General features: G+C 42.4%; 2 protein-coding genes and 1 long non-coding RNA gene across 3 annotated transcripts; all 3 read right to left on the bottom strand.

Annotated features, from left to right (window-relative positions):
• Window positions 1-16,290: 16,290 nt before the first annotated feature.
• On the bottom strand, window positions 16,291-38,741 carry LGI2 (leucine rich repeat LGI family member 2). Its single transcript, XM_043544570.1, has 8 exons — window positions 37,982-38,741; window positions 36,931-37,002; window positions 33,664-33,735; window positions 30,724-30,795; window positions 30,013-30,084; window positions 28,675-28,844; window positions 21,788-21,952; window positions 16,291-17,660 (listed from the first exon to the last, which is right to left on the bottom strand). The coding sequence occupies exons 1-8, from the start codon at window positions 38,176-38,178 to the stop codon at window positions 16,843-16,845; spliced, it is 1,638 nt and encodes a 545-aa protein (XP_043400505.1). The 5' UTR covers window positions 38,179-38,741; the 3' UTR covers window positions 16,291-16,842.
• Window positions 38,742-69,261: 30,520 nt separating this feature from the next.
• Window positions 69,262-76,018, bottom strand: LOC119566139. Its single transcript, XR_005225222.2, has 4 exons — window positions 73,831-76,018; window positions 72,529-72,692; window positions 70,972-71,096; window positions 69,262-70,364 (listed from the first exon to the last, which is right to left on the bottom strand). It is a non-coding gene; the product is annotated as an uncharacterized LOC119566139 (long non-coding RNA).
• Window positions 76,019-78,225: 2,207 nt separating this feature from the next.
• On the bottom strand, window positions 78,226-121,470 carry SEPSECS (Sep (O-phosphoserine) tRNA:Sec (selenocysteine) tRNA synthase). Its single transcript, XM_037897977.2, has 11 exons — window positions 121,224-121,470; window positions 114,606-114,760; window positions 111,948-112,066; window positions 111,700-111,858; window positions 109,203-109,356; window positions 104,804-104,906; window positions 99,878-100,007; window positions 99,211-99,302; window positions 84,788-84,881; window positions 84,028-84,118; window positions 78,226-82,596 (listed from the first exon to the last, which is right to left on the bottom strand). The coding sequence occupies exons 1-11, from the start codon at window positions 121,335-121,337 to the stop codon at window positions 82,341-82,343; spliced, it is 1,467 nt and encodes a 488-aa protein (XP_037753905.1). The 5' UTR covers window positions 121,338-121,470; the 3' UTR covers window positions 78,226-82,340.
• Window positions 121,471-121,859: the final 389 nt, after the last annotated feature.

Genomic DNA, 121,859 nt, shown 5'->3' with positions numbered 1-121,859 from the left:
ACATTGAATGTTTTAAACAATTTTAAAAAGAGTATTTTTAGTTTGGGGTTTGATTTGTTTGATGCCAGAGAACAAGCTTAAGCAGCAAAATATGTTGTCTAAAAGACGAAAGCAACACAGCCCACAACCAAAACTATGCACTCCACTTGAGGAGTGGGAAATGCACTAACTGGTCAGCAATGGGAGGGTACGTATCCTTTTGTAGAGGCTAGTATATGATAGTATGTACATAAGTGTGTCTATGTAATACCCTTGATCATGGGGGTATCAGCAAAGACAAAAGCACAGAAGGTACATTTAGACCATTTGCTCCTTCCTAGTACCCAAATTCAGCTCACAGAGAGAAGTGAATGCCTTTAGCAGAACTGTGTGGTTGTTAGGTCTGCTACTTATTTGGCCTTTATACCTAACGTGGTTTTCAAATTTGTGCTTATTAAACAATTGATTTTAAAACATTTTGGCACCATGAAAAATATGAAAGTGTAATGTTACCTGCATATTTAGGTGAGGAAATGAGAAGCACTGGACTAAGTGATCACAGAATGACTGGCTTTCTACTTGTACTACATTACCTTTTCATATTGCAAATATTATTTACTTTTGGCATGTGTTCTGGGACTTTTTTTGACACCACCTTTGATCCATGGATTTCTAGCATCTGTCTATCCCCCACAACATGGGTGCTGAATCTAATATGGACTGAATAGAACAGGAGTTAGTAGATGCAGTGAATATTTAGGCACAGTCAGGGAACTTGGAGAATGAGTCTAGAGAAGAACAATAGACAAAGAGAGCAGAGGAATTAATCCCTAGTGAAGTCTTGCTTCCTGCATGAATATGCAATATTTCTCATTATGAGGATTTCTTGGGTTTTTGGATACCTCACTTTGCAATCCTCATATGGAAAGTTGATTAAAATCAGCTCCTTCCTTTTTCCCATCTCAGCCCAGAACAGGATCTCAAACCCCCACAGGCCAAAAGTCATGAGGAGAGGCTGAGGGAGCTGGGATTGTTTAGTCTGCAGAAGAGAAGAATGAGGGGGGATTTGATAGCTGCTTTCAACTACCTGAAAGGGGGTTCCAAAGAGGATGGCTCTAGACTGTTCTCAATGGTAGCAGATGACAGAACGAGGAGTAATGGTCTCAAGTTGCAATGGGGGAGGTTTAGATTGGATATTAGGAAAAACTTTTTCACTAAGAGGGTGGTGAAACACTGGAATGCGTTACCTAGGGAGGTGGTAGAATCTCCTTCCTTAGAGGTTTTTAAGGTCAGGCTTGACAAAGCCCTGGCTGGGATGATTTAACTGGGACTTGGTCCTGCTTTGAGCAGGGGGTTGGACTAGATGACCTTCTGGGGTCCCTTCCAACCCTGATATTCTATGATTCTATGATTCTATGATTCATGGGACTGGCCCAAATAATTTTTTTAAACATTATCTTGTGGTTTTTGGTCTGTGCTTTGATTTATTTGAACTCCCCGGCCACTCCTAGAGTTTCTATCTGAGAGAGACAGTTACTGCTGTGGAATCCTATGGGGAGAATGGCAGTTGCTCCAGGCCCTGTGGCCCAAATCATTTCAGGGTTCATAGCTTAACACAGTAATCTTCACTTTAAAAAAATCAACTAGTATCCAGTACTGATTATGGATCACACATTTAGTATGTTCTTGGTGAGAAATACTGTGCAATAGTAGCCCACTGCATTAGGTACAAGCTACAATTTCCAAACGCGATCAAGATGAAATGTTCTATATGGTAATCAAAGTCTCAGCCACTTACCCTCGTTCTATTAGATGGAATATATGGGCCAAAAGAATCAAAGGTGTTAACATGATCCTTTCACTGTCCATCATTAAACAGCATTAAACCAGGGTCAGGGTTTGGTTTACAGAGATCTCAGCCTGCTTAGTACCATGGCAAACACCATTAAAAGTATTCTTAACTTTTTATTAAAGATACAGAAAAGAAGGGAGGGGAAAGGTTAAAGCATTTGAAATATAGAGTATTAAGAAAGGCTTTCAATTTTAACAACATTCCTTGCTTCCTTCCCTTTAACTGGAGAGAGTTTTTAAAAGGAATCTCTTCCCCCCCCCCACCCCACACTTAACCACTTATTCAGTGGTAATAATTGTTCTTTTTGGGGAGGAGAGAAGAAGTGGGTTGAGATAGGCTGGAGCTGTTATTGCAGAACTCCAATCCCATTTCCTAAAAGACAAAACCAGACAAACACACACAAGAGGGGAGAGAAAAGACCAGCAAAGAGAGAACATGAAGCATCTGTCTCTGGTGTTTACTCCAATGTTTAATTTGTGCCAGGGCTTACCTCTAGGCTTGGCAATTCATAGCCCTAGCACCTCTGGGCTTGCTGCCTGAGTTATGTAAAAGTAAAAAAAAATTGCTTGCACCCCAGCACCTCTTTTATTACAAATTAAGCACTGGTTGCCTCTCATTTGCAGCCTCACTGTTGGAGTATAGTCTTGGCTGACTAAACAAAAGGCTAAAGGAGAGCGATAGGAAAAGAAAGAAAGAAAGCTGGGGTGGGGGGGAAAGGACATACGAAGTGGGATGTGTGTGTGACAAAATCTCACATCCCAGATGGTGTTTGGGATTTAGCTGAGGCTAGTCGGGTGGAGGTGGCAATATCATCCAGGTTCCTCTCTCTGTTCTGCTCAGAACATCTCTTGGGATCAGGACAATGAAGGCCCAGTGGTTTTATGGTAGATCGTGGGGTTCCAGGGGATGGTGGGGGTGGCAGATATGATGGTAAAGCTCACTGCAGTGGTTGTTGGCAGGCAGCTTCTTTCTTCTACTTGATTTTTTTTCCTTCAAAGTCTTTTCTTTTCAAAGAATCGTAGAAATGTAGGGCTGGAAAGGACCTCAAAAGGTCATCAAGTCTAGCCCCTTGCATTGAGGCAGGGCCAAGTAAATCTAGACCGTCCCTGACGGGTGTTTGTCCAAGCTGTTCTTAAAAACCTCCAACAACAGGGATTCCACAATCTGCCTTGGAAGCCTGTTCCAGAACTTAACTACCCTTAACTATTAGGCCATGTCTACACTATGAAAGTACTCTGATTTTACAGAAGTCGATTTCTGGGAACAGATTGTATAAAGTTGAGTGCATGCATCCACACTAAGCACATTAATTCAGTGGTGTGTGTCCACAGTACCGTGGCAAGCGTCGACATTCCAAGCGGTGCACTGTGGGTAGCGTTCCCGCAGTCCCTGCTGCCCATTGGAATTCTGGGCTGAGCTCCCAATGCCTGATGGAGCCAAAAATTTGTTGCGGGTGGTTATGGGTAAATGTCGTCAGTCAACCCTCCCTCCCTCCATGAAAGCAACAGCAGACAATCATTTCGCGCCCTTTTCCCTGGATTGCCCGAGCAGACGCCATAGCACAGCAAGTATGGAGCCTGTTCAGCTCACCGCAGCAGTTATGACCATAGTAAACACCTCGCGCATTATCGTGCAGTTTATGCAGAACCAGCACCTGAAAAAACAGGCGAGGAGGTGTGATAAGGACATGAACACAGATTTCTCTAAAACCGCGGTCCCCAGCAATTTGGAGATCATGGTGTTACTGGGGCAGGCTCATGCTGTGGAACGCCGATTCTGGACCCGGGAAACAAGCACCAAGTGGTGGGACCACATAGTGTTGCGGGTTTGGGATGATTCCCAGTGGCTCCGAAACTTTTGCATGCATAAGGGCACTTTCATGGAACTTTGTGACTTGCTCTCCCCTGCCCTGAAGTGCAAGAATACCAAGATGAGAGCAGGCCTCACAGTTCACAAGCGAGTGGCAATAGTCCCGTGGAAGCTTGCAACTCCAGACAGTTACCGGTCAGTCAGTAATCAATTTGGAGTGGGCAAATCTACTGGGGGGGTTGCTGTGATGCAAGTAGCCAACGCAATCATTGAGCTGCTGCTATCAAAGGTAGTGACTCTGGGAAATGTGCAGGTCATACTAGATGGGATTCCCAAACAGTGGTGGGACTATAGATGGAACGCATATCTCTATCTTGGGACCGGACCACCAGGGCAGCCAGTACATAAACCGCAAGGGATACTTTTCAATGGTGCTACAAGCACTGGTGGATCACAAGGGACGTTTCACCAACATCAACGTGGGATGGCCGGGAAAGGTTCATAACGCTTGCGTCTTCAGGAACTCTTAAACGGCTGCAGAAAGGGATTTACTTCCCGGACCAGAAAATAACTGTTGGGGATGTTGAAATGCGTATAGTTATCCTTGGGGACCCAGCCTACCTCTTAATGCCCTGGGTCATGAAGCCGTACACAGGTACCCTGGACAGTAGTCAGGAGCTGTTCAACTATAGGCTGAGCAAGTGCAGAATGGTGGTAGAGTGTGCATTTGGATGTTTAAAGGGTCACGGGCGCAGTTTACTGACTCTCTCAGACCTCAGCGAAACCAGCATTCCCAGTGTTATTGCTGCTTGCTGTGTGCTCCACAATATCTGTGAGAGTAAGGGGGAGACGTTTATGGTGGGGTGGGAGATTGAGGCAAATTGCCTGGCCGCTGAATACACGCAGCCAGACACCAGGGCGGTTAGAAGAACACAGCAGGAAGCGGTGCACATCAGAGAAGCTTTGAAAACCAGTTTCATGACTGGCAAGGGTACTGTGTGACACTTCTGTTTGTTTCTTCTTGATGAAAACCCGCCCCCTTGGTTGGCTGTAAATTCCCTGTAAACCACTGACTCTAAATTCCCTGTAAACCACCCACCCTCCCCCCTTCGATCATAGCTTGCTTGCAAAGGAAATAAAGTCACTATTGTTTAAAAAACATTTATTCTTTATTAATTGATTATAAAAGTAGGGAGATAACTCACAAGGTAGCCCGGGTGGGGTGTGGGAGAAGGGTAGGAGGGAAGGAAAAGGCCATTTTAAAACTTGTTGAATGACAGCCTTCTGTTACTTGGGCTGTCCATGGGGCGGAGTGGTTGGGTGCCCGGAGCCTCCCCTGACCCGCGTTCTTGGGCGTCTGGGTGGGGCGGCTATGGAACTTGGGGAGGAGGGAGGGCGGTTAAGCAGGGGCTGCAGCGGCAGTCTGTGATCCTGCTGCCGTTCATGAACCTCCACCAGATGCCGGAGCATGTCCGTTTGATCCCGCAGTAGCCCCAGCGTTGCCTCATGCCTCCTCTGATCTTCCTGCCGCCACCTCTCCTCATGTTCGTCGGCCACTTTCCTGTACTCTGCTATTGTGTCCCTCCACACATTCTGCTGAGCTCTGTCAGTGCCGGATGACTGCATGAGCTCAGAGAACATTTCATCGCGCGTGCGTTTTTTTTGCCGCCTTATCTGAGAGCCTTTGGGACGGAGGAGGGAGGCTTCAAACATGTGCTGGAGGAAAAAAAGGGAGTGAAGTATTCAAAAAGATACATTTTACAGAACAATGGCTATACTCTCTCACGGTGAACAACACTATTCACATTACATAGCACATGAGATTTTGGTACAAGGTCGCATTTTGCATCTTATATTGCGTGCCTGCGGCTTTGGTGTTAGAGATCACACACGCAGTGCCGGGCAACAGAATTCGGCTTGCAGGCGGCCATGGTAAGCCATAGTCTTTCGGCTTCTGCAACCTTCGTAACAGCAGCACCCTCCACTCCCATACCAAGCAAAGCACATTGAGTTGGCCATTTAGTGCTGCGGTTTTCCTGTTAACATGCAGCAGCAGAAACCAAACTAACCCCCCGCCCATCCAATTCTCTGGGATGATTGCTTTACCCCTCACCCCACCGCGTGGCTGGTATCAGGGAAGATCCCTGCTAGCCAAACGCGAACAGCTCAGCGCCAGTGGCCCTCCCTCCAACCACCGTGTGGCTAACTGCAGGGAGGATTTCTTTTCAGCCACAGGCAAACAGCCCAGTAGGAACAGCCACCTCTGAAAGTCCCCTTAATTAAATTCCCCTATTTCAACCAGGTTACCATGAACGATATCACTCTCCTTAGGATAACACAGAGAGATAAAGAACGGATGTTGCTTGAGTGCCAGCAAACACCGGGACCATACGCTGTCAGGCTTTGTCGTGCAATGATACCAGATTACTTGCTCCTAGCATGGTGTGGTAAAGTGTCCTACCATGGAGGATGGAATCAGTTTGCTCTCCCCAGAAACCTTCTGCAAAGGCTTTTAGAGTACCTCCTGGAGGATTTCTAGTCCAGACACATTAACGGACTTTTCCAGTAGCTGTACTGGCCACGAATGCATCCCAAGTCCTCAGGGCTACTTAATCATTAAAAAAAACGCTTGCTTTTATAACATGTATTACATTTAAAAAGGTACACTCACCAGAGGTCCCTTTTCTGGCTTCGTTGGGATGGGAGGGTATTTCAGTCAGGGTGATAAAAAGATCCTGGCTGTCAGGGAGAACCGTGTGCTGTGTGCTCTCCTCAAGCTCATCCTCCTCCTCATCTTCCCCGTCCGCAAAATCCTCAGACATGGCGGAGAGTACCCCATCATCGGAATTCACAGACAGGGGTGGGGTAGCGGTGGCGGCCCCCCCCTAGAATTGCATGCAGCTCAGCATAGAAGCGGCATGTCTGGTGCTCTGTCCCGGAGCGTCCGTTTGATTCTTTGGTTTTCTGGTACGCTTGTCTGAGCTCGTTAAGTTTCACACAGCATTGTGTTGCGTCCCTGCTGTAGCCTCTGTCCTTCATGGCCTCGGAGATTTTTTTTAAATGTTTTGGCATTTCATCTTTTGGAACGTAGTTCTGATATCACAGATTCCTCTCCCCATACTGTGATTAGATCCAGTATCTCCCGTTCGGTCCATGCTGGAGCTCTTTTTCGATTCTGGGACTGCATGGTCACATGTGCTGATGAGCTCACCTGGCCAAACAGGAAATGAGATTCAAAAGTTCCCGGGGCTTTTCCTGTACACCTGGCCAGTGCATCCGAGTTGAGAGTGCTGTCCAGAGCGGTCACAATGGTGCACTGTGGGATAGCTCCCGGAGGCCAATACCTTCGAATTGAGTCCACACTAACCCTAATTTGAAACGACGATGTTGATTTCAGCGCTAATCCCCTCATTGGGGAGGAGTACAGAAATAGGTTTTAAGAGCCCTTTATGTTGAAAAAAATGGCTTCGTTGTGTGGACAGGTGCAGGGTTAATTCAATTTAACGCTGCTAAATCTGACATAAACTCGTAGTGTAGACCAGGCCTTAGAAAGCTTTCCTAATCACTAACCTAAACTCTCCCTTGCTGCAAATTAAACCCATTGCTTCTTGCCCTACCTTCAGTGGACTTGGAAAACAGTTAATCGCAGTCCTTTGTAACAGCCCTTAACATATCTGAAGCATGTTATCAGGTCCCCCTTCAGTCTTCTTTTCCGAAGACTAAACATACCTAGTTTTTTAACTTTTCCTCATAGGTCATGTTTTCTAAACCTATCATTTTTGTTGCTCTTCTCTGGACTCACTCCTATTTGTCCACATCTTTCCTAAAGCACCCAGAATAGGACACCATGCTCCAACTGAGGCCTCCCCAGTGAGGAGTAAGAAGCCCAAAAAGGAGCTATGGGTGGAATTGCTCATTCCATCATTATTTTGCCTTCTAAGTAGGCCTATCTTCCAATGCACCAAGTTTGGGCCATTAATTTTCAGTCCCACATCTCTTGTGTTCTTGGTGCAATTTTAACAATCCTTGAATTTTATCAGTAGTTTATTTGAACTAATGCAATTTTTCTCTTTTGTACCTTTTCCCATCAACATTTGTTGTAATAAGTTCCTGTGATATCTTATGAACTTCCACTCACTTCTTACATTTGAGCTCACCATGAGGCTAAATTTGTAGGCTCAATTATTACAACAGCCCTCATTTACGTCCCACTATCCATCAACCTTTGGGCACACCACTTCACCACCCTGGCAGGAACAGAAGGGATGTATATGTAAGCCTTGCTGTCATTAGCATACAGCTGCCACTGCAGCCCATGCTTCCTCCAGGCTGTTTTCCATTAAACATGTGAAGTCTGGAACCATATACTTAACCAATAATGAATGGTAAATACTTTATTAACCACTGACCTTGCATTTACTAGAATGAATTAGAGAAATAATTGCAAGAGAACTCCTGCAGCTGGAGCATGATTCAACCCTTGATAGAACTGCTGAGTTAGTTAAAAGAATTGAAAAAGCCATTAAAGTTAGAAAATCATCACTTCTCACACAATCCAGCACTAATGTGCCAGCAGGAAATAGAAATGATATTCAGAGGGGAGAAAAAAGGCCACAATTGCAAATGAACAAAAATGCAGGCTTCATTACCAAAAGCAAAGCACAATTATTTTAGCAGGGTGATGACAGTCTGCCCAAAATGCCCTTCAAAAATGCAAATTGCAAACAATGGACTGAAAAGGGCATTTTGCTAAGTGTGGAGATCCTGCACAGATTAAGTATCACTTCGGGTGACTCTGAAGAGTAAAGTGACGTAGATTTTGCTCTCTCTGTGACCTCAGGAATAAGCAGAGGCCCAACATGCACTGTAATTAGCAGCAAAAATATTTAATAGACTCAACCTGCATATTCTCTCATTCCTGAACCTTCAGCTTTATTTAAAAGCAAATAATGTAGGCTCCTGTCACAGGGTCGTTCACTGCTAGGGTGCCTCCTCCTGGCTGCTCTGGGAATCAGCTCCTTCCAGGTTTGACACTCCCTTTCGTCACTCATTTGTATGCCCCACAGCCTCTCTGTGCAACTCAGAGTGTTCACTCTTTGTGGCTTGGCCCATCCAGACAGATCACTTTGTGTTTTCCCCTTTCAAAGGGGGGTAATCAGAGTCTCTCCATACAAACAGTCTCAGGTAGCTTTCCTATTCAGTGCCCTGACTGTGCCACTTCCCCAGGGGATGGTAGAGGAACCAAGGTGGGCCCACCTGCCCACTACTCTAGATTCTAGCTGAGGGACCCTACAATCTGCAGTCAAGGTCTGCACTGTCCCAAACCTCACTGCTTTTCCCAGGTCTGCTTTGTACTTTGTCTCTATCAGGTTCCTTCTTCACTCTCCTCTGGGTATACCCTTCCGTCAGGGCCAGGATCCCAGGGCTTCTATTAGCCTCCTGGTTTCTGCCTTTCCCTCTCTAAGCACAGAAAGTGACTACAGGCCTTCTGTTCTCAGCTTCCTAGCTTCGTACCAGCCCAGCCTACATCTGCCCAGCTGAGCTTTATCTTCCATTAGGGTTTGTATAGCCATCCTAATTCTCCCCCAGGTGTGGCCTACTAGGTTAATTTGCCCCTTCCAAGCAACCTTAACCCTTCAGGTGAGATGTGGAGTGGGCACCACATCACAGCTCCCCACACATCTAGCCTGTTACTAATTCTTGCTACTTTTTTCTCCACATTTCGAAAATCTGACCCTTCCTTTCCCTCCTATTGGCTGAAGCACTTCTCTACTGCCTGGTTATCTCTAGTCTTGTCTACTGTAGCCTCCTCTCCAGTCTCCCTTCGGCCCTTATTGCTTCCTCTCAATCCATCAAAAACATTACAGAAAACTTATCTTTCTTGTCTACCAGTCAGACCACAGCACTCCCCCCATCTTTGGATTATTCTGACAATATCAAGTCCATAAACATCCTTGCCTTCAAGGCCCTGCATAACATCTTGGCTCTCCTCTCCTATGATGTTGCCTCTGGTCGTTTTTTACTCTGAACAAGGATACCAACCTCCACAAGCCCTTTGGCTTCTTTTTACACTGCTGTCTTTGTACATTTTTCTGTGGAATGACCTCTAATTCCCCTGTGCACCAGGCCACCACTTTTCCTCATTTAGAGCCCTCTTGAAGACCCATTTCTTCAGTGGGGGAGGAGGGATTGAAAATATTAGATTTAAAAAAATTATCTAGGGCAGGAATTCTCCAAATATTTTAATAGTGTAGACCTCAACTTAAAAGAGAGGTGGTCTTCTGGACACCTCTCCTCCCTTTCGTTTGCTCATAGAACACCTCCTCCCATATTTATGATTCTTGATGATTTATGTACCGTATGGTAATGACAGCAATTGGTTACATGGAAAAGTAATACTAGGAAAGTGTCTCAGGTATTCTTAGCTGTCTATTCATGTGCTGAAGCAGCTAGAAACAAGAAGGAGGAGCCAGCACCATGTGAGCAGTCAGTATTTTCATAGCTTTCAAGGACAGAAGGGAGCATTAAATAATCTAGCAAGACCTTCAACCTTTGCAGACCACAGGTGACCCATGGATTTGAGAGGCATTGATTAGTGACAGTTCTTTCTTGTAGGTTTCTCAAGATTGGGGCTTTACACATCAGGTAGATGAAAAGGCCCTAAAGCTACCTGCAGTGAGAAATAGGACTAGAAGCCTTAGAGAAAGACTTTAGGAAACACTAGGCAGCAGGATCTGATTTTTGGGAAAGAAATAGTGAGTCCACCAAAAGAATGTATAAACTGTGGGGAAAGACATGTTTTGATTTAAGCATATGTTCAAACTGTGATGTTATTTTAGTAAACAAGGCCCCAAGGAGTGGTGTTATTTGACTTGCAAGCCTCTGACAGCTTCTGAGAAGCCAAGAAGGGGAAACTGAGGCAACAGCATGGTCTGATAGTAGCTCAAGTAAAATCTTGTTTGATGCAAAAGACATTTGTGGTACTCTAAGTCTGATCATACATTATAAGGGACTAGGGCATAGACAGTCTGGCCTAGGAGTCACAGCTGGGCTGGAGTCCACAGTAGTCAGTGAGCAGGGGTCAGAGAAATCTTTGGAGGCAGGTTTAATAAGCCAGAGTCAGTGTCAAAGTCAGGCCAGCATCAGAGACCAGAGGTTGTACCAAGCTGTAATCAGGAGGCAGGAATAAGGGTCAGAGTCAGAGACCAGTGGTAATACCTGGCTAGAGTCAAACATCAGGCGTTTAGGTGTGGAATCACAGAAAACCCAAAGTCTGTATCATTGCCTAGACAACTTTCTGGGCCACCCTCAGAGTTAGATAGGGTGATTGGCCAATCAGTGGGCCGCAGAGTACTGTCACACTAACTCTCTTGGGTGGTACTTCCTGTGGTTCCTGTTCTCCAAAGTGCTATCTGATTATAGCACTTTATGAGCACCTGGGGGCACTGTGCAAATGTCAGCTGTCTCAGCCTCTACAGTGCTAGGTTCTAGTCCCCACATCCTTACCTACATAATCCTAAAGCGAATTGAGCTATGTTCGAAAAACAGAAGGGGGTGGTGGGAGACAGAGTGGCTCTAGAGTTGCCTCAGAAAAAGGGTCAGGTTTCTGGATATGATGTATTTAATGACGACATTTCAACATTTATTCTTGTTTTATCCAAATAATGTAAAAGAATTCAGCAAGTCATAAGGAAGAGTACATTTCAGATACAAACACCCATAAGGTTATTTTAGAGTTTGGTTACTACTATACCTCTTAATTATAAATGTAGGAAGTCTACTTAACTATTTTACAGTTTGAAAGTTCAGATTTTTTTTACTTTTATTTTTTTAAAGACAGAAGATGAGTTACATTTAATGCTAACTGAATTGATCAGGAAATAGTAGCTGCAGTATACATGTGATAACACTAGGGTGGGGTGAGGAAAGTGTGAAGAACTGAGATACCAGCAAGATGTTGGAGATCTGAGTTACTTAGAGAAAAGAAAGCACCTTAAGTCTACTCATTTTTCATTACTGCAGCCAAAATACAACACCGGGTCTTTCTGCACAGAGTGAATAATAGAAATCAGAGATGGAAAAGATTTGTTAGGTCAGCTAGCGAGTTCCCTTGATGGTACAAGATATATTGCTTTCTCCATTCTTGTTTTAAATATTTTAAGTGGTAGAGTTTCCACCATTACTTGTGGGAGCCATAGCTCACTACCTATCATCTGGTCAACATGCCTCCCTTAATAAGACTTTAATGCAGGGTCTGTCACATGCTTCTTAGCACCGTGCTTTCATGCAGACAAAAAGCAAGAAACAAATCTTTATTTAAAGACCTACCGGCTTCTGGGTCTGTGTCAGTTTTTCAGCCCTTTCCCATGGTTCTTTTAGCCCACACTCAGTTTAGTCATTAGTACATTGTCATTGTGGGCCAGCTGCACATATGGACACAAGGGCTGGCTTGTCCTTAACATTTGGTAGTAGTAGAGAAGAGACAAAAGATTCTTTGCTCCGCAGCTGACCTGAAGAGAGTTAAGGTTACTGAATCACATATGAAGGATGTCACTCTCATGCTGTCCTTTGGAGCTCTGGTGTTTCTGCACTGGCGTAGATTGTGGATTCAGCAGACTTTGATGTTAATCATAAAGAAAGACCACAGGCTCAGTTCTGTGACTAAGGCTTGGCCAGGCTTATTGTCAATAAGGCATGTTCTCAGTACCCCATCCAGCCAGTCACATGTACATTAACCCATGTATGTCGGTGACAAGGTATCAGCTCAATCAACACAAGTTTTGACCCCTAGGCCAATACAAAGCTGCCCCTCCTACCACTCTCCTTTTCTACATTGATACAAACAAGTTATGTATTACATTCCAGATGTTATCAGTTGCCATCCTTGTACCTTGTGTCTGATATTCAAACAAAACAGCCTCATCCATTATCCTATCATTCCATTTTTATCTTGCAAGGGGCTGTATGTTCCTATACCATTCTCTTAGGAATATGTTTATGTTACTTAGCTGATTCCTAGTGGTTACTATTCTAACAAGGCCTACTTTGGTTCACAGCCTTACAGTCGTTCATACATTTAGCCATGCCAAGGGCTCCATCCAGGCCTACAACATGTAGGCTCTATTATCACTGAATCCTGAAGAACTCCAGCGTTTTGTTGGAAATATTCCTTGGAAAATGGAGCTCGGATATCATTACCGCACCACCTCATATTGGGTGCTTCAACTTTCTGAGCAAAAACCCCATCATTTTAATATACAAAGTGCATCATTATTTGTCTCAGTAACTACTTTTTATTCATATAATTAAAGAGTACATATGTGTATTAGTCGCACAGATTAAGTCATTATCTCCTTACCAAAAAGAGCTAAATGTATATACAGCCTTAAAATGCTCTTCCATTGTAGCCTTCATACTGTAGTAAATGTATTTTATATAAATTACTGCATTTTACATACATTTTAAAATACATAAAAACTGTACCAAATGGTACGTTGTGTTATCCTTTGCCAGTGTCCTTCCTGGTGTTTCTGATAGTTTCAGTGAAATGATGGGGTATGTGTAGTTTATTTACTACTCAAAACCAAAGTTATATAGGCAATGGAGATGATATAGTAGCGGTATTTGGATAGACAGAAGAAAATGTGTACTTTATTTTATTGAAAGTTTTTGCACTTTATGTTTTAGACTCTTGGTTACTTTCACAACAAAATCCAACCCCTCCTTTTATCCCCTTTTTTAATTTCAGTTTTCATGGTTGTGTTATAGATCAGCTCCTTGAGCAGGAACAGTGGAGACTAGGAATTTCAAGGATCCTTCCCAGATACTACATTTATTTAACAATGGGAGGCTTACTGTAATCCCTTTTCTTCATCCACTTATTTCCCTTCAACCTCCCTCCTAGTTCCTTTGATCTCACTACACCTATTCAGCAGAAAAGGTAGGCCACCTTCCAACTACACACTCACTGCAGAAGCTGTAAAAGGACTGATGATCTCAGCTCTCTGGGCAACCGACCTATTCAGCAGAAACATCAGTCTACCCAAAGAATCTGTTTTAATCAGTTCTTTGGGTCCCATGGGAATGAGCTAGCCTCTGTAGATCACTTTGTCTCTGTAACCATGGTTGTAATAATAGGACAATGTTAATTTCACTGGCCCTGATAGTTGAGCCTGAAATCCTCTTCCTTACCCACAAGTGAGTACACCCCACTTCCCCCTCCCCCCACTCCCCAAAAAAGATATAGTCTCTTGCCTTTGGGGGCGGGGGGGGAGGAATTCCGGACCACCATCATCTCTCTTGAAATCAGGTGCTGGGTTTCAGGATTCATTTTTATTGCCTGTAAGTTTTCTCATTTATGGTTCTTCCCAAATGAGTGATAAGGACTGTGCTCAAAAAGGCCGGTTGTGTACATAACACTGGCAATGATCCCTGAAAGAAAGAGTTAGCACACTGGGATATGCTCCTCTTGGACAGAAAACGAAAATGTATTTACATTTTCATACTGGATACATATAGAAGAGCGGCTACATTGTGTACAATGTTTTCTGACAGCTCCTGAATGTAAAGAGCCATCTACATTGTGGCTGTACTCGTACAGGTGCATCTGTAATCGATAAGGCTTCATAAAGCAAGCTGGAATAATGGAAGAAATGTGGTTGGCTGTCAGCCATGTGGTTATCATATCTTAGCCACATAGGACCCATTAATTTAGTCTTAGAAGACCTATTAATACAACTACAAAACAACTGCCTTTAGCAACTAAGGGCCCAATCATACAATCCTCAGCTCTGACTGAAATCAACAGGAATTGAGGGCCATTAGCACTATGAAGTAGCAGTGCAGGATCACTTAAAGCCTCCTCACAGCTTTTATATTTAGATAAAATAAAACCTGGGATTATCAGCTAAGTGGAAAATATTCTTAAATGAAATTTACAAATGTCAATAATATGAACTATGTTTCTGGCAAGCCAGTAATGTTTTGATTTCATATGATCTAGAACATTTTCAATGAAAGCAATGATGCTTCAGGTCATAGGTGGATTATTATTTCAAGGAGAGGAGCTGTCATATCCTAATCCGCTCATGCAGTATTGCTTACATGCTGGGCATCTTTAAACCAGAAATCAGCAAGAGACATTTACATTTGTAATAACTGGGCATGTTGCTACTTATCCATGATGAGAAATGTTAGGCTCAGTCAGAGCAGCAAGGCTGTGATAACCTTGCCTGGGGAAGGATATTGACCTGTTTCATTTGTTCAGCTTCCTTTACAAAGCCTTATAAATTCCATAGCATGCAGCAAAAAGTCTCATGATAAAGTAGAAAATTTAATATGTGAATCCAAGATGAAAATGTAAAGTGACATTTGTAGTGGTGAGTCAGAGAAGGACTCTGCTATAATAAAACTGTCTCAAAAGCATGTAGAGAGACATGGCTTCCACCATAAGGCTCTGTTCATGTGACTGAATGCACAACCCCTCTCTGTCATCTTGGAAGAGTGACTATGCATGGTGACTGTGCCATGACTGACCTATTTGTGATGATGAATAAACACTATAGCCTGCATTCACCCAAAAATGAGTTTAAAAGACTGCTAAATATGGTTTGGTTCTGTATCCAATAGAGCTTCCGTAGTTTGGCATTCCCAGAGCCATTTGTCAGTTGGATAGCGTGGGGTGATCTAAGTGAAAATTCTTAGCTAGCACTGTACTTTTATTGCTAACATTAGCACTAATCTGAGGCAGCTACAACTCCATTGACTTCAGTAGACTTGGTTATACCAGAGGAGAATATGGCTTTCATATGGTGGGAGGATCACTCAAAATACAGCTTGCAGTTTTCAGAAATCTAATTTAGGAGATGAGAAACTTTATGGAATGAAATGCTCTCTTTATGTACGGAACAGCTCCAGCACAGGCAACACTAACACAGGCTCCCCTGCACTGACCCATAAGTAAGCTTCAATCTAGATTAAGCAGGACCTCCTCTAAGGGTATGACTACACTTACCAGTGATCAATGTTGCGGTGATTGATCCACCAGGGGTCGATTTAGTGGGTCTAGTGAAGACCTGCTAAATCGACCACAAATCACTCTCCTGTCGACTCCAGTACTCCACCGAAACGAGAAGCATAAGGTAAGTCAATGGGAGAGTTTCTCCTGTCGACCCAGTGCAGTGTAGACACTGCAATAAGTTGACCTAAACTACATCGACTCCAGCTACATTATTCACGTAGCTGGAGTTGCGTAACTTAGGTCGACGTAACCCTGTAGTGTAGACCAGGCCTAAGAGTGACAGAGTAGTTCAGTTTCCATACTCATTAAAATCCTTGGCACACTATTGAGACTACCAGTAGGGGTGTGAGTTAGTGCCAGTTAGAGAGTTTGTATTTGTGAAACAGAGACTTATGAGCTACAAATTGAACTAAGACCAGCTGAGTTCAGATATGCCAGCGAACAACTATCAGCCACTCTCAGTCACTATTGACCTGAAGCTGAAGGGAACCCATTATCTAGAAGTGAAAGGCCCTATATTTCATTGCCATCCCATCACCCACAGTGATTTTTTTGTATCCATGCTTTCTCTCTGAAATCAACAGGAAGAGGTCAAAGAATTTTTAACCTTCCCTCTCATCTAGTATCAATATGAATTAAAACAATGACCTTTGTTTTATTATAAAGAACAAAGAGATGCTGCCCATCAACTGCAAGGAACCAAGATGACCAAAAAATGTTATTGAAGGTTGATGTCAATTTATACAATTCATCAACAAATATGTGCAGTTGACTTTACTCTTAAGTATCATTACTGAAATGTTAGGTTTAGAGGAAAGAATAGTTTCCATGTTTGACATTGTTTTCTCTCCTCTCTTGTTTCTACGAGGTGTCCAATCTAATTCAATTTCTTAGGTAAAATTCACATAGCTGTCTTAGATATCAGAATTAATCCTAATGCATTGCACACTCCTCTGAATAATTACAGGTTTTAAAATGTCTTTAAAAATGGTAAAATGGACATGTCATGCAGTTAACCAAGTCATTGCAATTCCTGGTTAATATGCAAATTCTAAAAGTTCAGAAAACTTCTTACTAGTTCCACAAGTACACCCTATTTTTGGAGATGAATAATCTGTCTTTTTGTTGCTGTTTCTGATAAGTGAAAATGTCTCATTGTACATGAGCTTCACTCCAACAGCCCTCATAAACTCAAGTCAACAATTATATGTTCAAATATCTGTGTGTTTCCTTTAAAACTAGAAACAAAGAAAAAATCTCTTCTATCAGTTGACACAGCTGTGAAAGAGCGAGGTGCCTGCACGTAGATTTCTTTAAATAGTCTAAAGAGGTTCTTCTCATTATCCCACTGGTATATCTGGGAGAAGGTGTAGTCACTTCCTAGAGCTAGGTAGTGATTATTCTTAAAGGAGAAAGGCTGCAGTGTCATTGCCCCTCGAGATGGGAGAGCCTGTATCTCCACAAACTGCTTGCTATTCCACTTCATGACTCTGGAGTCACCAATAAACCTTGTGAGCGTTATGTAGAGGCTGTTTTGCATCCTGAAGCTCTTCACAGCCAAGACATCCTCCATGTTGGGGATTTCACTGTGTGGGACAAACTTTTTTGAATTTTTGTTCCATTGAAGTATAATGGGAACTTGTGAGCGGCTCGACAGGATTAAATGAGATTTTCCATCTATATCAACAAACTCAGCATCTGTGTCCCTGAACCACTCATGCAGGGACTGGTAAGAGTAGAATCCTTTGTTATTCCATTTATAAACTGTTGACAGACCAGCTTTAGAGCTATCTGCTATGACAAAAAACTTTTCGCTGTCTATCTGAAACAGCTCTATATCATTTGGCTTGGAAATGCGAGAGACTTCTATGTCCTGGAATTTGACAAACTTTGTCCAGCTTTCATCATACTTGTAGATATGTGAGCCACCGAAGAGCTGTGCCACCACCACAAAGACCTGGTCATCGATCAGGATTGCTTTGCATCCCACAATGGACTGACCTGTTGCTCAAACAAAAAGCAAAAAATACTAGTACCGTACAATTCAACCACTCAAACAAAGAGAGAGATTTACTAAGTTCCCTCTTTCTTTATCCCTCATTTTGTTGTCTTAACTGCTGCCAGTTTCTTTTCATGTTCTACATGGCAGCATGAGGCAGTGCTTTCATTCATACTGCATGAGGCGTAACACATTTTTTGATCCAGCAACAAGTGAGGAAAGCGACTTCAGATATTAAGGAACAACAGGGTTCTCAAGCAGTGAAACCCTTGGCTTCAGGAGCTAAGATATTGGTTGCTGGCTATGTGTATTGGAGGGGGCAAGCTAGTTGAAGGAATTGTGACAGTGACCCTGAGAGGAAGCATAAAGATAGTTTGGGCACAGAATTCGCTGAAGTGGCAGACTTGGGGATTTCTTAGCAAGGAAACTGCCTGCTACTGTTTGTTTCCTCTGTGTTCAAGGAAACCACTCTGTGTACACTTTTTGTGAACAAACAAAAGTACAACAAGAACACACCTGACACATATTGCTGAATCACCCTGGCAAGACCTTGAATTCTGACTAGCCGTTCAGGCCAAATGGGGCAATGACATGAAGTCTTTGAAATGTGCAGATTTGGAGTGTGAGCATATGTATTCTGAAGCCCTATTTTAACATTCTGGCATTGAGGTAGGTAGGAACACTGCTTTGTAATAGGCTAATACATGCCCTTCATACCCTGTCTCCTTATGCCGCTACTCCTAATCCAGTTTTTTCTTGTGAAATCCCTTATTCCCCCAAAACTGTCAAGTCAGCAAAACATAATCACTTATATTCGACCTTGATATCTTTCTGTACATATTGTATAAAGCTATAAGATAACTTTGAAGAGAATTCCCCCACATCCTCTCTAAAGGGAAATATTTTACTTCTGCAACAGCAACATTTTCTCCGGGGGGAATTCTGCACAAAATATTTGAAAAATTATGCGCCAAAAAATTAAAAATTCTGTGCACAATATTTTAATTCTGCATATTTTATTTGTCAAAATAACACAATAGAATCACACCAGTTTCAATTATTTTGGTAATTTATTTCAAAATACCTGTCAGCAAGTATGTCTGTAACAATACAGACTACAAAAAAGACTCAGGAAATGTTTTTTGACAAATAGATTCCTTACTAGGCATATTAATACAGAACTCTGAGTAATAATTAATTTAAACTACAATACCGAATCGTATTTCCCACACCCCTCAGAAGCAGTGCAGAGGGAGTCAGGGGTAACGGAGGAAGACGGAAGTAATTGCTGGGAAGGAGCCTGGGTGTGAACTTGGAGGGTTGTTGGGTATGGGTGGGAAAAGTATGGAACAGGTTTTTTGGGGGTGGGCAAGGAGGGATTGTTAGGGAGCTTCCAATATGCAGACCCTGGCTGACCCCTAGTCTCTCCCACTCAATCAGGCACATCTGCCCCTGTCCTCATGTGTCTCTGTGCCCCCACCCAGGCACCTCCCTGTCCCTATGTGGCCCTGCACTCCCTCCCCCTGCCCCTGCACCTCCACTCCCATTCAGCCCCTGCCCAGTCTGTCCTCCTCTACATTCCCTAATGAGCCCGTCTGGCCCCCAGCGACTCCACGCTGTCTGTCTCCCCATATCTTCTGTCTCCTGACCTGGCCCAACAGGTGCTGTGAAGAAGTCACTACAGCAGGGGTGAGCAAACTATGGTCTGTGGGCCATGTCCGGCCCTGCAGACCTTTTAATCTAGCCTTCGAGCTCCTACCAGAGAGTAGGGTCAAGGGCTTGCCCTGCTCCAGCAGGGAAGCAGGATTGGGGGTGCTGCGTGTGCCATGGCTCAGCGTGGCTCCCTGAAGCAGCGGCATGTCCCACCTCTGGCTCCTACACATAGGGACAGCCAGGGGGTTCTCCAGGCTGCCCCCGCCCCAAGCACCAGCTCTGCAGTTCCAACTGGCCAGGAACTGCAGCCAATGGGAGCTGCAGGGGTGGCGCCTGCGGACAGGGAAGCACGCAGAGCCACCTGGTCAGCGCCACACCTCTGCATAGGAGCCAGAGGGGAGACATGTCACTGCTTCTGGGAGCTGCTTTAGGTAAGTTGCAACCAGACCCTGCACCCCTACCTCCTCTTGCGCCTCAACCCCCTGTTCCAACCCTGATCCCCCTCCTGCCATCTGAACCCCTCGGTCCCAGCCCAGAGCACCCTCTTGAACCCTAAAACCCCTCATCCCCAACCCCACCCCAGAGCCCGCACCCCCAGCCGCAGCCCTCACCCCAACCCCCTGCCCCAGCCCCCCGAACACTTCAATCCCAGCCCAGAGCCCCCCTCCACCCCAACCTCCTGCCCCCTCCCACATCCTGAACCCCTCATTTCTGACCCCACACTGGAACCCGCACCCCCAGCTCTGAGCCTGTACCTCCTCCCACACCACAGCCCCCCTGCCTCAGCCCAGAGCCCCTTCCCATACTCTGAACCCCTCTGCTCCACCCCTAGCCTGCAGCCCCCTCCTGCACCCCAAACCCTTCATTCCTCGTCCCACCTCAGAGCCCGCACCTCCAGCCGGAGCCCTCATTGCCTCCTGAATCCCAACCCCCAGCCAGGAGCTCCTCCCACCGCACCCTGACCTCCTCATTTCTGGCCCCACCCCAGAGCCCGCACTCCCAGCCGGTGCCCTCACCCCCACCACCAATTTTGTGAGCATTCATGGCCCGCAATACAATTTCCATAGCCAGTTGTGGCCCTCAGGCCAAAAAGTTTGCCCATCCCTGCGCTATAGGCTCTTTCTCTTCCCTAGTTGGTCAGGAGTGGCTGCTCTGTTCTAGCGCCACAGAGCCCTCTGGTGGGCAAAAGGCAGAACTGCAGCAACTTGATGGCAGAAGCTAATTTCTGCAAAAAAATAAATTAAAATATGCACGGCCCATGAATTATGTGCACACACAGTGGCGCAAAATTTCTCCAGGAGTAAACATAAAGAAAACTAATTCAAATCTGTCAAAATACTGCTCTCCCTTACACCTGTACGGTCCCATTGATTTCAGTGGTGTTGCACAGGTATAACAGAACAGAGTTTGGTGCACTGCATTTATTTTGCCATGTAGTAGTTTGTACATTTGAAGGTCAGTATGAAGGCAAGATGAACTTCCTTGAGCACATGATGTCAAGTGAACCCTAATAGTTAATCTTCTAGATCAGTGTTTCCCAAACTTGGGACACTGCTTATTCAGGGAAAGCTGCTCCAGGCCAATGGGGGCTACAGAAAGTGACGGCCAGTACGTCCCTCGGCCCGCGCCACTTCCCGCAGCCCCCATTGCCCAGGCACAGCGAACTGCGGCCAGTGGGAGCCACGGTCGGCTGAACCTGCTGACGCGGCAGGTAAACAAACTGGCCGGGCCCGACAGGGGCTTTCCCTGAACAAGTGGCGTCCCAAGTTTGGGAAACACTGGTCTAGATGAACTGTATGTGGAAAAGCCAGATAGTTCGTCAAGAGATCAGTTTGGGATTTCACACACTCTGGATAAAATTAATTCTATTAGAATGGATACTAATTCAAATGTTATACTAATATTGTGCCTACATAATCTGCCTACTGCAGGGCCCTTATAGCATCCTCTGAAGCATTTAGTGCTGGCCACTGTCCGAGACATGATACTAGACTAGATGGACCTCAGGTCTGATTGAACATGGCAGTTCCCATATTCCTGTAGACAAGGCCCTGATCTTGCAAGCTGTTCCACAAGGCAACCCCTGTGTGGAGGCCCAGCTAACTTCAGAGGGGCTTGTGGGGATATAAGGGTCCACTCATGAAGAAAAATTTACAGGAGCAGAACCCACCCATGTCTACCCTGTCCTTTGCTGAAGACTAAATATCACAGAGACAAATGCCAAGCTTGTGTTCTGGTAAGAGCTGTCTCCTACAAGAACGATATGGCTCTCTGAGCAATCTAGTCCACATTATGGCCTTGATCCATTGCCTTCAATGTGGGGGTTTCAACAAAGATGGAATGATAACAGGATATAGCATCAAGTGGCCATTCCATGATGTATCAGTGAATTCCATATTCCAACTCTTCCCTTCCCCCATTACACACTGATTATACCACCACTTCATGTATAAATCCGATATATTCATGTGTGTACCTGTGATGTTGTCATAACTTCTGAAATTCATTTCAATGTGATCCCATTCCAGTACCATGCAGTTCTCCATGCTAGGCTGTGCAATGGCTACGTACACATCGTTCTTAGAGTTGAATGTATCCACTGAAACTGACTGGTATGGCAAAATCTGATGAACAACAAAATCTAGAAACAGACGTTTAAAAAAATTACAATAAATCCCATGTTGTAAACACAAAATAGTTGACACATGGTTCCTATTTTCTAATCAGTACTATTGGACACTATTTTAGGAAGAAGAACTCTGATTTAGGATTAAGCTTGTAACAGCCCTAACACAGGGAGTGTCACTGAGTGACAATTAGGCATGCAGCAATAGGGAGAATAGTTTGCTGCTCTGTGCAGTGTAAATTTCCCTTCCAAAATTCAATTCACAAGAAGATCAAGACATGTGATTGGTGTTAGCTGCAAAATCTGCATTCTATCTTGCCTGATATCTGTGAAATCAGACCACTGACTTCCCTAGAAAGAAAGCTAGAAATTGTACTATGTAGGAGTACTGTCTATGAGTAGAATGTAAAGTGTGAAATCCTGGCACACTGAAGTCATGGGAATTTTGCCATACATTTCAACAGAGTCAGGATTTTACCCCAAAAAACCAAGACTCCAACTTCAACAGTAACTTTTGGTCACTTATTGCTATGTACCATGTCTTCAAAAATCTCGCTATTGCACATATGTATCTGAAATTGGAATTGAGCCCATAGTCTGCATTTGCAACCTGTTATTTATTCAACACAGACACTTCTGCACATTTCCAGTTAAAGCAGATGAAGTGAATTCCTTGGGATAACCCCATCCCAGCTACCCCACCCCAGCTACCCCACACCTGCAATGACAGAAATGTATGGCAGGAAGGGGTCTCGAAAGGTCATCTGTGCTGAGTCAGGACCAAGTATACATAGGAGAACATTTAATTAAAAAAAACCTGAATAAAAGTATAATTTAAAGGAACACTGTCAAGTATTTTAGGTTTAAAATTTGACCTGCCTTACTGTTATCATCTAGTGGAAAACCTAGGGTGGCAGCTGAGGCTTCCAAAGCACCTAAGAGAGTTGAGAGTCCAACTTCCAAATGCTTCCCTAAGTCTCTTTTGAAAATCCCAGCCTATGTGTCAATTTTATTCTAAAATTCACTTGAGCCAAGAGCTCATTTTATATCTTGCGTAGCAGGATCTCATACTTGTTCTGTTGCAACAGTAGCTTGGCAGGTCAGAGCAGGGGACTATTATGAGGGAAAGAGACTTAGGGTGACACCTTTTGGTCAATAAAGAGCAGCATAAACAGAGTTCAGGTCTAGTTTGGGTGACACAAACCCTGTCTACAAGGAGGGGAAAATATATTTGTGGGAGAAGATGAGTCTTTCATTAAGATGAAGATTCATCTCAGACCCACAGACACACTTACATACTAGGAGCTCTGTGCCATGCTGTGCATGCTAACTTTTCATATTCAGGAAGGACCTGATGGCCCATGAATTTTAGCAACATTTTAATCATGTCCTCACTCTTACCCTTTAAAAACTCTTGCCCAGTTCTGTGCACTTCAGTGGTGGTTAAAGGCATGTCCTTATTTCCTCTCCAAAGTAAATATTAATTGCTTCCAAATGTTGGATTTTACATCTACGCATACTTGAAAGGCCCACCCTTGTGGAGTCATATTGCAGGAGGTAAGACTAGATAGCTACAATTAAACAAACAGAAAATCTACCATTCCACAGCTAAAAAAGAGAACTGCCACCATTTTTCTGGTGACTACCAAAAGCAAAGCATGAGGTTTTGTGGCAAGCTCCCCTGCGTCACTGAAATAGCAGATCCTATTTCCAAAACCTGTATTTGTGCTGATAATATCAGTGATGCTGGTGTGAAAGCAAGTACATTTAGAAAGTAAGGGTGTTCTTATCAATTCCTTTGGAAAAATTAAAGGACTGGAGAAAACTGGAAGGTAAAATATATGGAGCGTAAAAATAAATGAAAGCATAAAAATGTAGTTAAGGATGGAACAGTGACTCTAGCTGTTACTGATAAACATGTATTTAAAGGGTGTGTGTCACAGCATGGCACTGGCCCTTTAAGAAGGAAGAGGCCATTGTACCTGTGTCTCATCAGCTGCTTCCCAACTGGTGTTAAGAGAAGGCACCTGGGCCATGTATATGGGGAGAGACTGGCAAGTGAGAGTTGCCAAAGATCAGGAGACTGGAGGAGATCTCTGAGAAAGCAGAAAGCTATATAGGCCTTCCCTGGAACGAGGGAGGAATTGCCAGGAAGCCAGTGCAGGGGCCAGAGAGCCATGGCCAGTGAGGGCTGAAGGCTGAATCTGAAGTTGGAATTGAGCCTGTAGTCTGCGTTTTCAACCTGTTATTTATTCAACATAGGCATGGAGAAGCCTGGCTCTCTGAGCTGGAGAGCTGCAGCTGGAGGGGCAGAGAGGGAAGGCTGCAATGAGGCGTAGTGAGAGATGCAGGCGCAACACTTACGAGGTGAACCCAGTGAGAGATGCTGAAGCTGCAGAGAGCCTGAGTGTGGTGATAGGCGTGGGGGCTGCATTTTGATGGACTGCTGGGCACTTGATTTGTTATGTTTTATAAGTATGGGACGTTATCTGTAATAAATTAGCCTTGCAGGCACATTGGTCATGCTGCAGGAGCTCCAAGTGAGGCCGCTTTATCACAGTGTGATACAAAAAGGGGGGGGTATTAAAAACTAAATAAACCTGTCAGGACATCACAACAGTTTTGAAACAGTCTTAGGGCAAGTGTATGAAGTTTGTGAATTAAAACAAACCTGCCCATTGGCATCATATGGTTCACAGCTTGTTCAGAAGTGATACTATATCAACAAAGCTATTTTGACTCACACCTGACACTGGGTTTATTATATCACTGGATCAGTAACAATGGAAGAATTACTGATCAAACGCTCACTGAATCAACTGATAAATAGTTCACAGTAACTGGTGAAAGCCACTAAAAATTTACACAATATTTTTACTACATATTTAAAAAAGACTGTCCATTGTAGTTGGTATGGAGTTACGCAGTAGAAAGGTGCTGTCATCTGTTCTCTGACTTAAACTTTGTGGGCCTGATTTGCATTTTCACTAAGACCCCTTTATGCCACTCTAGCAGTAGAGAGGCCATAAGTGGACACAAGGGCTTATCTAGATACGGACACTCAGGGCTCATCTAGGGCAAAGTGCATTTGAAGGGTGTGATTTGTAAAGGGCTCTACCGTTGCTCTCTAAAAGGTACATAAAGATGCTGCTGACCTGCTCAAGAAAGCTACATACATTAACGTGAACCAGGTACATTTTAGAGTGTGCCAGGAGGGTCTACATGGGGGAGTTAGAGTGCAATACAGTAAAGTGCTTTATCGATCTCACCCCTCAGGAAAATTAATCCAAATGAACTAAAGATGTGAATTTAAAGTGGATTAGTTAAAATGACTTAAACCTCTGTGTGGACAACCTCATTCAGAATTAAAGTGACCATAATTTGGTTTCTTTTAAATTAATTACATTATGCTAAACTGAATAAAGTTTAATTCTGAATGAGAACATCCACACAGGAGTTTAATATAGTTTAATTAATCCACTTTAATTTAGCACCTTTAGTTAATTTAGATTAGTTTTCCAGATTATTCCCATGTAAACTGGCCCACTTTAAGGTCTTTTTACATTGCCAGATGTGCATCCACTTTAAGCCCCTTTTGTGGTGCCAGAGCAATGTAAAGGGGCCTTAGAGTCAAAGAGAAGCAGGCCTTATAAAAATAAGATTTAACGAAACCTGGAAAGAGTTTTTAAAAATAAACAAACATCGCTTTGCTGTGTTTGCAACCAAGCCCCTGCAGCCCTGTGCCATTGTAGGAGAATGTGAAAGTATAATGGACTAGAAACAAAAGTGAAATAGATTAATCTATGTTCATTGTTCAAACTGTGAGACATGCAAAAACTAAACCATGATAAAATGGTTAAAAGTAACATTAGATTGTTAAAATTCTTTCAGTTTTAATAATCAATTGTGTTAAAAAGTGTTTCAATTTTATAGCATCCCTGTGATTCATTACTGTTCTTCAGTTCATCAGGTCTGGTATGTCAATGGAGCCACTGAGATGGAAATCTTACTAAACAAATTCCTATTGAAATCAAAGGTATTTTGAAAATTACCCGGATTATCCACGTAATACTTGATGTGGATCACTGAAGAGTATAATACATTGAAAGGTCTGTTAAACCATGCATGATAAGGGAAGGAAAGATGATATTGAAGATTAATGTGAACAACTATATGAAAGTGATTTATACTGAGAGATAGGAACAAAAAGCAGAATAACCATCTGTCCTTCAGTGAGTAGGAGAATACATTTAGCACTTACAGTATATATTGCTTTACAGCTTCAAATCACTGTACTAACATTAACTCGCAAATTAATTAATCTTCACAGACCAAATGAGGGGAAATTGAACAGAAGAGCTATGATGGAACAAGCTATTCTGCAACAGCTCCCTGTGCGGACACACTTATTCTGGTAGACGAATGCCTTTTCCTGATCTTAACACACTTTGGAAATGGACTAAGAAACTAGAAAAGGGCACTTTTATTCCAGAATAAGAGTGTCCATACAGGGAGCTATTTCATGCCTTTTTAAATTCCCACTCTGCCTTATTTTGGAATAACTTTCCACTGTAGACAAGCCCCAATTTCCACTTTACAGCTAGGAAAAGTAAGAGCAGACAGGCTATGTGATTTGCCTGATGCCACAGACAGAGTCAAGGGCAGAGTAGGGATTAGAGCTCAGAAGTGGGTAGTTTTTAATTCCACACTTGGGGTACTATGCTGCCTTGGTGATGGTGCACTCCCTGAAGATTTTTTTTCTCTATTCCAGAAACTGTTTCTTCATAAAGACGGCGAGGAATCTGGTGGCACCTTAAAGACTAACAGATTTACTTGGGCACAAGCCTTCGTGGGTAAAAAACCCACTTCTTCTGGAGTATCGTCAGCCATAAAAATGTTGGCATACTGTGGGGCCATGTGAGTACCCATAGCAGTGCCACTGACTTGAAGGTATAAGCTGTCCCCAAATCTGAAATGGTTGTGGGTGAGGACAAAGTCACAAAGCTCAGTCACCAGGTGTGCCATGGCCTCAAAGTCTGTTCCCCCCGCAAACACCTGTTAAGGAGGCCCTATGTCACAGCTCCAACTTTTCTACAATTTGCTCTCATGCTGTTCTTAAAAAAACTGGAAGGCATGCTGCTGACTACGCCATTGTTGGTGAGGTGCATGCTCTTCTTTGTTCAGATCAGCTAGCAACTAACTGGCTGTGGGGTTTGAAAATATCCTATACTACCCTGTCTCAATGCTTCTCTGACTGCAGTGGCACAAGTATTCAAGCAGTCAGTCATTACACCACATAAAACCCTAATTTCTTACATAATCCCTAGAGCATATGGGGTCAGATTTATCCCGAGCGTAACCTCATTTACACCAGGCCAGTGAAGTAACAGCAGGATAGAATTTTGCCTATGACAACTGCACAATTACACATATACTGTCTTACATTTACAGAGAGAGTAGATCTAAATCAAATCCTTAGCTGCTGTAAATCAGGGCAGCTCTGAGGATCTGGCTGTCAAGGCTTACACAGCACTAAGCCAGTGCTTGTGCAACAGTAACCTTTAATGAATGCAGACTGAGGTAAATTAAACTTTGTGTTTTTGCATCATTGTGGATCAGCGGACACAATAATGGAAATTTCTGGTACGGTTCGCAGGAATTTCTGTCTTCTGTTTTTGACATCAATTTGTCTACACAAGGAATTATCATCCTTCACCTCTGATGCTTCTCCTGACATACGTTGGGGCTTTAACTTAGAGTTTATTCTTTTTACTTTTTATATATGGTGCTTGGGTTATATTTCATACCTTGGCTTGAAAGTTTATCTTTACAATACTGGCAATTAACTTTTATGTTGTCTCTTACACAAGCTTTTAAGAGCTCTATCTCATTCTTGACAGCTTGCTTTTGCAGAGATGAGAACTCAACTACCATTAATATGACTGCCATACCTTCAGGTGACAGATATAAGGCAGGTGAGGTAATATCTTTTATTGGACCAACTTCTTTCAGGTGCAATTTGCTCTCATCATATATAAGAACAACTTAACATTAGTGGCTAATGTTCTTAATATAGTACAATTGTATTCAAACACAGATAACTGATTGTTATGTTTGGTCTGTAATCATCTTCTGACAATCAGAACTTCATGCAAGTTTGTCTCCACATCCTAGAGAATGCTTTTTACTATCTAATATAAAACAAATACCGGGTTCCTAAGCCATGCAGCACTAGTATTATACAGTATTTCTCTCCTTTATTATGGGTCTGCATAATTAATTGCTGGAAACACTGCTGACACATACTTATTACAGTGCTACTAAGCTGTGGCCTACTGAACGAAGACAACAGACACAGTGGTATTATGTAGCATTCTGTGAAATGGAGATTGATTTCAGGAAATTCTTCTGACATAGATATACAGCCTTATTCCAGACAACAGCAAAAGATCTGTGACTGAAAATTGAGTCACAGAGTCATGATGAAACCTTATGGAATTTGAAAATCATAGCTCTTGTCCCTTTTATCACTTAATCCAAATAAAATCTCATCTACTTCCTTTGGCTTTTAAATTTAATCTTCTCAATAGTTAGACTTGTTCTGTTATTCTAAAATGCTTTATATAGAACCCTTTTCTCCCTCCTCCCAAATCATGCTGATACAATAATATGGGATTAATCTAAATTTCTAATCTTTAATCATTTGTAGTGTGCTTAGAAATACATATTCTGAATACCTGTAGTGGTGCATTCATAATCAAAACTTGTGACATCATTTAACTTCTTATCCTGGTATTCTGCTGGACCAATACACAGGACATCAGAAACAGTGGAATTTGTCATCTTTAACCACACAAACAACCACTTGGCTTTGCAGTCACACTCAAATTTATTTCCCCTTAAATCTCTAAAAAAACACACAGAAATAAACATATTTGAAATGTTTGGTAGTGATACGAAAACTGCAGAATTGTTAGCACGTTGACATACTTAATTCAAAAGTAGCTGAATTGTTTTAAATTGATTCTGAACAGAGGATGGAAAATATTTTCCATCTCTTATCCTAACTGTATTGTTCTTTACATTTCACTGAAACATTGTTTATAACAAATACAGGCCCCAATTCTGGAAACACGCACATGTGTATCTTTATGCATGGAACGGGTCTATTCAGGTGTTTCACGTTCATAAGCATTAGCAGGATTGGAACTATAATTCACTAAAAATCCTCACAAGACGGCTCCCTCCCACTCCGCTGCTTTTCCATTGTGTCAGAGTTCCACTGAAATTCATAGATTCCTTTGCTTCACTCTACCACTCCAGTGCATAGGCGGCTGACACTAACAGCCTTATCAGTGAAGTTTCTATGTTACATTGAAACAGAGCATACAGAGACTAATTCCACAAACATCTGAAATGTTCACAGTGTGTTTAAATTCTTAAAAGGGTCACCATCAACGTGAAGTTGAGTCAATTCCAAAAAATAAGTTCCAGGTACAATTCCTGTCTCTGAGCCTCTTGACAAAGTTTGTGGCTTTACAATCACATTTTCCAACTTTAAAAAAAAAAAAAAGTTTTGCTCTCCCTTGTTGCTGTGTGACAGACTCTGGCAAATAATAGGAGAAAGTAACTAACCACTAGAAAAATATTGACACAGCCTGAGCAAAGTGCTGTCAAATACAAAATGAAAAAATGGGGGGGGGGGAATCTTTTTTTAAAAATCTAATCTCTTTCAGTAACAGTAATTTTAGGGGTTACTTGTAGCAACAGTAGATTAAAAAAATTTTCACACAAACTGTGATTTTAAAGTTGATGTCCCTTCAACTCAAGACTTTTCATGAAAGATCAGAAAATAAGTAATAATGCTGGTCATGTGCACGATTGTGATAAACAACAAGTGAAGTCTAATTTAATCCTACTGAGCAAACAATATTAAAATGAGAATGCTAATACAACACAATAAGCATTTATTTTTAGCATGGATTTCAGCTACAACACCAAAAAAACGGAACTTAAAGCACAGATTAATAGAGTCACAATGACAGGCAACCAATAAAAAGATTTTCATTACTTACAATTCAATCAGAGAATCTAAATCACTGAAGACATCCCTTGGCAGAGCTTTAATGTGGTTATTAGCCAAAGAACTAGAAAAGAAAGTTAGATCTTATTATCTTGGCTCCTACCAAGTCTAACGTCACTTAAATAATGCTAATGATTTGATGTTGTCTAAGTCCTAGTACTGACCATGACTAATGGGATCATGAATGAATTAAACACTGTGCTTCCACCTTGTGAATCTTTGCTAATGTGTGAGAACAGAAAGTGAAGATGACTAGAAACAAAAGTGAAATTGGTCAATTGGTTTTTATTGCCCAAGAGGAATGAAATACACAAAAATACAAGCAGTAAAATGCTGAAAAGTAAATGGAATTTTAACTATACTTTAATATGCTGTATCTAAGGTAGTAGTAATAAGAACTGCTTGCAAAGTAAAGGTTGCATGTTCAGGTTTTGAGTGTGTGTAACTCAGGTGAAAACCCTGGAGTATCGTCAGAACAGTGAATATTTTTAAACTTACTGGAAGCCACATTGTAACAGTCTGAATTAGCCGATGTGCAGAGATTAAGATGGAAATGTCCTACACAGCACAAAAACTAGTTTTCTTTAAAGGAGAAAGAGCCTCCACCATTAACAGTAAAAACAATTACAGAAGTGCTTACGGCATGAGTTTTGGAACATCTGGCAATGTATAAACAACTTCTAATAAGTGTTAAAGGACTTACAGGTGAGTCAGATCGCGAAGGCCACGGAATGCATTTCTTGAAATGGTTTCTATTTTGTTTCCTTCAATAAATCTATACAGAAAAAATAATAAATATATATTTTAAATACAGTATTAGTATGTATGTTTTAACCTATCGCCTCCTAACTTAGTATCTACATAGGCTCCTTCGTATATGATGCTGAAGAAATATCAGTAGAGGTACTTACATTCCCTTTTCCTTTCTCTTATGGCCAAAGCACAAGAGAAGGAAAAGGTGACAGTCTGAACAAGAGAGAGAGAGAATGTAAGGGAAAGAGCTGAAAAGAGAAGAAGGAAAAGCATGGACAGTGTGGATAACCCTATTCCCCATTTCACAACTAGTTAATCATCCCCTGAGGAGTTCTACTGACAGACCTGAGAGGGGGAGTTGGCCAGGGTTCTACAGCGCTTAGCAATGCTATTTGATATGTGTGGTGGTGTGAAGACAAACTGTAAGCTCCTCTGGACAAAGTAAGTTAAGAACAAAACAAAGAGAGCCAATAGCAGCAGAGAGGAAAGTGGTGGGACAAAAGTGAGGACAATAAAATGAACCTACCTACATTTCAGCATCTGGACTGAAATCTGTATGGTCTCCTTGGGGGCTACACTTTGTGGGGTCACCACCAAGACTGGCCAAGGAAATTGCAGAATGACTCCCTACATTTCTAGGAACTAAGGTGTTGGAGAAATAATTGTGTTGGGGGTTAGAGAGCAAAGTCAGCTGCTGTGAACAGTTACATTGTCCTTGGCTCTTCACTATCTGTCTAGGTTCATATATTGGTACCCAGCTCTGTAGTAACTGTTCATCTTCATGAAGTGACAGGGACCCCTCTTCACATCAAGAGCACAGATAAGGACATGAGAAAGGAGTCAGTCTACTCTGTCAGAAGGTTGCTTTGAGTCATGAATTCTATCTGCACTCCAAAGGCCAGATTGTCCCCATACACCATACCCAAGGAAGCTGGAGCTATTTTCTCATCCTCTCAGGAGACAGAAGGTTTTTTCTGCCTTACCAAGATTGGTTGCCTCCTCAGTTGGTGTAAATAAACATATCTCCATCAAACTCAATGTTTCAAGATGGGGAAGTCTGGACTGGGACTCAGTGACTGCATGGCCCAGTAAATATAGATTCCTGCATCACTGAATCTTCTGAAGGGACTCTTCAGTGAGAATGCACCTACTAGTGTCACTCTCTAATGACTGACAGTATATTAGCCCAGTCCTTTTTCAGAGCTCCTAGGCATATATATTCAGACACTATTAACATAGCCCATTAGTCTTAGCAGTATTTATATATATGTTGTTCTTAATGGTGTAGACATGATGTAGTTATTTTTGGCAACATTACCTGTTATGCATACTCCCTGGCCTACCCTCCTCCTTGATCCCTTATTTTGTACACAAAGAAACTTCCTCATTTGCCAGAGAGGTTTCTTTTTCCCCTATGCTGGGTGACCAATGCCTGGAAGAAATTGAATACTGGAGTATTAATGCTGCTTAGCATTCATGTGGAGGAAATATCACTGCTTAGCTTCAATTTACAAAAGGTGGAGGTAAGGGCTCTTGGGAGGAGGAAACATTTTGAAGAATTGGCAGAGATGTTGATCATAGCCTCAGCTGAGATCATCTGTCTGGCATTGGTTAAAGGGGGTTGCAGTCTTGGGGTCTTGTTAGATTTGTCTCTGTTTCTTGATAGAATGCTACATTTGATCAAATGACTAAGACACTCCATACTTTTCTTTCAAATGTGGGCCTGCCCACTGCATCCGTCACCACAAACATAGGCTATTGTAACATGCTCTATCTTGGGCTCCTCATGAGCACCACTTAGAAGCTGAAGCCAGCCCACAACAGACCCAGATTTGAAAGTTTGTTTGGTTTTTTTTTGCCTTCCACAAGCTTTTTACATTTTGATGCCTCCACCTGTAAAACTGATTACTGCTGTCACTGAAAAATCCAGATGCTGTAGAATCATGGATTACAGCATATGCCGTTTGCCATATTCCACTATTTCCGGGTCTGTTACTTCTATTGCTGGCTGCTCCTCCATACCATAATATTAGTTCTGAATGCAGCATGTTTAGCAATAACTGCTTATAGATGTATAAAGGCATTAGCAGAGGTTAGCTAATGACACTCCTCCAGGCAGCAATATAATGGTGAGAATCTATAGAAGGGGAAGCTTCTTTCAACACTGAAAAGTTATTGGAGGGATGTATCTTGTACCCAGAATGTGTTCAGACTCTAAAAACCTACCTCCTGATTTGAGATACGAAAGCAGGTGAGTCTTTGGAAAGCCCTTTGAATGTGAAGTGAGGATAACCAGATAATACGGTTAGTATACTTTTTTAAAAAAGAGAAAGAAAGGGTGGTAAGAAGAGGAAATGAAGCAGAAATAAAGGGAAGGAGTAAACTGAGCTAAGAAGAAAGAGGATGAAGTATAAATGAAATACTGGGGTGGCAAAAATATTGCAGAGAGAGAGTGGGGGGGAGAATGAAGAAAAAGGGGATCATGGCTACAAAAGAGAGTGACTCTGATACTCTGCACCTCACCTGCTGGGACTTGTCAGCAAGCCATTATCTACTGACTGACATTTCAAACTCCTCTATTACATATAACAGATAGAATTGGCCTGCAAATCTAGCACCAGTTCTAGATCACCAACCCCATTTCAGCGAATTGTGTCTATACAGAGTCACCCCAGCATATATGGCATATTTTAAAAATACTCTGCAACATCTGAAAAATGGTAGGCAGTTGCATGAGACATTTGGACAGAAAATGGAACATAAATCCCTCCATTTTCCTTGGCCCCAGTAACCACAGGGAAAATGGTTTCTCCAAGGCAGGAGTTTTGGCAACTCATCAAAACATCTTGGTTTATAAAAGACTGGCAAATATGTAAAATATAGAACTTACAGGTACTCTAGATGGAAGAGACCAGCAAAGGCATCATCTCGTATGATAGTAAACGAGTTAGAGTTCAGCAAGCTGAAAATGGAGAGCAGCCATTAGGAAAGCCGATGAAAACCTGACACAGAGGATTATGCCAGTTACGTTTATTGACTATCATCAGCCTAATCTTACTGACTCAGGCCCATATTATCCCATCAATACAGCATGTGGAAAATATTTTGGAGTGCTGCTTTAAAAAAATCAATGGCATAATCTGACCCGCTATTAATATCTTCCATGCTATAGAAAGTATACTCCATGACATTATCATCCACCTTGGTGGAAAGGCACAGAGAGCTAGATTTTCTGGTGCACTAAGGCCATCTTGTGCCACATCAGTGGTGCAAAGTGGCCACAGATAGTCTGCAGAGAATTCCCCCGATATCATCTGCCAGCAGAGGCAGCTCTGCCCCATCCACAAAACCTTAGGTCAGTAATGTAAGTTAGACAGTGCTGGACAGGAGCAACTCTAACTTGTGCCATGGCTGTGAGGCTGGGGATCAGGGAACTACAGCCAGCCACAGCTCTGCTCAACGTGGGGTGGAGAATCTGCCCTGTAATCCTCGTATATGCAAGTATCTGATCAAAAATATGCTCTTTCTTCATCCTGTTAGTCTATGAAAAGGAAACCCCACTCAAATGAAAGACTACTTCTAAAATCTCACGAGGGCTGCTGGAACTCCCAGCAGCTACAAGTGAGCATGTCTGCATTTATCACTTATTATAACCACTCAATAATCCTTTTTTTGCATAGTTTTAGGTATTTTACTAAAATTAATTTGGAAAGATAATGAATATTAAATGCAAACTTGCTCTTGTCAGTATGCTAATTCTAGACAAATACTCTTTAAATTAACCCAAAGAAATCTGAGAAAGATTGAGATGGCAATTAAAATAAATCCTGGTATTGCTATTTTACCAGGGTTACTAACAAATAAGAACCAGTACCAAAGATTGCAAAGAGCAATGGTTATTTCAGTTCACACCTTAAGCTACTTCCTTCATATCTTGAATCATTCAAATTCCTGTGTTTGAAGGCAAAACTATAAAATACATTAGTCAGCAAAAATTGTTGCGGGGGGGGACACAAGATAAGTGGTTGGTATGGCACTTAGACACCCTCCCCAATAACATGAACAAACTAACCATGCTGGGGCTCTTCCTCCTCCCTCACTGAACAATCTGATACCCCCACTTCGCAATATCCTCTGCTGGTAATCTCACCACTCTACCCCAACTTCTGAAAAAAATAAACAGGCAGCCCCCTTCCACATTGCCCTCCCCTCAGGATACAGGCCTCTACCTGCCATCTCCTTCAAATCACTGGCAGGCCAGGTCTTCACTCCCTTTGCATTGACCTTCCCCTCTTTGGACTCCTCACACTGCTTCTGAAGGGTATGGGATGGAGCTCGGCACTGGGGCTGAGCTTGTGTAACAGCGACAACCCCAGTTGTCAGTGGGCAGGATCGAACCTGAGACATCAGTGCATGAACCTCTAATGCATGAGCTAAAAGCTACATGGCCCTTACCAAAGGCTGTAGAGCAGATTCATTAATTTCTCTCTCTAAGTGGTCTCGGTGCCACTAGATGGGACTGAACACCACATCCAGGAGGTGTGTGGGTTATACTTGCACTCCAGCTCTTTTGGGCAAATCTTCTGTAGCCCCAAAGAGGCCTAAGAAAGTTCCCTCTGAGCATGTTCTGATCTCCGCCCTGCTCTACACTTTCAATGAAGGGAAGAGTTCAGGTCTTAAGGGCTGGAGGCCGCCAGACTTTCCTTCCCCTGAGTGCCCTCTATGGCCTTGTCTATAGTGAGAAAAAGCATCATATTAGCAAACACATTAACTAGCACCATGTTAAACATGTTTTTTCCCTTACCGCACACACAAGTGTTTTCAAATGTGGCAGCTGGTTAGTTAATACATTTTTCTAACCCAATGCATTTTCCCACTAAACACAAAGGCCAGGGGGTTGCTGTACTGAAGATGCAAGGTTCTGCCAGCCCCTCCATTTCCTAGCTGCGCTCCGTGGTGCTGCACTGAAGGGGATGAAGGCCTCTCCTCGTCCTGTCTTCCCTTCACTCCCCAGTGTTCTCTCCACTGTGCTGCTGGAAAGAAGGAAACGAAGGAATTTGGCACAATTGTATTTATTTGTTTTTGTTTATTCAAAGAAATAAAGGCGAGAGGATTGAACTGGTGGGGCTTCGCCCCATTCGCCCCTCATTACGAGACGCCACCAGGGGCTATTCTGTCTCAGCAGACCCCGGTTTTAAATGATCTGTCTATGGTACTTACATGTCCCCCATTTCTGTAGTGCCTTGCAATCTTTTAATGTATTTATCCTCACAACACCCTCTAACACAGGGAAGTGCTATTATCCACATGTTTACTGACGTGGCACTGAGGCACTGTCAAGGGGATTTAGGCTTCTAAGTACCTACATCCCTTTTGAAAATGAGATGTAGGCTCCTAAATCAGTTCGGCATGGCAGCACAAAACACAGCAGAGACTAAGCAGCTTGTCCAAGGTCACCCAGGAAGTCTGCAGCAGAGCAGAGAATTGAACACAGGGCTCCCATATCCCAACTTAACACCCTAACCACTGCACTGTCCTTCCTACAGAATAGTCACCACTTCCTAGACAGGTTCGGTGGGACTGGAACCTGTGACCTCAAAGCCCAACACTTTCCATTAAGCCACATTCAACCCAACACAATTTGCTTAAGAGACTTTGAACTCTTACAGGTAGCACAAAATTCTCCTCTCAAATGTACTGGAATGATCTGGACTCCGACAGTCCACGCTCCCTAGAAGAGCAAATCACCACTGATATCAATACCACCACCCTCCCCCCCCGCCCGCACGGTTAATGTCAGATTCATTAGCATAGAATGAACATGATGTTGGAGTTAGATCAGTCGTGTGACTCCAAGAGGCGAATTCAATCCTAAGTGTGTTTAATATGGGCCTTAAAAAAGAATTTAAAACAGCAGAGAAACATATTGTCTTCATTTAGTAAATTAGCAATAATTTCCTAAATGGTTTTACGCCATATTGTCAATGAAGCAAATTCATCCCTGGCGTCTTGTTACACCACTGAAGTCAATGGAGTTACCCCAGCGATTAACTTATCCATTATCTTCTTTCTGAAGATACCATGGTGCCTATATCTAGGGGGATATTGGCAAAAGTTTTAGGTAGAGCTGTGTTTTGTTGGGAAGTGCAGTACTTACAGCAGCTGCAGGCAGGGCAGATGGGCAAACATTCTGTCCTTGATTTCAGAAAAGGTTCCATTTACCAGGCTCCTGAGAGGAAAAAAACAGGAAAATCCAACAACTAAATAAGGCTCATTATCATCACCTTCACTAGCAGCATCCCAATATCTGCCCCATTGGTTGGCCTGGCCCCTTTTTATAATATCCCAGCAAATGGGGTCAATATTCAGGTTAAAAGGGTGTTTAATTCTGCTCCTGTCCCTGTTTCTCCCCACTAAGCTTGGAAAGTTCCCTTTTCACCGTATCCTCACATTAATCTTTAATACCATGCACTTTTAGCCTCTTGGCAACCTCTCTCCACGGGGTGGGGAGGATTGTTTTGTCTGCCCACTTGTATTTTTGGATTTTTATAAAGAAAGAAAGAACAAAAGAGAGAGGGAGAGAGAAAAGAAAATTAGTATGTGTGTTAAACAGGATTAACAGCAAAAGCACATGAGATTTAAAAGTGGTGCAAGTCAAAAACACCATCATTTCCAGTTCTACTCACATTAAAAATGCATCTAACTCTCAAGTTCCTGAAGTCTGTGTAGTCTTTTCCCCACGGTAATAATGCCATCTAAGATAATTACCAGGGAGTAAATCTTTCTTTAAGTCTACAGCACTTTAATATGGCCACTTGCCATCTCCTCAGGTCCATTAGATTTACACATGGTAAGTATATATATATATATACACACACACATACATGCATTTTCCTTCCCTTACATATGTGGTGTAGAAATGGTGCAGTCAAGATTTCTCATTTGAAAAGGTGTTTCAGATATAGAACTCGAACTCCTTTGCAGCTGCAAGGCAGTGCAATATTTCAGCATGGAAAGCACAGACACTGCCATACGCTAATTACACTGCACATTACTGGGATCTTAGCATCCCGCAAGAAGCCAGCATCCAGCAGGGAAACTAAAACCCCAACTTACAGAAAAGAAGCCCAAACCACAAAGAAGAAATAGGGGCGAGGGGCACCCGGCCGCTGCCCAGGAGAACTCTGGTGTAGGAAGGTTTAACTTACAAGGAGCTGATGTCGCTGAGGATGATGCGCGGCACACCAGGAGACCCCACACAAATGATGGATTCTTTGGTGCAGCTGCATGTGGCAGGGCATCGGACTGGCTTCTTCACCTGGGCACGCTGCAGTAGGCATGCCACCGCCAGAACCAGGAGACAGAGAGAACCACCGCTGCAGCCACTGCTTCGGAGGAGAGCCATACCGTTCCCTCCTCCTCTTCCTCGCGGCCCCCTTTTGGCCCTGCACCCTTGGCCCGAGCCCTGCTGCCGCTGCTGCTACTGCACAAGAGGCTGGAGCAGGAGTAGGAGCCAGGCAGCATGCTGCACCCTTACGCTCAGGCTGAGTGTCTCTCTGCAGCAGAAGCAGCAGCAGCAGCACCAGGGCTGCTGCACTAGACTCCTTCCTCCTGACATCAGCACTTCAGCGGCAGCCTTTTCTGTCCAATGAATAATTTATCAAAGGCTCCATTGCAAGGGAGAGTTTAAAAATAATCCCCCAAATAGCCAGGGCTCAAAGGACTCTGTTTCACTTTCCCCTCCCCCTCCCCTTGGTTTCTCCTTGAACACTAGCGAGGAGAGGAGGCAGCTGGGTGACCTTGCGGGGGGGGAGGGGGGGTATATCTGCCACACACATGACTAGGGCCAAATGTTCATTTCCTGTGCAAGAAGGGGTGCGGAGCACCCCAGGGCTGCTGCTCCCAGTGACCTGGGACAGAAGGGGGATTCCAGGCCTAACACCCAGCATGTTAGCGCCTTTGTGCAGAAGTGGGGCAGGCTGGGGGGGGGGGGAACAATGTTAGTTTAAATAATTTAAAGACACCCCGCCCCCCGCCCTCCAAATCACCATGTGGTAGAAACAGCATTTTAGGAGATTGGAAAACCTGTGACATTCTTTCATCATTTCCTCTTCTTTGTAACATGTTTAGTGCTGACAAAATTCTCAGTGCTGCGCAATGCACAGATCTGAAGGCAGACCCTGCCCCAAAGCCCTTACAGTCTACATGACAGGCGCACAGAAGACAGGGCACATCGGGATACTCAGAGATGGGAATAATTTAGGGAGTTATTTTTTCCCCACTTCATAATTAATTGCAAGCTCCTATCTGGTGGGCATCAGGGAAGAAGTGAATTTATGGGAGGTTTAGGAGCAAGATGGTAACAGGTAAAATCAGTGCACTAGGAAGGGCAGTGTGGGAAAGTGCACAGAGATAGGAATGGGAAAAGAAAACAGAGCGGGCATTAACGAACCATTGGATAATACAATAGGAGACAAGGTCTGAGCTGCAGGGTAGGGCAGGTTTGCGCAGGGCCTTGAGAGTGAGGAAAAGGAGTTTAAACTTGATTATACAAGGCCTGTGGCAAAGCTGGGAACTCAATACAGATCCAATTTGCAGTCCACAATGCCATCCTTCCACGCTATAGCACTACTACTTTAGTCCTTTTCATCTGTAGACCTCAAAAGAACTCTGTGAAGGAAGGAAAATACCATAACCCCATTCTACAGAGGGGGAAGGGCAGAAAGGGGATGTCTTGCCTAAAGTTACTCAGCAGGTCAGTGGCAGAGACACAAACAGAACCCAAATCCTTGACTCCCAGATAATTGCCTTGTCCGCTGGCCACGTTGCTTGCTATGATTTGTAAGGTGTCCATTCCCTGACTAACTAGGTGCCCACCAGATAGGAGCTTGCAATGATTATGAAGTAAAAAAAATAACCCTCTAAGTTATTCCCATATCTGAGTACACCAATGTTGCAGCCATGTAGGTCCCAGGATATTAGAGAGACAAGGTGTGTTTGGTTATATCTTTTACTGGACCAAATTCTGTTGGTGAGAGAGACAACCTGTTCCATCTTGCATTGTGCTGTGATGCTGGGAGTTCCTTTCCCAGACCTGAAGAAGAGAGAGCTCTGTGTTGCTTGAAAGCTTGTTTCTCTCACCAACAGATGTTGGTTAATAAAAGATAATACCTCCCCCACCTTGTCTCTCTAGGTGCCATATACACAAGTTAAAATGTTCTTAATCCTATTTTCATTAGAACCACTTTGTTGTGTGGGTTGTTCTTGCCCTGTCTTCAGGAGAGATGCTATGGATTGTTCTGCCGCTACTATTGTTTAGGGAAGGCTTGTGCTAGTCCCAATACAAGATAGTCTGGCTCTTAAAGGTATAACCCTTCTGCCAGGTAGAGCCAGCAAGAACCAGGGCCGGGTTCAATATCTAGGCGTTCCTTTCCATTGATACAATACAGAACTGGCTCGAGCCCCCACCCGGTAACCTGGGATATTTACACACCACCCCTAGGTGCCTCTGAGAGACAATACTTCCCCACTCGCAAGCACAGAGTTTGAGCGTAGAAAAGAAACTTTTAATAAAAGGAGGGAAGTAACAGCGTTAATTTTGGAAAACACTGCAAACACTGTTCAAAAATATAAATCATGAGTAAAAGACCCGCCCCCAAGTAGGTTGGGCAGTGTCCTTTTCCCCTCAGGTTCTTAAGTTCAGCAACCCAAAAGTCCCTTTCATGTGCCCGACCCTTCTCCGCACCCCACTCACAGCTGCTGTCCTGGATCAGTGCAGACCCAAAGTTCAGAGGTGCATCTGGAGAGTTCACCTCCCGCCCTGGGAGGAGTAAAGAAGCACTTTATTCACTCTGCTGCTCGGGCTCTCGCTCACTGACCCTCTCTGTCAGCCGCTCAACAGACACTCCTGCCAGCTGCCTGCTCTTGCCGTGCCTCTCCGCAGCTCATCGTGCCTCTCTGCTGCACCAGGCACTCATTCACCAGCTGACTGTCAGTCACTTTCTGCTTCCACCTGCCTCTCTGCTGTGACCTCTCCACATCAGTCTCTTAGTAATTTTCATCTCTTTGCAGGCTGCCCCATCTCAAGTGAGTTCAACTCTCAGGGATTTTTAGCTGTTAGCAGGCAGGGCAGAAACATAGTCCTACCACAACTGATTTCAGCTCTGATTCGGCATTTAACATAACAAAGAGGCTCCTAATTAAGCCTAGTTAGCTCTTTCTTTTGGGGGGGGAGGGAGGGAGAGAGAGAAGAGAAGAACAGCTTAAACCAGTCCAAGAAGGACCCTTGGGAAGGGTTTGCAGCCTCCTAACCAGGATATAACTTATATAATTTTTTCACTTCAAGGTCTAAGAGACACAGGCAAGGTTTTCATCTCGAGGCCAAAAGACCAAAAACATCAAGACACTTGATCACGGCCTTAGATAGGCCAAGAGACTACTTACACTTGCTACCACCCCCTTACTTTCTCAGGGCCCTGGCATTCGAGCCCCTGGTTTAATGAGGTTCTGTCAACTGAGAGTGACCCCCCTCATTTGGGACAGGTTAAGTACAGTCCTGCTTCCCTGTATTCCCACAATAATTACAACATTGGTAACCATATTTCACTACCCCTGCATTCAGTACTAAGGTGATTTGTAACTCAACACCAGCCAAAGTTGATCACTTTGACACCGCTCTTTCTGCTGAATATGTAAGCAGAACAGGAGCAAACTGTATTTACGTAAACACACCCGAAGTCTCTCCCCCTCCCAGCTAGCGGTCAGGGAAGCATTCATTCAGACCCTGCTTACAAAGGCATCCCCTGACTGCAATGGAGAAGAGCAGCAGTGAGGCACAGTTACTCCCTACTGACCGGGGCTGGTCCTGGTCCTGGCAGAAAAGGGGCGAGTGACAGCACACCACCATGCTAGCTTGGTTCCTGCCAGGAGATGAACCTCCCAGGCGTAAACCATTTCCTCCACAACCCACATAATGCGCAGACAAGTTACCCCCCAAGAACCTGCAAATGTGAGCGTTGAACAATGCAGGGAGTTGAGGTGCCAAGAATCACAGGCTATGCACCGAGATAGCTATATTGCTTCTCACAGCCAAATCTAGCCACAGTGAGGACATGGGGCATGACAGCCATGAGCCCATATCAACAATTTGGTCCCACTGCGGTGGGTTAGGCTACTACACATTGACTAATCTGTGATAGTTTAATCCCCGGTTAGCATGCAGTGAAGCCATACCCTTAGGGCATATCTACACTGCAACTGGGAGGTGTGACTGCAGCATGTGTAGGCCTACCTGAGCTGGCTTTGACCGAGGTAGCTCGCTAAAAATAGCCGTGTAGCCAAGGCAGCTCAGGAGGCAATGCAGGCTAGCTCCCTGCATGCAATCCCATCCAGGACATACTTGGGCAGCTGCCGCCAAAGGGGGATGCCTTTGTAACTACACTGCTATTGTTAGCGAGCCAACTCAGTCAAAGCCAGCCCAGGTCTACCGACTGCAATCACACCTGCTGCAATCACACTGCAATATAGACATATCCTAGAGACTTCCCTGACTAATCAGCTGCCTCCAGCAGTGGTGTTGAGTGATGAGAAGGCACAATTGCTCTCTCCCAGAAGTGCTGGTCCCAGAGGATGTTCTATCCACACAAATAACTGAGTCCCTGCCCTTAGAAGTTAACAGACTAAATGTATAAAGTGCAATACAATACAACAAAAACAAGCCCTGTGTAGGCAGCCACCGCAGTGTGTGATCATTAAAGCTGGCACACAGCGGCCCCACTGGTGGGGAGGATGAATTATAGGGGAATGCAGCTGTCCCCCTACAACCTTGCTGGATGTGTGATGGGACTGCTGAGTGGGTGACACCTGGCAGCCTTGTATCTAGGTCCATATCTGGTGCCATAGCTGGCTGCTAGGGACGTGGTGGGGAGAGAAGGTCTAGCAAGCACTTAGGAGGAAGCTGCAGCAGTGACTTTGGGGAAAGAACAAGTCCTGAAAGCACTGTGAAAGGCAGCAGGAAGAGACTACAGCTGTGTGCTAGAGAGAATATAGGACTGACTACAATAAAAAAATCACTGAAGGAGTCACTTTCTTCTGATGTTGAACAAGGAACATTATTAGAATAAGGAGCATGGTTATTCTTTAATCTGCCCTGTCTCTCTCTGTTGAGCTTCTACCCAGAACCTCTTCATGTCACCTCCTGCCTTGCTTCCTGCTACAGAGTTAAAGAATCAACACATACTCTCACTTGCATGACAAGAGCTGGCAGTGGGAGGAACATTTTAATGTTTTCCTCAGGCTGACTACTCTTATAGGCAAACACGCAGCTTACTATACCCCTTGACATCTCCAGGGGCTAAAGCACGTCAGGTGCTGCCCCTGGGGGGTAGGAGATCGAGGGGGAAGGGGGGCCGAGCTGCAGACAAGCCCACCCTGCAGTAGCAGCTTCTGTCCCATGGGGCTGGCTGGGCTCCAGGTGTTGCAACCTGGCCTCTGGCACATGGGGTCACTGTGCCATTCACTCAAATTTGCCCTGCCTCCCTGTCAGGGGAGCTGAGCCAAACCTGAGTGGTGCTGCAACCCCACGTGCAAGGGGCCAGGTTGCAATGTCCTGACTTGGAAGCCACACCCAGCCAACCCTATGGGACAGGAGCTGCTTTAATGGAGAGAGAGGAGTTTGTAGGCCAAAGTGGGACAATCCCTTGAAACCCAGGGCTGTTGGGACCTCTGCTGCAACCACTGCTTATTAAACTTATCATAATAGCAGAGTTGGCAACTCTCATGACAAAATCATGAGACTCACAATATTTGATGTTTTACTTAAACCCCAGCTCCTGGAGACAAGTGATTACAAGCAAATCTCAGCTTTCATTTAAAACAAAGTTTCTAGCCCTCAGGGTCATAGAGAAAACACTGAAAAGTACACCCTGAGGCTCAGAAAGCAGAAGATAAAGTAAAAGTAAAAGAACCCCCAATTTCAATTAATAAAATCTCGTGAACTTTTGAAGCCACAACTTACAATTTTTCACTATTTGGGGTTGATAAAACTATAACTTTCTTACTGCTATCTTGTGCTCCCCTGTCTGTTGTCTGTCATCTTATACTTAGATCATAAGCTCTTTGGGGCAGGAATTGTATTTTTATTATGTGCTTCTGTAGTACCTAACACAATGGAGCCCTGATTGGGGATCTTAGGCACTACTATAAGATAATAAAATAAAATCATACTCAATAATGCAATAGTGTAACCTCTGACATCTTTAAGAAAGATTACTTTTGGGGAGAAAGGAGGAGGCAGGGGCCTATAGACCAGTCAGCCTGACTTTAATACCTGGAAAGCTACTAAAGCAATGTATAAAACATTCAATTTGTGAATACCTGGAGAATGAAGGGGTCATCACTAGCAGCCAGCATGGATTTACCAAGAACAACTCACGCCAAACCAGCTTGATTTCCTTCTTTGACAACTGATTTGGTGGATGGGTGAATGTGGTGGACCTAACAAAACTGGACTTCAGCAAGGCTTTTTACACAGTCCCACATGACACTCTGATAAGTAAGCTGGAGAAATGCAGGCTCAGCAGAACTACCATTAAGTGGATACATAATTGGTTAAACAACCCCAAACAAGGAGTAACTATTAATAGAATGATGTCAGATTGGAGGGAGGCCTCAAGTAGGATTCCACTGGGAACTGTGTAATGTCCGGTATTGTTTAACATCCTTATTAATGATCTGGATGTAGGTATAGAGAGTATACTGATCAAGTTTGCAGATGACACAAAGCTGGGGGGAGGTTTGCCAATACTTTGGAGGACAGAGCTAAAATTCAAAGGGATCTTGATAAACTGGAGAACTGGGCTATAGACAACAAAATGAAATTCAACAAAGACAAATGTAAGATGCTACACTTAGAGAAGAAAAGCCAAATGCACAAATACAGAATGGGGGAAAACTGGCTTGGGAGTAGCACTGCTGAGAAGGATCTGGGAGTTGTGGTGGATCACAACCTCAACATGAGTCAGCAATGCGATACTGTTGCAAAAAAAAAAAAAAGAAAAGAAAAAAAAAGCAACTGCAAGTCACAGGAGGTAATAGTACCACTCTACTTGGTGCTGGTTAGGCTTCCGTTGGAGTACTGTGTCCAGTTTTGGTCACCAATGTATAGAAAAGATGTAGTGAAACTGGAAAGAATCCAGAGGCGAGCGACAAAGATGATCAAAGGGATGGAATGCAAGCCATATGCACAAAGGCTGAAGGAACTGGGTATGTTTAGTTTGGAAAAGAGGAGATTAAGGGGGGATAAGATAGCTGTCTTCAGATACTTGAAAGACTGCCATAAAAAATAGTGGAGAAAAGTTGTTCTCTTTTGCCACAGAGGACAGGACAAGAGGCAATGGGTTCAAACTACACCATATTTAGATTAAATCTCAGGAAAAATTTCCTAACCGTAAGAACAGTAGGACAATGGAACAGACTGTCTCAAGAGGTTGTGGAATCTTCTTCACTGGAGGTTTTCAAAAGGAGGCTGAATAGTCATCTGTCGTGGATGGTTTAGACATAACAATTCCTGCATCTTGGCAGGGGGTTAGAGCAGATGACCCTTGAGGTTCCTTCTAACCCTATGATTTTCTGACAAATGAAAATTCTGTTTTCATTCAGAGCTTGTTTTAAAAATTACATTGGGGGCTGAAATTTTCCTATGCTTTGTCTCATCCCAAAAACAATTTTTGTGAGGAGAGTTCAAAATAAATTAATTGTTTCTGAGTTTTCCAAGCATGGAAAACAATTATATATTTAAAAAGTTATTTCAAATGTTTGGTTGCTTTTGTATTGCACATCAGATCATTCAAAATTTGCTTTGTTTTAAAACATTAAACCTAGCAATGTACATACACTAGCTGTGCATAAGAACAAGTATCCTCCCTTCCCTGAAAAAATATGGTTTTGAAATAAGGTTCTCAAAATTAGGAAATAACACTACAGTGTGCATGCAGGATCTTGCTTGTCTTAACTTTTGGTATATGAGGTGATTTTTTATGAAAATTTGCAGGTTCACCTTTTAAAGTCATCACACAAATAAATGCAGTCAAGTGCATATGAATGATCATGCTATCAACTATCCATAGGTACATGCATTTAAAATAGGCAACACAATCAAAGAAACACTCAGTGATGAGCATGATATAAAGATAGAATATGCTGCACATTTAAATAGTCAATACAATCAAGTGTGCACAAGGATATGCAATTCCTGGATCACACATTAAGGGCATTCACATACAGCTGAATTGTGTGTTCATTCAGATGCCTGGTGGGAGAATAATTTTAAAATGTTTTAAAAGTGAAATGTTCTGATCACCATCTAACTGTCTTAGGTTCAGACACAGACCATGTCATGTTTAGAAGGTTGTTGTCATTGCTCCAGCTAAGAGGTTCACTTTCCTTCTCTTCCCTTTCTCCAAAATCTCTGCCTGCCCATGTTTTCTGACATCTTCACTTGTGAGGAGAGATGGGATTGTCTGAGCTTGGTATAATCACTAAATAAAGAGCACAATGAAATATCTCCATGTGTAGCTTATGAATTGTTTCTCTAGGTCCTGCAACCATGTCCAGAACTCACGTTCATTTTCTATCCTCACATATTCCTTTGACTAACAATGTCTCCTACCTTCTCTAATATAATGTTAGTATAAACCCACTGGGGTCCTGGTCCATGATCCAGACCTCTAGGCACTATGGGAATACAAATAATAATAAACTATTGCAATGTATCTTTGTAAGATGTCCTGACTTTGGCAGTGTACAGAAAGCTGTTCACTTACTCACCCAACACACTTCACCACAGTGAAGGCCAGGGGATGGAATGATCCTTTATCATTTCACCTATGGTCATTTCTTTTAAATTCTGGGTGGTGAAATGATTTGGTGGTATCGTCATTGACCCTGTTTGTCCACACTCCAAGATTTAGAAAAATTCAGATGAGGAGATAGTGTTATCAGAATTGTTTCCTCTATTTAGGGATCTTAATTCACTTGTGACTCTGGTAGAAGAGAGGGTAAGAGGGTTAGTGCTCTGAATAATATTCATATTGCTGAGTATTTTCCTTCCCTTCAGTGATGGGTGATTATTTTCTTTGGGCTGCTTGACTGCTACAGGAGAGGGACTACAAAGTGCTAAGTACTTTGTCATGCTTTCTCTTCAGTCTTTTTCAGTGTCTGTACTGAATGTTTCGTCTGCTTGTTCAGGTTTAAAGACCTTTGGCTTTTGACTTCTCTACTGCACCTTACCATTCCATAGGTTGTGCCCGCTGTGCCATTGCAAATGTTTTTCAGTGAGGCACAACGGCAGTTTTCTCTGTCCAAATATAACTCTATACGTCACACTCCAAGGCCAGGGGCTGTTTTAACATGAGCATTTTATTACATTTTTTTTCTCTGAATCCAACCAAAAAAAACACAGCTTGCAAAAACCTGGAGAGTCTTCCAGGAGCAGCAAACCCTTCTGCAACCACAGCCTGCTCACCAGAGCTGTGTCCCTCTGCCTCTTCAGCAGAGGTCCACCTCTTAAAGGGACAGGGTCCTGGAAAATATAACCCTGGCATTCCATCCACCTGTTATACCAAAAGTAGTCTACATTTCCACTAATATGAGTGCTACATATAGACCCCACCCCAACATGTACACACATGCAGGAAGGAATCTGCCCCCAAAGAAGAGAAGAGTTCGTCTTCTGTTGTACGCTTGCCCTTGCCTCTCCCTCTGTGGGGACTTTGTGGGGTTCCAAATCTATGGATTTGGAGGGGAGTCAAAGTGGGGAGATGGGATGAAGGGAACCATCTGGGTTCCTCCAGATGTTTCCACACACAAATCCAGCAGAGGTTAGTACACCCTGTGACTGTATTAACTTAGTCTGTTTTCCTCTCCACAGGTAGAACCACAGAGAATTTAACTTGAATTAACTAATGCTAATTAATTCTAGCTACCTACACTGGTAGTCTGAATACTCTACAAACATTTGTTTCAGGAGACAAAGTTTTGTGGTTTACCCTAGGCAAATCAACTTTTATGGAGTATGCAGCCTAGCATACGCAAACATGTTAGTTAACTCAAGTTAATTAGCAATCAATTAACTCAAATCACACCTTTTAGTATAGACATCCCCAAGGTGGATTCCAAGGTCAGCCCCAGTGCACATCTGGAAGTATGAATCCAATAGGAGCTGAGCAGTACAAGGGCCAGTAGGAGCAAGAGAGACTAAGTAACAGAGTGGAAACTAGGAGCAACCATGCACATTTAGCACCTTTAAAAAACAGTCCCCCTAAGTTTCTTTACATTTTTGCACTTAATTTCCTTCTTACTCGTTTAAGACCAAAAAAAAAAAAAAAAAGGCGAATGGAGGTGAAAATGGAAACAAAAATCCTCTCTTCTTTAGGAAAATGGGTTTAACCAAGGCATCAGTAGAGGTCATATAAAACCATGAACTTAGTTCCAAAAAGAAAACCTCTCCTGTGTGTGTGTGTTAAACTGCAATGTCCTTTCCGCCCATAAAACCTCACCTATGTTACCATCCAGTGACATACGTGGACCTTTCTCAGCAAAATTCAGTAGTACTGTATTAAAGCCATTTCTAAAATGAACATTACTGTCCAACTGCCTTGTTTGTTCTTAACCAAGTGTTGACATAAGAACCTAAAATATGGTGTGATACATACACACAAAACACAGTTCCCTCTTTTAAAAAAACGCTTTTCAGATTTAGCGGATGGCTATACTTCACTGAAACCAAGCCACATGTGAAATGTGATGTTATCATTCAGCCATTTTGGGATTATCCCCGCACAAAAAAGAACTAGATATTTTTCTACCATCCATTTTGCTCAAAGTTGGCAGAGTAACTCCTGATTTATGTTTGTACATGAAAGCAGAATCTAGAGCTATGTGCTTAAAGGTAGTGTTATTCACTGAAAAGTGAAGCACTCCTAGCAGATTTATTTCCTTTAAAATCAATGAGATTGAATTACAATTGTACAATTGAAACAAAATGATGAGTTCCTACTCTTAGCTTAGTACAGCACCTCAACAACCCTAGACAGACCTGTGTATGGAATATAGTGGACATACATATAGACTAATATATACCATATATGTGGTGGTCACATTCACTGATAAATTGCAGAATCATGTAACAAATTGTAGTATCACGTAATCAATTGCATTTATCATCCACCCGTCTGACCTCAACTCTGCCCATTAATCTGTCTCCATTTTTTGCACTTTAAACGACAAAATATGTAGAAACCGAAGAGGCACATTGGGGCTCCAGAGAACCATGTTTACTAAATGTACACAACATGTAAGGCCTACATGTTCAGGAACTGAGTATCAGCCCTTCAAATAGTCTATGACTCCTTCGGTGGTGCTCAGAAATTATTTCAAGGGACACCACCCAATTCTTACATAATACACTGTCCAGCTACTCTTACTGGTTTTTGTGTATCTTTTAAGTTTCCTAGCAAATTATGAGCAGTTAAGAATGATAAAAGAAAGAACATATTATTTTGATCAGCTTATAATATAAAGGTCTCAACTGCATACAAAAAAATAAAGTATAGAGGAGAAAGATATGGAAATTTTAGAAGATTTTTTTTATTCCTCAATGTACTTGCACTGTTAAGTCTTTTGTTCGTAAATCATATGCTCTTTGGCTGGAAATTTAAACTATCCAAAGCTTTAAACTGATGGTCTTTAGTAACTATATATATATATATTTTGCTTGGAGAAAAAGGAATTAGTAATTATTTCTTCAAACCCTCTGATTAATATATACACTCAGAATGAAATCCCAACCCCAGTGAAGTCAAAACTCCCATTAACTTCAGGAGAGCTAGGATTTCACCATCAGTATTTAAGACTTTTTGATAATTTTATTAACAGGTTCTTATTTTTAAACCTTGCTTATTTATGATTAATGGTTTCATGTTATGTAATTTCTGCCAAATTTATCAATAGAATGATATTCCAATGCCTGGAAGCTGAAAAATTAAGGCTAGAGATAAGATAATTTTCAACAGTGAGGGTAATTAACCATTGGAACAATTTATCAGGGCACGTGGAAGATTCTCCATCACTTTAAATCAAGACTGGATGTTTTTCTAAAATGTACACTCTCTCTCATACACAAGATATAGGCTTGATGGAGAAATTTCTGTGTGAAGTTCTCTGGCAGTGAATGTGGGTGTTCAGACCAGATGTATATAATGGCATCTTCTGGCCTTAAAATGTATGATTCATGAACAAAAAACCCTAAGGGATTTCTTTGATGGTAAAGTTAGCTGCTTAATTTTCAAGTGGGGTATCACTGGCCTTTTAAGAGGCAAGAGGCCAGTGCATCTGTGATTTGTCACCTGGCCCCATTTGGGCTTCAAAGTGGTCATTTGTGCCCTAAAGGGAGGCGACTGGCAAGCGAGAGTTGTCTGAGACCAGGAGAGACAGAGACTGAGACCTGGAGAGTTAGAGCCCGGCCAGAGAGGATTCAGAGATAGGAAGCAGCAAGGAAGAGGAGTTGCTTGGCAGGGAGCAGAGTTTGGAAGGCAAGCAGTAACTGTGAGTTGCCAGTGAGGAGCTTGGAGGAAAGCTGTTGGTGAGAACTGACCAAAGCTAGGGACCACTGAGGTATGGAAGCCTCAGGCAGCAGCACCTAGAAAAAGGGGAAAATTCAGCTTGGTTGGAGAAACTGAGCCTGGAAGCAAGAGGGTGTTACAAGAGGGTCGATCCTTTGATCAGGTTCTGTGACCCAAGAACCCCTTAATGCCACCTGACAAGAGGCTTACAGGAATGTCCCGATTCTGGTTCACAAAGAATGTGAGGTCTTAAATGAAAACGGGGGTTGCACTGGTCATTAATATCATTGAGAAATGCATGTACAGACACTATGTAAGGAATTCAGTATGCACATACTGAAAATATGTTCTTAGATTCTGTAACTGGAAAAACAGGTTTTCTAACAGACAGAAGATGTTTACTCCCCTCTCTCTCTGTCGGGATGTTAATTAAGCATTGCCAGCTAACACAACATATACCCATTTACATAGGAAGTCAGCAGGGAAATGTGAGGTCAACAGAGAAGCAGCACACAGGAAAATTTAAGAGGTTATCCTGTCTCTGAGTACAGACAATGAACTTTATGGATAAAAGCAGAAAGCAAAAAGACACCCCCTTATCGTGCACCTAGGAAGTAAAAAAGTACTGCATTTACCTTCATGAAAACAGGATCTCATCTTATCTTGACTGAAAAGCTGCAGAAGGCATTGAGTGAGATAATCCTTCTTCAGATAGGAGGTTAACCTGTTAAATTTAGTCTCTAAAAAGCATGTTATAATTTTGTTTTATATGTAACCATTTGTTTCCAATATTCTTACTCCTTCTGAAGATGGTGCCTGGGCCATCTTTACTTGGTCCTTCTCAGGCCTGGTCTGAACTACAAAGTTTGGTTGACCTAAATTGACTAATTTCAACCTAGTTTTGCATGTGTCTACCCCTGCATTTGTCTTCCACCAATGTAAACACCCTGTTACAGTGATGCAATAACACCACCTCCCTGAATGATGCAGAGCATGGTTGTCCTACTTCTGTAAGTGCAGTGCAAATGTAGATACTGCATTACTGTGTTGATCCTAACAGTCTTATAGTGATTGCTCCACAGTGGTCCAGTCCCCGTGACAGTAGTTGCGCCAGTCACAATTTTGAACGACATTGCCCAGGGTCACAGAGATAAGAAGCCGCCCCCCGCCCCCCCCCCGGCCGGCCCCTTCTAAAACTCCCAGAGTGTTTTTTAAATTCCTTTTTCTCAGTGCCCACCTTGGAATGAACACCTACTATCCCACCGCTGTGAACATTTGACCAGGTTGGCTCCACGCACATAGAGCTACTAGACGTGATCCTGCCTGGAGCAGGAAAGAAGTCACAGATCTCCCCTGCCTGTGCGGGGGAGAGATGAGACTGTGTAAGCACAGCTATGGAACAGCCATAGAAATATCTACAGCTATGCACAGAGGATGCTAAAATTGGGGCACGACAGGCATGAGCAGCAGCGCCGTATCAGATCAGTGACCCGTGCTCTCATAGCAGTAAAAGAGAGAGGTTGAGAAGATGTAGGCTTTTCCATTCTTTGTCTTGTTGGATTAGGCAAGGGGAGTCATGTAAAGTACTTTGTTTATCTGAACAGCGATGTCCCTCTTGAGCATTCTCAAGGAAACGTTCATGTAGATACTCTGCAATCCTCTCCCAAACATTAGTGGCCTTGTTTCTTCCCCTGTGATAAGAGACTTCCCCACACCACTGTGATGACTTCTGTTGGCACCATGGCAGTAAACAGGCCAGCAGCATGCACGCCTGGGTGGCTTTGGGATACCAGTAGCAGCTAGGTTTTGTTACCCTCAGGACTGAGAGATCAGCCAAACTTACCACTGCCTGTGAAAATATTACTTGCAGTGTTACTGTAAAGAAGAGTTTTGTGTAACTCCAAAGCTTGTCTCTTTCACGAGCAGATGATGGTCCAATAAGAGATTACGTCACCCACCTTGTGTCTCTGAAAATATTGGAAATATTCAGTGCACATTCTCTCTACTCATAGGGCCACCCAGCCTCTAAACTTTCCATGCAATTAGCCTTCCCCCCATCCCCCATGCCATACTCACCATGGCTCAAGCTGCAGAGCAGTACTGTATCAAAATTCATACCAGCAGTTAATAACCCACCCATATTTAAGCTCTGAAGAGGAAGGTACACCAGTTCATAAAAGCATCACAATAACACTACTGTGGCCAGTGAAGAGAGCTGTGTCCCATCTATTGCCCCACCACAGTTTGGGAACCTCATTGCTGAAAATGCATTCATGATTTCCTGCACATTACCAAGAGTCACAGTCCTGTGCAGTAGGATACGCTTAATGGCCTTATGTACTTGGATGACAATGACAATCCACTATGGATTTTCCAACTCCAAACTGATTTCACAGTGACCTATACCAATCCGGTGTTGCAAGCTTCCAGAGCATGACTGCCACTTGCTTCTCCACTATAAATGCAGGTCTCATTCTGGTGGGCTAGAATGAGCTCAGCACACACATCCAACAATGTAGCCTTTCTCATCTGAAAGTTCTGCAAGCTGCAGACACTGCTCACCATCCCAAACCTGCATAACAATGCGATCCCACCAGCCATTGCTCATTTCCTGGGACCAGCAGCAGTGATCCACTGTGAGGAGCTGCTCTGTGAATGCCAGATGCAACCTGGTATTTTTATTTGCTATGTTCATCCAGTAATGGTTGAGCATCTCCTCTTCCTCGTCATCATACAGTTGGCTGTAGTAGTATTCACAGAAGTTCCTCAGACACAGGAGAATCATGCAACTTGTATTAGCAACAGTTATTACAATTGCATTGAGCTCTGCAGGGTCCATGCTTCTGCCAGAGAGATGGCAGAAACCGAAAAGCAGAGCATGGCATTGTGGGAGTTGTATAAATAGTGCAAAAATTCTGAGATGGAACAAACATTATGGGATGGATAAAGTGACATTGTGGGAACTTGACTCCTAGTTCCCAGAAATCCCTGAGCGAATCACTAGTATCACACAAAGAACTGCAAAAATGTCCCACAAGGTACTGCACCAGATAGCATCACGGGGCACACTGGGATATTTACCACGGTGCATCACATTTTCCACCGACAGTCGCTCATGGTGAGTGCACACAGCACAGATGCAAGCAGCTAAGCGTGCATGAGACCAAGCAACAGACAGAAGTCAGCAGCTGTACAGTAACATAACTTATGGAAGAGTCTAACTTCAGTGGTGCAGGATCAGGCCTTGAGGGTACAGCAGATCCAGATGACTTCAATGCCTGACTTTAGGCACTCAGTGTTTACAAATACCACCAAGGGCTGACAGCCCAACCCCTGGGAGCATTGGAAAAGTCTCCCACAGTGGCTTTAAGTTTGGTTTTAAAATTATCCTTGGTTTAGGGTGACCATATTTCCCTATGCTGGATATGGGATACCTGGTAAAATTACTCATATTCAAGCGAGTTCAACGGCAATCAATCGTACAAACGTTCAAATTAACATCAAGTTGACTGAGCCCCTGTTAAAAAGAAATACTCCATAGTGAATTCTTTTTATTTACCTTATCTTTAAGATTCACATGGGGCGGTGGCGGGGGGGTGACACACACACACTCCCATACACCTCTCTCACACAGAGGACGTGATCAACAGACCTGACCCTCCCTGCCCAAAGCTTTCTGCCCTCCATGCCTGGCTGGGCCCCTGGGATGGATCCGCCTCTCCTGGTACCTGGTGCTGCATCTTCCTGAGGCAACATGTGGGGGGCACGCAGGGTCACATGCCCCGCTCCCCAGATTTCTGCCAGGGTTCACACCAGTATGTGGCCAGCAGCAGCCTTTTGGCACTGGGTGGGAGGGAAGGGAGCTGCTTCCAGCCGCAGGGGATGGGGCAGGGAAGGGATGACCTGGCCTGTGTCTTTGCAGAGCACATCTCTCCCCCTCCTCATCACTCCTGTGTGGCTGGAAGCAACTTGTCCCTTCCTACCTGCACAACGTCAAAAGACAGCTAATACCTCCAGGCTGCTGCTGGCCACCGACGTAACCCAGCCGCCTCCTGTCCCCCGGCTACAGCATGGGCAGGAAGGGGTTAAGCTCTAAGGATGCATTGTGCACTAGTGCCCAGGGAACCTGACTGCAGGGGCTTCAGCGAACCTGGCCAGAGAGGTGGCTCAACAGAGGAGGGCTCCTAGGGGACGAAGCAGCCCCGTGCTCCCTGGGAGCAGGACCTGGGTGGGAGGCAGTTAAGAGGGTGCAAAACCCCTACCCTGATGCTGTGGAGCCTGCAGTTTTGGGACATGAACAGACGGGAAATCGCTCTCCCCTCATCACTCCAGAGCTTAGCTTCCCCATGCCAATGGGCACCAGGTTCGTATAATTTTTGGTGGTGCCCAGAACGGGTCCAAGCAGAGCCGTCCTGTCCCTAGGATGGAGCAGGGCCACCACCCCGGGCCCCACATTTTGGGGGACGCTGTGCTTCAGGGGATGCAGGGTCCAGAGCGGTCTGGAGGGTTAGTGGGGGACCTGGGACTAGCAGCAACGAGTAACCTGACTCCAGCCTACTCCGCCCCGCCCCCAGGAGCTCCTGGCGTCACTTGGGGGAGGAGGCGGAAGCTGGAAAGAAGTGAGGCGGGGGCTTGGGGGAAGGGGTGGAGTGGGGGGTGGGAAGGGGGTGGAGCAGGGGTGGGAAGAGGCAGGGCTGGCAGGCTGGGGCTGGGTCACCTACTGCTGCCAGCACCAGGCCCCCCACTAGTCCCCAAACTACCTTCGACCCCACGTCCCCCTGAAGTGCAGGGTCCCGCAAAGCGTGGGGCCCGGGGCGGTTACCCCGGTCCATCCTATGGATGGGATGGCTATGAAAATATAAGCCCAAACATTGGTGGAGCCTGGCCCATGTTCCTGAATATTGGTGGAGCATGGGCACCATGGGCCCATATAACTCACCGCCTATGTGCATGCGCCGTGCGGGGCTTTGGCAGATGCAGGGCTCGGCTCCTCCTGGCCAGCACCCCGGGCCAGAGGGTCTTGGGCTTTCCTGGGATGCCGGTCCAGCCAGAGGCAGTGGAGGAAGGAAGGAGCCTGCCAGCCAGGCTGTTGGTGAGCTGAGTACTCCGACCAGGGGCTGGTTTTCCACACAGCATTGGGAGCAGGACATGCCCTGCCAGAGGGGAAATGGAGGAACAGCGGAGCTGTGGGGTGAAGGGGCAAAGCAGGGAGAGGACAGCCAGAGGGGAAGCATGTAAAGGGCCGATGGGTGTGCAGCAGAGGCAACATGTCACCGGCCACCCCCTGGCACCTGCCCACACCGACCGGCCACCACAGCTCGCAGCGCATAGCCAGTGCTGGCCGGAAACGGGACAGGTGGTGGAGCCCTGCTGGCCAAGATCGGGCACGCAGCGGGGGCTGTGCTGCCGGACCAGCTCGGGGAGTGGCAGGCCCCGCATGCTGCATCTTCGCCCCGCTGCCAGCCTTGCACACCCACCCCCATCAGCAGCCTCTGGACCCCCCTCTCACCACTAGTGGGTGGATGGCTGTCAAGCAGGGATCCAGCCAGCAGCAGGACCTGCCAGTACTGATGGAGAGGAAGACAGAAAATACGGGACAAATTTTCCCTTTTTTAAGAAAAAGACAGGAGACCTGCAGGAGGGCTTAAATATGGGACTGTCCCTTTAAAACTGGGATGTCTGGTCACCCTATCTTGCTCTTTGTGAAAAAATGTCAATTTGAAATTTTTCAACCAGCTCTACTGGTCTGTTCACCCTGCTTGGCAGCCAAATGAGGGACACGGCATCGTGTTTTTAACTCTGGAATTGTTGATACATACACTCAACCTTAACTCCATGGTAATACAGGTTTTTGGTTTGGGAAATATGGGCTATGAATACGGTATGGCAGACGCAGCAATACAAATCATGACACAAAAAAGGGGCTGAGTTGTGGATGCAAGACCTCCCAACTTCCCGTGGCTATAGTGGGATGCAGCGCCATTCAGGTTTGGCTCATCTGCAGATGGAGGGGTGGCTGGGCCAAACCTGAGTGGCGCTGTAGCCACGTGTATCAGGTTGCAATGCCACTTGGTTTTGGGGCCCTCTCGAACAGGAGGCCTGGGGCAAACTACCCCTTTTGCCCCTCCTCTGGGCAACCCTGAATGCAGGAAATATTCCCTTCAACTGGGACAGGAGGCTTGGGGCAGTGCCCTGAAACCCGGGATTGTTGGGAGATCTGGGACAGTGGTATTGTGAATAGGAACTGAAACTTTGAATTTCATGACTTCCATGTGTTTAAACTCCCAAGAATAGTACTGAATTATTTCGGGGGGGGGGGGGGGCGGGGGGTTACATCACATATATACACAGTATATATTCACACACCTACCTGCCCAGAAAGTCTGTATTTTCTCTAGTATTTATATAGCAAGTGTATGCTTTATAAACCTTAGTGTTCTGCAGTGCTTCAGTGTAATCTGTTTCATTCAGTAGTTACTCTTGCTCAGGAAGTGCACAACAGTCACCACTGTTCCAAATATAGGCTGCCAGGTAAACTGTAGCAAAAGCTCATTTGAATTCAGCACCCTGTGTCAAAGTGATAAGAAGCCAAATACTCCTAGGAAACGGCATAAATGAAATATGGCACGCAGGCAGCAAGATATTTATAGAAACAAAATATCAGCATTTTCCACACATGTACACAAAGCAACTTCAATCTTTTCATAGGAAAAAAAAAAAAGCCGCACTGGCACTCACTTATCCATTTCCCTGCAGTCACATATTTTGGCCGGAAAGCAATGACAATGTGGAAAACCTCCAGGTCCTTGCAGATTAAAGATCAATGGCTACATAAAATAGAGGCTATCATATTTTTACTCCTAACATGTCTTGGTAATAAAAATGTTGTTTTATTAAATAAGGTGAAAATCTTGCTGGGAGATGGGTTTATGTTCCTGTCCTTACTCTCAGCACTCAGAGCAAAAATCTTCCCTAGCTTGTTGTTTTCTGTTATGTTAGATCACAATTCCTACAGAGGACAGCTCGCTTACTTACCAGATCAGCGGTTGTGGGTCACCAGTGTGGTAAAATGATAACAGATGTTTGGCTGCGTGTGTGTGTTCCCTCTGTGTGCTGCCCCAGGCCTGTGCAGACAGCTGGCACAGCAGACCTCAAGCAAACCACCCAATAACCACAAGATCCGTTAAGGGACAAAGGCACCCAGCCAGGTTTATTGTCAACACAGCACGGTATTAGTATCCAGCAAACTCTACCGGACCACTAATACATGTATGCTGTAACAATGGACCAACTCAGTAAACGGCAGAACAAAAATACTCCCTCTGAAATACATTTTTATACCCCCATACAAAGAAGTTAATACTGCCCCTCTAGCATAGTTAGTTACTGCCCCCTAACATGGTAAGTTATTACCCATCACCTTGTACATATTGATTAAATTAAAACATCTCTATTATGTACTGTCATCCTGACCTTATCTTTTAGGAGGGTCAATGTGTTCCTGTTACTTTTGGGGAATGTTTCTGTACCATACTTAATATCAGGATGTTCTGGTACCACTTAATATGAGAATGTGTTTGCATAAGTACACTGTAACTAGCACTTCTTAGGAATGTGTATTTCTGCAATATCAGCCCTGTTCTTGCCAGATTCTGTGAGCAGGTCCTGTCTCATACCAGGCCTCTGATAAAAGGGCTTATGTTTCAGGCGCTCTTCCTACTACAGGGAGAAAAAGTTATATGTGCATTTGAGTAATTTGGGCCTCTGGATTAATTAGCTGATGTTTGTAAAGTGCTACATGGGGGCTTATGTATGAGAAAACAATATCGCTATCTCTCCCCTCCCACAGTTGAAAAATAAACTGTATTTGGTAGAGGCTTTATTCTGGAATTTAAAACCATGATCCTATTTTGTGTGAATGCACTCTGCCCCAGCAGCAGTCTCCGGACGTATTCTAGCTAAATGCATTCTGGCCAACTGCGTCAGAATGCCTCTGCAGCACAGGGGGAGCCCATGCCAGAGCAGGAACTTTTAAAAGGATTAAATGTTTGCTTTCCCCTTGTGCCAGGCCTACTACATTGGCTGGGGTGGGGGAAGAGGTGAGGGCAGAACTCCAGCCCCTTTAGACTGTTTAGCACAGCTACCTGCACTACATACCACCTATCTGTGTGTAGATCTGCACTTGCAGTTGATCTTTAATCTCCTAACATAGTCTGAAGACATTAACCAAAGAAAAAATGAAAGCAACGAAATCAACAAACAGCCAAGATGTAAAAAATGTGTGTTGTCCTACAAGATGCTTTAAATACAAAATGGAATCTAAGGACTTGTCTATGTTAGAAAAGTTCACAGGTTTAACTAAGTTGCTGTAATTAAACTTGTTCAAACATCTGCTTTGACTTTGTTATCATTAGAGTGCCTAAGTACCTACCAGTTATATAAAGATTAAATAGGATAACAAACAGGTTCCTACTTAGTGCTCGGTAGGTGTTCATGAATTACAAAGTAAAAAACACAGCTCAAACCACCAGTCAACTCTTTAACCATACAATAAATACTGTATTGCAGGAGTTACCAGTTGGCTGTTACATATAGCTTGACAGGTTCTTTAATTTACCATTTAAGCATTGCTCAGTCTTTGAACAATGCTGCATTGTTGTTAGTTTTATGAGGTATTTTCTTCTGTAGAAAGCATTGCCAGAAGCAAGGGAGTTTGCTCACTGCCTTAATATCTAATATCTGTGCCTAATTAGAGTCAATTTGTGGCACAGAGTTGCTCCTGGGTACTGGACATTGGTATTTTGTTCAAGATTCCTGAAAAAGAGTATTTCCAGTGTGCTGTTTAGCCACCGCTGTTCAAGGACTGGTTATACAGTGTAAAATAAAGAAGCTGCACAGACTGCACATCATTGATTTCTCCTCCAACAAGAAAGTCAACTTCAGAGCCCTCACATGTGCTACTGCTTGGCAAAGGGGCAACAACATGTAAAACCCTTAAGGAAACTCAGATAAATAGATTAAGGAGAAAATAACTGATCAAGTTATAAGCGCCTCTAGGCCTGATCCTAACATTGCTGTCAGTTAGGAGCACTTCCACTGCAACACTGGAGCTATGCTGTTGTAAAACCTGTGGGAGACAAAAAGCTCAGGATCCCAGTCCTCACTCACAAAACCATGGTCAGATCTAAAGCTCATTGAAGTTAATGGATAGACTCCAATGGGCTTTGGACCAGGCTCTAAGGGGACTGACCTTCCAGCCAAAGGGGATTTAGTGTTTTCAATTCATGCATCTTTTTCAGATTTCTATCTCCCTCACTAGGAATCTTGACTACCTGTTAACACCCATAAATCACAGAGATGAGATAACGAAAACCATTTTATCAAAAAGTCTTTTACATAGTAAGTTAACTTACTTTCACCCATTCACAAGTTCACATGAGTCATAGTTAGTGCTTTATTGTTATATCTTTCACTTAAATAAAAGACAGAGAAGGGAAGTAACCCTAATTATCATTACAAGGACTACAGTCTGAATTAAAATCCCTACACAAAATATCCAGTAGAATTTGAAGATTGTGTAAAAGAAGACCAAGACTGGGCTGTGATGACTGACAAATTACTATTCCCCCCTGAGTTTAAGTCTTTTAAGAAGAGGGCTGAGTAGGAAATCTTAAATCTTGGGAAAATAGACCATTTACTTATTGAGTAAAAGCCCCATTATGAAACGTACTATAGTGAAAATATGCTCAGTGGTAAATCTACTGCTTTCTCCGAGGGAGTGCTGACATTTTCTGTACTGGATGAAAGAAGCGAAGCTCAGCAGGGCTCTTCCAAATGCTCATATATATATATATATATATATGTACCCCCAGTGTTACAGCTACAGAAGATCTAAGTATACAGACCTCATCAGTGGAAACATGGCTCAACTCCCTTTCTTATCTAGTAGTCATCTACACTTCATGACAACTCCACAGGTCCCCAAAACAACTGTATCTGCAACACTGACAGCTGAAAAAATACAGAGCCTAATGCTCCTCATCTACTCAGGAGTAATTCCATGGATTTCAGCTGAGTTACTCCTGATTTACCCCAGTGTAGCTGCAACGATAATTAGACCCACAGTATCTGCTAGCTGCAGGAGCATGTCACACTGAACTAGAAAGTCAATGAAAACATGGAGTCTATCAGTTTGAATTCCGGACCCAATGAACTCAAAGAGTATTTGGGTTTAAGTCAAAAGACTGTAGCCACCAGAGTTATCATACATCTTAGCATCATTTTGCCTTTCCTAGAGATGCTATATTCTGTGTAGCTTTATTTCCTTACATTTCCCTCCACTTTCCAAAATAAAGAAAAAATTATTTTTGTGAAGATAATTTGGAGTGAATGATTATATTAGACCAAGTGCACACCGTTATTATGGCAAGGGAAACACCAATAAGTACTCAGAGGATTTTGAATAGGGACAACAGCACCTGGCTGGATTTGCAGCTAAAGCCATGGGCATGGGAATCTCATTCCCAAAAGATATTGCCAGGATGCTGGCTGCAGCCAACTGGAGCAAAGGGAAAGCCCAATGACCAAGGGACAAGGCAACTTGGTGCGGGGCAGGAGGTGAGAAGGTAACCATAGCAAAGAAATAGTTCCAAAAGTGGCTCTACTGACATTGATAGCATGGGTTGGAAGGGAACACCTTATCATGCAAGGAAGTAGGGTTGAAGGAAGATCCTCGTGGAGGAGCACTTGTTGGAGGAGAAAGAGGTGTATGTAATATTGACTTTAATAATTGTTAGCACAATTCACTGGTGAAGCTGTAGATTGGAAAATGTTGTTTGCTTATTCCCAAGTAAGCCTATGAAAAGAGAAGAGAAAGGTATTGCTGCTATGATCTGTTAACAGTGACAAGTTATAATGTATGTGTCATGCCCCTGCGTATCTCAAGACTGTAGGTTCCACTTCAGGGCAGACTGTTCAATAATAGGGAATTTAACCCAGTGCCAGCTAGGGCTCTAATTCCTTAGACACACCAGTTAATCACATGGCTTATTAACTTCCTAGGCTTTTGCCAGCCTCAGTATACAGTTTAAACAATACCCTTGGGATCCTCAGTGCATCTTGACACCAAGTAAGTGAACCTCTGTGATATTGGGCCCTTTTACTTTAATGTCACAGAAAATCCAAGTTCCTCTGTTCCAAAGAGACCAGACACATACCCCTGGTCAAATCCTCCTTAGATCTCCCTCCTGTATCGAATTGGGCAACACTCAGTCCAATCCTGTAATAAACTTACGTAGGCTTTATATATTGAATGAAAATGAAGGAGGAGATATTTTCACAATGCTAAGAATACTAAAGACTCAGATAGGCAAAGTCTATTATCTTATCAAATTTCTGTTCAACGTAACAAGGTCTTATAGTTCAGCTTCTGAGGCTTACCCCAGCTGTGGCATTGTGACACTTGGTACTTCAGAATAGCACCCTGTAACCCCCACAATCACCACTTGTAAATGGTTATGATATTTTGTACAAAGAATGCCTTTTAAGGTATCCTCTGAAAAATCATGATTTGCTGAAACTCATTGTTCTGTCAAAATATGTATAGCATCATTGTATATCGAGTTATGAGATTTTGCTATATGGTTGTTATTGAAATACATTATGTTGAGAGTCTGGAGGATGCTCACAGATACTTCTCCAGTGGCCACAAAGTGGGTGACCCACACCCAGACTGGTGTTAAGTGACTATCACCAGCCATTGACCACTAGGGGAATTATACATATGAGATTTACAATTCAATAAAAGACAGTTGCTCAAGCTCTGCACTATGGGGGATTGCTCAACTCTGTAGCTCAGCAAGATATCAGGATATGTGATGCTTGACTCCATGGTGTGAGCCAATATTTGTCCAGGCACATGAACTGAGAGTCTAAAATAAGGGACAATGACACCATGAGTTCACCTCTCTCTTCCCCCACCTACTCTGAAGGCAACAAAAACGTTTGGAAGAAAAGACTTTGAACTGGGGAGATTGGTCCCAGGATGAGCAGGGAATTCAGCCTGTGTATTAAGAACTGTGAACTGTTTACAATGCCTAGTGGGCTGAAAAAAACTGCTTGATTCAAATCTTGCTTAGTCTGATAACGTTTAGGATTTAAACCGTGATTTTACCTTTTATTTCTCATGTAACCAACTCTGACCTCTATGCCTAACACTTATAATAATTTAAAATCTATCTTTCTGAAGTTAATAAACTTATTTTAATGTTTTATCTTTACCAGTAAATTTGTCTGAAGTGTTTAGGGAATCTGCTCAGATTATAAAAGGTTGGGGCACGTCCACTATCCTTTTCTGAAGTAGCAAACTAATTAATGAGCTTGCACTGATCAAGAAGGTCTGGAGCAGTGTAAGATTGTACATTTCTGGTATGCAAGGCTGGTGCTGGGCAGATTTGCTGGTATCTCCCTGTGTATAGTTCATGAGAGGCTGTGAGAGCCTGTATGTAACTTTGGGTGTGCCTTCGCGTGCTAATGGCTATGTGATAGCGAAGCCTGAAGGGGCTGCTGGTCACTAGCAGAGCAATGTGAGAGGTACTCTGATCCAGAGAGGTAAAGGGGACACAGTGGTCCCACAGTCCGGGTTGTACCCTGTGGGTTGTTACAAGTATCTCGAGGTCGTTCACCTGGAAGACAAAGTCCTTCCCTTTAAAGATCCAATCTGGTAAAAAGAACCTTGTTTTCTTCTGCTAGGCAGCTTTTATCCATAATCCTGCCATGTGACCATTCTGACTCTAGGGTTCACAGGGGACTGGGGGGAGGTCCATGAGCCAATTCTTTGGTGAAGTAATCCTGTGCGATTCCTCCCTGGGTGGGTGTTTCCCCTTCTACACTGTCCTCTAAACTGGTTCTACCTGCTGTGTTGAGAATCAAGGCATTTCCTTTGGACATGAGGCTTTTTAATGCTTATTAACTAACCACTCTCTCCTGCAAAGGGGTGTAGCCATTTCTGTGGGCAAAACTCAGCAATGATTAATGGCTCATTATTATGAGGTCTGTGCCAGCCATATGGAAGTTATGTAACACACAGGTACAGATATTACTCTTAACACGAGAAATGGAGAGATTAGCACATGAGTATTACAGTCATTCATTCACCAGCATTTAGGAAAATCCAAACACTATTGCATTTTACTGCAATTTTAACAACTTAATAATGTTCCACCAGCATTAAGCCTGACAGACTCTTAGTTGAGTCTAGACTCAGTTTGCCTAAGTCCACAAAGTCACAAGTTTGTAAAGATGGGATTCTCTCTTTGCACTCTATTAATAATGCATCTTGGATTGATTTTGAATAAGACATACAGCACTGGGGAAATATGTAGACTTGAATGTAACAGACAAAGACCCAGTTTGAGATCTGATCCTGACTTCAATTAGAGCAAGAGAAAGCACAGAGAGGAAGAATGCTACTCTTATGTCTATTAATCTTGTTAATGTGTTTGCAAAGGACTTACTTGCTTAAACATTACAATGTAGAAAACAAAAATAAATATCTATAATACAAAGACTTATGCTTCCTTCCCAAAGCTGACTCAATTGGTCAAAATATAAATTGCATTTGGTATTTGCCTACCATAGGTAATCATTTAACCTATGAGACTGTCCTACATGTATCAATCCATCCCTTCAGGAAAAGCCTAGGAATACAGATGTCTAGCACTCCTGAGAGATTTTTAGATTAAGGTTTTATAAATGATAGATGATAAATGATATAATGCTCCTGAGGGTCATTTAGACATAGCTTCAGTTTCTTTGTATTTAAAGCTGGATGTGCTTACTTAGTATCATTAATAATAATAAACTTTTATTACAGCAGCGCCTACAGACCAACCAAGAACAAGGCATCGTTGTGGTAGTCACCGTACAAGCACAGAGTAATAGATGGCTCCTGTCCTGAAGAGCTTACCGATAAATATCGTACTTGTTCATTTGACTGTATGTTACCTTGTTATTTTTTGTAAGAAGTTTGAGGAAAATGAAATTCCTGCTAGAGAATCCTACTTATGGAAACCCAGCAAGAATGCGAGAGGATTGTTGGGAAATATTGTTAGGGTTGTATTAAGGCCTACAGTTAAAGTGTTCCATCTTTGCTTCACTTGGATTGATTCCTCTTTGCTTGACAAATTGCACTCGGAATGCTCCGACTGATTTGCAGTTCAAACAAGTGTTAATTTTAGTGTAAGAAGCCTCTGTGAAGAGGCTTTAATTAATGTCTGTTAGAAACCACAGTCCTCAACCAACATAGTGCTGAGCACCTGCAGCTCCCATTGGCTTTAGCAGAAGATACTTTGGGGGGTGCACTTCTTAGGGTCAGGCCCTATTTCCACAGACTTTATTAGTGCGTAATTGGATTGTTTGAAGGAGCTCACAACTGCCAGTGCTTTATCTCATACCTTTGTTAGCTTTCTTTCATCTAAAAACCGGCTAAATAAAGGGCACAAGCAACAGTGAACAATTCTGTTGGGACTTGTTTGTTCATGGTCTGCCAGTGGAAGTAATCAATATTCTACTTATGTTACACTCCATTTATGATCACAACTTTGCCTGAAATGCAGAGCGCACATTTTATGTGTCTCTCTACAGTATGCATGTATATTGTTTACAAGGCTTGGAAGAAAGGTTGGCCTTTGGAGGTTTCTTCATGTTTGTTGTCTTTTGAATGTTATTTTTTGTTATTTCCGTATGCCTTAGAAAATGTCAGGGCTACATGGTGATATTTTAAAGGTTCTTCTCTGTTTCAGGTATATATTTCAAAAGTGAAATCTCAGAGAAAATCTTTGGGTGTGGTTGGAACCAGAATCATTTAAATGCTCTGATTTTGTGGCATTAGATTTTCTAAGAAAACTGTTCAAACTGAGCATAAATTGTTAGTAGCTGCCTATTTTATTTCTCCAGAAGCATTTCTTAGGGAATGTCCTCTCTTGTGTGTTCATGCAAGTTGTATGTCTTCTGTGGCTTAAACCCATGAGCGGCGGGTATCGAAGGCATGGGAAGGCTCCACCCCCAGACCCCTTCCTGCTTCCCAGCACTGTGCTGTGGGGGATTCTTCCCCCCATGGCCAGGTCCCAGGCTCAGGCTGGGGCTAATAGGGGCCAGCCTGCGCTCCGGGGCTGGGGGAGAGGGGTCACGCCGCCTGCCTGACGCACAGGGGGTTGGGGGCAGGATGGCCTGGGGGGAGGGGCTGGCAGCCACGTGGTGGGGCCTCTGGGCTTCAATGGGAGGGAAGGGGCCTCAGGCAGAAGGGGCGGGCTGGGCCAGGGGCTAGCCTCCCCAAGCATAGGGCTCACCCGTGGCCCATGCTTAAACCTTCGCAGTGAAACTGAAAGTGGAGCTCCGTGCAGCTCTATATTTAAAGGGAAATCAACACCAGTGCACTAGAAAACAGATTACTCTCCAACGGAGAGTATATATGTATGTTGTTCTGGACTCCCTAACCTGTTAAACTTGGAAGAGGAAGATCTACTATGCGCTTCATCCAGATAGAAAATGAATGAGTTGGGTTCTGATGAAATGGTAGTATTGGAAATGTTCACTGTCAAAATGTTATTTCCAATTGGCTACACCTTGAGAAAGGAACGATTCCTCTGAAGAACTTATATGATCTAACAATACCTCTATTCCTCACAGATGAGTTGTTTGGCTAACTTTACAGGAGCTGTATAAGCATTGCTAAGACCAAAGAGTTAAACACAGGGCTGCATAACGGAGAAGGGGTCATTCAAATAATATTGCAGGCATTCTTTAGGTTCTCATTGAAAGGGCCTAATGGCAGTGGTGGAAGCAGACATCTTCTGTTTGTGCATATCCAGAGAACGGGTAGCTGTAGGGTTAATGGCAGTGTCGTATTACCCACGTTGATCATCAATGCATCTCCATCCTGAGCCAGAGGGAATTCACAAGGTTATGCATTTTCCATTGTCCATTTTGTCCTGGGCCTAAACTACCATAGCCAAAGGGATTAGTTATCGTGTAAAGCATGAGATTGGGAGCCAAAAACTCCTGTATTTTACTCCCATCTCTGCTACACCCTCCCTTTGGTTTGTACTTATAATCCTATTGCAAACCTTATTTAGTTCTGCCTCACATCACTCTATGAAGTAGATAAATATAATTACCCTAATTTTAGAAATGCAGAAACTGGAAAACTGAGAAGTTAAATCATTTGCCTGAGGTCATACAGCAAGTAAATACCAGCACCAGTATAGCATGTGAGTGTCCTGATGCCCAGACCCATGCCTAACCTACTAGACCACAGTGTTCCCTCAGGCTCATCACACACTTTCTAAGCCAGAATCTCAGCTGGTGTAAATTGACTTCAATGGAGTGATGCCAGTTTATACCAGCTGAGGATCTTGTCATTTGTGGCTCAGTTTCCTGTCATAATATATACTTAGCACTACACAGAAGTGCTAAGGGGAATAATGTTCCAAAACCAGTTCCCTGCAGTCCACCAGCAAGCGTTCCATGGACTAACAATGACCCATTGACCATAGTTTGAGGCCTGTGTTGCACTAGACAAACATGCAGCTTATCCAGGAGGGGACACACACCCCATACAAATGGACACAGACTCCTTCCACCTAAGGTTAGATGTTCACAAGTGCACATTTTCAAGAAAAAAAATTGCTTCTCCGTTTTTTGCATACTTCAACAGAAAAAATGTCCATTTTCCTGAAATGTTGTAAAACCAAAAACTTATGGGGCTTCAAGATCACATGAAATGAAAGGGCAGAATGTTTCATGCATTTTTTTGAAAACCATTTTGGGGGTCAGTTTTGCCCATTTCTGATATCAAACATTGGGAGTTCAGAGGACTTTCTGAAAGGCCAAACTAAATAAGACACTCATTGATACTAGCAACTTATCTGAATTTGAACCAGTGGCCTGACGGTCTCCCTGAGATACTGAGTTTCTTCACACTTGCACCAAACAGAAAATATAATGGTATAACTTTCGTGGCTCAAATCTGCCGTTCACTCAGTTAGCCTCATCACTGGCCAGCATGGGGAAAAGGAAGAACAATAATCCCCGCAGTCTATGCTGATCCACCTAGTGGATCGGCAAACAGGCCAGAGACCTTCCCCTCTGGTGGAACTCACAGTCCAGGTCAACTCCTCCAGTATCAAGTAGGAAGTTGTGGGGGATGGAGGGATGGGAGGAACCCGGGCCCGCCCTCTACTCCGAGTTCCAGCCCAGGTCCCTGTCGATTGCAACTGTCTACAGTGGCTCCTGTAACAGCTGCGTGACAGCTACAACTCCCTGGGCTACTTCCCCATGGTCTCCTCCCAACACCTTCTGTATTCTCACCACAGGACCTTCCTCCTGATGTCTGATAATGCTTGTACTTCTCACTCTCAGCTTCTTGCGCCTCTTGCTCCCAGTTCCTCGCACGCACACCACAAACTGAAGTGAGCTTCTTTTTAAACCCAGGTGCCCTGATTAGCCTGCCTGTCTTAATTGATTCTGGCAGCTTCTTGATTGGCTGCAGGTGTTCTAATCAGACTGTCTGCCTTAATTGTTTCCAGAAAGTTCCTGATTGTTCTGGAACCTTCCCTGTTACCCTACCCAGGGAAAAGGGACCTACTTAACCTGGGGCTAACATATCTGCCTTCTAGCACTCTCCTGTAGCCATCTGGCCCGACCCTGTCACAGTACGTATATGGCCCTTGATCCAGACAAATCAACAGAAGTTAGGAAACTATGTACCTTTGTGGATCTGGGCCCTTGACACTAAAGAATCTGATACACAACTACATACTTTAAGTCCAAACTGCTCTTCATATAGATGAAGGCAAAACCAGAAAAAGCAAATGTAAAGACTCCAGAATGTTGTCTACACTAGGGTTTTTGACAGAAAATTCCCACTCTTGATAACTGAATCAGTGGTATCGATTCTGGGAGCGCTTGTATAATGGCTCTCCCACTCCATGCCATTTTCAGCAATGTGTCACTGAAACCCACCCAGAGCAAGTCTATTCAACACAGCACTGATAAAAGCTGCAGTCTTAGGAGCCTTGCTATCTTAGGACTCCCAGGATTGCTAAACACTGGTGCAGCTGGCTCATGAGAGAGCAGAGCACGTCTTTCTTCTGTTAGTCCACATCTGAACTGAACACAAAATGACAGCTGCCTCCAGCAGATTCTTAGAAATGTGAAGCTGCAGTATGCAGAAAAACAAAATCATAAGTTCCATAGACTACAGTTATAAAGCTCTGCCTAGAATAGTTACAAAACTAAAATGTAGTACATGACAGCAACCTACTAAATTTAAAAAAAAGGAGAGAGGGAGGATAAGAAAATTTCTCTTAAAAAAATAAGCTGTATTTCCAAATGTGTTTATTCCAGGAACACATTTATTGTGAATATGCAACTGTTCTCGCTCTTGCTCAGAGAACTGTATAGATCAGTGCTATGCTGTCATTTTGACTAAGAGACGGCCGCTGCTGCAGCAGAGTGACGGCTGAAAAGCTGCATGATGACTGATTGCAGGAGCAGTCTTAGCTATCTTTTCAGCTAATGAGAAACCTGCGCTCTCATAATAATACAGTTCATTCCACTTTTGTTGAAGTGCTCTCTTCTAATTGGTCATTTAATGGTTTGTTTGTTTGTTTTTATTAAATCAGGAAATATGGGTCAGCATTCCAGCAAGCTGATATCCAGGCAATAATTGTCACGTATAAACAAAGAGTTGCTTATGCTCAACACAAATGCTGGAGAGGAGAAAAATTAATGATCTTATCAGGTAAAAACAGGTGCTGTGGTCACATCAAGGTCGCTAGCTATGAAAAGAACTCTCTAAAAACTTAACAGTGGAATGTTTCTAGCAATATATTGGAGTGTTGTACAGATAATGTGCTCCTGGGGAAAGGAATGCATTTTTTTTTACAAAAACTAACTGATGTTAATGGCAGAGCATGGTGGACGGGGAGAAGGATGTTTGACTTCTATGTCCTTTGGACTAAAATATAAACAGTGGGTCTAATTACCCACTCCTTTGCCCGGTGTGCAACCTGTACACTAGTGCAGAGTCAGTGCAGCATATATATCAAATGGTATCAGATCAGAACAGTTGACTATTGCAATGGTGTAAATGACTATACAAGGTGCAGGGCAGATATGAATCAGGCCTAATGAGTGCAGGGTTAAGTCTATGCCACTTTGTTCTTGCATAACAGTGCAGTTATGGTGACTAAATAAAAATGGCATCTTTTAACTCAGCAGAACTGTTCCCTGAGTGCATTCTGAGTCACATCTACTTGCTTCCATGAGAAAAATACATTTTAATTATCTTTTATTCCTGGTAGCACTGCAGAATGATCACATCTACAGGAAAGAGCTGAACTCTTTTCTGGCTCACACATCAACAGAATGTAAACTAAGTTCCAACTGCCCAATTCTGCCCTCAGTTACACCTGTATAATTCTACTGAAAGCATTAATGTCGAACAGGTCAGAATTTTTGCTTCCTAAATCTTTATTACTGATGATGAAGCTTGAGCAATAAAGAACAGTTTGTCCTGTTGATGGAAAACAACAATTCTTTGCTTGTAAACTTAAATAAAGTCTGACCTAGAAGTCACTGACCTACAGTCATCATGGCAGCTCATGGTCATGTTGACAGTCACTTTTCAGAGTAGATCTTCACCTTAAGGAATGGATGAAAATCACAGACAGCTTTATCCGATTCCAGCTGAAGTAAGTGGAAAGACTCACATTGACTTCAGGAGGACTAGAATTAGGCCTAAGATTCCAAGCAACATAATAGGCTCAGAATCCCAAACCACTGTCTCAGAGATGAGAGGCATTGGTGGTGGTAATCAAAAAATTAATATTGTAGACTGGTGCTGTCTTTTCCTGAAAAATAAGGTGCTGCATTGATATAGCTCATAGATTTGACATTCCGATGAATTTTTCTAAAATAAAACAAAAAAAAGTGAATATTGCAGTTTTCAATGTGTAGAATACAAGCTGGAGTTATAATAGTATCAATTATATCATTATTAAAAACCATTTCCGTATTAAAATCCATTTACTGATTATAAACCCTAAAAACTGCTGGCACCATATGCACATGGACCTGCTGCCTTTATATGCATCAGTCAATTTCATGCCTATTAAGTTCTGCATCCATGGGGATGGAAATATACTGGTAAGCATTTTTTTTCCTGTACCGTAGCACTGCGAAGTTGGCTCAAAAACACACAAAGAACAATAAAAAAAAAAAAGTCAAAGAAAAATACAACATTATTGGAAATAAAGTTGTAGCATTTCCTAAAATTGACAGATGGACACTCATTCTGGTAAAATAAGCAAATATGTATTTAGATAGTATTTACTGGCTCTAAAAAAGATAAATATTTATCATGATGTGGTATGGCGTTATTATAGCTATTCATTCAAATCCTGCCAGAAGATTCTCTGCTTCTACAATGCCACAGAAAGCATGTCAATTCCAGTGCAATTTATATTTTATAAACATACACTTTCTCTCTCTCTAGATATATACATATAAAAACATACCTTTTATCATCTCGCTTGTCTGTTGCTCACTAGTCCATTTCCCTGGTACTTTCTAACATTGCAATGACGAGTGCGATGCAAAACCATAAACTAGATAAAGCATTGTAACGTCACTGCTGGAGCATCTAGAAGAGGGAGATGGACTGTGAGAGATTGTCGGAGAGTTTTGTATTTAAACAAGGGTTATTACACTATATTGTAAGAAAGCTTATAAAAATACTTCTATTTAAATCTGATAAGTTGGAAAATCCTTCCTTGTCTATCTACATTCCTCTTTTTGAGCATATCAAGGGCCAAACTGAGAGCCCTTTGCTCACACTGGTGAGCCCTCCATTGACTCCAGAAGGCCTACTCATGGGACTATTATTAACAATAATTGTGTTTATTGTTGGTTGTGTTTATTATGGTAGTACCTAAAAGCCAACAACGACTGAGGTCCCATTGTGCCCCCAGAGTAATTCTCACCAAGTATTCACAATCTAGTACTAAACGTCACCATCTGTTTGTTAGCCCATTATCAAACTAAAATGGTCAGATACTGAGCTCTCGCACTCTGCTGTCAGACGACTTTTCCCCTGCATCAAATGGAAGCCACCAGCTCTGAAGTGACAAATTCAACTTGGGGTGTTATAGTGATGTAACGCATGTGACTTCAGTCCAGTTATTCTGATTTACAGCAGTATGGGCAGAAAATGAGACCCTAAGCATTTTTGACAGTTTATACACAGCAAGAACAACTTCACAGGTCAACTTGTAGAAGAGTGGACTGAAAAAAAGGGTACAGTCTACATTTAAACAGCTGACAGCAATGGAAGGTGCCATTTGCTTTTTAGCCACAGATTGGGTACAATCGGGTAACTACAGTGGAAGCTTTTTTACACTAAACTGGCTATCACCTCATAACCTATCAGGAGACCTTCCTAAATCTACTGCTAGGTGGTACCATTCCTTTATTCTCATATTTCTGCTAAAACATTTTTTTCCACAATCCTTTAATTCACAAAAACTGAGGGACAGTACTTGGAGAACAAAGTCAGCAGCAAGCGAGCAAACTTTCCCGACAGTGCTCCAACAATTTGACTTATTCAAGCCACCATTAAGGGTGGGAGGGTAAGTAAGTGTTTTGGCTCTTGGCTCCTTTGCTTTCCCATCAGTGTTAACTGTGGTGCACACATCTGTCCACTGAGAGCCACTATATTCGCTTCACATATAGTAGGCCAAAAAATAGCCAGATTATAACTTTTCCACTATTGACACAGGTGGGATTTGAATCCAAAATCTAAGTCAAATATTATGTCTCATCATTAGGCCTTGTAAAGGGGAATGCTCACCACCAGTGCCACTAGGGGTCAGGCAGGGGTGCAGCAGTTGTCTCCCACCCTGACATCCCCCCTTTTTAGTTATAGTTCAGTCTTATGGGGGGTCTGTCTCTTCTTTTGTGGCTCAGCCCCCACCACCCAGGTTACACCTACCAGTCCACCCCTTTTGGGGTATACGAAAACAAAGTCTGATCACAGAGAAGTCTTTCAGTGCCTGCAAGGGCTTCAGGGCTTTTACCTTAGTTCAGAGACTTTGGGATCTGGGCCCTTGAACAGTCAGGACCTTTTCCAACTGGATTTTCCCAAGGCAAAGGCTCCTGTTGTTGTCACGCCTTTTGGAGTAGGTATGGGAGTCCAGCTGTAGTTCACTGGGCAGTGACAGAGGCGCTCTGTGACAGATGGCTAGAGATCATAGAATCATAGAATCATAGAATATCAGGGTTGGAAGGGACCCCAGAAGGTCATCTAGTCCAACCCCCTGCTCAAAGCAGGACCAAGTCCCAGTTAAATCATCCCAGCCAGGGCTTTGTCAAGCCTGACCTTAAAAACCTCCAAGGAAGGAGACTCCACCACCCCCCAAGGCAACGCACTCCAGCGCCCCACCACCCCCCCAGTGAAAAAGTCCCTCCCAATATCCAACCCAAACCCCCCCCCACCGCAACCCGAGACCACCACCCCCGGCCCTGCCACCCGCCACCACCGAGAACAGTCCAGAGCCATCCCCCCCGGAACCCCCCCCCAGGTAGTTGAAAGCAGCCATCATAGTGTTTTTTAAATCAATATTTTTAAATAGAATGATTACAATGCACCCTAGTATGCTCACATTATTTACAAAGGTAGTTTTATAAATAAATGAAAAGCAACAGTTTCTGAATACACACAGCACAATTATTCAAATATTGGTTTCTCACCATAGGTCCTCTGTTTAATACCAGAAGAGGGTCACTTTGTAACCAGTTCAAGTTTGCAATGGACATGATTTAAAAAAAATGATTGTCAGCTTCTTAAACTGTCTTACTTGGGACTTCAAAACCCCTCAAGCCAGTGTTATTAAAATGTTGAATTAAAAATAAGAGGTAATTTGGACACCCCCAAAACAAAAAAATGAAAACGGCAACTGAGTCTTTAAAGCTTCATGAGCAAAAGGCTGTAACCCATCTATAATCCACATGTGGATTCATGTAATATTTCTTCAATTAGATTTATTATCTGTACATCAGCGCAGGACTGAGAACTGCTGATACACTGCAGATGAGGACATTTATTAGTCTCTGGGCTCCAGCCTTTCTTAAAAAAATGATGATCACACAATATAGATTACTTGGCTTATATGTATATTAAGCTGCAATGCCAGCATTTACATTTGCAACATTACATTTTTGCTTTCTTAGGCTCAAGAGAGTTTGCTGCATCTGGTAGGCTTTATTTGCTCTGTTTCCTATACAGTCATTGCAAAGCATGAACAGATAATAAGATTACTGCACAAATGGTTCCCAATTTTGTTTATCTCACAGATAATAAGAAACAGTTAGTTACTTACCTTACAGTAACACTGGTTCTTTGATATGTGTTGTCCATATATATATTCCATTGTTGGTCCACATGTCCCCTATGCACTTGAGTTCGGATTTTTTTTGCCAGCTGTGTTTGTTGGGGTAGGTGGCCATGCCTGCACTTGGTGTTCTTGTGCCTTTGACCGAGGGCATAAAAGCTGGGGCTAACCCAACTGCTCCTTTGTTCCTTCGCCAATACAGAATAGAGGTGTTGTCAGACTCCTGGTAGCAAAAAAGGAGGATAGGTCATGGAATATATAAGGACAATACATCTTTTAGAACCACAGTTAGTAAAGTAAGTAACTGTTGTTGCTTCTTTGAGTGCTTGGCTATTTATATTCCATGGTTGGTGACACACAAGTAGTGACTAAATAACAGGAGGTGGGAAATATTGAACAATGATTGTAAGACAGCTCTGCCAAAAAGGGGAATCAGATCTTGATGCTTATACTATGAAATAATGCTGCAAAAACATAAGCACAAAACCCCAGAAAGCTGCCCACATATCTCTAATACGGACCATTTCTCAAAGAAGATACAGAAGCTACTCAAGGTCTTGTGGAGTGGGCTGTCACTCTCACCACTGGGTCTTAAGCGGGCAATTTCATAGCACAACCTAAAGCCTGCAGAAATCCAGTTAGAATGTCTCCATGTTGATATGACCTTTCATCCTGTCCCCATCAACTACAAATAATCTGGGAATGCCCTAAATGGCTTAGTCTTATTCAGGTAGAAAGAAAATGTACTAAGAATCTCTGGGATGTAATTTTAGCCCCACCTCCTTTGCTGGAATGTGGCTTTGGAAAGAAAACAGGGAGAAGTGTTACATGTTCAAGATGGAAATCAGACTATTTTAGGCAGGAACTTTCTGTGAGGTCTGAAGACTACTCTATCTTTATGAAAAACCATGTACACAGATCCCGCCATGCAAGTTTATATTGCCCCTACCTTTCTGGAAGGTGTTATTGCTATTATAAAGGATATTTTGATGGATAATTGAATGAAGGAATACCCAGCTGGTGGCTCAAAAGATGGACCTATTAAAGCCGTCAATACAATATTGAGATTCCAAGGAGGAGGGAGGCTCTCTAACTGTGGGATATACCTGCACAAGGCCTTTCAGGAACCTAGCTACTGCACAGCATGGAAAGAGTAGAATACTCCTGAACGGGAGGGTTGAAAGCAGAGATGGCTGCTAGGTGGACCCTCAGGGAGTTCATTAGGTAGTCCAGAGTTCTAAGGATAGAAGGTAATCCAGTATACCTGGTATCTAAGTTTCAAACAAAGACAACTGGTGGTGTTGTGCCCAGATAGTGAAACTCTTCTACTTGGCAGAGTAAGAAAGCCTTGTAGACTGAGAATGCTCAATGTTCTGTACTTCATCAGAACAGATCCCCTCTACTGATGTTAACCAGCTAGCATCCATGCTAGTAGATGCAAGGAAAGTGAATCTGAATGGAGGATCTGTCCATCTCTTTGAGATATCATATCTGGCTAAAGAGGCAAATTGTATTGGAGTTTGGTTGGAGAGATTCATCAGATCCAAGAACCAAAACTGCCTGGGTTAGGCTGGAGTTACCATGATCATCCTGGCAGAATCCTGAGTTTCTTGAGAAACTTGGGATCAATGGAATCGAAGGGTAAGCATATGTTAGACCTGGGGAACGGCGGATAAGGAATGTGTCAGGACAGTAATCCCTGATTCTGCCCTCCTCTAGAGCAGAACTTATGGAACTTCTTGTTCTCTTTGGTGCCAAAGATGTCTATGGCTGGATGACCCGATCTGAGGAGTACATCTTGAACAAATAAAGGTATCCTTTACTGACCACTCATGGTTGTTCGCAAACTGTTTGCTGAGGTGATCCACCAGCACATTTTGCAGGACTGGCAGTAGTAGAGCTATTGAAGTAATTTTGTGACTGATACAGTAGTTCCACAGATGCACATCTCTTGACACAGAGGGGTGGTTCTTGCTCCCACTTGTTTATTTATATAAAACAAGGCTGTAGTGATGTCCATTATGATCTGGCTTACCAGGCTTTTCAGAACTGAAAGGAAAACTGTGCCCAGTTGATGAATACCCCTTAGCTCCAAGACATGCATGTGAACCCAGAAAACTCCATAGATCATGTGTTTGAAGATTGTCATGGAGGCATCTGTCACCAGAGTCTTTGATGGAAATAGTGGAGAGACAGGTACTCTCTTGCAAACTTTTAGAGGGGCCTTCCACCAATTTAATGATGATGAGAGTTCTGGGGGGACCTGCATATCCAGGTGATGTTTGGGCTAATATACAGACTTTAACCATCCTTATATTCACTGAAGGTGAAACCTGACATACTGAATTATGTATGTATAGGAGGCCATGTGCTCTAGAAGTCTCAGACAAATTCTCACAGATGTCGGAGTATGACTTTGCAGGTGGTTGACCAGATCTAATATAATCTTTTTGGGGGCAGATAGACAATTGATATGATGGGAGTGCAGAACTGCCTCTAAAAATGCTATCCTTTGAGTAGGCACTAACACTGATTTATCTGTTTTCTTTTAATCCTAGGAAGGTGAAAAGTGGCAGATTCTATTCTAGGAACTTTCCACAAATGAGCTAATCATCCAAGTATGGGTAAACCTTTATTCTTGTCAGGTAAGCTGCCACTACTGCTAGGCATTTTGTGAATACCCTTAATGCTTTTCATAGATGAATTGGCAGGACCCTGTATTGGTAGGGGGAATTGCCCACATGGATATTAGATATTTTCAATGAGCAAGATGAATTGCTGTACAAAAATAAGCATCCTGGAGGTAGATAGCTGCTTACCAGTCCAGTGGACCAAAGATTGGAATTATCGAGGCCAGAGTCACCACCCTGAACTTGAGCTTGCAAATGAAAGCATTCAGTTGTCTCAGGTCCACCATATGGCCCCAGTCCTGCCCTTCTACTATGTTCTTGAGGCACTTCTTCCAGTGCTCCAAGCTTTAGAAGTGACTGCACCTCTTGATTCATAGAATGTTGCATTCCAAGAGCAAAAGGGAACATTGTGATAATCTAGTTTGATCTCCTGTATAACAGAGCCCATAGAACTTCTCCAAAGTAACCCCTGTTTGAACTAGAACATATCTTTTTTTAAAACACCCCATTCAATATTGATTCAAAAATAGCCAGTGACAGAGAATTCACCATGACCTTTGGTAAATTACCGTCCCTATTAAAAATTTACAGCTAGTCTGAATTTGTTTAGCTTCAACTTCCAACCACGGGATCTTGTTATACCTTTGTCTGCTAGACTGGAGAGAGTTCTATTATCAAATTTCTGTTATCCATGTAAGTACTTATAGACTGTGATCAAGTCAATAATTAACCTTCACTTTGTTAAGCTAAGTAAAGAGAGCTCCTTTCGTCTTACAATAAGGCATATTTGATGAACATGTTCTCATGAGAGCAGGCCCTAAGTAGGGTCTGGGAAGATGGTTGGGGAGGGACTATAATTGTATTGAGTAACGCACCTCTATGATTTCTAGGACCCAATGATTTGTAGCAATCCACACCCCATGAAAATAAAATAAATGGCACTTAAATGGAGAGGATGTAAGAGGGAGATCCAACACAGGTTGTACACCATTCCCAGCTAAGGAGTCAAATCTCTCGTCTTATGATGATGAGGGCTGGTGAGAAGACATGGTGGTGAAGATGGATGGTTTCCTCCTCTGAAATTTCTGGCACTTCCTGTGTCTGCATGGTCTAACTGAAGGGATGTACATGCAAGTTGCCCCTTCAAGCTAAAGGATTTAAACGCCTCTCTGCCATCTTGAGGAATCCTGTCAGCAAATTTGGAGATGGTGTCCTGTGACAGGGAGTGGCCCTCTGCTCCGGTCTCCCTGAACAAATCGCTCTGACACCTCCAATTTGTAACCACCACTGTGTACTTTATTTGTGTTGTATCAATCACCAACCTCTTAATTAGAGTCCCACATAGCAGTTCTATTCACTGTGTCATACAATAAGCATCATTTTTTGCCAGAGACACTCCATGCAGTGATCTTCCTTTACCCTGGCCCTGCTGGCCTGCCCTCTCTCTCTCTCAGGCTGATCTAATAATTATCCCCTCTTTCCCTCAATCAGGTCTCATAGATCACACAGTGAGCAAGCTGAGACATTGAAAATTCCACAGGTGGTAAGAAGGAAGTGGGTGGTTGGGGCTACCTCCATCCTTTAAACACTCAGTTGGAGGCATGAATAAACTCAGGGTGTAGAGTTGGCCCCCAAAAGACACGATACACACCAACAGTGCAATATATGTGATAAATACTTGAAGAATTTGCTTGATCCTCTGAAATGAGATTTACATAAGCTAGACAAAAATATTCAAGGCTGCAAAGACAAATATATTAAAACATTTATTATGTATTTTTGCCCCTGATCATTTAAAGTAAGATATTACAGGAGATCTTACTACACAATTAATCAGACATGTCAAACATTCAGGAATATCTAATTAGCACAAGTTATTACATGGTAAAATGGAACTAAAGCACTGCATCTCGCACACCCTGAGAACAAACAGCACTGGCCCCCTCCTACACACAAAGCCACCCCCTCTCAACCACTTAATTTGGTTTTCTTTGAGGAGTTGTGGGAGGTCCCGTGGCCTTACTTATGTTGAAAGTGCAGTTGCTCAAAATCTCCACATGATCATCAGGTCAAATGTCAGTTCACTCATTCCCTCCTGTGAACTTTGTGGCTGAGTGCAGTGCGGCAAAAGTTCTTGCTTCTTCCCCTTCGCCATAAAATCTCACTGCAAAATTTTCATGGAAGGCAGCCTTTGTCAGCTTTTCCCTCTCGCCCTACCTCCAAACAATGTTGCCTCCATTCTATCACCACCTTCTAGCAGCAGTGCTGTGAAACTCTGCCCACTTCCAAGGGGTAGTATTTCCCATCGTCTTGAGGGGACTTGTCCATAATTGGTTATTATAAGGGACATATGGAAAGATTAAGTTAGTAACTGAAGCATCACTGGAATGTACATTACTTACTTTATCACACACACTGGCGGATAGTGGTCAATGACATTATAATCTTCCTTTAAAAGCATTCTGTTTAATAATTTGGCTCAGATCTTTTGTACAGAACTAGCTCTGCATTGTGAGAGACCAACACAAAGGTTTGGTAATTCTTTTCCATTTGAGTTTGGATTATTTAAATCAAATTTCATTTCAAGTTATTATTAAATTACCCACAGCATATGGCCTTCAGAACTTACCGTCTAAATTAAGATGTGACATGACATAACAAATGACAGCGACACAGCAAATGAGAGTGACAAACAACGGGGTGAGGAGAAACAAGAGTAGCAGCAATAACATCACAGAGGTATTTAGTTTAAGGCACATGCACATCATGATGGTACAAGGTTTTTTTAAAAAATATTAAATTGACTCGCTTCATGAGGGCATTTGCTGAGTCTTCGATGTGAGCCCGAAAAATGGATTTGATTGCAGAGAGAATAGCGGCCCTTGCAGGGCATTCCAGGCACAGAGATTAGTGTTGGGGAAAGAAGCCCTGACGATGCCCATGAAAGAAGTGGACAAATGGGGCACAAAGGCTTGGGGCACTGGCAGAATAGGAGGTCTGGCAGTTCTGTTCCGGCTGGCAGAATTCTACAATTTATGGGCCTTAGTTTGTATAAAAGTATTTTACAGTGGCTCATACAAATCACGCTTATGAACAAGTAAGTTTAACAAAATCTAACTGGATAGAATTAATGCAGCATTTAAACAGTGATATTATGTTAAAGTAAAAATATGCCAAGACAATGGTATCACAAAACAAAATGTGTGTGTGTGTAAAACTGTGGGGGGGGGGGGTTCACACTCCTCATAGCTTCAGCAGGCGAAGCACAATGTGCCCCTAGGGGCTACTTGCATTCCTCCATTTCTCCCGCAGTAAATTTGTTGTGTGTCATACTGCATCCTCCTCTATTTCAGGGTCTCCCTACAACTCCTCCACCCCCTTCCTCATATCAGGGGCTCAGTGTGTGCCCCCATTGCTCCAGTCTGTGTGTCCCCCCTGCATATCTCCCTCCCTGTGACAGGGTACACAGCAGGAATGGCTGAGCCAGCCCTCTGTCACTCCAACTCCAATTAAAGGAGGTAAATTGGGGTTGGCTGGGGGAAACCAGTGGCCAACTGGCAAAGGAGAAACAGCTGCCAGCCTGATTAGCCTGGGTCTATATACAGGCCCAGAGGCAGACAGCGGGGGGAAGGGGGAGAGAGAGTGAGAGAAGGGGTGAGCCAGGGAAGGAGTGTGGTAGCTTTGCCCTTCTGGGTCCAGAGACTAAGGAGTCCTCAAGGCTAGAGCCCCCAAGCTGTACCTGGTGAGAAGGTGGTGGGGTGGCACTATGCAAATAAACAGCACTGGTGACTGCTGAGCCAGAAGGTCTTGGAGTCGTTTTTGAAGTGGAGCAGAGACAGGACCAAGGGGGGCCCTGCTATGCCCTGTTATGCTCCCCATCACCATTCCCCACTCTCCAGGTCCTTGTTCCTCACCCCCAAGTATTTATGGTTTGCCCCTCCTGACTCCCCACCCCTGCTTTCTCCTCCCCCCATCTCCACTCTGGGCCCCTGCTTCCCTCACCACCACCACTCCCCATCCCTTACATTCTCTTGCAGATCCTGCTTCTCCCACAGCACCATTGACCCCTAGTCCTCTTTGGGTTCCTGCATCCTTCCCCCTCCATCTCCCTTTCCCCCGCTTCTGGGGCCCTGCTTCACCCATCATGACTGCCCCATCCCTCTGGTCCCTGCTGCATCCCCTCACCCTGGCCCCCTCCCTCGCTGGGTCCCGACTCTTCCCCCCCTGCCCCACTTCCCTCCCTATATACAATCCTTGGAAAGCTCTCATTTCTGTTAGGGTCCAGGCTACAGTCTCCCCACTCAATAGGTTAAGCTGCTGCCTCTGTTATGTACAGGGGGCAGCAGAGATTCCTCTGCATGTGGCAACGAACAGTCTGGGGCCCGGATTTTCCTCTGAATTGGGCTCTTCTGGTGTTCTGATTTCCACCAGAACTAAAAGAAGTGGGCCCACGGATGCCTAGAACATTCCATTATTTTTAAAATTGCTCAGATGTGGCGTGCCAAAGATATCACATTACAGAAAAACACAGAGAAATGCCACTGAGTTGAGCGTTAGATCTTGCTCCACGCGGCCAATAAATGATTTGGAATATCTTTAATTTAACCAAATTGCCACTCTGCATATACAGCATGAATCCCATTTTAATTTCTTTTTTAAAATGAAAAACTTTACAAGCCTAAGCCAACAAAAGCAAATTCAATGATATGGGTCCTTAGCTAGGTTAACCAGTTCACTCAGCCACTGAATATAGCTGGTGCAGCAGCAGCACCACCCATAGGAGATGGTTCACAATTAGGAGGCATGGTCTCAAAAATTATCCAAGTGCTGGAGTAAATCTAACCTCCTGGGAGTCCCCATGAATATCTGCTGTCCCTCTTCAGGACCCATAGGAGAACCAATCTCCCATTACTGCAGGTCTGCTGATTGCTCCCATTCAGGAGAGCAATTATTAAGGCACAAATCAAATGCAAGAGGTAGGGGAGATCTTCCCATTTCACTGCCTTTCTACTGCAGCCCCCTTCTTTCCTTGCTGTTTACCCCCATATGCTTCCTTTGGCACTCTTCAATCCTGCTAAACTTTCCAGGGGCTGAGGACTGGCTGGGTATGAAGTGTTGTAGATTTCCCTTTGCCACAGGGAGTTTGTGCCTTTCCATGGTGTTCCCCGCCTAAGAACATGTCCAGATTTCAAACATGTGGCTCCTGTTTGCAGCTGTTCAAACTACTATCAGGAAAGGGACTTGGAAAAACCATCTCTCCCCATTGTATCTCATCCTCAGATTATTTTAAAATTGCATTTAATAATATCTATCTCCCCTCTCATGCCCATAAAGAGATGTAGCAGGAGATGGCTGTGAAAGCACTCATGAGCAAATACTCACATGTACGAACACTCATTCCACAGACATTTTTGTGAGGAAAAAAGAACTGTTTGCTAAATGAACACCAATAGCAAAATCAGAAGGGATACAAAACACTGCTCAAGCAAATTCACTTTAAAATATTAATCAATATTCACTGAAATTTTCTTTAGATATTTGTCCAGTTCCAACCACAATGGGGCACATTCATCTCTAGACAAAGACCCATCTTAGTGCCTTCATACCATTTAAGCCCCATTTGAGTACTTAAGTGGGTTTTCAGAGGTGCAAAAGCCTCGTAGTTTGCTGCCTGCACAGCAGTGAATATTACCCAATAATTTTTTAAAATCTGAATTTCACCCAAGTTTTTTTAAAATTTAAATTCCCATTCCCTGTATTGCATATTCCACAATGTAAATAGGATACAAACTTCCCAGAATCAAAAAAAAAAAAAAAAAAAAAAATCATCACACCAAACTTTGTGTGTTCCAAAATTCACATCTTGTTCTAGTCTTCAGTCTCTCCCGCACTTGTATGTTTGGTACAGTTATCCATTTCAGGCACATCTTTTCCATTGCTCTTTTCTTTTCTAAAAGTCTTCATACACTTATCCAGTCTTTTTAGGAACAGGTCTACATCTTGCTTTTTCATTCCAACTGCTGAAGCAGCATTGAGGTAAGCACAGGGATAGTTATTTGTATGTGACATAAAGCCTTTGAAAGTGTAGTTATTCACTATTTGCAAAGACCCAAGGGGAACCACCCTGAAAAAAACAATCACAATTCAATTAAAAATGCTCAGGGCTGTTTACAGGAAGCACAGTATTCTGAAATCATTTACAAGCATTTCTATGCATAACAACATGTGTAAATTATAAACAAGTTTGTATAAAAGTACCTGAAGTGAACCAATTATTAAAGAACATTAAAATCAAGAACTATGAAAAAAAAAAAACAGCGTAGGTACAAATAGGATTGGGAATTTTGAACTTGATGAAACCCTGAACTTTTCGAAGATGGTATCTGTTGCGACAAATCTACACAAAGAGGACTATAATAGCAGGACAAGTAACAGTTACCATCAGGCAAACCAAAAAACCCGCCACCCATCTTACTGCAGTACATACAGATTTACTGTAGTTCATCTGTGTAAGAAGTGGAATAATCCAAGCTAATGAAGCATGTCTTCTGATGTGAAAATACTCAGCTCTGCCAGAGAAAGTGACATTAACTATGTAGCAGCAGCTGGTTGACAGCAGCAATATTCAGATTAAAGAATTCTGCCAAAACAAGTTTTAGATCATCCTCTTCTTCTAAAAGGTTTAAATTGAAATCATTAAAAATTATTTGGCCTGCATTTCCCTTGCCATGTACTGTCTAGCAGTAAAATTTTTCCACCTACAGTGGCTGAAGTTAATTCTGGAAAGTAGGATTTTCTTTCACACTCCAAAAAGTAACTAACAATATTAGAGATTAGCAATGTGTTTCCCAGGTCTTCGGCACAAAGATGATTTTTTAAAATACAGCTGAAGCCAAGTTAAATATTCCTCTAAAATTACAACCCTCAGTTTTTGTCAAGTACAGTAACAGCTTCCACAACTAGTGAAAGATGCATTACCACCAATTTGTATCGTGGTATCACACCTAGAAGGCCCCAATTAGGGATCAGGACTACATTGTGCTAGGCACTACTGCCACACATAACAAAAAGATTATGAATAATTTGGGACAAGGACAATCTTAAGATTAGTGGGAACAGGTGCTAAAGCAAACAGACAGGGATAGTACAATGTAACATGGTAATCAGTGGTCATATCATAGCACACCAATTGTCTAACCAGCATTCAGTGTTTCGCAGGCATCCTGACAGTGGCAAGTTTTAAGGAGAGTTTTGCCAGACATTATGTAGTTAGTGGTTTAGCATATTTTTACAGGAAGCTCCTTGTGTACATATGGAGCAGTATGGGACGAAGCATGAGGACACTTTTGGGAAAGCTTAAGTAACAGACAGTGAATGGCAACAGCAGCAGAATGAAGAATGCATCACTCTGACTCTTTACAACCAGCTTCAAATTTGTGCGAGAGATACATGTGTACACATTATACCTCAGTTAGTTTGTAAAGTCCTAAGAACCATCACAGCACAGCAAACTTCACTGAATATGAAATTTTTTTAAAATATCTCAGATGCTCACCTTGCTCCTGAAACTTGTCTTGTGAAAAGCATAGATCCAAGCTGAGTGACAGCCATGTCACTGTGTTTATCTAGGTTCTCTAGTGACATAGCTGAAGACATAAATAGCTGTGTTATAATAAGTGTAATAAAGCTCCTCTTTCATCAGAAAAGAACCATTGATAAGTTTTATCTAACAATGGTAACCTGGTTAAGTATTTGGCTTAGAATATAACTAAGATGAACATTCTTACTATTATTTTTAAGTCTTTTCAGTTTTCTACTAAATATATCCTTTCATTATCTCATTAGACTGTTTATACAGTTGAGATACTGCGTGGAGAGAGACATTCCAGTTTTCCAGGTTCAACAGAGTTATTGCTTACAATGAAAATCCCAAGTAAATAAAGGGACTCACTAGTAGTCTATTTTACTGAAATTCGGCGCCAAGCAGTTGTGGTTGAAATAACTATTAAACAGTATAAAAATAAATAAATTGTAGTACTAAATGCTAACATGTCAGTCTTTTTACTCTCATGATCAAACTAAGCATATTTTGATCACAAGCAGTTAGGTATATAAATACAGGGCCTGAGGCACTAACTGCACTACTCCACTTTTAGGCTGATGTAATTCCATTGATTTCCATGGACTCGTATTGGCATAAGATTAATGGAATGGAAGGGTGAACCATATGCAAGCTCATCTTGTGTATGCAAGCGTATTACAAATACAGAAGATTTCAGAAGTGCTGGCTTAGTTCAAACCTGAACGGGAATTACCTAAGGAAATAGGATTGTGTGGTGTGTTCAACAGCCTCTCATTGTAGACTTCTGCTAGCTTCCTCAGCTGACTTGAAAGGTAGGAAAACATTTCCTGGAAAAAAGCAACAATTTTCAATTTTCTTTCTTTCTTTCTCTGTTGAATAGTTAATATCAATTTTGGAAAGTTGTCAGTCTCCAGAATATATCAAAGTACCTAAGTGGTCCCCATTTCATATGTATTAAGCATCAGCCATTTATTTGAGTCAATAGGTCAGACAGTGCCCTTGAGCTGCGCATGGAAGCCCCTTCTTTTGTAGATATCCCTCCATACAGAGACGGGGTGCTCAGTTGCCTCCATACCATTGTCTTCGCCACCTGACCAGATGAAGCAGCTCCATGTGGGCCAGCACCTGTGCTCACGATTCCTACCAATCCCTCTTTGGCTCTGCAGAATTTATATAGAAAAGGTAATCCATCCATCCATCCTGGCAAGGAGCAGGGTGGCCTTGCTGTGATAGAGGCTGCATCTGCAAACATAGCAGACCACCTGTACTCCCACATCATCTCTGATCTAAACTGTTCACCACCACAGGGCAGCCACTGCCAGGGAACCAGGGAGTTAGAGAGGAGCTGACAAGGCCAAAGCTGGTGTAAGGTTGCAGCCAGTCTGCTATGCTTTCGGGCAAGAGCTTTACCATAGCTCAACAAACCCTGCCCTCCCAACAAGACGCTGTGGGGGAATCGCCACAAGGAAATCTTTGCAGAAATAGCCACACACAAAGCCCTTGTCTATAGTATTTATCAGGACAGGGGACAAACTGGTTCAGTGACAAAGTTGAGATATCATTCCTTGGAGCATATTTTATATTTCTTGGAGAATACTATATTTTACATATATTTAGTGTCCTTCATCCTGAAGGAGCCCAAAACACTTCAAATGTACATAACATAGCGCACCACTGGAGTTGAGTATGGCAACCAACTGGTGCATAACTCTGAACGTCAACAAGACATGTTGAGGAGACTAGAGGGAAATTTTGTCCCACTACACCAGGACAAACCTCTACTCTTACAAAAGTCCCACGGCATCTTTCATATCCAAGTACAGCAAATAGGACTATAGCTGTGACACTCATGACATAAGAAGCTGAACCTTTGGTGAAACATGATGATATCTTTGAGCACAAATTCTATCAATAAATACCCGCTTCAAAAAAAAATTAACCTTGCAAGATGCCAAAGAAAACAGGAATTAGCATTCCTTTCATCCATCTTTTTTAACTTCCCAATACAACACTAAAAAAGCACATTTTGTTACCATCAATATCTGAGAAGAAAATATTCTTGTTTTTTACCAGCTGAAACAGTTCTGTGATGAATCAGAATATTTCTACTGTTTAGCATCACAGATCTGGATACAAATGATGGTTAAATATTAACTGTTAATCAATCAGATCAATTTTTTTGCTTTTTGATTGATTTAAAGCAGGGCTTTGGAACAGAGCCCGGAGCTGGAGCTGGAGCGTGGAGCTGCAGGTTTTTGCCTGGAGCTGGAGCAGAGCCGGCGCACAGCTCCAAAGCCCTGATTTAAAGGTAAATAGTTGGGGAGGTTTGGACCCACTTGTCTAAAGTGAGGAGAACACTGTTCTACCTTCATTGCAGGCCAAGTCATGCCAAACTGCTGCTTGCACTGTTTTAATCTGGAACAGTCTTAGTGTAGAAAAAAAGTGCAGTTTGGCATCTGTCACTAGAGGCCTGCAACTGCCACCAGCTCCTAAAAGGATCCCTCTTTTTCTACACAAGAAGGACAACAGGTCAGCATCTGATCTGCCTTCACATTAAGCAAGAGAGCATTGGTATGAGTATGAAAGTATTTTGTGCCATACACTATATTCTTCTCCACAGTCAACTATGCCATGCAGACAGTTCCCCTCCTTGTCCTCTTTCTGGGAAAAGTAGCTGGTCACCCTGCAGCTGCTGCTCAAGCTTTCTAAACATTATAGATGGGTATCAAAAGTTCAGATGTCATTTCATCAGACAGTTCCTTTATTGAAAAGGATGCCAAAAGCAGAGATGCCTACGTGAATTGCCTACCTATCCTGACTAATGCATATGCGACATCACGATATTAGGAAAAAAAAAAACCCACACATCACAGCTGCTTCAGGTCTTCACCAACCAAACAATTCAGTGTTAGTGATGCTCCCCTCACACCTCAGCGCAGAACAGATGGACAACAGTCAGAACAAACACCACTCTTCCTAACACTTCCTATGGCCTCTGAGTTGTCATTTTCAGCACTTCACATTGGTAGACATAGGGAGAGAGAGAAAGGGGGGGGCGCCCACAAAGGCAAAGAGGTTTTAAGTTTGGGTAGCCTATTCCTGATCATTAGGTATCAGCTTGTTCTTCCTCCTGACTATAATGATTTTGTTCACCATTCACTTCAGTACAAATGCCCGCTTGCTACTTCTCCCCATCATTCTTTCTCATGGCCATTGCTTCGGCATCCTCATCAATTTTAGGACTTGACAAAGAACCCTCCTTTCTACACACAGCAGCATCAGCATCCTCCATGTGTGGATCATCATTCTACCTTCTGACATGTACCTCTCTGACTGGAACCAGTTAGATCTGGTGAATTAAAGATACCATTGTAGGTAGCACCTCAGAGATTTTACAGAACCAACTGGGTTGGGGGGCAGTTCTGAGAAATGTGTATACCTCGTTTTCCTGGGCCACTGCGATGAACTGAATTGTAGCCTCCATCTTAGAGAAATCAAGTGAAAATGGCTCCTGAGCTGACCCTCTTAATCACATGGGATGGATTCACTCAAACACAGAGAAATAGTGTCTGCCACCTAACAAAATTAATCAAACTACCTTTAAGTTCACTCACAACAGCATGAAGCTTTTGAGATGTCTAGTTAGAGAAAAAAAACTTGCAAGAGGCTTCTATGGGCAGTGAGGAGGACTACTAGAAACTTGTGGCAAATCATTACTGCTTTGCAGTGGCAATTTGAAACCAAACCCAATACTTCTATGGTTTGAGGACAACAGTTTGCAGTTGGCTTTATTTACAGTATCCTCTTAGAAGCTTAAAAGTAACATTTGTTCCCATATCCAGGCACATTTTTCTTGCTCCTCGTGGAAGACAAACACCATATTCATTTGTTATTCACTTTCTTGTCACAATAAGTTATACTCCTGGGGGAATTCTGTGCCACAGCATGTGCGCAGAATTCATATCCCCACAGATTTCTTTGCTTCCCTTCAGAAAAATGACTTCCTGATTGGGAAGCTGCAAGTGTGGTCACGCACCCTTCCCCAGCAGAGCAGGCACATTGTTTCAGGCACCCAGAGCAGCTGACAGAGAGGTAAATCACAGAAGGGGGTGGGGAAGAAGATGCTCCAGCCAGTGGCTTCTACCCTGTGCCGGGCCCAGCTGCTAGTGCTGGCTGGACTGGGGGAGGACTGGACTTCCTCTTCCCCTGCAAGGAGCAGCTGCGGCCAAGTCAGACCCCAGAAACCTTTCCCGGATGCAAGAAGCTCTGCCCCCTCCCGCTTCCTGCCCCATCACTCCTCAGCTGCGGAGGGAGGGGTCACTGTGGGGGAGCTGCCCGTCACCCATGCATCTGGACCCCTCCATACCCAGACCCCACATCGAGCCTCACTCCCCCAACACTCAGAACCTCCCCACAGAGCTCCCTGCACCCGAACCCCCCCACTGAGCCTCACCCCTGCATCGACCTCTTGCTGAACCCCCGCACTCGAACCCCCACCCCAACAAGTCCCACCCCCCTCCGCACGTGGACCACCCCTCGCTGAGCCCTCCAAACTCCAATTCCCATCCCATCAAGCCCCACTCTCTCCCAGCACCCAGACCTCCCTGCTGAGCCTCACACACCTGAGACCCTCCTCCCCTCCACCCTCGGCTGAGTGCCATCCCCTCATACCCAGACACACACTCCCAGCTGAGCCCCAACCACCTTCACTGGACCCCTCTGCAGAGTCCCATTAGCCCTGCACCCAGAACCCCCAATGAGCCCCTGTGCATCCAGATCCCCCACATACACACTGACTGTCCCACACAGAACCCTCTCACCCCACACCTGGATTCCCCCACACTACGTCGCTCCACACTTGGATCCTGCTGGGTTGAACCTGCTTGTCCCACACCTGGTGCACCTGGCGTAGAGGGGCAGGGCCTGCGGTGTTTCTGGGGCAGGCCTGGTCCTTGCACTGTGTCAGGTCAGGTGCAGCCTCACTGCTGAGTCTATGTCCTAGGAGGGGTCCAGGATGACTCCTACCTCTGTGTAGCCAGTGCCCTGTGCTCCCTACTGCCATGCTGGAGCCTCCGCATTTACTGACAAATAAAATTTGCAAAATTTTAAAACACTGTGCATAATTTTTAATTTTTTGGTGCAGAATTCCCTCAGGAGTAAATAAGCATCACTAATGTGCTCATCTATTATATCAGTATCATTTTTGTAATCTGATTTGTTCATTATTTTGTGCTCCCTCTATTGGCTATTTACTTCTGCAGTAACAGAGGATAACACTGCAAGGGAGTGTATTTAGAATGGCTGTTCTCAGAATACATTTATTGAGGAGAATGGTGATGAGAGAAAGTTAGAGATGAGAACAGTAAGATATTCCCCAACAATTTAACACTCTAAGCGTGTCTCATTTGAGGACTTCCCTATAGTGTAGTACATTTGACAATGTCCCTTTAATAAAATAACTTCCGATTTGTATAATTAGGTTCTTAACTTAGCTACTTATAGCAGTACATTTTCCTCATTTATGATTAGATATCTAAACCACTCAATTAGCCCAGAATTGTTACTTGCATGTGGAGGGACTGGATGAATCAGGGAAGAATGAAGAAGTAGGAGAGGAAACCTAGGTATATGCATTTTCATCAAACTGACTGAAAACCTCTGTATACAAATTTAAATGTTTTCCTGTTTTTGTAAAATAGCATGCTTTGCATTTTAGAATTTTTATTTTCCATTTAACAACATCTAGATCTTCTATAAATAAATAGTTAGCTAAGCAGTTCACTGTACAATAAATTAATGACTTTTCAGATTTGGCAATATTTTGGGGGGTCAAGTCTATAGTTGACCTCTATTATAAAATCATTTTCTGCTGCATGGAAAATTTATAAGCACCCCAAGCAAATATATACAATGAGCTCTTAAAAGAAATGTAGGTAAATACAATTGATTTTTTATGTGGTAGGCACTATAACTCAGTTTTTAAAAGACTTATCATACTAAAAGGTGTATTGAATTACTTACACAGTAAATGTCAGCTAAATTGCTAGGGGGAAGAGTGAATGAAAATGTGAAACAACTGTACCACAAAAACTAGCTAGCTATTGAGGTAAATGCTGTTATATGAAAATATATTGCACTTCTGGCATTCTAGCTTGATTTCTAACCCCCTAAAACAATCACATCTAACGGAAAACTGAAAATTCAGTTAATCCCAGAGGCAGCGTATATCAAAAGTGCCAAATGACATGGTCAGGTTAGATATAATCGCAAGCTTCACAGAAGTATACATAAAACTATCAAGAAACTTTTGAAGAAGTGAGCAAAAAAATCAGTGTTGTTTCTGGAGCCAATTTTGGTAACCTGGATACAAAGGGACAGTTCCTCATCTGCTGTTAATTAGCACAGCTTCATTGAAATCAGTCTAGCCTGAGGTTTCATATTAGACCGACCATGAAATGTGAGGTAGTAACACAAAAATCCAGTCTATGAATATCACGGGAAAGTCTTTAGAAATGGGATTTATGGTTTCTAGGTTTACCCGTTAATAAAGCCATCTACTACAATATGTACCGTTCAGTGCAGATATACAAATTGCATAATACACACATACCCATTTTTGGACAGGAAAATTATTTTATTGGACATTAATAATTTTGGAATCTTTACATTTTAATGCAGAATCTTTATCTGGAGATATGTTCTCACAAATAGTTGAATCATACTATATATTTATATTGCAGAATTCTTCTAGTTTTGAGAAGCTAAACTAGACTTAAAGGGCTTTCCATCTCTTAGGAGATGGTGGGTTTAAAAAATATTATTTGCCTTGGATTATGGCAATACCTAGAGGCTGCACCATGCTAGGCCCTGCACTCATACAACACATATGGAAGCTGTTCCATGCTCTTAATCATTTTTGTTGTCCTTTTCTGAACTTTTTCCAAGTCCAATACATCTTTTCTGGGATGGAGCAACCACATCTGCATGCAGTATTCAAGATGTGGGTGTACCATGGATTTATACAGAGGCAATATGATATTTTCTGTCTTATTATCCATCCCTTTCTTAATGATTTGCAACATTCTGTTCACTTTTTTGACTGCCGCTGCATATTGAGTGGATGTTTTCAGAGAACTATCCACAATGACTCCAAGATCTCTTTCTTGAGTGGTAACAGCTAATTTAGATACCATCCTTTTATATGTATAGTTGGGATTATGTTTTCCAGTGTGCATTACTTTGCATTTGTCAACATTGAATTTCATCTGCCATTTTGTTGCCCAATCACCCAGTTTTGAGAGATCCTTTTGTAGCTCTTCGCAGTCTGCTTGGGACTTAAATATCTTGAGTAGTTTTGTATCATCTGCAAATTTTGCCACCTCACTATTTACCTCTTTTTCCATTTATGAATATGTTAAATAGGACTGGTCCCAGTACAGACCCCTGGGGGATACCACTATTTACCTCTCTCCATTCTGAAAACTGACCTTTTATTCCTACCCTTTGTTTCTGATCTTTTAATCAGTTACTAATCCATAAGAGAACCTTCCCTCTTATCCCGTGACTGCTTACTTTGCTTAAGAGCCTTTGGCGAGGGACCTTGTCAAAGGCTTTCTGAAAATCTGAATACACTATGATTGTTGACCCCCTCAAAGAATTCTAGATTGATGAGGCATGATTTCACTATACAAAAACAATGTTGATTATTCCCAAACAAATTATGTTCATCTATGTGTCTGACAATTTCGTTCTTTACTATAGTTTCAACCAGTTTGTCCGGTACTGAAGTCAGGCTTACTAGCCTGTAATTGCCGGGGTCTCCTCTGGAGCCCTTTTTAAAAATTGGCATCACGTTAGCTATCCTCTAGTCATTTGGTACAGAAGCTCATTTGAATGATAGGTTACAGACAGTTTGTAGTCCTGCAATTTCACATTTGAGCTCCTTCAGAACTCTTAGGTGAATACCATCTGGTTCTGGTGACTTATTACTGTTTAGTTTATCAAGTTGTTCCAAAATGTCCTCTTAACGACACCTCAATCTGGGACAGTTCCTCAGATTTGTCACCTAAAAAGAATTGCTCAGGTTTGGGAATCTCCCTCACATCCTCAACCGTGAAGACCGATTCAAAGAATTCATTTAGTTTCTCTGCAGTGGCCTAATCATCCTTGAGTGCTCCTTTATTATCTCAACCGTCCAGTGGTCATTTAGCAGGCTTCCTGCTTCTGATGTACTTTAAAAAAATTTTGCTATTACTTTTTGAGTCTTTGGCTAGCTGTTCTTCAAATTCTTTTTTGGCCTTCCTAATTATATTTTTACACTTCATTTGCCAGAGTTTATGCTCCTTTCTATTCTCCTCATTAGGATTTAACTTCCACTTTTTAAAGGATGTCTTTTTGCCTCTCACTGCTTCTTTTACTTGGTTGTTTAGCCACAGTGGCTCTTTTTTGGTTCTCTTTTTATGTTTTTTAATTTGGGGTACACATTTAAATTGAGGGATTTTACTTTTGGTTCTGTACCTTTTAATTTCTGTTTAACTAAACTCCTCATTTTTGTGTAGTTACCCTTTCTGAAACTAAATGTTACAGTGTTGGGTCACTGTGATGTTTTCCCCGCTTCAGGGATGTTAAATTTAATTATATTATGGTCACTATTACCAAGCAGTCCAGCTATATTCACCTCTTGGACCTGATCCTATGCTCCACTTAGGACTAAATCAAAAATTGCATCTCCTCTTGTGGGTTCCAGGACTAGCTGCTCCAAGAAGCAGTCATTTAAGCTGTCAAGCAACTTTATCTCTGCATTCCTTCCAGAGGTGATATGTACCCAGGCAATATGGGGATAGTTGAAATCCCCCATTATTACTGAGTTTTTTATTTTAATAGCCCTTCTAATCTCCCTGACAGTCACTATCAACATCCTGGTCAGGTGGTCTGTAATATATCCCTACTGCTATATTCTTATTATTCAAGCATGGAATTACTATCACAGAGATTCTATGGTACAGTTTGGTTCATTTAAGATTTTTACTTCATTTGATTCTACGCTTTCTTTCACATATAGTGCCAATCCCCCACGAGCACGATCCGTTCTGTCCTTCCAATATATTTTGTACCCTGGTGTTACTGTGTCCCATTGATTATCCTCATTCCACCAAGTTTCTGTGATGCCTATTATATCTATATCCTCATTTAATATGAGGCACTCTAGTTCATCCATCTTATTATTTAGACTTCTAGAATTGATATATAAGCACTTTAAAAACTCATAACTTTTTAAGCTGCTGGCCGTTACATGATGTAATTGAATGGGACTCTTTTTCATTTGACAGATCCTCCCCTAAGGGATGTCTGAACCATGTGCTCCTCCGCACCTGTCGGCTTTCCCCCAGCCCTTAGTTTAAAAAATGCTCTACAACTTTTTTAATTTTAAGTGGCAGCAATCTGATTCTATTTTGGTTTAGGTGGAGCCCATCCTTCCTGTATAGGTTCCCCCTTTTCCAAAAATTTCCCCAGTTCCTAATAAATCTAAACCCCTCCTACCTATACCATCGTCTCATCCACGCATTGAGACCCTGCAGTTCTGCCTCTCTAACTGGCCCTGCGTGTGGAACTGGAAGCATTTCGGAGAATGCCACCATGAAGGTCCTGGACTTCAATCTCTTACCTAGCAGCCTAAATTTGGCCTCCAGGACCTCTCTCCTATCCTCCCCTATGTCATTGGTACCTACATGTACCACAACCACCAACTCCTCCCCAGCGCTACACATGAGCCTATCTAGAGGTCTCGAGAGATCCGCAACCTTCACACCAGGCAGGCAAGTCACCATGCGGTTCTCCCGCTCATCGCAAACCCAGTTATAGACATTTCTAATGATTGAATTGCCCATTACTAATACTTGTCTCTTCCTAATAATTGGCATTCCCTCCCTCAGAGAGGTATCCTCAGTGCGAGAGGATACCACATCATCACCTGGAAGGAGGCTCCCAACTATGGTATCATTTCCTTCTGCAAGATCTTCAGTTCTGGAGGGGTGGGAGCTATCATGGCTTTAAGCCATCTTTGCGCCTTCTTGATCCTGGGTAACACTGAGAGATGGAGACATCCCTGACATAACATAGAAAGCCCTTTGGGCCTGACTAAGGCCTGGTCTACACTGAAAAATTAGACAGACCTAGCTATATCACCCTAAGCAGTGAAAAATGCTTCACACTGTGCGACCCAGTTATTGTATATAGACACTGTAGATGCAGCTTGGTCGATGGATTAACTACATCAATGGAAAAACCCTTTCCGTTGATGCAGGAAGCATCTACATTATGACAGCACAGCTGCAGCACTAGACACACCCTCAGTTATGGCAGCCTCCTGGGACTGCCCTGTGAGCTGCAGCACTGCCCAGAATTTCCATAGTTATATGCATGCTGTGACCCTTCCCCCAATACACCTCTCCTGACCAGAGCTCCATCCCACTGCTATTTCAGGATTTGCAAAGTGCTCCTCAGAGGATAGCCTTACAGCTATCTTCTGCAGTGCCTCCCTGGCCAGATATAGAGATTTCAGAGCCCTGTCCCTTTTACCTGGCTTAATGAGGATGGGATAGTATGAGAATCTCACCCTAAGAAATTAAGCTAAGGTATGTGGGTTTGGTTTTTTTGTGACATTTGAACTATTTTAGGTTCAGAATTAATCCTCAACACCTGGCATCTTCAAAGCAGTTTACAAACCCATTAATCTCAAAACCCCTGTCAATATCATCCCTATTTTTCACATAAAAAAGCTAGAACAGAGAGGTTATGTATCTGATTTTCACAGTGGCTAAGCACCCACAGCTCCAATGTAAGTAAATGGGAAATGCAGGAGCTCAGCACCTTTGCAATCAGTCTCTAGGGATATGTCTAAATTAAAATGATGCTGCGCCACAGCAGCACTTCAGTGTGGATATTACCAATAGAGTACATGACGGAGGTAAACCACCTCCCCAGAGGGGGCAGTTAGGTTCCATTGTGCTAGCACTGTCTACACTGGGGATAGGCTGGAATAGTATGCCTCTCAGGGTATGGATTTTTCACACCCCTAAGGGATGTAGCTCTACCAATATAAATTCTTAGTGCAGACCAGGTCTACATGACTTGCCCCGGGCCTTATAACAAGTAAGTGACATAGAAATTTAGAACTTAGAAGTTCCTGTCTTCCAGCTCATACTAAATCTACTAACACACATTATAGTTCCAGAAAGAGCCCCTTCAATATACTTGTTTCAAGAAACCTTTGGACAACATACTGTAAAGAACTTAAATGCTTAAAACAATTATATCGTCTGTATTTGATTACAAATACAAGATTAGACATTCTTTAGTCTTAAGAATCCACAAGAAAAACACAAAGTAGAAGGATTTGAAAAGAGTAATTAAAAATGAAAACCCCTCTGCAACCATTGAGAACTACAGCTTGCTAAAAAGCAGAGTCCAACTTCTGAAATGACACAGAGCTTAAGCTGAAATCTCATTTGTTCCGAACACTGGTATATAATTAATGTCAGTTTTAAAAATGGAAACTGGATTACAAATGGAGGGTTAAATGCTCCAAAATGGTTGCTTAAAAATGCAAGAAAACAAACCAAAAACCCCCAACCCTCCACCACTCAGATAAGATGACGACACATTGTTGAACGGGATCCTCATGTTCTAAACTTAATTGTTTTTGTTTTCAACGATGTAAATCCCACCATGCACACTGTTCTGTGTCTGCATGACCTTTACATCCATGCATCTCTAATACAGACTCTGGACATGTATACTGCTTTTGACCATTTACTCATGCCATGTGCTTGCATAACTGCAAAACATAATTTAAAATATTAAATTTATGCATTAATGTCAGCTAAGTGAGAAAGTCATGGAAATTGTGGGTCTGTATCCAGGTTCTACAAAGCATCTGAAAGTTCCATATAAAGAGAAAATCCTGCAGTAACTCAAAAAATCTCACAAACTATAACATGGGAATCCAACACTTCACGAATTCTGAGACAGCAACAAATGAATAAGTGAAAGTATTGGAGTACTAACATTTTGAAAACTTAACGGTCTTAATATGCATTACAAGTATTTTCTCTCACTATTCCTAAGTTCAGTTGTAAGTAGAGCAGCAATATAACTTGATTTTGAATTGTAGAGACAAAATATAGTACGTTCATATTTATCAACATAGTCTACATTTTCTTGGTAACACATATGTAAAACAGCTACAAATCAAAATGTTCCTCTCCATTGTACCTTTCTCTTTCACGTAGTTTTAAATACTTCATACTCATGTGTCATTATGGAATATAAGTGGCTCTGTAAATAACTAAAGTTAGAAACACCTAGTCACCAAAACAAAATCTGCATTGCATTTCAAAAACAGGAAATAACATATGCTGGCTGTGTCTCAGCAGTAGCCAATACATCCTGACCATTAGGTTATTGAGAAAACTAAGGAAAATGCTAAATAGTTGAGCACAACACTCTGTAGTTGTCTTCCTGATATTACCAACATATCAAATGGTTAGACAGAGCAGTAAGATGTTCTCCACAGTATAGGTAACCAATGTTAAATCTGATACTGAAATTTAGGTTCCTTGGTTGTCATGTTTATTCTGAGTTTATTAACATTTGCTCCTCAGCATGAGTAATATTTTGCATTGGGTGTCAGGAATTGTATTACTACTATGTTTGGTACATATTGTCTGGTTCAGCCAAAGAAATAAGTATATAACATATAGGTTTCATGTTAAAACCTGAAATATAGAATTTGATGTACAACAAGTATATTATTTAAGAGCACCAAAAGATCACCTCTTAGAAATCTAACCTTTACATAATACTAGAATTCAAAATGAGAGAAAACATTCATGTACTTGTCATATTTGACTATGTGCCTATTATTGTTCTTTGCATTCCAGTAGTGCCTAGAGTCCCCAACTAAGATCGGGAACTCATTGTGCTAGGCAGTCTGTAAACACATAGCAACAGACAGTCCCTGTGTCAATTAATATAAAATGCATGAGGCAATACTGCCACTAGGTGTTAAGTGTGATGATGGAGGTGACAGGGCTAGAAGAGGGGAGAAAGAAAAAAAACTGCTTTCATTCCCCCACCCCACCCCCCGGAGACAGCAAAACAGCGGTGAAGGTGTTTGTGATCAGTTCTTCCTTCCCAGACATACCCACTGCATTTGTCCCTTAAAGACACATCCGTCTCTCATATAGGTTCACCTGTTGCCAGCCCCAGCCACTTGCACTCTAAATACGTGCACACTCGGGGTATGTTTATACTGGAATTAGACAACTGCAGCTGGCCTGTGCCAGCTGACTCAGGCTAAGGGGCTGTTTAATTGTCGTGTAGACATTTGGGCTCGGGCTGCAGCCTGAGCTCTGGGACCCTCCCACCTCACAGAGTCCTAGAACCCGGGTGTCAGACTGACTGAACATCTACACGGCAATTTAACAGCCCCTTAGCCCGAACCCTGCGAGTCAGCTAGATCCCCTCATTGCTCTGCCCTTGGTCACACAATCACTCCCTCCATATTGCCTGATGCCCTGAACCTCTGGGCCTGCCTATTGCATGCACACTCCTCTCTCTGCCACCAGATAACATTTTACACCTTGACACAGTTCTCCCCAGTGAAGGGCAGAAACAGAGTAGTCTGGTTCTTGCTTCCGTCTGTTGCAAGAGATTATCCTTCTTTATTTAAAAATCTGGGCTTTTTGTTTTGAGTTGAGCTCAAATAACCTGAAGTAACATTTGATGTGAATAAGGATAAGGTAAGAAAAGAAAGAAAAAAATACATGGAGTTTTTTATAGCTTCACTTCTTTTTTGAGTAGGTGTAGGCTGCACCAATATAGAAAGAAGTATTCAATGTCAAGCTATAAATAGCTCCTGCTGAGAGCATAATAGCTCTGCCTCCACAGAGCACAGACAATAAACTATCACTATTAGAGTTATACAGTTCAGGAGCAAGCACATTTAAACAAAAAGGGTTCTCATTCCTACCACAAATCCAATAAAGGAAATATTTACACCATACATAAAGTATGTTTATAGCGTAGAGCCACATTTTGAATAAAAAGACCTGCCTATTGAAGTTGTAAATATCTGATGTTTTATTCACTTTAGAATCCTAGTTCCAGGAAAATAATGTCATTACTTTTGAAATATACAGCTATTCATTAAGACATTTTATTTGTTAAAGAATTACCATATTTGTGACATGGACAATTCCTACAGCTCCACATTACATATTCACCATCATTATAAGGCGTACAATCAAAATTAATTTTACGGAAAGGCATAACTAATTTGTTTACAATTATTTAAGGGAATGGGTGGAAGAAAAAGGAAACATTTACTGATGCAAATCTCAGCTTTTTTGTTCATTAGTCAAAATACAGCTAACTACTGTATACCACCTTATTTGTGAATCTAGTGATTAAAGGTGTTAGATGGAATTGTATTTGAACAAGAGAGACCATGAAGTTCAGACTGTTTTATTTCACGCATGTGATATGCACAAATGGACAAGAGACAACATGTCTAAGCCCAATACAAAATAAAGTAATAGAAGATGCAGACATTTACATAAAATCAAATCCTCACAACTTTCTTTTAGGTCATGTATTACTGACAGGCTGCAAAATGCCTGACCCAGCCACAAAGGAAGTATTTGCCTAGATTGATAGCACTTCTGAAATTAGATGGTCCAACCTAAAACATAACCACTCCCATTAACTCTACTATAAACTGTTTTCAAGTTTCAATTAGTATTCTTCCTGTGAACTGCGTGCTTTTGAAGTGAAATGTTCAGGCCAAATACATGAACATTTTAAAATAATGATCCATGTTTCAAGCAATTTTGTTTTCAAAGTCAGAAACAGTCTGGAATTTGCATGGCTGTTGCTTTCAAAAGTAAAAGATTTATTTTGGAAGTCACATATATTTTTAAACAGCGAGGTATGTGGCTCCTGAAATACAGTAAAGGATTTTAGATTAATTTTCTAGTTTGGGATCCAGTGATAAACAGGCAAACTGCATATACTCATATGTGAATGCTCCTGGGCTGTACTGTGACTGCACTGTATTTACAAAGAAAAAGAAATGCTGTTTGCCAGAAAGCTTACCTTTCTCTCTTTTAGTAGCTGTCTGTAGCCACTTTCACCCAGGGACAGTAGTGTAATGAGGACATCTAAGGAAGGAGATGCTGACGCTCTTCCTGAAGCAATGATATACAGATTATTTTAATTCTCTCTCTCTCATTTTATGTGTGTGTGTATATATATATATATATATATATATATATATATATATATATATATATATACACACATACACACACACACACACACAAAATGATATATATAAAATGATATATATGACACATTCATCTTTGTGAAATAACTGCAGAGAACTTGAATATCTGCTTCATATATGAAGCAGATATTCAAGTTCTCTGCAGTTATTTCACAAAGATGAATGTGTGTATACACACACACACAGAAGCAGATATTCAAGTTCTCTGCAGTTATTTCACAAAGATGAATGTGTGTATACACACACACACACACACACAGAAGCAGATATTCAAGTTCTCTGCAGTTATTTCACAAAGATGAATGGGTGTATATACACACACACACACACACATATAGAAGCAGATATTCAAGTTCTCTGCAGTTATTTCACAAAGATGAATGTGTGTATACACACACACACACACACACACAGAAGCAGATATTCAAGTTCTCTGCAGTTATTTCACAAAGATGAATCAATCTGTCAATTATTTACCTGGGTACATCTTGCTGATATCCTGGATGAAGGAATCATTGAAGCCAGCAATGACAGCACCACCTACTGGAACCATAAAATTTTTGTCCAAACTCTGGATGAAAGCATCTATTCTACCTACTCGAGCACCCTAAAAACAAAAAACAAAACAAAAACAACACAACCACCCCACACACATGTACACATTAGGAACAAGTGTTTGATAGCATTCAATTGTATTATGTGTAAAAGCAATGGACAGCAAGTTACATTAATAAAACTCTCATAGAAAATACATTAGAGCTAAAACAAAATTAAAATGGTTAAGTTCCTTTTCTCAGTAGTGTTTACTAAGAACATGGTTGCATTGCTACATATCACCATAGGTTCATCTATCTGTAATTCTACTATTAATCCCTATTTTGCAAGGAATTGAAACACTGAACTAAATTGAAGTCTTACACAATGCGGTACATTTTCAAAGTACTGCATGGATTTTTAACTGTATAACTCCTATAAAAGTCAGTAACCCACAACATTTCAAAAGTTTACCAAATTGAGTCTCAATCAGGGATTATATTTATATATAAAAATGGCCACGGTGTAGCTATGTTTAATTGAGAAAACAGAGTCTTTTCTCAGTACAGATATATAATTCCCATTAAAACCGGTGGATGATTGTGGGAGAACACTCAAACACTGTCCTTACCAAGATTTCAGTTAGTTGTATCATGTAAGATTGCCTATAATATGAAAATCCAAGTAACTCCACTACTGCAAATGGAGTCAAGTTCCCCTCAATAAAACAAACTGTCATTATAACCAGGGGGCTAAGTATTCTCCAAGACACAGGATGTAAATACTGCAGCAAGGCTCCGATTTCTGAAGCACAAATATTGTGAATTCAGAGAAGTCTTATGGTCTGTGTTATGCAGGAGGTCAGACTAGAAAAAAATCACAATGGTCCTTTCTGGCCTTTTAAAAGCCACAAATTTATGAATTCTCCAGTTAGCTGAGACGTCTGCAGCAGCATGAAATCAGTATAATATACTCAAGCACACAATTTATTTATATATTAAATCAAGCTACATGAATGTTACTAGTATCTGTGACAATAACAAAACATAGAAGATGTATTGTCACTTCTGTTTTTTAAACAGCTGTTTGGGTCGTGAGTGGGAGGGAGCCAATGAGTTGGCAGTGTTTTCGTGCGGAGATGAATGCCAGAGGTTTAACACCTGCATTTAGTTGGGGGAAAGGGAAAAGTGGGGCAGTTGACAGGGTACTGGGAACAGGATCACTCCCCCTCTTCAAAAAAAAAAAAATCTAGTTTTTTTCCTCCTCATCCTCCCATTCCATTTTGGTTTGTTGGATCCATCCTTCTAGCATTTATTTTCTGGCATTCATCATGGTACCTATGCACAATCCATTGGTCTATTAGTAATGAGTATGTACAAGTGTGACGGGGTGCACTTGCCCTGCACTGGTACTGTGAGAGTTTACTCTACTCTCTGGGCTGAGGAGGCCACACCCCTGCGGCCCTGCTGGGCATGCTCCAGCTGGAGACTAGGTATAAAAGGGAGCACCTCAGCCCATTCAGGGCTGACTGTTGAAGAGAGAAAATGCATGCTGCAAGCTTCAGCCTATGAACTGCAGGAGTCCCAGATGGCAGAAGCCAGGGATGCTGAGACTCTGAAGGATGGCCAAGGAGTGGCGGAGATGTTGGGAGCTTCACTGACTGGGGAGCCCAGAATCCCTGGCATCAGGAACCAGGTAGGAAGTAGCTCAGGGAGACAAGTTGTGGTGCTGAGTGAGGTCAGCATGTTTTGAACGGATTCCCTGCTGACTCAGTGGTGGGCATACTTGCCACTCACATGGCCCTGAGCTTGGACCTGGTGGAGCAGGGAGGGCCCAGGTCCCCCTACCTGGCTGTCAGCCACCCTGGGGTGGTGGCCCACTTTTTTGACCGTGGCCGCTAGGCCATGCGGCCCTGAGAGAGGGTGGCTTTACTGACTGTGGCCGCTAGGCTATACACCCTGGCCAAACCGGGAAGCCATACTCACTTGGACCATTAGGTCCCACACCCTGACTCTGGCCATTGGGCCACACAACCTTGAGAGAGTGGCCACATTGACTTTTACCACTAGGCCACACTACCCCAAGACAAGGGGTGATCGGAAGGACGCGACTGTGGGGAAATAATTACCCCACCCCAAGAGGGCATGAGGCGCACTTGCCTCGTGACAACATGGATAAGCAGGTGCCCTGGGAACTTCATGTGGCTTCCCTTTCCATCGATATCTATCATTACATTGGAGGGGTAGAATGCCCCAACTTCCCAATATCTTGAGGATGATAGTGGTTTGGGACCCTTGAACTTTTCCCAGGGCCCATGATTCTCCAAGACATCCCTTACCATTGACAAATTCTGCCACTGTTATCATGGAACGCATTGGCTCCTAAATATACCTTAAAATTAATTTCCTCCTAGATTGTATAATTTCTATTGAAAAGAGATTTCTTTTGTTAACAAACTCTGAAATAATGACTTCAGTTAAATGTTTAAGATTATATCATAAGAAATATCTAGCTACAAGCCAGAAAGAAATGCACAGCCCAATACACTAATGCACATAACTGTGCTTTTCAGTGTTTCTTGACAAGATTATCATTACAAATGATTTTTTCCATTTGAGTTGACACAAGAAATTAAGTTTCTTAACATTCTGATCATAAGTTTAGCCTATAATAATATAGTTTCTCTGATAAGAAACCCTCATTAGCTGTAGGATAATACTCAGCAATTACACAGCCCATCCATGTGAAGATCAAAATGCTTCACAAACAATTACATGTCACAAAACCACTGTAATGTAGGTACAATAAATATCAAGTAAACTATAAAACATCAGAAATTGTTTTCCATCCTCATGTCTCAAGTATGTTTTGCAAGGGCCTTCAACCACTCAAGAGCACATAGCAGCCATAATCTCACTTCAAATGTTTTTATTTAAAAAATTAATGCTTGTGAAGATTAAACAATATAATTTTATTAAAGGGTCACCATCAACCTGAAATCTAGGTTTTTTTTTAAAAAAAAATAGTAGTTTCAGGCATTAGACCCAAAGTAATATCCCTTATCTGTGCCTGTGATTTCTTTTGAAAAAATAGGGATTGTAAAATGTTTTCCTCTATCCTGCTGATATGTGAGACACCAACACAAAAGGGAAATATTAGAAATGATACAAAAAGTGCTGTCAGATGTACAAAATTAAACATGCTGAAAGATGTCTTTTCCTCTAATCTTTCAGTTATAGCCAGATTAGATGTTTGTAACAGTCAGTAAAACATTTCTCAGAAAGATTTAAGTTGACAGTGTCCCTTTAAAACAAGGAATTTCCACTAACTTCTAGTAAAAGGACTGTTATCAAAATACCTAAAGACCTCAGTCTGTTCAATCTACACTTCTGAAGGTGCTGTTGACCAAAAAAAACCACATGTAGATTGCAACTACTGATAAAAGGGTTAACAGCTTTATGGCTGATGCTGCATATTAGGAAATGTCCATTTAACAAACAATTCTCCCAAAACAGGCATTTTTTTTAAAAAGTAGCATTATAACAAAGTAGAAAGGAGTACTTGTGGCACCTTAGAGACTGTTAGTCTCTAAGGTGCCACAAGTACTCCTTTTCTTTTTGCGAATACAGACTAACATGGCTGCTACTCTGAAACATAACAAAGTAGCTTATCCAGTATCAGTCAGTTGTTCCTCTCCCTGGAACAGTTTGTAGCAAAAAGCAAGGATGAGGTGGACATTGGTAGGATGTTGTGGCACTTCTGTCATATTCCTTCAGCCACCTCAGAAGTGCATCAGTAATAAGGTACCTAATAATTCACATCCTGAAGAGGTCTTAATTCCTATTCAATTACAGTCCACGATTTTAAATATAATTGTTCTAATAAGTTTAGGAAGCAGTTTTAAGAAGACATAAAACATCCTTCCACTATGAAAAGTATTTCTTAATAAAATGAAGCAAAGATAGGGGAAAACGTTACGTTCCAGACAGAGAAAAGGTGAGCATATATTTATTTCTTCCAAGTCTCTCCCTCATTTTAAAAGAGGGTTATCTGAACTATTTGGTTCCGTCCCCAACTTCCCCACTTTCAGCAGCATTTTGCTTGACCATCTGCCAATTTTAACTCACTTTCTTCTATAATAATGACATCTGGAATACTGAAAAGCTTCCATCCTAATTTTTACACTAGAAAAAGAATCTGAAGCAGCTGGAAGGGCCACATACTGCTTGGCATTTTGGGAAACAACAGTTTGGAACTCCCCTCCCCGCCCCCAACCCCTTTCTTTTCCTTACTCTTTCCTCTACTACCTTGCCTTTCCTCAGCCTCAAATTCACATGGTGCATTACCTTTGACAAATTATTTATATATACTTTATTGATTTAGCATCACCAATACCCTGAAGTCTCTTCCATATTTTTGACAATTAAAAAATCCCAAGTGATTTGTGGGAAATTATTTTTCTTCCTGTTCTTTCAATTTTACTTTGTATGTTTCTGATTTTGTAGTGTGAATAATAATCAGAAGCTAATGAATATTACTTCAAGCCCCTAACTATGAGAAGTTGTGGGGAGTCAAAATAACCCTTCAAGAAAACCCTTTTTAGTCTGAAATGTAGGAAGGTTGCTGGAAACCAATTCTGCTCAATCTGGCCCACCTGACTTTGTCAGCAGGGGGAAGCAGCTCTGAAAAAGTACTCTGTCCTTTGAATCTGCTCAGACATGCAAAACTGCCTCGGATTAGATTCAAGTCTGCAAAAACATTTGACAGAATGTGCCCATGTTGTGCATTTCGTAGTTCTAGATAACTGCATATCAAAGGTTAATATAAATATATCATTTAAAAGTCTCATTTGAAATACAAGCCTCATACCTGCTGGATGAGATGCATACATCTTGAAGACTGAACTCCATATGCATTGTTGACAATATGAGGAATGTCATAATTAGAACAAATCACAGCCAGTTCTTCCAGTCTACAAACATAAAAGTGCAAATTAGGAAAACACTTATAACCGAACACAGTGAAGTTATGGTATGAGTCAGGCCATTTAAGGACTAATTAATACAAGAAGGTCAAAATGGGGGCAAGTGACGGAAAAGGAAACTTCTCCACAATTATATTAGGGTACACTGCAACTGGGAGTATGCCTCCAGCTGGGTAGACAGATACATGCTAGTTCTCCTTGAGCTAGTGTACTAAAAATACCAGTACAGACCTCCGAGCATGGGCAGTGGCACAGACTAGCTGCTCGAGTACAGGCCCACCTGACTTCCTCAGTCCTAACTCAGGTAGTTAACCTGCACTACAAAGTCCACACTGCTATTTTTAGCATACAAGCTCAAGGAGAACTAGCGACTTTCTGTCCACCAAGGCTGGGAGGCATGCTCCCAGCTGAGAGTAGACATACCTTAGTATTACCATTGTGACCTGATAGTTAAATAGAAAGGGTTTTTTTTGGTAAACTAACATTCCTAGTTACCTATACCCACTCTCTAACCTTTTGGGTTGGGCTCAAATTTTTCATGCTTAACCTTGATTCCAAAGAACTTTTTAGTAAAAAGCACCCCTGCAAAAAACTGTAATTGGAGTTGCAAAAATGTTTTTTTAAAGCATGTTTCAGCTTACTGTATTTTTTCAATTTATAGCACTAAGCCCCAAAAAGGGTTTGACTGAAGTTTCAAAATTTGTGTGGGGAATGAAATGTCTACAGAGATTGGAAATAGCACAGGATAGGGAACGTTTCACCTTTAGGTTCCCAGTTCAATCTAACCCAGCTGGGTAGTGACTAAAGTTGTTATGCTCTGATAGCTATTGAGTGGCCTATGTTTAATGGGTTGGTAGTCTCAGTACAAACCTTAGTAATCATATTTCAAAAACCACCAGCACCTTTGACATCAATTGGTGCTCATCTGCATTCTAAGCAGAGGCCAAGGAGTAACTTGGCATGGAAGTAACTCTGTCCTCTTGACAATACAAGTGGTTCCTCCAGAAGAGAGGAGAGAAATACTGACAGATCTATGAGGAGAATCATGCACTCCTGCTACTCATACTATATGTACTCTGTGGGAAGTAGACTTTGGGCTCCCATTACTCCAATCTGACACCTTTGCCACACCAAATTATTTTGTTTTATACTTTGTCTGCACATAAATCTAAATTAAGAATGTGTGTTCTGGAACCTGCTGAGAGGTTTGTACAATTTTAAAGCAAATAGCATAGAAAGTCAAATGATGTTGCATATAAATTACTGTATCTTCAGATAACCACAATATAGTAACCAAAGTATGTTGCAGTTGGAGGGTCAGTGGGTGATGCTTAAGGTCCTTAATATAGGCAAGCATGTTCTTAAGACCATTGACTTAAGCGCTTTCCCAAATACGGGCCCCAAAAGAGGACAGCTATACTAGTCTGAATATGCTTGATCCCAGCTAAGTTTAAAGGCACATGAACTTGATCCTAGTTAGTACCATATCTGGATGGTTGGTATTTCTCTGTGTTTGGGTCTTCTCTACCATCTTCATTTTATTTTACTAGTTACCAATAAAATCTTTCCTCTACACTAAGTTGAATCCTGTACTCTTCTTTTTCAAGCAACACTCATTTCAAGATTTGGGCCAATATCTTTGCTTTCACATCTCAGATAACTTACTAACAAAAGAGATTTTCCTTAGGCTTAATAGGTAGCCCTATAATTGCTGACTGCAAAGATCCATGGATCAGCACCTTGCTGGAATTGATTTCTCACAATCCAGATAAACTTTCATTTACCATACAGGCTCAGAGCTGCAATGAGCTCCATGTGGGTGGACCTCTGGACCCCACTAAAGTCTATAAAGCTCTGCATAGATGCAGGAGTTCACCGGGCAGAGCTCACTAAACTTTCTGGGCCTCTTGTATTTTATAAGATCTACGCTTTTAGTACATTGGAAAAGGGTTCCAATTCTGGCATCTCTCTAAAATCCCTTGATTTCCCCCCAACTTGTGTACATTTCTTATATTTATTTTTGAAAATATTCTCTTTGAAAAGTTATAACTTTTCAATTGCAACTGCAATTCAAATTCAAATTCAACTGCAAAGAACCAGGGGCCCACGCAGCTCCCACTAGCTTCCAATCTACTGGCTTCTGGCAAGAGGTAACTGTTTTCAAACTGTGGGGCACGACTCAATAGAAGGCAAAAATAGTGGGTGGAGGGGTGGCATGTTACCCTGCAAACCCCCTCCACCCATCACCTCTAGGGGGCACAAATATACTTGCCCCGGGCACTAAAATCCCTTGTTACAGCTCTGTTCTTTCCAATAAAGAGTGGTAATACTTAGAAAGGGGCACACAATGAATTTAGGCTTAAAAAGACCTTTTAAAAAAATAAAAATGTTAAATTTCATGTAGCATGACATTTGCTTAAAAATTTACATTTCAGCATGCTTCTATGACAGAGCATTAAAACAAAAATGTCAGATATTTAAAAACATACATATAAAAAGGTATCCTACAGGGATGTTGTATGGATTTACCTTCCTTTTATGAATATGCATCTTGTGGTCTTTGATGGTTGGAAGTATCCTTTTAATAAAAAGCTCAAAACCCTCTCTATCTGTAGTGTGCTTTAATGCAGCCCCCATCTTACATTTTATTTCAGAGTCACAGGGGACAGAACACTACCTTGTCAAAAAAAGAGAGGAGGCAGAGGAGTGAAAGAAATTCACGCTAGTTCAAAAACAGTCTAGTTGATTTGGTGGTTTTGATTCAAGCTGGCCAATACATTTTCCAACTCATCTTCAGGTAATGTTCATCGTATTCTGACGGAATTATTCATCCCACTTTCCTTCCAACATGTATAAGTGTTTGGGTTTTTTTTTTTTTAAATCAATAAAATGTAGGATACTTTTGACTAATGTAGGATAACAGAGTGAAAGATATTTTTCACTAGCCATTTTTCAACTGTAAAATGATAGTGTTTCATTTCTAAATTTAGACATTCAGTTATGAATTTCTAGGTATCAAAGCAATTAAAGCAAATAGATACATATGATGCAGTAAAGAAAATTATAACAGCAGTAAGATTATTTTGTTTTGGAATTATACCTAATTTAAGCAATTCTTATGCTGAAGTTAAGGTACTATATTTTCAAAACCTCAACAATATTATTAAAACCTATACTTTAAACAAATTGTACTGTGAACACAAATGAGCCCACAGATATACAACTGTACACTGCCAAAACCCAGTATTTGGGTTTATTATTATCTAATTGCATATGCAGACAGTATTTACATTCACAAAAGCAGGTTTTCCAAGCAACTATCACTGGTCTCATTTTGAAAATTTGTCCCAACATACTGAGTGCATTTAGCCATCAGAATCCAATTTCTCGTTTCCAGAACAAGAGTTTTCAAAGATTTCATAGTGCAGACCACATCTTAATATAGTATTTCAAGACCATATTATCTCCCATTCTTGACTGTGTGGTTCATCTCCCTTGTCAGTAATGATTGACTAACATCCCTGTGGCAATTACAGCAATAGCTTGAATGGAAATGTAATATTAGGAAAGAATGTAATGTATGTTAAGCTTATTTTAATGTGATTTAACAGCTGGAAACAGAGTGCCAGCATCACATGATCAGCTAGTAAGTGCTCAAACCAAGAAACCAGAGCAAAAATTTTTTTTTAAATATCCGTCCAGTACATCTACATTTCAGGTTTGCAATGCTGCAGCTATACTAGTATATACACTGGTATTTGCACAGTGGACAGACATCCCACCTTGGGCTATCAAAAGTGTCAAATGAGAAAAATTCATCTGTGATCAGTGAACTAAAGAAGACAGCAGCATAGGGAACTGTAACTAAGAAAAATGTGACCTCTGACTTACCAGGGAAGCTTCTGTTGTATGATTCCACAGAAGACCATTTTTACCCACTTCTGTGGAATCACATGAAAAACTGCTGGCTACAATCACATTTATATCACCAAAAGCAATGAGATTATTATCCTCAGCCAGGTATGAAAAGGAAGATCTGCCCTGTTTCTTGTCCGTCCTTTTCTGCTTCTTCTGGTATGCTTTTTTGCAGAAGGTGCATTGTTTCCATCCTCCTGCTCCCTGAATTCCAGGAGGAAACTGGAAATAAACTTTCACTGTGGTATCTATTTTGCTTCATTAACTATTGGTAGTAGTAATTAAGCAATTTTAGAAAGATGAGCATAAATGTGAAGGTTATTTAAAACTTTGGTAATAGTTACCAAGCATTATGTGAGGATTATTTACCTGTCAGGTACCCTTGGAGCAAAGCAAGATGTAGTAGAATGAACACAGAGAACATTTTCAGCCCCAAGATCCTGGATTTTAGCCTCTACCGCCTTTACGTCTGTGCGCAGCTCATCACCTTCTAATACATTCTCTATCACCACTGGCTCAAAACCTAACCCAGCCAATAAAAATAAGAGTGTGTATTAAGCAGTAATTTTACAGGTCTATATCTTCAGGCTAGATGCATGCTTATTGGCTCTGATTTAATTTCAGATTTTTTTATTTCTACTCACTTATTCTGGTAAGACTACTTCAGAGATTCAGAATCATTAAGAACACTGGTACATAAATGACAACTTCACTGGTGCCCACTGGAGAGCTTGGGCTTTAGGTAAAAGCTAGTGCCCTTTGCAAGCTGAACCACATAGCAGCAACAGGTTCAAGGAAATCTCCCTTACTGAAGCAGATTAACCCCTTCACTCCCAATTCTGTTTTTAAATATTCAATATGAGGGAGGCAGGTGAAATCAGTCAAAAGGATTTCCCTTTCAAGATTCCAAGGTACATTAAAACAGTACTGCTGGGGAAAAAAATGCTAAAAATACTAATCAAACAGCTTCTAAAAATAAAACCAGTTTGTAGCAAATGCTATAGTTAAGGCTGCAACTCAACTTTCATCAAAATCCTGTTTTTACTCATTCTCAACTCTCAAATATTGATCAGAGTTTGGAAATGTCCACATTTGGACTCATTCTGGAAGTGAAATTTTTGTTTTTGGAAAATCTGAGCCAATTTTGCTAATCCATATTTGAGTTAAGCAATCACTAAAGAAAAGAATCACATTAAAAAGTGTTAAGACTTCTTTAGATACAAAGACTCAATAAAACAGTTGAACTGCAAACTTTATATGTGGCTATTCCTCACTGAAGATCATACCCAAGAGACAGTGCATTTGAAAAAAAAATTTAAACACATCTAAGTCATAAATGGTTAAACTACTTTTGTGCACATATATTCATTTTTCAGTTAGGCCACTGCTTGAGGAACTATCCAATTGCACAAGCCCATAGTGCCACATGTAAGTTTTTTCAGTACATGACAAAATGGCATCATTTAAAACCTATGGAGTTACTGAAAAGATCAATTATGCATGTTAACTATATGAACAGGGCTGCAAACTTAAGGCTCTATTAAAATTCAAAACACTTCTTTGAAAATAATTAGTTTGATACTTAAAATATGGTGTGATTTTGTAGAACCATATATTTTCCTCCACAGTGGATCTAGCAAGTCTAGAAGTTTCACTACTTTTAGCCTCCATACTTTGTGTACCAACTAAAACGTAAAGAAAAAGGCCTCAGTGTTCTGTTTCTTTTTCCACCATCAGTTTTAACTGAATGGCATGCAAACAGAAAAATTAAAGTAATTTAAACTATCATCCCCAAGCAAAATAAGGATTAAAAAAGTAATTTCCTATTATGGAAGGAAGTCATGTGACCCATCTATATCTGGTCACCTCTTTCAGTAGTATTTGTATCCTTTTTTATTTATAAATTTAAATTTCATACATCCCAAGTTGCCAGTTTTAGCAGTCCATTTCACACACTAATTTCCATCTATGCAAAGAAGTTTGTACTGAACTCCCGTCAAGCCTGCTCCTGTTCCCAGTGCAATCAATGAGAATTCCCCTATTGACTTCTAAGGGAGTAGGATTGAGTTGACCAAACTAAATTCTTCAATTTCTAATCTAGCATGGCAGCATCACTGTGGGTCTTCCCTCCTTGGATTAACAATATGCCTCAGCTCTGTCATGGAGGAATGAAATTGTGAGTGAGCCCCTGTCCACAAGAACTTGGACTAGACAACCTGAAACCATCATACTGCAATGACTTAGTCACTGTTGACCTAGGCTGGTTTCAGACTTGTGAGGTAGGGGTAAGAGACTCTGCATCCCTAAACATTACCAATCCCTAAACATCCAGTACTTGCCATTTTTTTTTTTTGAGACACTTATTCATTCTTTAATTTGGTGACATCCATCTTATTTAAATAAAAGTTTTGAACAATTCAGTCATGTCTCTTCTTACTCTTTTTTCCTAATATAAATCTATTTTTCTTAACCTCTCCTCTGTATATAACCAGGTATTACAAATATCTTAAATAAACCACATTCCATATAATTACCTATGTTCAGAGAATGCTATGGCTGCCTAGCTAAATACTCAACTGTTGTCCTCTGCTGAACTATTTCCAGTTCTTTGGTCTCTTGTAATATGGTGCCTGAAGTTGGGCACGACATTCTAGACACATTCCTCACTTTCTTTTTATGCAGAGTGATGATATCTTTATCTCTACTCTTACATATCTCCATATTCTATTTGGATTTCTACAGTCGTCTATTTTATTGTTTCCAGACACCAAGTTTATGAATCCAGTACCACTATCAACAGGATAGTTTTAAACATGTGTAGTTAGAATGCCACATTGCATGGTCAATCCCATCTTCTTCCTCTTACCTGCAGTGATCATAGATTTAAAGCAAGATTTCTGATCTATGCGTGGCCAAATAATATACTTTGCCTTTGGTCTCTTGTGCCGCAGTGTTAAGAAACACAGAGTTAGACTCATGCCAGTTGCCATAGGAACCACAAAGCAATTGGTCACTGTCCGGACACCTGTATATAAAAACAAACGAGGTAGTAGCATAGAATATTTGCTAACTGCCATATCACCCACATAAGAGAAATATTCGTTTCATACCTACCAGCCAGCTTTATAATGTCCAGAACTATTGAATTAGTAAGTTTGTTCAAAAGGCTAGAACCTGCAGCTTTAGGCTGGACAGCAGAAATATCTCCTGACCTCCCAATTCCATGGATTAGCCTGAACAAAAGAGGTTGAAAACTTATATTAAGAATTTTTCAAGCCCTAAAGCAATATTTCCTGTTTTCTGAAGAGTATTTGATTTGATAAACCTTGATAAAATGTCTTATCCAATGCAACACCAAAATCAGATAATGAATTACCATACCTTATAATATTAACATAAAATTGACTATTTCACTCACTTCTGTACAGTAAAGCCATCAAAAACAACACCTTGTTAAACAGAGTAACTGAGAAGGCCTATAATAGTGATTACTTTATCCACCAGGTAGATTTACCGGAAGAAAGGGCTGTGAAATCTGTGTCCCCCAGATCATGCTACAAATGCTAGCACACTTTGCACACACTGCAGCCATGTTTTTTGAAGAATAAAAAACAGTATTATACAATGCAAAGTACACCCATGGGATTTTACAGATGCTGTGCCTGATAAACATTTCATTGCTCTGTTGTTGTGAAGTGGTTTACATATGCTCTGTTAAAAATTTTAAAACATTTACGTTAATACACGCTCTGTTTCCCTCCACATTTTGTCTCTACCCACCCGGCATTCTACTACCTCCTCCTTCTCATTCTGTGCAGTCCCATCTTTCTTCACATTCTTGCATCTTTCTGATACCACTCAAATTACATTTATAAATGTGGAATATTATTTAGCACCTTTCAGGCTTGAAGGATCATATAACTCTTTATGAACTACACACTTACAGAAATAACTTCACCCACTGGTGAAATGCAGCAGCTGCCTAAGAAAGCTCAGCAACAGTATACAACTACTAACAACTTGAATTCCATTTTTGTCTTGGGGACAGCGAGGACTCCAGCCACATACATCCACTCACTGAAGAGTTGATGGACTAGAGGGAACTCAGAACTTTTAGGAAGGTGGTTTTATATCTGAAGTTTTTTTTTCTCCCATTTCCAGTGTAACTACAGCAATAGTTAATTGGTTTGATGATTGAAAAATCTGCACATAATCCACACTTTACAATTACAAAAATGCTTTGTTCCCCTGGTCCCCCTTCTCTCAGTCTACATGTTCCCTATCTCTCTTTCCTAGTCTGGGTCTCTAGATGCTGGGCTCACTCTGCCCATTCATTTTGATTTTAATATGGCCAAGAAGGAGAGTGTGCTCTCAAACCACTGCCTGACGCTTCCCCCCACTCTTTTACTTACCTAATTTGCAGGACAATGGAGTGGGGATGGAACTAAGGACAACTCTTAGAAGAATTCCTTCTCTCTCCCACTACTGAAGCTAGTAGGTATAAGTGGTACATAAGGCGACAGAATTGTCCCAGCCCAGCAACAGTTAAGGAACATCCTCAGCTCTGTCACCTGCAATATGTTCAACTCCTAGTCTACCACATTCCTTTAGAAAAGCCAGGTAGCAGCACTTTTGGGAAGAGAGAGATGCTCTGAAGATGCCATTGATCCCATAGCTCAATCAAGCCAGAGACTGACTACAGAATTAAGTAGATGGAATGGGAGAAAGACCTGGAGGCATCACCTCTGTCTTCTGTCCTCCACTAGAACAATTCTTCCTCAAGAAGAATTGCAGGGGCCTTCAAAAACTGCTCGATCCCTAAGATCACGCATTAAATTTAAAGAACTGCAATTTAGAACAAGAAGTGAAGGAAAATACCGTATTTAGTTGCAATTGCAAAAGGAATTCAGTTCCCTGGTTTTCTTTGGAGGTCTCCCATTATAAAACTGAATGGGCCAAACGGAGCTTAACTTGTGAAAGTCGAATTTACTAGAATACTAGTCTCCGATATGTCCTTGTGCCAACATGTCAGAGATGGGGATTTCAGTAAATTTCACTCTGCTGACATTACAGATGACATAACAATAGAATGCAGACAATTGGCATAGGACAGCAACCCAAAACAGCGGATCTAGATAAAGCAATATCTACAGAGTCTCTAAAATTCAATATCCAAAGTGCCCATCAAATCTCAGAAGACTCAGGACTTCAAGCTATTAGAAGCCCTCCCTGTCTCATAGCTCTACCTCCTCTGAATCAATTTTAATGGCTTGGTTTATGGTAATGTCAATTAATCTCTGTCATGAGTTAATAATTACAACAATCAATATTTGGATGCAAGGGATCTTTTCCAATAGGTATAATATTTAGAAGAAAGAAGAAGTTTTGAATAATATACAGATGGGTTAATGCAGTGCTCTATTAACAGAACTTTAAAGGACAAGTAACACAAGTTATTTTTTAACCAGAGAAGTCTCTTCTTTTCCTTCTTGCTTTGTCACGTGTCCAATTCAAAATTTTGCATCTCTAACACTCACAATTTCCTTAAGAGCAAAGTTGTGAGAACACGGTGAGAGATTTTAACAAAAAAATCTTGTTACAAAACTTTTCAATGATTTGCTAATGGAAAATATGATATCTGAAACTGATGTAATTGTCTGTAATGAAATGTTGTTTTTCAAATGCTTTCAAACTCTGATAACAAGATATTAAAATAAGCATACAAAACAAACATAATAAAACAGTAGCATTAAAATTACTTGTCAGACTTACCTGTAATGCCGACGGGCAACTAATCCTGATGCCACTCTTCCTTCCCTCTCACCCACACCACAGTTGCTCAGAAAATTGTTGCTATCCATAATGGCAAGTTCATGGAGGAAGAGTTCGATGGTACTTTCATCCCATCCATTTTCAGGACACTTGCCCTTCAGAAGGAATTATAACTATAATAAAAATACTGCCTAGATATGGATAATTAAAATTGATAAGATTTCTGTAAGTAGATTGTTTTGTTAATTTTGGTATCTTCTTTAGTGCACTGAGCAGATTTAAAGCATTAAAGAAATCTTCTAGTCTCCCCTTCCTAGTATATGAAATTGGAACATTTAGTAATAAAAGCTACATAATAAACTGCTCCTATACTCGATGCAATTTGATATTAATGTTCCCAGAAAGAATAAATTTAAGATGTATTTGTCTCCAAGTACAGTATTCTAGGATGCATAAACAGAAGCAGCAAAGAGCATTTAGGAAGTTTCTTGCTTGGGTCCAGAGTGACCTAGACAAATTAGAGGACTGATCTAAAAGAAATCTGATGAGGTTCAACAAGGACAAGTGAAGAGTCCTGCACTCAAGACAGAAAAATCCCATGCACTCCTACAGGCTGGGGACCGACTGGCTAAGCAGTTCTGCAGAAAATGACCTGAGGATTACAGTGGATGAGAAGCTGGATATGAGTCAACAGTGTTCCCTTGTTGCCAAGAAGGCTAACGGCATATTGGGCTGCATTAGTAGGAGCACTGCCAGCAGATTGAGGGAAGTGATTATTCCCCTCTATTCAGCACTGATGAGGCCACATCTGGAGTACTGCATCCAGTTTGGGCCCCCCCACTACATAAAGGATGTGGACAAATTGCTGAGAGTCCAGTGGAGGGCAACAAAAATGATTAGGGGGCTGGGGCACATGATTTATGAGGAGAGGCTGAGGGAACTGGTCTTATTTAATCTGCAGAAATGAAGAGTGAGGTGGGATTTGATAGCAGCCTTCAACTACCTGAATGGGGGTTCCAAAGAGGATGGAGCTAGGTTGTTCCCAGTTGTGTCAGATGACAGAACAAGGAGCAATTGTCTCAAGTTGCAGTGGTGGAGGTTTAGGTTGGATGTTAGGAAAAGCTATTTCACTAGGAGGGTGAACCACTGGAATGGATTATCTAGGGAGGTGCTGAAATCTCCATCCTCAGAGGTTTTTAAGGCCCAGCCTGACAAAGCTCTGGCTGGGATGATTTAGTTGGGGTTGGTTCTGCATTGAGCAGAGGTTTGGACTAGATGACCTCCTGAGGTCTCTTCCAACTCTAATCTTCTATGATTCTGAGATTCACCTTATGAAGGATATACAGGATATTTGGTATACTACATGCAGCTTTAGTCCATTAGGAGTATAACACTGATCAAGAGACATGGAGAAGATAAAGTAAAAGACAACTAGGATAACAGAAGAAAGAATACTAATAATCAAAGAAAGTTAAAAGTAATTTCAGGTACTACACATTTTCCTACTTATTTTTTCCTCTTCTTTGTTACTGTTTAAAAAAAAAACCCCACTAAAGCAAGAGAAACTGACTACTTATGCAGGGGAAACAGTGAGACTGACCAAACAAAGACTGCGGCCAACTGTTCTTTGCATTCCTTTGTGTAGTATACTCACCTTTTGTAAAGTGCTTAGATCAGGGGTTCTCAAAATTAATTGCACCGCAATTCTGACAACAAAAACTGCTACATGACCCCGGGAGCCCCACACACCAGCCAAGCCTGAAGACCAAGGGCTCAGGCTTTAGGTGGTGGGGCTTAGGCTTCGGCCCTGGGCCCCAGTAAGTCTAACATCAGCCCTGGCAAAGGGGTCACGACCCACTTTGGGGTCGCGATTCACAGTTTGAGAACCCCTAGCTTAGATGAAAAGCACTCTGAAAACACAAAGCATTACTACACAGCAACAAATAGCTATGCAACCCCTGTTCTCTTCTTCTTTCTGTATGTTTTTAAACACTAAAAAAAGAGACTATCTTCCGCTAGTCTCCTTCAATAATCTTAGTTATTTGTCACAACAACAGGAAAAAATGTAGACAAATGATAGTGTCCATTTAAATGGTCAGAAAATTAGGTCTGAACACACAAGAAGAGAGTAAGGGAGGCACCTCAATATTCCACATTAATAACCAGGAGACTCACTTCTAATTACTAATTTCAGAATATTATAGAACAAAAATAAAAATCAAGGGTAATGAATCACAACACACACTGACTTACTTCTGCGGTGCTGCTGGCAGGGCACTACCTTCAGAGCTGGGTGCCTGGCCAACAGCTGCCCAGGTCTGAAAGCAGTTCAGAAGTAAGGGTGGCAATACCACAACCCCCTCCTAAAATAACCTTGTGATCCACTGTAAGTCCCTTTTGGGAAGGAACCCAAATTTTAGAAAAGTTGATCTTCCCTGTGAAATCTGTATAATGCAGGGTAAAAGCACACAGAAGACCAGATTTAATGGTCCATGACACGTTTTTCATGGCCATAATTTGGTAGGGCCCTACTTATACTGCTACACACACAGCAATCACTGCAAGATTCATTTGGGGCTGCAAAAGAGCAAGGCCAGGAAGAGAACACTACAGCAAAACATACTACTCTGACTCACTATTAAAATGTTCTTTCAAAGTCTCCCTGAGCCATATAGCTCCATGTTGAGCAATTCTTATAGCCCTTGTAGCTAGCTGTTCTATTTCAGCAGATAGCCACTTCAGTCCCACCCTCCATCCCGGTGGAAACTTTCCCCACTTTCTTTTACAGCTCTTATACAGGACACAACAGGCATTCAGCTATTTTTCTCCCTAAGGCCCAAACTTATAAGTAAACAATGCCAGTGACCCTTCAAACAACCAAAGGCACATTCAACTGTCATTCTGCACCTGCTGATCCTGTAGTTGAAGCGCTTCTTGATGCTGTCGAGGTGGTCAGTGAATAACTTCATGAGCCATGGGAGCAAGGTATAGGCTGGGTCACCCAGGATCACTATTGGCATTTCAACATTCCCAATGGTAATTGTTGGTTGGGAAAGAAAGTCCCTGCACCTTTCTGAACAGTCCTGTGTTCTTAAAGATGTGCGCGTCATGCACCTTCCCTGACCAGCCCACACTGATGTCAGTAAAGCATCCCCAGTGATGTAGCCCTCTGTCAATGTACTGTGGCAAGGTGGTCTGGTGCTAAAATAGGAATATGCATGCCATCTATCGCCTCACCACAGTTCAGTGGCCCCACTGCTGCAAAAGCATCCATCATGTTCTGCACATTACCGAGAGTCAGTCATGCATACCAAGAGATGATTAATGGCCCTGCACACTTGCTTGACAACAGCCCGTGGTGGATTTCCCAACTCCAAATTCATTTCTGACTACCTAGTAGCAATCTGGCATTGCAAATTTCCACAGTGCAATCGTCATTCACTTCTCAACTGTCAGTGCAGCTCTCATTTTGGGGTCCCTGCACTGGAAGGCTGGAGAGAGTTCAGCACACAGATCCAGGAACGTGGCCTTGCGCATCTAAAAGTTCTGCAGCCCCTGCTCATCATGCCATACCTCCATAACGATGCGATCCTACCAGTCAATGCTTGTTTCTCAGGCCCAGAACCAACACTCCACCATCTCCAACTGCTCCATGAATGCCACCCACAATCCTCAATTGGTTCTTACTATGTCCCACAGCAATCTAGCCTCCAGGGAATCATCACATTCCCCGTGGCTCTTCTGCCTGCTCTGTAAATACTGCAGGATCACATGCCCTGTGCTTGCCATGCTCATGACAAAAGTACAGAGCTGTGCAGACTCCATGCTTCTGTCAGAGATGGCGGACAGTGAGGAGGGACACATGGGTTTGTGGAATTTTGAAAAGAAGGCATGAAAATTATGGGATGCAGATGAAATTATGGAATGGAGAACAATGCATTATGGAAAGTTGACCCCATGCTCCTAGTCACCCCTGCGTGACTTGTTTTGGTCCTATCAGGCATTGCAAGAACTTCCCAAAAGATCCTGCACTGGATGGTGGCGAGTTGCACAGTGGGATATTTACCCATAGTACATTGCACTCTATATCAATACAAGAGCTCCTGATGAGAATACACACTGCTGACACACGGAGCCAAGCATGCGCACACAAGCGATGTAATAACTTCAGTGGCTTTATACCGTTGTAACTTATGTTGACATAATTTCGTAGTATAGACATGGCCTAAGTGCTAAAAGCAGAGATTTTATGGTTACAGTCTACCAAATGTAAACTGACAAAATGCTACTTTCCTGAGGGCTTGTCAGTCCCTGATTAACTCCATCCAGAAAAGGATGCCTTATTTCTTAACCCAGGTCTGTAAACAAGCCCTTTAATCTCCAGACAGAGTACACCTGTGAGGCTCAAAACTTTACCAAGCAGCACAAGAATTAAATTAAAAGACTCTGGTCAGTTTCACGATTGATACTCAGAACCCTATGGGCAACACTGAAACCATCACAAACCATGTTAGTGTCAGGCTGCTGCTTGTGAAAGCCATAAGCAGCAAGAAGGTCACTGGAGTTATTCACAATAGAGTGATGAGAAGGGACTTGAGAAACATTACTCCTACTGCATTTTTAGGTCTATCTCAGGCCCCCTTCTCAATGGCAGCAAGAAAGCTCAGAAGTGGGAGAAGGGTAGAGTTTTGAAGACCCAACCCTTACAGCCACTGTGAGTGTTCTGAAAGGGTGGAGAGAAAGCTCCTTCTCACTTCCAAGAGTTAGGGGATAGGGCATTTCAAATTTATCAGACCCATTCTAGGAAGAGGTTAACCTGAAATAGGAGCCCTCAAGTAGGACCTAGGGACAACAAACCAGTAAAAATCTGAGCAGCAGATAGAGGCTATGCTTTTCACAGGGCACTGGCTCTAGACCTTGCCTGTTGGACATCCCCTCATTTGTCTTGCTTGTAAGCATCTAATACCTCTTGCTTGTAAGCATCTAATACTTTTTTTCAAGTGGTCACAGTAGAGTTTGCAAAAATAATGAAGTAAATCTACACTAGAAATGCTGAAGTGGAACAGCTGCAAAACTGTAGTGGAGAGACTTAGGTCACATCTACACTACAAAATTATGTCAACCTGTTATTAAATCTTTTGTGCGTGTGCCCATGTGCTTCTTGTGTTGGTAGTGCATGTCCTCACCAGAAGCACGTTTATTGATAATATTGTCAGTGTAGGGCATTTTGGGACAGCATCTGGAGGCCAGTAACAGTTGATGTATGCAAGGCAGTGTCTACACTAACACTACATTGACCTAATTACATGTGACTCTATGCCGCTCATGGAGGTGGTGTAACTAAATCAGCGTAGAGAGGCACTTACATCAGCAGGAGCCAAATTTAAGTGAAGATACTTCCACAGCTAGGTCAACACAAGGCATCTCAACCTAACCGTGCAGCACAGACTAGGCCTTACTACAGAAACGGACAAGCTTCTTCGACTGCTGTAATTAATTTACCTCTCTGAGAGGAATTCTTCGGTCGATCTACCAGTGTCTACACTGGGACTCAGGCTGGTTTAACTAGGTGTCTTTGACTCCGGGGAGCGAATTTTTCACACCCTGAGCGATGTAGCTAGATCAACTTTGTAGTGTAGATGAGTCCCTGGTAATATGTGGGCCCCAGCAAAGCGCTCTGCTAGGAAGCAGGAAGACAGAAACCTCTAACTTGCTTGGAGTCCATACTCCGCAAAGCCCAAGATCCACAATGCTGGAGCCAGACAAGGTGCTGCATGGCTATTTTGGGGAGATATATCAATGCTTCCAGCATGCATCTCTGCAGAAGATCTGACTAGATGAATATAATGGTTCCTTCTGACCACAAAAATCAATGCATCTTCCCTGAGGCCCTCCATGTGCTTTCAAAGTGTGTGCCCTACACAAAGGAAGAGGTGAAAGGCACCAAGTGCAACGACAAGGTTCCTCCTATTTCCCAGTCCATCTGCGTCCACCCATCCTCTGGAGTTACGCTTGGCTTGTAAGCTCTTTGGGGCAAGGGCCAGGACCTTGTTCTGTGTTTGTACAGCTTTAGCACAACCCAAAGGCTGGGCTCCTGTGCGCTAGGGGGCAGACAAATCATAACCAGACTAAAAAAAAAGGAGGACTTGGGGCGCCTTAGAGATTAACACATTTATTTGAGCATAAGCTTTTGTGAGCTACAGCTCACTTCATCGGATGCATCCGATGAAGTGAGCTGTAGCTCACAAAAGCTTATGCTCAAATAAATGTGTTAGTCTCTAAGGTGCCACAAGTCCTCCTGTTCTTTCTGCGGATCCAGATTAACACGGCTGCTACTCCATAAGCAGGGAAGGACACAGCAGTGCCACACGCGCTCTTGCCCTAAAGTGCGCACAGAAAGGGGAAGGGGCAGGGAGCCTTTACTGGGGATCCTCCCAACTCCGGCCAGGCGCCTCAGGCTGAGGGTAGGGACGGGGGGGCTCAGAGCCACCGCTCTAATCAGTGCGCACGAGGGAGGGACGGAGGGAGGGTGCGCGCTGCGCAACAGCTGGGGGCTGGGCGCTCGCTGACGGAGCGCCCTTAGAACCCCTGGGGCAGTGGGGTAGGAACGACCGTTACCTGCTCCAGCAACACCCGCAGGCACAGCTCATGCGCGCGCCGGCCCTGCGCCCCCTGCCGCACGTAGGCCGCGTTCACCAGCCTCTCACTAGCGCCGAAATTCTCAACGTTCATGTCGGAAGTAGTGGGCGGAGAAACTGACAAACACACTCAGACTCCAGACGCTCCTGCCGCCTTAGCGCAGGCGCAACCCCGTAGAACGAGGGGTTGTGACACCACGTGAGGTGACACGCTCAACTCCGAGGGAGTAATCAAAAGCCTGTCCGCATGCGTGTGGATAACGCGTCACGCCGCGCCCCCTGGGGGTGGGGTGCGGTGCGGCGCCTTTTTCCTGGCGCGCGGAGTGTTCTACGCCCATGCCTCGCGGGGGCGCTGTTGCCTCCTCAGCCTGCCCGCAGCCACCAACGGCCGCAGCCCGCAGAGTGGAGCCGACTGCAGCCAGGTGTCTCCATGCGGAGGTGAGGCGGGCCCCGCAGCACGCGGAGACCCTGGGCTCTGCACGCCGTGCCCTGGCCTGAGTTCAGCCAGACTGACCAAGCGCACGCTGCCGCGGAGATCACGGGTCTCAGGCCCGCGGATGTACCAACGTCCAGTAAAGATGGGCTCGGAAAGGTCCAGTTCTGCCCTCACAGGCCG

The sequence above is a fragment of the Chelonia mydas genome, chromosome 4 (genome assembly GCF_015237465.2).
Source record: "Chelonia mydas isolate rCheMyd1 chromosome 4, rCheMyd1.pri.v2, whole genome shotgun sequence".
Taxonomy (NCBI): domain Eukaryota; kingdom Metazoa; phylum Chordata; order Testudines; family Cheloniidae; genus Chelonia; species Chelonia mydas.
Note: the sequence above shows the minus strand (reverse complement) of the source record. Positions and strands in the feature narration are given on the sequence as shown.

What these genes read in the sequence shown, in the direction of transcription:
- LGI2 (XM_043544570.1), bottom strand. Translation starts at nt 38,178, where the DNA reads ATGGCTCTCCTCCGAAGCAGTGGCTGCAGCGGTGGTTCTCTCTGTCTC. An exon ending in CTTCGCGATCTGACTCACCT is followed by an intron (nt 30,085 to 30,723) that starts GTAAGTCCTTTA and finishes TTTCTTTTCTAG; the next exon opens with TTCTTTGGCTAATAACCACA. An exon ending in TTAGATTCTCTGATTGAATT is followed by an intron (nt 28,845 to 30,012) that starts GTAAGTAATGAA and finishes GTGTTTTTTTAG; the next exon opens with AGATTTAAGGGGAAATAAAT.
- SEPSECS (XM_037897977.2), bottom strand. Translation starts at nt 121,337, where the DNA reads ATGAACGTTGAGAATTTCGGCGCTAGTGAGAGGCTGGTGAACGCGGCC. An exon ending in TAAATCTATGATCACTGCAG is followed by an intron (nt 109,357 to 111,699) that starts GTAAGAGGAAGA and finishes TGGCTGGGTTAG; the next exon opens with GTTTTGAGCCAGTGGTGATA. An exon ending in AGCTACTAAAAGAGAGAAAG is followed by an intron (nt 84,882 to 99,210) that starts GTAAGCTTTCTG and finishes GCTTTTTTCCAG; the next exon opens with GAAATGTTTTCCTACCTTTC.